The following is a 121,896-nucleotide window of genomic DNA, read 5'->3' as shown; positions in this document are numbered from 1 at the left end:
AGGGTTATTATTACATTATAGCATGAAACTAAGGAACCTATCCTATATGTATATCCAAACTATCTCAGCAGTAAAAATTGTAAGGGTATATAGCTTTAAATGGATTCATGCCCCCTGAAGGGAACAGTTGGAAGGAAAAGAAGAAGATCACCTCACGGTTTGCAAGCGCTTTACATTTGGATTTCATGTTCATCCATTCACATGCACACCTGCAGGGGTGCCTATTGGAGGGGCGCCCGAAACAGACCACTTCACATTTGCTCATCAGAAAGGAACTGGGAAAGGATTATTTTCCTGCAGATAACGGATCACTTATTAAGGTTAAATGCCCATCTCAAATTTACCAGGTTTTCCCTTTCTCTTTGTTTTATTTTCTTCCAGAATCATGTTATTGAAGAGTTAGATGTCAACCAGATGATATTCATTCACACACACCAACACACAAGGAGTATTCAACAACGGTTGAGACGTCACAAAGATTGAGTAAGTAATTTAGTACATTTATGTCACATGATGTCACTCGAGGTCATGGAAAAGTCAAATGATTTTGTAATCCACTGAAAAAGACATTGTTTTAGTCCAGTATACAGTATACTTTTGTCAAAAAAAAAAAAACATAAAAAAAAACCTCACTAACCCAAGCTTACTGCTCTGTATATTTCCTGTGCATCTTGTATTTGCAAGTGTTATTTGCAGTCCTTATGTCCTCTATTGTAAGTCGCTTTGGATAAAAGCGTCTGCCAAATGTAATGTAATGTAATGTAATGTAATGTAATGTAATGTAATGTAATGTATACTCTAATGAGCATTCAGTCGGCAGATACCAAACAAGACGTCCTCCAGTAACATGTGATTCAGACCCCTAATGCTGGAAAAAATATGTAACTTATAACATTACATGCATATTTATGCTTACACTATATTTGTGAAAATAGCAATAGTGCACAAAATCTATTTTGATCATTGTTCTAGTTTTCTTCATGTGTAAAACATTAGAAATTGATCAGTTTTAGGTGACGAATAAGACATTGTTTTTGTGTTTCGAGCTGTGTGAATAAAGTGCGAACATTTATAGAGGAACGCCGATAACCAGAATGAAGACAATCCGATGCGCAGAGGAAAGAAAATAATCTCGAGCAAGTGAGAATTTCTAGTTCAGTAACAACTTTCTTTCCGATGAGGAGAAATAATGTACGGAGAGATCCTGCGTTGCGCCCAAGTAGGCAGATGACAAAGACTATCTTCTATTAATAAACACCTCTTTAATTCATTGCAACATGAACTGCTCCGGGACACTGACCCACTGGGTTTAAAAAAAAAAAAACAACTTAATATCTCAGACATTCGAGTGTAACACTTTCCCTTTCTCAGCAGCTGTTCACCCGCAACTATTTGGTGTTGTTGTTACTCACATCGCCTGTTCATATAAAGCTTAGGTAGTGATCAGCGTGCACTGGACACAAGTCAACCCATGAAGTCATACATACAAAATAAGTTAATATTATATTAAAAACAAAGCAAACTAACAACACGTGTGTGCAAAATTCACAGCATTATATTGGAATCCTTCAAGGTGGCCACATGACCGGTTTTGGATTTGCCAGTTTGAGAAAATATTGAAGGAAATGCATGCATTCTGGGAGGAGAACGGCCCAACGGTCCAACCCTTACGGTAAGGAAAACACACAAGTTGTGAAATATTAATAAGTGCATGATGATTCATCACAGATACATTAAGGGAGTTAGCGATGAGCGCTTTGTGATATTTGGCAAAAAAAATACAAGGAGATAGTCACATTTGACAACCGGACGTGCGGTCACAAACAATCTCCTTAGCATACAAAAGGACATCGAATGGAAAACAACTTGATGCTCAAAACGTTGGGCTTAAGCATCTGAATAAAAATCAAAAAATGAAATAATGTGGATATCAAAATGCGGAAGCCGGAGTTTACCCTGTTAAAATGAAACCTGAAAAACAACACAAGGACAATGTTCGCTGTCTTCGAGATCGTTGATTATGTTGCTTGGCATTCGATGCCCTCACATTGAACCTCAGCTCAGCCAAATGTCAACATCCATCTTAACGTGAGTGTCTAAAAGCAGTGAATATATGACTATCGAACCCACCGTTTTAAATATAGCGCAGGTCCGTAACCTGTTCCTATTGTCGGACACAAAAACGACATTAATCTCCTTCTGGTCAAGCTACTGAACGTTTGCTCGCAACGTACGGCTGCGGAGCACAAACTACAAAAGTGCAGAAAATGTAAATGTGGTTCGTCCAACAAAGATAAACTTCAATAAAGTTGCTTAACTGTCCGTGCAAGGCCTGTCCTACTCTGTCACCGATCTTCCACCCACGATTCCCGGTTATCTGAGGCAGCCAGAGCAGTTCATTTGCTTGTTAGAGTCAAGATGCGGATAGATGGTGTCTGGTACCACCGACTTCAGAATGTCATTCTCAGTGGCCATGATGTGCTTGACCAGGAAGTTTGCCGCTTCGTTGATGTTGAGATTGTCCTAAAAAGGAAGGGGAGAAGAAAACATCAAGTTACGCCTCGGTAACGTTAAGAGAATTTTTTTCTCGTGCGATACCCGAGTCCTGAGTTGTGTTTTTAATTAAAACACCAGAAAAAAAATCTCTTGTTGTGTGACCACCCCGTCATTTTTGGTTAGACCTCCACCTCCTGACCTTTGCCCTCACAGAATGTTGAGGCTTGATGCCATAAGAACAGCAGAGCGTTCCGCCGGTACCTTCGTGTCAACAGAAGATGTGTGAAGGCAGGAGGACACCATATGCAGAGTTTCTGGCTGCACCACATATGGATTATTAAATAAAAGGAAGGGTAATTCAATTCTATTTTTCCAAAATGTTCATTCCTCTAATATGAGGAAAGAAATCATTCAAACCCGTGTAAATATTCACTCGTCGTGATCAAACATAGGGAAGAAAAGCAATGAAACAGAACGCGCAGAAGTGTTCTGACACGGAACCGCTTTTGAAAACTCGTGAGAAAAGCAAACAATTGTCAGAATTTTTCACTTTAATAACACAAACCTGCTTTTTTAATTTATTCCACCGAGCCACTTTTCATGGGCATATGAAATTCCAGTTGGCTCGCTCGGCTTATTTTTCACTGACTGAGGCGGGACGAGTCGGAATATCTCGGCTGAGAAACTCAGCCACCGCAGCCTTGCCATAATGCTGAGCATCTTGTAGCATTTTAATTATTTCTTTCTTTTTTTTCATCAATTTTACATTTTGGAATGATTGATATATCAGAGCAGTGTTTGGAGCGATGGTCTTGTTCGGCAGGTCGCAATGATCTCTTTGTACTGTTTCCAAAATTTGCATGACTTGTTCTGAGGACATTGTCTGATTTTACTGATTGACGTGTTTCATAATGACTATATTTTGGTTTTATTTCCTCATTTAAAGAACCAGACTGACTCCAGTTAGAACCTGGAATGAGCATCATGCTACCTCTGGCTATTTCAGCTGCAAACTCCTGCTTTTTAACGTATTAGCTAAACCATTTGCTAAACACCTTCAATATTTCCACATTTGTTATAAAATGATAAACAATTCTACTGTAGTGCACCTGTTGATGTAGAAGTAATATAGGCAGAAAAGAAATAATAAAAAATGAAACAAATAAAATAAAATTACATAAAAAATAGTAAAATTGAAAAATTAAAAAAATAAAATACAAGAAAAGAAAATTAAATCAAACTCTCATTTTCATCTCTTGCTTTTTTGTAATTTTTTTTTTATACGATAGTACGCGTAAATCAATTAATTGTAGTCAGGATTAAAGTAATCAGTTCATAATCAGCCAGGATGGATTTGAAGGACAACACAAGTGGATAAAAGGAAAATGAAAAAGGAAAATGATTAGCTGATGTAATTATGTCAAATTTTCACTTATCTTAATATAATCTAAGTCTTATTACATTTTTCTGGGACAAGAAAAAAGGTTTTTGTGAGCATCGAATTCGGCCAGATCTTCAAAATAAAAAAAAAAAATGGGCGCTGAAATCCCTGAAACCACAAATTCTTGCAAAAGGATGTGGGTGCACTTAAACTAGTGGGTTTGTGCTGGCTGGAGTGGTGGCTAAATGACTAATGTAATATTATGGAAGTCTTGGTACCTCCCAAATGCAGTAGGCATGGAAGATACTTTTATGCCAATGTGACCCTGGTAATCTCCAGAATGGCGTAAAGTGACCTTTGCCCCAGATTTTTGAAGATAAATATGGCTCATCCTATATACTATTAAGGTAGACAATGTTTTATAATCCAAGATAATTGTTTCCTGACTGTGTTTCTGCCCAGGCCTGAGAGTGCAGCTCATGCTATGATTAAATTTGCTGCGAGGGAAGGTTAGATTGACTTTTTTTACATCGTGTCCTCACCTTAGCTGAGGTTTCAAACCAGCCAACGAAGCCATGGTCCTTGCAAAACTGGTCCATTTTGATGGCGTTGTTCGTCAGCTCCCGGCCTTGATCGCACTTGTTCGCCAGCAGCACGGTGGCGATGCTTTGTCCGTTCGCCAGCATCAGCTTGGAGTCGAGGTCTTCTTTCCACTTGATGACGGCCTCGAAGGTTGTCGGTCGCGTCACGTCGAACACGATGAAGGCTCCCATGGCTTCACGGTAGTACACGCGCGTCATATTCCCGAAACGCTCCTGACCTGCAATGAAAAAACACATTAACACAAACTTCATTCACCTACACGCCCACATTCTTCTACTGAATGGCAAATCCTGTTGTTTTCCTGCATTTTTGCAGAGGAGAAGACAATTCGACTGGTATTAGGACCACTTACATTCCGAAGAAACGGCACATTCCTGCCATCTCACTGTCACGTTACGCTTAACCAGATAGTCGCTTGTTGTTTCTGCAGACAAAATGCCTACTTGGGTGAAGCCACTGATTTAAGACCTGCAGTGACCAGCAGTGGACTTGAACTCTGACCCCAAAACTAAGAACATTAAAATCTGTATTCCCGGGTAGGAGCGCCGTGCCGAGCACTGCGATCACCGGCCATGAGCACTCAGATACCTGTTTTCAGCCCTTCGTTTTAACGTCCTCATGAATCCTTCGGCGTGGATCGCGTGCCGCTTTGGTAGCGGCGAAAAACCGCAGGGAGGATTCGAAAAAAAGGACAAGTTCCTCTTTTCCAGGGGTTGTTCTTCCGTCGTAATGAGCTTCACTGGCGACTCGCGTCACAGACATGTCACTTGACCCCGAGTCAGACGTCCAGATGATGGAACAAGTTACATTGTAAGCAACTATTACTTCTACGGTTCCATTAAAATATGACAAGGGAGAATGTATCATCTGGGCAGGGCGGAGATGAGACACACAAATCAGACGTGAGGTTTTAATTCGATAAATTAAAATTAAGTACTTAAAAGCCCATGTGTGGGGGAATTGATGTTTTTTTTTTTCATTTCAGCTCCAATGACACTCCTGTGACCGGACATTTAATCTCCCTCACATGAGCACGATCACATGATGGAGCGCCCTACCTGGAATGAATGACTGGATGACAGTAGTCTTCTCTAAGCAACAATTGGAGTGTGTGTGTTCTCTCATGTGCCTGTGTGTGTGTGTCACATACATACACACACACACACACGAGAAACAGAAAGAGGGAAGGGGGAAGATAGAGCACTTGTCTGATACCACAATGACACTGCACTTATGTTGTGAATCCTTTTTTTTTTGGAAGATTTAAACTTTATTTCTGTTAAACTATCGGCAACCAACACAAACATGCATTTCTGAAAAAACACATTTCTGAAATTGTTGTTGCACTTTTTAAAGATTAAAAAAGGGAGAAAAAAGACCTGTTTGACAATTATTTTATAATTGGATGGGCTGAAATAAATCAATGAACAAATTTATTTAATGTATTTAGTGTCAAACACATATAATTTTACTTAAAAGTACTTTATACATATTTATATGCACTGCTCAAAAAAAAATAAGGGAACACTAAAATAACACATCCTAGACCTGAATGAATGGAAAGTTCATATTAAATACTTTGGTCTTTGCATGGTTGAATGTGCTGACAACAAAATCACACAAAAATGATCGATGGAAATCAAATTTATGAACCCATGAAGGTCTAGATTTGGAGTCACACTCCAAATGAAAGTGGAAAAACAAACAACAGGCTGATCCAACTTTGATGCAAAGTCCTTAAAACAAGTCAAAATGATTCAGCGTTGCTTCCAAAGCGCACAGTTTGATTTCACAGAAGTGTGAGGGACTTGGAGCTACATTGTGTTGTGTAAATGTTCCCTTTATTTTTCTGAGCTGTATATATATATATATATATTTAAAAAAAAACATTGGACCTCACCTGCGATGTCCCACAGCTGCAGCCTCACAGTCTCAGACTCCCAGTTGAGCACCTTCAGGGCAAAGTCCACCCCGATGGTGGCCCGGTAGTTGGTGGAGTAGGTTTGGTGGACGTAGCGCCTGATGACCGAGGTCTTGCCCACCCCGAGGTCTCCGATCACCAGCACCTTGTACAGGTGCTCCTTGCGCAGGTTCTGCATGCCGTTGGAGTGGTGGAGGTGCTGGTGGTGGTGGTTGGTCATCTCCACCTGTCGGATATCGGAGGCGGCGAGAGAAGAAACTCCTGACGCGGGATGAAGTCCGTGAGAAGCTGCGCGTCCCCTCCGTCTTCCTCCGTCCTCCTCCACCCTCTGCTCCGGAGCCTCTCCCCCCGCTTGTGGGTGGAGGAACCACCCTGAATCTGTGTGTGTGTGTGTGTGTGTGTTTGGACTTGTGACCTGGCTCCTCCAGTCCTTGCAGACGTGTGCTGTGCTCCTGCTGCGGCGGCTTCCCTGACAAACAAGGAGCTCATAACACTTAAGCACTGTTTTCCCCACTTCCTTTTTTCGTTCAAATAGTAAATCCACTCCGTGCATGTTATCTGAGCTGGTTTCTGCATCCAGCTGCAGCTTACAAACCCTTTACGAATGCAAATAGAGTCAAAACATGAGCAGTAAGAGCTCAGTAAAGCCATTGTTTTTTCCCAATGAATCGTGAATATCAATAAAGCTTGGCGTTGCCAGGCCACGATTCGTGTCGTAAAAACCTCTTGATTAACAAGGAGTGCCCCAGAAACCCAATTTCTCATTAGGGTTTAGTAATTATCAGACAGCCTTCTGACTATGTAGGACAAAAGTCCATATGTGGGCGGCGAAGGGGTTTGTGATTCCACCTCAAAGCAGGAAGGTCTTGGTTCGATTCCAACAGAGGATCTTTCTGGGTGGAGTTTGCATGTTCTCACACTGTTCAGATTCTCTGGTTTCCTCCCGGTAGATTCGCCGGAGACCCTGAATTTCCCAGAAATGTGAATGTGTGAACTCTATACGTTGCCCTGCCTCTCGCCCAACGGCAGCGAGGACAGGCTCCGGCGCGACCACGAAAATGAATTAATGAAGACTTGGGATTATAATAGCAACTGCACATTGAAATGCTCCATGACAATATGCACACTTTGGTAAGTAAGCAGGTAATATTTGAAATATATGGTCATGTTTTAGCAGTCACTAGTCAGGGTTATTTTATAAGGGTTGAGCTATACTCTTTATTTTGACGATGCTTTTCTTGAACCGCATCTTCGACAATGAACTTTATACACAATATGAATGTATACTTCAAAGAATTACGTGTCAAAGTCATAAATCAGGTCACTTGAGAGGCCGATTATGGACCGAGACAAATGTCATCCACATCAAATCTTAATAGATGCATAAAGTGAGGAACGTCCCCTGCAATATTTCAGTCGGTACGAATCTGCATGCAAAATGGCAAACAAAGAAATTCCAGTAAAAATACATTTCAACAAACATGAAATGTATCCGTGTTTGTGAAAACATGCGACAGAAATAAAGGCTGGCTCAGCTGGAAGCAGAAACCCGGCTGCTGAACAGAAATAAACCGCTTCCAATATAAACACCATCCGTTGCAAAAACCTGCTCGCATCCTCAGACGGGCCAAAACGCTACTTTCGAGAGAAACAACATAAATATTTCAATAATGTCGAAGCATAATGAATAGTAAAACCCAGCATGGTCAAAATACCACGGGGTATCGTAGAAAACCACCGCATAATCCCCGGAAAGTTAAATACTGAAGACTGTCTATTTTGGAACAACACACCGCAAGTGGACGATTGTTCAGGTCAAAAAGTCAGAGTGTAAACTTCTTTTCTTTATAACAATTATCTAGCAACAGCTTCGCTTAAAGTACTACCTTTTCTTGCTACTGTTTATCTTAATGGGTTTGATATGAAAGTACATTAATGGAAAGTCACCCATAACAATACAAGTCAAGGGAATAAAAGGAGTCTGGACGTCATGCAGCTCGGAGGAGGAAAAAACAAGAAATGAACTCTATCGGCAGAGAAGAGCCAACATGGTGACGATTTTTTTTTTGTTTTGTTTTGTTTTTTCTTTGGGACACATCCTGAGGCGAAAGATGCTTTTGGTCCACTTCAAAGTGTAACTGGTTACTTTACATTCACCCGAGTCACATATAGAGAAAAAGTATTAAAAAGAATAAAAAGTCCTTCAGTTCTGAACAATGTGAAGACGCTTTCCTCCGTGTCGCATCTTCAGCGCGGAGGCTTTTAAAGTCTCGGTAAATGGTTTCTCTTCGAGAAAAGGGAAATTTCCTGAATTAAAAAAAAATGAAACGCGCGTTCGTTCTCTTGATTTGCATCAGGACGCGCAGCAACACGTCATGGTCGTTCTTTCTAAATAGACTGAAAACACATCTGCTCTTTCTGCTGACCCTTTTGATATCAGAAAAAGTTATTTCAAGCAAACAGTATGAAACTCTGTTTTTAAAACAAGCAGTATAAGCAAATGAAAATTAAAAAAAAAAAAAGATTCACTGCAATTACCTGAAGTAGCCGATTGGCTTTCTGAAATTGTAATACTTTCTAAAGTATTGCTGAATACTAAAAGGGAACAACAATAAACCTAAATATTTGGAAATGTCCTAATTAAAAAAAAAAAGAATTAAATACCTATTCTTACAATGACACATTTGTTAGCAGATAATGTTTTTTGGAATTCTTGAAGTTTAAAACTGAGTTAGGAACCTGTCAGTGCTTTTTAAAATGCCCAGATCCTCTTTTAAGTATTTCAAGAAAAAAAGAGGAAGAAGAAGTAAGAATTTAAAGTCAGCGATTCGTATCAAGAGTGACACACAGTCCATCCTTTGGCTGACGTTTTCCTCCCTCTCAGCCCTCAGCGGAGGTACGTGTGCGAGTTCGAATCCATCGAGAACCGCAAAAAAATATTCATAAAAAAAAAAAAAAAAAAACTAAAAAAAACATTCATAATGCAGCTGCGGAAAGGCATCGAAGGGTCGGTCCACTCTGAAGCTTGGCCTTTTTCAAGCGGGAGGAAGGTGAGTCAGAGAGAGGAGGAGCTCTGGTTGAAGTGTCTCAGCAGCAGCTGGTTGTATTCGGCCTCGGAGGCCGGGGACATGGAGGGAGGGGAGCTACCGTTGGAGCTCAGGGAGGAGTCTCTAAAAGGAGAGGGGGGTGTCAGAGCCGCCAGTTCCTCCATGTCCTTGCCTCGTCTGCTCGTCACGCAGGTCCCGGCCAGATGCTCGTATATCTTACCCGCCGCTCGGTTTTCACAAAAATTCGACACCTCGGCGAATGTGGTGACGGTGGCGTGGGCGTGTCTGCCCCTGGCTGTCAGGTACTGCTGTGGGCAGGTGGCGTCCGCGGTATCGGCCGCGGGCAGGGCGGTGGCGGCGGCGGCGGCAGCGGCGGCGGCGGCGGGGGAGGTGATGGCGCCCCCTCCTGGCAACATCATGGTGTTCAGCTCGCTGATGTTGGCGGTGAAACTGTTGACCACGCAGCTGATTTGATCCATGATGGTGGCGCCCTGAGCGCCGCTGCCGATCCGCCCCAAACCGATGTCACCTACGCCTATGATGCTAATGTCCGCACCGTCCGCGACCGCCTGGTTGCCGTCTCCGCCACGTCTTCTGATGCCGGCGGGGTGCTCGGGCACGAAGGTGGGTAAAGCTTGAGTTTCCTCTCCGTTCTCTTCTTTCTGGAGGCCCATCGGCTTCACCGCGCGCTGGCCGACGGCGGGCAGGGGTGACCGAGAAGGGGAGCGGGTGAAGGGCGAAGCCGGCTGAGGGTCCTCGTACAGCTCTTTGACGGCAGCGATGGTGGGCACATCTCCTCCTTTGGAGAAAGGCTTGATGATGGCCGTCTGGTTCGCTTCGACCGTCTCCTTTTTCTTGACGTGGAAGGACATCCTTTTCCACAAGTTCGTCCTGTGGCTCCTCTCGTTCTGCGCCCACTGAACTGACTTTCCGTTGGAGCTGCTCGGAAAGACAATCAGAACCGTAATGTTAAATATAACAGTTCCTGTAATGTAATGTGATATAAATAACATTTTGATTGATTCTGTCCAATATAAAAATCCGCTGTGCGAGCAATGACACTCCTCCAGTTAGAAGCACATGTCAAGATACGAATTCACAACAGCACAATAAAGAAAGCAACCCTCATTTTGCAATTTGCAAAAAAACACAAAACTCTGTACAAAGCACTTCCCTATATTACATCAACATTTTTCTGGGTGTGAAACCTTTTAAAAATATTTTAAAAAGGCTCAGTGCAATTTTTCAAATATCTAATTTTTGCTCATTCCATTTACTGGTACTGACTCCAGAAATCCATAATCAGTCAAGAACTCGCATTTCGGTAATGGATTCGATGCCAGTATTCCATTTGATGTTCTGTGTGATTTCACATATTCCTCCATGTTCAGTCTTCCTCCCTAGAAAGAAAAATCCTCAAAAGACAACGTGGCTCCTCTGAGAATACTTAACCCAAATGACTTAGTCTTTTCTCAGCTCCTGGAGCAATTTTTTTTTTCCTTGGATTAATATGAAAGTTGTTGCAGTGACTTCCTGTCAGCTATTCCAAGGCTATTTAAAACGCACGAGTGGGAATTGAAGTCCCTGTGTCTTAGCAGCTTTATAAACATGAACTCATCGATAAAAACGACTTCAATCGGTGATTGTAGGAAGAACTCAAAGAACTTTTTCATTCAATTATCATATGCGATCTATGCAGGAACTCATTGCATTTTATATCAAATTTTTGTTGGATGTGATCAAGTGTATTATCTTATATTACTTGGCATTATGCTGCTTGTTAATACATTATCTTACTGTGAATGTGTGTGTGTGCATGCGTGTGTGTGTGTTTTCAACCAATTTAAATTTTTGAGCAAAAGATTGAACACCGATACCTCGTATGGCGCTCTGTACGGCAGAAACTCAATTTGGGAAAAAATGAAAAAAATGAAATTAGTCAGCCATTTCTCTTGCATTAGGAGGCGAATTAGGCAGGGATAAGTCGCTTGAAAGAATCAGCATAAAAAAAAAAAAAATTAACTGTTGTTATATCACATTATATTGTTTGCTTGCTGCATTTAAATACTACATAGCCTGACAATTTCCACCCACCAGCATTGAATGAGACAAATGAGACGAAGGCATCGATTTACTCCATATCAAAATCAAGGTGGCATCATTTTATGTGGCCTGCAAGAACGTCTTAAATGCCCGATTGTCTTACAAATAAATAAGTCAAACGTGTGCATTAACAATAAGCTACATTCCCCGCCGATCATGTTAGTGACGGCATCCCGCCATCAGGTTGCGGTGTACCCACATCAATGCAATTTTCAAAAAGTGGACTTGAGAAATGCAAATGATCCCAAAATGTCCAGGAAGAGAAAAGTTGATGCAGATGTTTGTGCTTCAAGGAGAAAGGCCGGTATGTTTTTTGTGCTACGAGTCGGTGTCTATTGTCTACCTGGCAACCTTGTTGACACCAAACACAGAGCTAAGTATGCCAAAGTTAGCCTTCCAGAAAAACAACAAATTGAATTAAAAGCTAAACTACGATGGCAGCAGAATTTGCTCACAAAAGCCGCATCCAAAAACACAGCAGCAGTGAAAGCTAGCTTTGGAACAGAGCAACTAGTAACTGTTTTTTCTACATCTGTCCAAATGCATATGTAACATTTTGGATTTGAATGAGTGATAAATTCAGAATTATTTAACATGAAGGAGTAGTTACACTTATTTTACATTACATTTGGTGACATTTACTTACATTTATACTGTTACCGTTGCATGTGGCCCTTTGAGGGCAACCATTATGCCGATGTGAAAATATCTATTAATATATAGTAATATCCATTACATTTACATTACATTACGTTGCATTTGGCAGACGCTTTTGTCCAAAGCGTCTTACAATAGAGGACATAGGGACTGCAAATACACTTGCAAATACACGAAGCACAGGAAATATACAGAACAGTAAGCTTGGGTACTATCCAAACGCAAGTTTCCTAAAACTTTATAACGCTGCTTAAGTTATGAGGTTATAATTGGTCACAGGTCTTCTTCTTTTCCATTCAGCTGCTCAGTTCATCTAGTCATTACATTTTCTATTCACCTGATGTTTTCCCCTGTGGAGCCGCGGCGTCGGAACAAGTTGGCCATGCTGCTGGACGGCTTGCCGGACTTGGCGGCCTTTTTGGCGTCACCCACGTGCATACGCACCACCGTGGATGTGGTGAAAGCACTACGGACATTTTTCTCAGGTTTGACGAGCATGATGTACACCTGATAATGTAGATGGACAAAAAAAAAAAAAAATGCTTAAGCAGGAGACGTGAAGAAATAAATAAACATGACTAATTGTTGGAGATTCTTACCTTTGGGACAAACATGCAGCAAAGAGCCACAGTGGCACTGAGGCTGACACTGAAGCACATGGTTATGATCTTGTAGTTGGAGCCAAAGTAAATGGGAACAAACGCTAGCCAGATGATACATGTGGTGTACATGGTGAAGGCAATATATTTGGCCTCATTAAAATTTGCAGGGACGTTACGGGTCTGTGGGAAAAAAAAGGATGCAGCCTTTAAATCAGTGCGGGCCTCAAGTAGACAATGAGGACAGGTCTCAGCACAAAGACAAATATAACCGCGACCGAAGGTGCATAATGAGACGGCGGTGTATCTTTAATTACTCTTTGGCTCAATTTACCTTAAAGGCGTAAAACGTGCAGCTGAGGATGAGGAGGCCGTTGTAGCCTAGCGGCGCTACCACCCCCAGAGTAGTCAGGTTACAAATCAGATGTACTTCGCGGATACTTGGATAGTCGTAGATCACCTGAGAAGGGAGAAACCGAGATGTTGCTCGGCCTACACGTACATGCACGCGAACGTGTGCACGCATGTACGCACCTGCGGTGGCTCTATGATAAGAAGCGCCACGATAATCCCGAGCTGCAGCAATATCAGGAGGAAGGCGATAACCAGTTGTGCGCAGGCTGACATAAAGCGTGGCTTCTTGGTGCAGATCTTCTTCTTGCTACCCGCCAGAATCCTGGCTATACGGTTAGTCTGGGTGAAAAATAGATCAAATGGTTGTGTAGGCTTCACCCGCATCCACCGTGGATAAGACGGCTCTCGCTGATTCACGACAATAATCCTCTTTTCAGGTCCCAGATGTTACAAAGAAATCTCAGCCCACATGCAAAATCAGTCTCCTGTCTTTATCCTTACAGGACCCTACATTGAATCGACTTAGTTTGGTAGTTCGATAGGTAGGTAGGTAGTTATTACTCACCTTACTTCAACCGTTACTCTCTGCTTCCGACTTTCCACTAGTGCCCACACCTCTGCCATCATTTAAACATGTTCTGAACATGTTAGTAAAAGCTATTGGGGTATTAAATACCAAATTTAAATGATATTCAATAACTCTCACACTGTTCTCGACTGGGGATCGACAAAGTATTATGTTATAAACGTATCACCTGTGATGCATGTGTTTGCGCCTCCAGGTAACAATAAAAAAGGAAAGTACCTTGGTCACTAGAGCGGAGTAGCTCATCGCAGGAGACAAGCCGATCCCCAGGCGCTGCAGGTAGCAGTAGATGATGTGCGGTCTGGCAATAAGACTGAAAGTGCACAGGTAGCCCAGACATATTCCTGCAAGGATGATGTAGCAAAGCTCCCGACTGGAAGACTTGACCACTGGAGTGTCCCAGAATCTAAAAAAACCAATGAAAAAAAATCAAAGTTTGCTAGGAATTGCACTATTTATGCAATCAACTGCGCTTTTGAATCCATTGATGATTGACAGAAGTAATGCCGCAGCGCTTGGATTTACTTGATAAAAACAGATGTAACAAACAGTGTCGCCATGAGACCCAGGCAGGCGAAGACCACCGCGGCGATAGGCTCCGGATCACCCCAGCGGACGTATTGCACCGGGATCGGCTCACAACCTGGCGGATGGGATCGATAAACGAATTTATAGATGTATAAGTAAATAAATGCTTTTATCGTCGATTTGGAGATAGACGCTGCGAGGATGAGTGCGTGCGATTCGGTAAGATGGACCCGTCCCCTGACAGGGTTTAGAAGCCCTCGAAGGTTTTCTCAACAGTTTAGCAGATATTACAGAGATGAACCTAAGATTCAGCCAAATCCTTCAGCCTGCCAAGAGGTCTAAGTCTCGGGGTGTGTGTGTGCACAGTGCCGTATGCCAATTTCTGACTGGATGCGCGGTTCTGTGTGTGTGTGTGTTTGTATTTTGCGGCGATGGTCATCGTTTTGTGGTATGAGCGGTGCATATTACGTGAGGGGATTTATGGACATCTGACCCATATTTGAGTTCACTGATCTAATATCAGAAAGTCTTGTATCAGTAAATAATAAATGCATAAATAAAAATGGGTTCACCGCGCAGGTCATCTGTTGGCCAGGAGCCCAGGACGCAGGCCCGACAGGTATATTCGTCAAACACAAACTCGTTGTCTTTGCAGGGAGTGCAGGTCCAGCAGCAGCTCACCTCTCCTTTACGGATCACCTGGAGACAAACGCGAAGGATTTCAAAGAGCGGAAAGACAATTTCTGTGGTTGATTTTCGTTTAAAATGAATTAAGATTTTATTAATGGCTCACAAGGGTAACTAAGAAGGCACCAAAAAAATTAAGGGTTCAAGTTATGAACTTAGATTCTGCGTTTTTATTTTTTTTCCACTTGAACTACTTGAAAAATAACTATTTCACATCTTTGTCTTTGTCTACAGACATGGGTTGGAAATACTAAGCCTGGAGTTTTGAACGTGCAAATCGCCTTACGCAATTGACAGGAGTTTGAAATTCCCTAAAGCTCAATGTATTAATGGTGGAGGGGGTTCAAAGTCAGAGTCTTGGGAGTATTTTTGATGAGGACAGAGAGAATTGCAGTTTTCTCAGTAACTTGGAGGCGCTAGAGAGATTTTTTTTTTTTAAAACACAGGTGGGCGATGATGAAAGTGCGAACACATAGGATTGTTAGGTCTCCAGTGAGGCTCCCAAGTAGTTCATTAAACATATGAGATAAAGTCAAGGCTACCATCTGGGACATTTTTAATAGAGTAGTGAATTTACATCATATATGAGTTGGTTTGGACAATGTCATTAGACTGAATTGTGGTGGATATATACCAAATGTGCATATGGCAATAATAATGATGAAATAGATGAGAAATTAAAATAAAATCTCTTAGCCGTGTGAAACTTGTGAAAGCTGGTGAATTGGCTGCCACCTACCTTGATCTGTGCCTTCTGGCAGGGCTCTGAGCAGACTGACTGGATCATTTCACTGTTGTTACTCCAGATTTCTTCATCATTCATCAAGAGGCCACCCTGATCCCAGCTACCCACGTGGATGTACGCGTACTCATCTTCACCTATTTGCTTAAAGTTCATGATTTCATACCTGAGACACATAGATATCACCCCCCAGAAAACATTATCAAGGTAACGGGTAACATTATCGGCTCCCCTTGCACAGTCCTTTCTCATCCGTGACGTCCCCTGTACCTTCCGGGTGAGTCTCCATTCTGGTCAAAGTGGATGACCTCCCCTGACACTCCGGTGAAGTTGGTCCTCATCAAAAACTCAAGTAGCTGCCGGCCGTCGATGGGCCTCATGGAGTCACATAAACCCTTTACGAAGAACACATAAACATCGGTGCCGTTTCACGCCACATCAGCGCAAAAATGCATGAAAATGACCCGTTGGCCTACCTTGTATCCTGGACACAGGACCTGCTGCATGGCATGAAGACCATAAGCCATGGAATAGATCGCGTTTATGACAAAGCCCATCTTAGTATCTTGGGCGTATTGATTGCGCAGAGACTCTCTCCCTGTGGAGAACACACACCTACTCATAAGGAAAAACCCAGTCAGTAAACGTCCTAAAGTGTCATTGACTAAATGTCAATATTTGAGGGTATTAGAAGATCGTCGGAGGTAAGGATAAGGACCATAATCATGCGGTACTAACAGGTGCAGGTGCGGTTGTACTGTTTGCCCTCCTGTGGGTGTCCTTTTAACCTGCACTGGAAACGATGCTGCCAGAATTCCGGAAACCAAGGATTTCTCAGATTGGAATTGGGCTTCAGGTTCAGGTAATAGTCGTCAAACCAGGTCACATATGCCGATTTCAGCTTGATGGTGATCCCACCAGTCGCTTCCCTCTGGTAGCCATCTGTCACATCGTACCTGTCTGCCCAGCCATCACTGGGCAGGAACGCAGGAGGGGAAAAAAACAAATAGAGGAACAGGAAAGCGTAAGATCAGATAGGAAGTGGAGAGCAATTTGGGGATTAGTTCAGGTCTCCAGCATGATATCGAGAGATTAGCTATCGACATTACCAGGTCACGTAAATAGATTAATGAATGAACATGCAAGTCGATGAATGAGATAAGAACGAATTACTAAAATGGCAAAAATGTAAAATATCAGAAATATCTGATCAGGTTAGTTCAAGTAGGACAAACCAGGAATGGGTCATTCACTTCCCAAACATAAACAGAAGGGGAAAAAGGAGTAGGACGGGCTCAACATTATGATCCAGAATTTAGCATCCTGGAAGACAAATGAAAATACATTTAAGCCACAAAGAAAACACCCAAAACAAAGCTGCAATTCAGAAACATGGCTAAACTTCAGTCAACCGATTTGCTTGGCTTTCACGGAGGACTAAGAACCACCAAGAACTAGCAGACATGTTAGATGGATTGAGAGCAGAGCTCAGGTGTTTTCTGGAATGATGTAGAGAAGTAGCCCAAATCCCAAGTGGCTGCCGGACCTACAAAGCTAGATTAGACCAGCAAAGTCTGTGTGAGTTAAAATGATCCACTGCTTGCAGCGTTATGTTCTGTGTCATTCAGAAAATTATCCTTTGACACCGAACCAGCGAGAAGCAACAGAGTAAAACCTGCACCGCTCGGCTTCCCCTGCAACAGTTTCTGTCAAGCTTGGAGTCTTTGGGGCCTGACATGGAATAACTTAAGGTCACTCCTGTGGGAAATTTTAGAAAGGTGATTTAATGGTACCTGTGTGAGCTTCTGTGTTTAATATGCAAGGCAGTAATTTCGGCCTCCCTATTGACATCTTGTTCCAAACACGTGGTGCTAGCCTGGTGTCAGAGTACTACTTTACCCCGTGCATTTTCTATATTATGCTCTGGTCTTCATTCAATTAACAACTCCTCCCTGTATGATTGATTTAAACTTCTTAACTCTACCGTTGCTGGATCCAAGAATCAGTTGCTATCACATAGCTGCCATCTGTCGTTAAGTATCTGGGCCCGGCCTGGTTCACACATACTGGCCAGAGAAGCTAACAGCACTCTGTGAAGCCCCGGTGACATGACAAACTAACTTCAGGTTCTCACACCATCTGGTTAATGTGAAAAAGGGAAGATAATAATTACATTTAATAATTTGCAAATCCATAATTTGCTCATCCAACGTGAAAGTCATCATTAATCTTGCACGATCTAATTTTGGACTTTAGTTATCCTGGAACTCATAGTGTTCTCTTTTGAACTTGCAGCTTCGCTTACTGAATATTTTCTGCTTTTACAGAGATTTTAAGCACGGAAACATGAAATGCAATTGAAAAAAGACCAAATTATGATCTGTTTGGAATGGACTCGGAACACGGAATACACACACCAGGGATGACACTCCAGGAAAATGCTTTTAAAATAAAGTGGTATAAATAGATCAAATATAAAAATAACTATGGAAAAAAGCGCTGCTATTCTGTTTTAAATTCTATGAGTGTTTCGTTTCCCTCCCGAGTGTTTCATCTTTTATTCTCGCAATTATTGGTGCTTTGTTAGGCAAATCAGTCTTCCTCAGGTGTGCCCCGCCACGTTCCCGGCAATACGGCGTCATTTCATTTGTCTGTTCATACTTTAATACCTAAAATATATTCCAGCCTGACTTCTATGAACGGGGAACCCGGGATGCTTGTCAGGGCAGCTTGTAACTCATCTAATCACAAGGCGACGGTTCCCATGAGAACAAATTGTTTTCTCTGACATTGGACCTGGCTGTGTGGGCAGAGACAGGAAAAAAAAAAAACTAGTGCAGGATACTTTTTAATTGCATCGAGGTGTGTGCACTCTGAGGAGAAATTACTCTACGCGCACGTTGTTAAAGAAACTCATTAAGTGAAGATATTTAGTTGGCCAGAGACGTCGGAGAACAATACCAATCATGAATGATCCCCACAAGGGCACGGTTGTGGATTGGTACGCTCCGAGAGAAGCTGAACAGGCACGCGAGAGACTGCGCAGCTCAGTCTTTCTAAAACACCACTTATGAAAATGTAAAAATGCTCTGATTTATTAGAACCTCTCAGATCGCAGCATCATTCAGGAAATGATATGTTTCGAGTTTTCTTATTTAGATCAATATGGAATTTGTGGGTGGTTCCATGAAATAATTACCAAATTCATTTTTTCAAGCTTATCGGAAAACACATAAAACTGAGCCATGTGTCGAATATGAAGTTGGTCTCGGTGAAAAAAACAAAAAAAACAAAAAAAAACAAGGCAATTGTTTTTAGAAGGAGGCGAGATATAAAAATGAATATTTTTTACGGTTGGTATTCACTCAACCCAAAAGGGCTCATGTCACACCTCTGTTCGTCCAGTTGCACTGGCTACCAGTAGCTGCCAGGATCAAGCACAAGGCCCTGACCCTGGCATTCAAAACCACCTCAGGAACAGGTCCAGCATATCTGACCGAAATGATAAGACCTTATGTTCCCGGCAGAGACCTGCGTTCCTCTAATACAAACCTATTAGCAGTTCCTTTTGCTCGCTCTAAGCGATCTCAGGCAAAACTGTTCTCAGTTCTACTACCTCAGTGGTGGAACAAACTCCCAGAAGCAACAAGACTAGCATCATCTCTCTCAACTTTCAAGAAACAGGTAAAAATGTTTCTCTTTCAGGACTTTTTACTGCGCCGATGCCCCAGATCAGGTTGGCAGCAAGTTAGGCTATGCAGTGTGTGTGTGTGTGCGTGTGTGTACGTTTGTGTGTCTCTGTCCATTTATTAAAAAAAAAAAAAAAAAACCCTCACTAACCCAAGCTTACTGTTCTGTATATTTCCTGTGCATCGTGTATTTGCAAGTGTATTTGCAGTCCCTATGTCCTCTATTGTAAGTCACTTTGGATAAAAGCGTCTGCCAAATGCAATGTAATGTAATGTAATGTAATGTAATGAATATCTGTAACTTAATATGCCTGGGATCATTGTACATCCCTCATCTGTGTTTGAGTAAAAAGAGGGTTTTGACTGGAGAATCATTTCACTTTCCCTCACGCAGATATTCTGGAAGATATTTGAAAGATGCCAAAATCAAATCAAACCTACCCTGGATTTCCTTTCCAGCCACTCTTTTGATTCGTCCACTTTAAACAACCATTAAATCTTACGGCATGCTGGTTATTCGTGTAATTGAAAAGCCCGGCTGTTTGCAAATATTGATAAACAAAGGTTTAAAAGCAGACAGCAGCAGGCTGCAGTGTGCATGCAGGAAGAGGTATTCAGAAACATTGTGGGACTGACTAGTCTCCACTCGGTTAACATTTTAAAAGGTTTCCGCAGCATCTATTATCATCTCTCCCTCTGGACATTTGTCTACAATCAGCACAGACAGAAGGTGTGTGTGTAAACATGTATTAACACACCTCATTGAGCCAAAGGAATTCTCTTCTGCTGACAAAACAAGTAAAGGAAGTAATTTTTGAAGACTTAGCTGACAGGGATGGCGTTATACAACCATTGTGTGGGTGGATTTTTGTGTTGCTTGGTTCTCTCGCTGACGCGGGGGCTCATTTTGTAACACATCCTTAGAGGAGCAAGTTCAGAAATGATATACTGCTTTTAAAAAAAGCAGAGATGGATATGAAAAGCACTGAGGGCCTTGACTCTGGATAGTTTGAATCACTCTTGAACAAGAGCTCTGAAAAACCCACGCAGTGACCTGAGAGGGCGATATGCCATTTGCAGCATGTTGCTCCACCACCTACAAGCTTTAAGAAAGACTCATGCGTACGTACGTGCACACGCATCGCTCCAGTTACACCTCACACAACGGCAGACAAAACTCCATCCAAACCTTTTCTGTGGGCACTAACAGCCAAACCATGGGCTGATACCAGGCACTTTTTAGGAAAAAGGAGCTTAGCAAGACTTTTGTTTTGACTGAACTTCCCCACTCTTTCATTTACTCATATAGAAATATATATATATACATATATGTGTGTGTGTGTGTGGGGGGGGGGGGGGGTGTTTTAACAGTCCACATACAGCATCCATATGTATGTATATGCAAATAAACAAGCCGTACCGGCTCAGATACAACATACTGCAATTAAACATGATAAAACCATCCAAGCCATCATGTATATGGAAGCCTCAATGCCAAGACGGAGATGCCACGAAACAAAAGGTTACCAAAACCCAAAAACTCCATGGAGGAAAAGGAATACAAAATTAGATACACAATAAGTAATCTTATAGCGCATGTGTGCATGCTCAAAAATAATAAAATGTTAGTTCCACCTTGAAATGATATCTCAAAACTAATTACGCAGGATAGACAGTGGAAAGTCCAAATCAGTGGGCGGAGAGGTGCGCATAGTAAAACGGATCGTACAGAATGGCGTTTTGCAATATGTAGTTCAAGGTTATTTGATGTTTCCCGCTTTCAGATTTGAGCGACAGCCTACATGTGTGGCCCCTAATGAGGAAAGGAATTTATAGAACATCAGGGACAAGAGTGAGCCAGAGAGCTAAACCTTAAAATAAAACATGTTATTCTCGGCGAGCGAATCCTGCTGCCAGATCAACCCCCCGCTCTGCTGCTTGTGTTTTTTTTTTTTCCTCCCCTTGTGTTATTGATTGTATGCTTACTCCACGGCTCGCGGCGCCTCATCTTTCTCATTTGCTCGATTCGGCTGCAGTCGGGCAAACCACTAACATTTGAAAAGAACATGTCTTTTTCAGCTCAAAATGAATGACAATATTGTCTTTCGTTCAGTGGATGATAATTGTGCATATGTAATGTGATGGATAAAAGACAAAAAAAAAACAAATACTTATTATATTGATCTATCAAGGTCATCTCTGATATGAGTTACGCCAAATACTGGAGGATATTCACCCGTTTGCAAAGATCCTGATCGTGTGAGGAGGTGATATATGCAATTCTCTCCTCTGTGTAGAGAAAGAGACCCTTCCCACTGCTTAGTGTATCACAATTAAAGGTAGTCTAAGGAATTTGATAGTATGTGTTGAAGTCAGCACATACTTCTTACAATAACACAAAAATAAATATGGCGTGGCCGAGACACTCGGGCAGGAAAGGAGTAGACTGAGGAAAAAAAACAAAAAACATAAGGAATATTTTTCAGCAATGAACACTGAAGTGTTTACTTCATGATAATTACGGAATATTATGTAAATTAAGAGAGGCAGGTTATTTCCAAATTGGACTTGGTTTCAAAAGTAGGTTTTCAAAAAGTTCTTTATTTGTTGTTTTAATTCAGCGTTGAAAGAAAGGTTTCTATTTTAGCCTTGTCATTGCCATGTTGCTTTTTTTTTACCGCCATATCCTGATATTTAATGCTCCATTATTAATTTCTGCACACTCAAAATGCAGTGCAATTCATTTGATATTTAACATTTCATATAAAACATTTTTTTGCAGTCATTCTTGGCTTTTAAAGACTCAACGACTCCAGAATGAGAACATGTAGAGCACCACTTTTGGAAACAATGAAATTGTACCTTCTGTTGCCATGGTGATGATGACAGGATGAAGATGACAATGAGGATGATGTTCGGAGTTGAAAGATGGTTTTATGGATGGCTGGCATAGCTGTGCCTCTGAAGAGAGTCTGGATCGAACAAAAATGTGTAACAATAACAATCCTGATGCACAAATATTCCTATTCATTTAGCCGGAAAGGTAAAATTTGAAATTGGAATTTTAGAGTGACAGAAAATGACAAAAGAAAGAGGCTCATCAGCGGAAAAGGAATACGACAAACAAGCACATACCTTCCGACCAGCAGAAACTCTCCCACCAAGCGTTGTCGCCTCATAGCCATAAGTATTCCCCGAACCGTCATGCCCTCACAAAAGCAGGCCACAACCCTCGCTTTTGGCAAATGGACTCGTAGCTTCTGCAGAAGCTTGTCGAAGCTCTTCTCCCCTGCGTTGCTGTATATCTTGTCGGAGTGAGCGATGCAGATGCCCTCCTTTGCTGCCATGTCCTTGAATGCCTCCATACCACTCTCGCCGTAGTTACCTGTGGAGAAGGCAACTTGAACTGAATGTTGGAGGACTTCAACTATGGCGTGTTGAGAAGGCGCACATGATAGAAATACAGGCAAAATGCTGGCATCCTTTAAGACAGGGGTGTCAAACTCATTTTGGTCGGGGGGTCACATGCGGCCTGATTTGATGTCAAGGGGGCCGGACCATTAAAATCATTACCTAGAAGTAACACTAAGTCCAAAATTTTCCATTGTTTTGGTGTTAAGAAGGTAAACAGGTAAATTGAAAAAATCTTTATATGTAATGAGCTGTTCTTCTAAAAAATACAATACAATGACGAAATAATATTATAATTAAATATTAAAAAGGAATTGATGAAATTACACCCTAAAAATATTGTTGAGTTAAAAGAGAAAATGTTGTCATTGTGGGAAAATTTGCTGCTAGAATTTATTAGAAAGTTGATTGGTAGCATTAATGAGAGGAGGTAGAATGTTTATACGGCTAATGGTGGCAATTCTGGTTATTAAAGCAATCTTTTTAATTTTGCCCGTTTTTTTGTTATTACTTTTGTGTTTTTTTTTTATAGAAAAAAGAAAAGAAAAGATTGTTTTAACAATGTTTTTTCATCAATAAATCATTTTGTTTTCAAAATTTTGAATCAAAAAATACATTGAAAGCTACTTTTATCAGTTTTTCCTTGCCCGTTTTTTTTTGAGACCCTCTGTATAAAACCCCCAAATGCATGTGAGAAAAAACGCGCGGGCCACAAAGTATTGTTCCGAGGGCCACGATTGGCCGCGAGTCTGAGACCCCTGCTTTAAGATACCCTATTTGTTCCTGATATGTCAACTGGCGTTGACTTTGGCACAATCTAAAATTATTGGACTACTGAAACAGAATTTTTGAAAACCCTCCACATCATTGGTGATGTGTACAGCTTGTCCTGCACACGCCGGGTCAAAGGGCTGCGGGAGTCAGTCTTAGCTGACTTCGCTAATATGACTAGTCTGGAGTGGTCATCAGTCAATCTTAGTCAGTCAAGCAGTGAATAAAAATAAGAGGTGATATAAGATAAAAAAAAAATCACTACTATTTATTTAATGTATGACTTAGCGGGAGTGGTGCCTCAAACAAGGCTTCTGTCATTTAACAGAACGATTTTCGTTTCTATTATTCTCATATGGACGTCATCAGGTCAGGTAGCTTATAGGTAAACGTCAGCGATACATTTATCATCAAATATTTAACAATGTTTTTCAAAGTTCAAAGTTAAAAGTTACCATTATTGTCAATTTTTCCACATGTACCGGACATACAGGGGAACCGAGAAGACATCTCTCACAATCCCACGGTGTCATGAAATTAAAATATAACGATAATAATCAAGTGCAAATTAGCAGTAAAGGGAACTGTTACATTAAACAGTAAACAAACGATGAGGTATGAAGTGTAAAATAATGAGAGAGAGAGAATTTTCCCTTTGCCTGCTTTTAGCTTTTAGCTTTAGCTTTAGAGTTTCCAGCTATCCCACCTGCGGTCACCGAGCACGAGAGGCCACATGACGTCACCACCGACGGCCATCATTTGGCCTGAACCTACATATGGACACAGGCGATGACAGCGGCCGGTTTCGGCAAACCGTTCGGCTGCTCATGGACCCCAACCGTTGCTGTTTCTCTTTATTAACCTGGTGGACTCGGTTATTGCCAGCGTGCGTCCGGCAGCGCGCCTGGTCCAAAAGCGGTACTTGTCGGAGCTGCCCATCCAACGAAGGCTTAGCACTCAACGTGATAATCAGAAGTCCGGCCCGATCGTAAGACCGCAATAGCAAGTTTCCCAGACGTCATGGTGAAAAGTACCTATAGGGCTTAGGGTGTGGTGAAGGGTGAAGGATTAATCCTCGAAGGGAGGGAATGTTTACAACTACTTAATCTCACGGTCAACTAATCCCACGCAGACACCTTTATGAGTCTTTGAGGAATATGTCGACGGTGCAGCGGTGAGAACATTTCACAGACAGCTTGACAAATTTCACGTGGTTAGTGATTTGACTGCCGGCATGAACACGCATGCCGGCGGTTCAGCGAGACCCAGGAACCTTGCCTGTTGTCCGAGAGACATTTCGATAAGGACCCTTTCTCCATCTCATCAGCATGATGGACAGGATCACCGGGTTGCTGTAGGCTGCTACATTTGCACCAACGGCATAAAAAAGCAAAAAAAAAACTTCAAATAACATATCGATGGCTGGAATGCAAAACCTTCTATCTGAAAAAAACACTTATTTCAGGAAATGAAAAAAATTTTTCATTTGATTATAGAGTAAGAGTAAGAATAAGAATAAGAACAACTTTATTTATTCCAAAGGAAATTGTTGTGCCGGAGTTCAAGTAAAACATAACAATAATAAATAATAGTAGGAAATTGTATAAACAGTAAAAAAAAAAAAAAAAAAAAAAAAAGGGGGGGGGGATAAGAAATACAAATAAAACTATAAAGTGTCAAAGTCAGGACTATAAAGTGTTTTAAGGTCTTAAGTACAAAGATTTTGAGATTCCCTGCGGCTGAAGAATTAGAGTCTGATAGTATGGTCTTTGTTAAAGATATTCAAGAGTATTCTATTGCTCTCAGACTATATTTCTATGTTATAATTTAAAAATACATAACATGTATTTTTACCACGGACAATGCAGATAAGTGTTTTTTTTCCTTTATTTTTTCTGCTTCATTGTGCACATAGGAGTTTTGTCATGTGACATTTATGTCAAAAGAAAGGGCCGGATTATCATGCAGATAGACTGAAAATGTGGAGCCATCCCATTTCTTGCCATTCAATGCAAAAACCCAAAATCAAAAAATTTGCAGATAGGAGGTTTTGCATTGCAGCCATCGATATGCTTTTTTGGTGATTGCATGCTGTCACAGACACTTGTTGAAATCCAAAGCCAAAACATCAAGTATTATAATTAAGTTTCTGGCATTCAGCAGGTTCCCGGGAGGCTTTGTCAGTAACAAAGAGGATTACAGAGGTGTTGCATTCAGAGGTAATTATCTCCATGCCTTAGACAAAAAAGACAGATGTGGGACAAGGTTTTACTAAAATCTGTCCTCCGTGAATTTTCATAAGCTGACGCGGCGGTGACCTGACACAGCGGGCCGGGAAAGCCAAGGTGCGAAGAATGTGTTCAAAGACGGGTGTCTTTTGGCTCCAGTGGTCTGACGCTCAAACCATTTATGCGTGACGGGACCCTCAAGGAGAATTTACACCTCGGACTCAAAGTCAACAAAATAAATGAATAACTGAATAAAATCTTTAGCATGACAGTCAGGACATTCATCTCTTTCTGGCTCTGCCACGAGTAAAAGCCACATCCTGCTTCAACTGCGCTCGACTTTGCATTCTCATGCTTCTTGAACAATTCATTGCCGTTGGACCGACAGTTTCCCTTTACAAGGGTTCTTCTATTTGCAGTGCCGATTCACAGAACGCTTACACCCATGCAGAGGTCGATTCAGCATATTAACCAAATAATCATTATAAACTGTAATAATAACAAATGATTGATTGTTCACACACACAGTCTCACCTTCGGTGTGTATTGCAGACACGTAGCTCCAGTTGTATCTCTTGACAATGTCCACCATGGCTCTGGCCTGTTGCATGTCAGATGGCACCACCCTCATGAAATATTTATACAAACTCTGTTGGATAGAGTTTATATATACACTTGACATATTTTCTCGTGACCGGCTGTCCACCAGCTACACATTCATTAACTTTGAGCTGTCTTTAAGAGGAGAGGACAATTCTGGTGCTTTATCATTGTGCGCAGTGTGTATCACAATATCCCCAATGGTATTTGAAATCATTATATCAGATACGCAATTGGAAATCCAATTTAAATACAAAACGTCACGAATCTTTCCTTCTTAAAATGTTTTTTACCCCTCGTTTTAGGGTTCTTTCCCGATGATTTAACCGAGCTTATAATTCATTGTTAAATGTCGCAAATGGTTTTCAAGGAGGTTTGGGGTGATTTTTAAGGTCATATTCTCTTGTTCGTGTTTGATGATTTTATTTTCTACTGTTTGTTGGCTTTTTTTCAAAGGGGGGCTCTTTGGAGGATTAAATGGGCTCGGGATTCGGGTGATTCTATATCTTTAATGGTAGCGTTCCGATACAAATATGATTACAAAAATAAAGGATTAGTTTGTGCCTCATCCACTTTGTTGCATTAGCTACTACTGCAATTGAATTCGGTACTTTTTAGAAATTGTTCTCACCTTGTCACTCAGATCCATGCTGGTGGCTGAGTAGGCTATCTGTGGGATGTTGAAGAGCTGGAGGAGATTCTGAACTTGGATCGCCACGGAGCTGGATCCCGGTCCAATCAATCCGACGATCGGCTTCTTCCCTGGAAGCACGGTGCTCGCCGCCTCTGCAGTGCATCTGCTCTGGATCTCCTCCTCTTCATTGGACACCAGCGTGTCCCGTATGAACTCGATACTTTGTTCCAGCGCTACCGCGGAGTGCCAGCACGAGTCCCTGATGTAAAAAGATTTAATTTAAATTGTTATTCTGGCAAGCATGATTTGAAAAAGCTCTTATCACGAGTAGGTAATTCGACACTTAACGGTGACACTGCTCCTCATGCTCTTAAGACAAATTGCCTCGCGATATTTTCAAGGAAGTTCGACGTATAAATAGAAATAGCGCTCCCGCTTCACAGCGAGAAAGTCGCCGGTTCGATTCTGACAGGGGGGCCTTTTTGCGGGGAGTTTGCACGTTCTCCCCACGAATGCTAAGGTTTCCTCCGGGTTCTAGGCTTTTCTCCAACGGCCCCAAAGCAGCATGTTCTTTGGAGACCTTCAATTACCCAGACAGTGAGAGAGTGAATGGTTGTCTGGAATGGTGACAGGGTGAATCCCGCCTCTCGCCTGGTGACGGCTGGGATAAACTCCACCCCATCACCCACAACCATGGATGAGATGAATGGATGAATTAATTAATTTCTCTTTGCAATCTTCTGGCTGACAAAACTTCTGCTTTCTCATTATGCTAATGACTAAAAATGTTTCGCTATCCATAAAATGAATTAGGTTGTTTAATGACCTGTAAATTTTCTTTTTAAATATGTGAAATGAATTTTTTTTTCTGTCAATTTTCAAGAAAAAAAAACATCAAACCTTTGCAAAGAGTTAACTTTTTTAAAGAACGACATTTACGAGCAAGCATTGGGAAAGCAGTAAGAAAATAAGAACAAATTTTTCTCCTGCCTCGGGCCTTAAAAATGCTGATGTCAGATGCTTCTGCAAGTCGCTTTTCTGTTTTACTGTTATTCTACCATTTCTACCCCTCCACGTCTGGCAACATCAGCCTTTAGTTCCCTTTTACCAACTTGAACTTCTCACTTGATACTTTGTTCCTCTATCGACATCGTCTGCAGCTCCCCTAGTGGAGCATTTATCTTCACCACTATTCAACAGCCTGTAAATGCTATTTTTCTCATTGCATGCATTTATTTTTTACACAGAATAATATAAATTAATTCAAATGATCTGCACTCAGTGCATCTTTTTAGCATTTAAATTGAACAGTCAAGATTAGGAATGTATTGAATGAGCGAATCCGTATCTGTACTGAAAACCATGAAAAAAAACAAACTGAACCAGGTATCAGCATTAACAGAGCCTTTTTTATCTTTGTGCGTATAGAAGCATCAGCCACATTCTATGGCTTATTTCCTAAAGTAATGATTTGTCTCTTGTGATGAATATAAAAAAGTGGTCCAATTATCACGTTTTTTACGCTGACGTAAACGTTGTTAATATTTGAGTTAGAGTCTACTTTGAAGTTAAATGCAAATTATCTCAGTCTCTTCCTCCAGTATAGACATATTTCATATTTTATATGGAAAGAGGTATCGGATTGTTGGTGCCGCTGGACCCAAGATGCCGATGCTAAGTAATAACAGAGCCGGCTGTTTATTACCTTATCTCACAGCCCAAAGTGATATTTGGAAGAATAGCGGGGTCCGCATTGATCCGATCCAGCGTGTGCATCATGGCCTCCACCCTTTGAATCCCATACTGCTCACGCACGGCGCCGCACTTCCGCTCGTGCACCTGAGTGGAGGTCAACGCAAAAGTTTCCTACTGTAAAACGCTCCGAAGTGGAAAAGCAACAATGGCGAGGATGCATAAAGGCACACGTACCTTGTCGGCGGGCGGCTGGTGGTGGACAGAGAACAGAGCTCCGATGATGACGTCTCCAGGGATGTGAGCCAATACCCTTCGCTCGTTGTTCTGGGCATTGACCCCAACCCGCTCTTTCAGGCCCAGCCAGCTCTGATCCGCGTCCAGCAACACGCTAACTGCCAATAGTCTCACATATAATCCTAATCTCGTCACCATCCCTGTGTTCCTTCCCGCGTCCCTCGCCATCCTCTCTCCTTTCAGCGCTGAAATTCGGACGGCGTGGCGATTGTGGCGCCAAGGACGCGGCTTCCAACTCTGCAGGAAATCAAAGAGAAAGAAAAGTAATTTAGCCAAGCATGGAAACAAGTGTCTTCTGTTGGGCAGAAATTTCAATTCTCATTTAGTTCGACAACGGACTTTAAGATCAACTAGAGCTTCGAACTTTTTTACTAAGTAACTGGAATAAATGAAAGGGGGCGGGATAATGAGTCAATCGAAAGTTTCTGCTGCATTATTTGACCGTGTTGGATTCCTCCCGCTCCGGTTGATTCATGGATGCAGGGTAATTCTATTATTTGTCTCAGAATTTTTTGATTTTTTTTTTACATAATCATTTCTAATCTATCAATGCTGTATAACCACCCTATTTATTTACAAAATGCTTTGATTGATTAAACATTTCGCCGTTTTCCTTTCTCCAATAATGTCATTTTGGTCAGTTGTGAAATTGCAGTGCGACAGCAGTGCAATATCTTTTTTTTTTTTTTCTCACACGACATATATTAACACATTTTAAAACACATTGCTATATAAATAAACAAACAAATAAGAAAGCCTTTCTTCTTAAAGAATTTCCTTCATGATCGATAAAGTTTTAAACCATTCCATTCTGTAATGACATAGATGGATTCCCATCCACTGCCCAGAAATCATTAACATCCACATTTAAAATAATTTCTCCCATCTGTGTTTGGTAGTTAATTCATTCCTCCGATCTGTACAAAGCAACAACTTCAGCCTACCTCTTCTCTCCCTGCTGCCGGGCAGATGCCATCCCCGTCGAGATGGTTTCCGTTACAAAAAAAAAGCAATAAGGACAGAGATTTTTGCTGGAGCGCGGTCTGGCGTCTGGTGCACGGCGGCACATAGCAGCAGATAATATAGTCAGATATTGGAACATGCTTGACTCACTGACGCACATGGCGCCCCCTCCTCAGCTTCTCCCTCCCTCTCCCTCTTCTTCTCCTCCTCCACAGAAGCGGCGAGCACGAGGCATCGACGGCCAGTAAATTGGTATAAACTCTGGGGGTCTCCGGGAAGCACGAGAAAAGAAAACAATAAAAGATTAATCAGATTAAATGCCTTTTTTTTTTTTTTTTTTTGGAGAGACCGCACATCTCAGGACAAAAGTCTTAAAAACGTGACGGGCGACACTGATGTGTAGATTCGGGGTTTCGAGCTCCAGTCACCTAAGATGAATTATCGACGTCGGATTCGACTGAGTGAAATCGGAAAAGACATGCAGATTGACACAGGAGTGAAGAAACGTGCGCAAGCGGGTCGGGGAGAAGTGCTAAATAAAAGAGCATCGGCCAGAATGAGAGCAAAGGTGTAAAAGACGGAGGGGAGGCCGGACATGTTGTCCGGTTCAGAGACACTGAAGGACAGAGAGGAGGAAGAGCTGAAGGCAGCAGGGATGAAGATGTTGAGGTTCTCTTTGGGAGTGAGGAGGATGGAGAGGATCAGGAATGAGTCCATCTGTCCATCACACTACATTACATTACATTATATTACATTTCAGTCATTTGGCAGACGGTGTCAACCAAAGCAACTGACAAGAAGTGCAATTCAGTCACTGCAGATCTGAAGTGCTGATAGTCAGAAATCAAAAGTGTCCACTCAACCAAATAGCCATCTCAGTACCATATACATGCATACACTCGCCATTTTTAAAAATTATTATTTTATTCATTTTTTTATTTTCTTTCTTTTTTTTATTTTATTTTAATTTTTTTTTTTTTTTTTTTTTTTGGGGGGGGGGGGTAAGTGCAATTACTAGGGTAGTGCTTGTTGATGAGGTCAAGAGGTGTACATGTCCAGGAGATAAAGTCATGAGCTGGTTTGGACACATACAGAGGAGGGAGAGCGAGGACGCAGCTGCCTGGCAGGAGGTCCAGCGGAAGAGCGAAGGGATTCACATATGGAGGGAATAAGGACATGAAGTTAGTAGAGGCTGGAGAAGAGGATGCAGAGAATAGGGTGAGATGGAGGGACATGATTCAGTGCAGCAACGCCAGAATCTGAATCTGAATCGCCTTAACCTTTCTTAACTCCGGGATCTAGATCAAGACTTTGATTTGAACTCATCAGACCCTTTTGGGACTTCCAATACAACAGCGTGGTCCCATCGCTTGCATGCCTTTAACTGATGATTCAGAGAGCGTTTCTAAAATGTCCAAGCAATTATTTACAATGTGTGCGTGTGTGTGTGTGTGTACAGAATGATGATCATGGGATTCTAAGCTGTGAAAAAGGGATATGGTGGTTAAAGTTGGGACTACATGTTTACATTTCAGTGATTGTCTAACTGGAATACACTAATGTGTTTTTTTTTAATTTGAGAATTTCAAAAAACTTTGTGGAAGTTTACATAGTGTACACTTATATCATTTTGAATATAATATAATATAAAACTGTTTTTGTGTGTTATCTTGATTTAAGTTTCTTAATATTCAATTATTTCAGCATTTCACCGTCTTTTACTTGATAATCTAGTCAGATATCAGATATTGGGCCAATTTACCGATTTGTAGATACAGTGTATGTCAACATTGGAATAGGACACCGTACATTATTGTTTTGATTCCATCTTGCAAGAGCTCTTTTAAAAACTCAACTGCCTAATGGGATCAACCGGGAGTACAAACAATAACAAACTATTATCATGATGATCAGTGAACTGATCACTGGCTGTGCGTACGGTTCGTGCTGTTTTTACATCTGGATTTATTACCAGGCCAAAAGAATAAAATTGATAATTTTGTAAACGCAAACCCAGCCAGGGGAGACAGGAGAAGTTCCACAGCGCCCTCTGGTGTGGACTGAATCCCCGGTTCTGACCCTGCGAGCGGAATCGTCACATGCAACTGCGTCTTCAGTCATTGGAGTAAAGGTCAAAGGTTATTTTGCACAGGGGTCTATTGAGATCTCCTCCATAGATGTTCTCTAGTTCTGAGAAACATTTGCTTCTTAGAAAAATATCTCCGCCCGAGGATAGAGCCCGTTACTGTGTCATATGAATTGATTTACCTTCTTCAGTGTTGTTTTGTTTCAACAAGACAGAATGTGTTGTTCCACAAAGAAAATTAAAAATATTGACTGTTTATTGCCTGTTTGCATACATACTAACTTATGTTTTATAACCAGCATAAGTGTTAACTACTGCAACCACTTGAATAAAACCAATTGTGTATAGGAATGAATATGAGAGATTTCTGATAAATTCACAAGTATTCTTATTTCACTTTGTACTGTCCTGCTTCTTAAATCTAGTGGCGGCAGGTAATTTTTCCTGTCTTTCTCCTCTGTTTTATTCTCCAAACTGTTCAGAGATGAGCGTCTCAATCAGTTAATGTATAAATCCAAGGAGCGCTCCGGGCCGACTGGCGTGCTTCTGCTGGGCTGGATTTGAACTGTGGCTGCAGGACGTGCATGAAGGAGTGAGCGTGGGGTTGAATGAGGGTTTGTGTGCGGCCGGTCGGGGTTACTCAGCTGTTCACGACTCATGTGACATACCAAGAAAGTGTAAAAGTGAAATTCCAAAATAGAAAAACTACGTCGGTGATCATTGTCGTAACAGTTTAAAACAACACCGGCCCTTCTGGTGGCTGGTGGAGAATTAAGCAGATAATTTTTTGTTTTTAATTGTTTTTGTCCTGATTGGAGTCTTGGGTGCAGTCTGGCGTGTGCCTTTGGGCCAAATTGCTCTCTGCTCAAGTAATCTTCACCCGGAGGTTAATAAGCATGTGACCGCTGCAACAAAGGCTTGAAGGTGGGAGGCGGGAGAGTGGGAGGGGGATGCAGAATTAAAGCTAAAGATTCAGACTTCACACGGATTTGTGCGCCGGCATTTTGCGTCTGACCGCTGCGTGAAGTCTCGACGCGATGTGGCCTCTGATCGCCATCGTTTTGACGGCGTGTTTCGCCCCCTGCTACCAGCAGTTCCCGCGCTTGTGCGCCACCAGGGAGGCCCTGCGCTCGAAGGAATGCTGCCCGCCGTGGGAGGGCGACGGCTCAGCCTGCGGGGCGAGCACCGGCCGCGGCTTCTGCCAGGACGTAGAGGCGCCGGACGCCCCCGACGGGCCGCAGTATCCCTTCTCCGGGTTGGACGACAGGGAGAAGTGGCCGCTGGTTTTTTACAACCGGAGCTGCCGGTGCGCCGCGAACTTCATGGGCTTCAACTGCGCCGAGTGTAAGTTCGGCTTCTTCGGTGAGAAGTGCGACCAGAGACGAGAGTCCCTACGAAGGAACGTCTTCCACCTGTCCAGGGTCGAGAGGTCGCGCCTCGTGTCCTACCTGAATCTGGCGAAGCAGACCGTCAGCACGGACTACGTGGTGGTGACGGGAACCTACAAGGAGATGGAAAACGGCTCCGACCCGATGTTCGCGGACGTCTCCGTGTACGATCTGTTCGTGTGGATGCATTACTACGTATCCCGGGACGCGCTTCTCGGCGAACCGGGGAGAGTGTGGACGAACGTGGATTTCGCTCACTGGGCGCCAGCCTTCCTCCCGTGGCACCGCGTCTACCTGCTGCACTGGGAACGCCAGATACAGAAGCTGAGCGGAGACACGAGCTTCACCATCCCCTACTGGGATTGGAGGGACGCTCAGAGCTGCGACGTGTGCACGGATGAGCTAATGGGGGGCCGGAGCCCCCAGGACCCCAATCTTCTCAGTCCAGGATCGGTCTTCTCCTCCTGGAGGGTAAATATAAATCTGTTGGCCAAGTTGAAGGGATGAAGATCTTGGATGGATAAGCTCAGGACTGTGTTCACCACAGGAACAGCACATATACAGAGGAGAGATAGTGAGGATCTGGGTAGAGATGCTGAGGTTGGAACTAGCAACCAGACCAGAGAGGGGTTTCATGGATGGAGAGGAAGGAAATGAAGTCAGTGGGTGTTGGAGAAGAGGATGAAGAAGAGAGGGTTAGATGGAGGCGGATGATTGGCCGCTGAAGGGAGCGGACGAAAGGAAATGAAGGAGCGTTAGTATCTTCATTAAAGCGGGTTTAGAAAATGATGACGTGACCTTCCAGCCTGAAATATTTTCATAATAACTTATGTAATAAAGAGTTTTTACGACGATGTGAGGAATAGAAAATTATGCAGGTTTTGAGAGGTGATTTCAAACAAGTTGTCGATGGAACGTAATGACTGTAAAATGTCATTTATTACTATATCAAGGATTAGATGTGGTAAATAATCGCAAAGACCAAATCTTGAAGTGAACAAGCGATTCGGATGAGATGCGAACCATTTTTAAGGCAACGAACCAAAACCTTTCTATGTTTTCAGCAGTTTTAAACATCAGACTTTTAAATATGGATAAATAAAATTCATCAGAATAAGGACAGGGAGGATGTTCTTATACGTCACTGAGCACCTTTTCGATATGATCATTTCAATGGCCAGAGAGACGTGCGCTAATGTAGAAGAATGGAAAAGCTGTTGCTGACGGTGATTGTCGGAAGCACGGGAGTAACCCTGAGATAAACTGTGTTCCTGCACCTGCGTGGGCAGGTTCTGTGCTCCCAGGCGCAGGCCTACAACGACAGAGGCGTCCTGTGCGACGCCAAGGAAGAAGGACCGCTGCGACGCAATCCTGGAAACCACAACCGCACCGTGGTACAACAACTACCGACTTCTGCAGATGTGGAATTCACCCTCAGTCTGGCCGACTATGATACTGGAGCTCTGGACCGGACGGCCAACATGAGCTTCAGGAACACGCTGGAAGGTCTGATAGGAACATATTAATTTCCACCCTCTGAAATGATATGGGTTTAACAAAACTGCACTAAAGTACTTGTTGAAGTAATGTCCTCAAACTTAAGATGAGATGAGATGCAATAAGATGCAATAAGATGCGATAAGATAAGATTATATATATATAAAATCTTATATATATATATATAATAAGATATATATATATATATATATATATATGCGTTAAGATGAGATGAGATGAGATGAGATAAAATTTTATATATATATAAATGATATACTTTGTTGATCCCCATAGGGAATTTTTTTGTCACAGCAATGCAGCAATGACAACATCAATAACTTTGAGTATAAATCTAAATAAAAGAGACAATTGAAAGATAGCAAAAGACATCCACAAATAGACGGTAGAGTAAACAACAAGAACGATAAAAATAGACAACAGAATGGAAAAAATAAAAGGACAGCTAGGATCAGAATAGACAGCTAAAACCACAACAACAAGGATAAAAACAGAAACAGTGCGATAATAACAAAATAACAAAAAATAACAAAAATAACAAATATAAACATGATGTGAGTGGAGTGACAACAACAAGGATTAAAAAATAAATAGCTAATGGAATTATGACATGATATGTGAATGAGTGAGGTAGTGGGAGCACAGGCCGTCTGAAGCGTTCAGTAGCACTTAAAAAGAAAAGAAAAGAAAAGAAAAGAAAAGAAAAGAAAAGAAAAGAAAAGAAAAGAAAAACACAAGCAAATCCGCTGCCTTGTTAGGGATGGGTGCTGGATCAAAAAATGTTTGACTTAGAAGAGTTTTGAAAAAGTCTGCACACCAAAAAATGCTCTAAAAAGAAAAGATGATATATTTGCCATATAACACTAAACACTTATTCTCACATGTGTGACGCATCAAGCAAAAAAATAGGCTTTTCCTCAAAATGCTTATTGGAGACAGGTGTTATCTCCGGTAAGCATTTGCGTACATAAGTGTTTAGTGTAATAAGTGTTTTGTGTTATGTGTAAAATAAATCATTTTATTTTTGAGCATTTTTTGGTGTGCAGATTTTTTTCAAAACTCTAGAAGGTCTTCAGGAGCCCGCTACAGACACCAAACAACCTCACTTTCCTCAAACCACGCTGTTTGCATTCAATGTTGAATTATATGCTAAATGTGTCAGATTGTCCAGCTCATGGGGTTTTATTTAACGGGGCAATTCACCACAAATTACATCCAAAGCAGAAACCCCCCTCTTTTGCACGTGCTGCCTTTTACACAACTGATCCATGAGGTGTGGATGCAAACCGGCCATGAACTAGAATGTAAAAACTCCTTCATGTGATTTATAACTTACTGTTTTACATTTAAAAGCTTTGAGTGAAAGTTGCCCTGACTGTTACATACTTGATACTTCTTGCAGGGTTTGGGGATCCTCAGACCGGGATAGGAAACAGCTCGCGCATGGGAATGCATGCCGCTCTCCACGTCTTCATGAACGGCTCCATGTCCTCGGTGCAGGGCTCCGCCAACGACCCCATCTTCATCCTACACCATGCTTTCGTGGACAGGTGAGGCATTGCATGAGACAGAAACAAATGTGCATTTCAACATTTGAAACTTTTTTTTTTTTTTTGTTTTTTTTTTGGAAAGCATCTTTGAGGAGTGGCTCAGAAGACACAGACCATCTCCATCCCAATATCCGTCTTCGAACGCTCCGATCGGACACAACGGTGAATACTACATGGTTCCTTTCCTGACGCTCCACAGAAACAGAGAATTTTTTGTCTCGAGCAAAGAACTGGGGTATGAATACTCCAACCTGCTGGATACAAGTAAGTTATGGAGACAATTATTTATTCCTCAATCTTCGGAAAGCATTTCAAAAGTGAAGAGCATCCAGATTTCAAAATGAAACATACATTTCTGAAACACACATTTCTGAAATTGTCATTCCCCTTTTTAAAGATGAAAAACAGGTAAAAACCTGTCTGACAGTTATTTTACAATTGGATGGGCTGTAATAAATAAACAAATGTAATGTATTTATTGTCAAACACTTATATATCAAGTACTTTATAGCATAGTATAGTATAGTATAGTATAGTATAGTATGGTATAGTATAGTATGAGTACTTTATATGTATATATATACAGACTGCTCAAAAAAATAAAGGGAACACTCAAATAACACATCCTATGCTTATGAAATACTTTGGTCTTTACATCGATGAATGTGCCGACAACAAAATCATCCAAAAATGATCAATGGAAATCAAATTTACGAACCCATGGATGTCTGGATTTGGAGTCACACTCCAAATTAAAGTGGAAAAACAAAAATGAATCAGTGTTGCTTCCAAGTGAACGGTTTGATTAAACAGAAGTGTAATAGACTTAGAGTGCCCTTTAAATTATTTTGAGCAGTGTATATACTGTACCTCAAACTAAAATATCACGTCCACCTGTTTGTCATTTCTGTCCTTCCCTCAGATCAATGGTTGGCGGAATCCATGCGTCCCTTCGTGGAGGAGCTGCGGGAGGTGTGGCCGTGGCTGCTGCTCGCGGGGCTCGGCGGAGGTGCCGCCGCGGTGGCAATTGCTGCTGCCGTAACAACTGCAAGGCGGAAATATAAAGGGTCACCTTGGATGAACGTGAGGAGGTGGAAACAATTATTTGCCTTACCGGAAAGCGAGCCGCTTATATTGAGCAGGGAAAAGGGGCAAACCAAACTTCAGAACTACCAAACAACCATGTGAAGGTCCAGAAAGTCCCATGTGGGGTCAGATCAATCTGGAACCTTCAGCTGCAAAGCACTGCGAACTCAATCTTGTACTGTCTTAAGGGTAAGAGTCTGTGTAAAACACATTTTTAAATATTTTGTATCAGTAATTGCAGCCCATCAGACACAATAATCCAACACAGGCCTCGAGCAGACGTATCAAGAGTATATTTTGAAAAATTCAGCGAAGAGCATCAATCTACATCCCTACACTCACCTATAGTGTGTTGTGGGTCACGACCCAGAGAACAAGGTCACGGATCCAAGCGGTGGAAATGAGCTTTCTCCCCAGGATTTCCGGGTTCTCCCTTAGAAATAGGGTGAGGAGCTCGGCCGTCCGGGAGGAGCTCAGAGTCACTCCTCCTCCATGTGGAGAGGAGTCGGATGAGATGGAGGTGTTCTCGGCCCGGGAACGCCTCCGGATCCCCTCAGAAGAGCTGGACCGAGTGGCCGCGGAGAGGGAAAGTCTGGGCCTCTCTGCCTCTGCTGCTGCCCCCACGACCTAGATACAGGATAAGCAGTGGAAAAAGGATGGATTGATGGATTAAAAAATTGTAAATTCACACCTCAGTATTTTTGTTGCTGATCAGTTTACCGATGTTCCTTGCAAGACTACAACTTACCGCTACCTCTGATTGGATGCTGATATTTGGTTGAAGGTCAGCTGTGCCACCAGCGTCACAATCTCTCATGAATACCGATTGATTTAGCATTTGGATGTCACTGAAAAAGATTTTTTGTCTAATTCAAACCAAATCCAATTCCTCACTAGTCCCTGGTGGTCTAGTGGCTAGGATTCGGCGCTCTCACCGCCGCGGCCCGGGTTCGATTGCCGGTCAGGGAATGACCTTTTGACCGTGGCACACATGGTAGTGATTCTCCTTGGATCCAAGTATTCCTGGTTTGATTCCCGACTCCTCCTGATGCGTCGAAGTGTTGTTGAGCAAGACACTTTCCTGCTGCCACTAGATGGCAACCAACTTCTCATGGTTCCATGATGGGTTAAAAGCAGACGAAATTTTCTGCCAGGGATGAATAAATTAAATAAATGCATTCACAAAATGTGAGATTTCTCTGTACATCTGAAGTCCAAGTTGGATTTTTTTTAACATTTTAACAATCCAAATTTTTTAATGTAAGGTCTTTCTCAATTGTCTTGAGCTCCAAAACAATTGTTTCAAGATTACACATCACATTTATTTTTTGCTGAGTTACATGGAATTAAGCTCTTTAGGATCATCAAATTGTGTTGCATAAGTGCAGACATCTACTTGAATACAAAATACATTCTAGAAACAGTTGCATTCCAATGACAAATTCATTTTGCTAAAATTGTCAAGACATCTGCGGGGACTTTTGTTTGTCCTCATGGGAGCGAAACACATTTTGAAAAACGAAATGTATCTTTGTGTGCAATACGACATTTACTTTTGCAGAGAGAGAAAACTTCCGTGCCGTGTCACCTTCACAGAAGTCAATAACCCCGTTAAAAGTCAAATAACATTAGCTTTCGGAAGACTCTGAGACATCTGTGAACATATCTGCAGTCCGATAGCTGTGCTTTTGCTTGAAAAATATTCCTGAAAGTCGTAATTACTTAAATTCAGAAGAAGTGTTTAATATCACAACACCCGGGCAGGTCAAGTGCAAACAGCAATCAAGCAAAATGTGCAGTCATTCATTGTGTTTCTACTTGTAGTGTCGGAACAATAAATATTCAATGTTACAAAGGAACGACTGCAAAAAATTCTATCCTGTCAAAGTTCCGACACAGAAGGTTTATTTTTGGTAGAACAAGCCGGTTCCCTCAAATATTTCCACATCATGAAGCCCTTCAGGCAAACTGACTGTACATTCCCAGCCTGGGTACATGCTGTAAAACAAAGCATTTTGTTTAATGATACAGTACTTTGCTTAATATTGCAATAAATGGCATTCTGAGATACTACAGAATATTCTCTTCACTGTGTTCGACAGGAGATGAAGAGATGGGTACAGAATTGATCGTTTGACTTTAAAAACAACTTCCCATATGTACATTGTAATTGCATAAAAAAACATCACCTAAGTGGATGGTTTGGAACTTTAGTACAGCAGTCCAAAAAAAAACAACAAACAAAACAAAACACAGGTATAGTTGATCTCTGACAAGCTCAGTCTGAAGTCATCCAGGTGCGCAGGACAACCCGGTCATTCATACAGTGAAAGAAATGATGGAATGCAAGAAAGACAATGATGAGTGAGCCGCATCCAATCCAAAACGTGCAGCAAATGGAAATGTACAGATGGACTTTTTTCAACTAACCCTGCAGAAATTACATTTGACTGAGGTCGGTCTAAACTGAGGCTGGGCAATACATCAGTCTACATAAAATACTCCTTTTTTCCCCACAAGCAAATTATGATCCACAACCCTGGAGTATATTTAGAAACTCTTGTCATCATCAAGAAAAAAAAAACAAAAAACAACAAAAATATATTTCTTTTCAAATGAGCGAGGTCAACGTTGCATTCAGAGGCCTTTCCCTCGAATTCGAATCAAAGTGGCATTTGACTTGGTTAGCCTCTGTTGGTGCACACCTGACATGATTTCCTCTACCTACAGACATTGCATTAAATATGGAAATAAAAACAACGGCTTCTGAATTAGCTATTGTTCTTCTATATTGCCCAGCCACTTTCATTCATTCTGTTGACCATCATCACTTGATATGAGTGCTCTACGTGATACAAACAATCAAAATATTCTCTGAGATATTGTCTGAGGTTTTGTTTTTCCAGCAGGTTGCAAGTGCAACTCAACAGGTACAGTAGGTCAACATTTATTCCTGACCTTTAAGCTCGGTTTATATAGAAATTGTTGAAGGAAAACTGTGAAGACTACTTTTACAGTATCCTATCATACACAGCTGAGGGAGCAATAATTGGTATGATGCAAAATCAAGTACGAAGTCTTCCAAGAATGACAGGAAAACATTATGATGCTGAGAAGTAAAAATTTAAAGTCCCATGGCATGAAAGGAGGAGACATTTTAAAGAGGCGGACTGTTTGGCCTTAGAATGACACGGAAATACAAATTTTATTAAAACCATCATTCATTTTCCTCTTCACTATCAGTCTCCTCTTTTTTCTTCTCACTCTCCTCTGCTGGGGGGACTGGGGGAGGTAGATCCAGACGGGCCCATGACATGATTTCGGATTTCTTCATGGCAACTTCAATCTTAGCTGCCATCATGTTCACTACACTCTTATTCACATCTATCACCTGCAGGGAGGCAGGGATGACAATCTTGGCTTACTTGCATTCAAACCAAGCAGTCAAGAAAAAAAAAAAAAGTACTGGAGTGATTGAGTACTTACGCCCCACAAGCTGATTTTCTGCTGAAATTCCTTCTCTCCCTCAAAGACCACGTGGATGTTAAGCTGAGGCAGAAGAATACAGAATTATACATAAACTCCATCCAGTATTGATGTGGAGAAATATCTGAGACAGAAGCATCGCTCACAGTGGTGCTGTTTGCATCCACGTAACTCTGTTCCGGGACGGCATTTTTGGCGTAGATGGAGATGATGACTTGTGACCCCGTCTGATGCCAGTCAAAGCGACATGGGACCACCTTTTTATCCTGAAAGAACATTTCAGACAGACACGAGTGCTTCAGACATTCACTGCTGAGGTGCAGGTTGCTACCAGACACCACTAGATGGCATCGTGGTTGAAGCTGCTGCCAGGAGACCCCCACATTAAGAATCCTCACTGTCAGAAAAGCAGACATACCGCATCTTTTTTCCTCCATAGATGTGTTCCCTTTGTACAGCCAACTTGAGAAAGGAAGGAGTTAAAGTCAGAGGTTTTCTTCTTACAGCAGCTCCAGTATTTCATCCTGGGGAAGCAGGAAAAATACACACCGCACCCCCCGGGATTTTTAGCGGTTGATAGATTGAGAACTCTAGAGAGCGGAGTACATGACTGACAGGAGAAAAAAAATGTTGTTTTTCATGTTTGCCTCAGTTTCCAAAGAACGGATCATTTCATCTTGCCGAAGTAAAAAAGACAAAATTGGATTTTCTCTAGTGTTTGATGGATTTATTAGTCTATTATACTTACCCTTCGTGGAAGATGGGAAATCCAGCATGGTAAATGCACGCATCCGAGTCACTTGCAGGGCCAGCAAAACTCTGATAAGGACAAAGTATGTGATTTAAATTACTGGTATGTATGAATGAAGGAATATGTTCACATTTTTTACCTAATTTCAGATGATAATACTGTCCTCATTAGTCATTTTATAAATGACTGACAGCCTCGTTCCTCGCTTTTTGTCACATGTAACTGCAGTTCTTTTTGGTTTGAATTCAAAAGGCTATGCAAAAAAAATCATCTTTAATATACTGCAATAAATGGGGGCAAGTGACTATTTCTGGGACAAATAAGAGTTAACTTGTCTCCTAATCATATGATTGAAATGAGGCAAATTCTTGAAAAGTCCATCAAAAAATTCATAAACAGAATTCTTTGCCCCGTAGGCAACATGTTAACATCTTTTCACTGTGAGCCAAAGCAGTCAGACCTCTGGAGAAATGACACATTTTTCTGTTTGTTAGTAGCTATCCCCTTCTGGATCTGCTTACACATCTTGATCTTAGTTGTTTAATGCCATGTTTCTGACATTTAGATCCAATGTTGCCAATACAAATGCAAGTAATCATGTTTCTGGTTCCGAAGACCAACCAAAGAATGAATGGCATATTACACAGTTTTGTATCATGAGGAAACACAGACACATCCACCTACTTTAGTGCATCCTCCGTTTTTACAGGATGTTCCAATTTTGATCTCATCACTATCTTCTGCTGCAGACACAGAAAAACAAACGACAAAGCAATGACGCCTGGTCTTTGAAGAGCATCTTGAAAAAAGCAGACAGTTGCGGTGGTTTATCTGTCGGCCGTTATTGATATTCACGTAAATTGACAGGTGCCAACAAAATCCCAGTAGTCGTCCATTAGGTACAACTGTCAACCCGACACTTGTAGTGAAAGACAAACATAGTGTGTAAATATAAATCACTTGTGAAAAACCAAAGACTTAGACTTAGACTTCTGTTTGAAAAAACAATTCACATCACCTTGGCCTGGGCAACATATTGGCTTCCTCATTTTGACAAATTCACTCAACAAAAAAACCTAACAGTGGAAAAGTGACAGTCAGCTTTAGAAATCAGCAAAAGGATACCCAAGAAATGACACTGAATTCAGCAAGAAAGCACCCCTTATAAATGGCTGAATCAAAAAACTTGTCTTCATGCTCAGAAAGTTAACTGTTATCTATTGACAAAATTATGATCCATATGTCATTAGATATTGTGATACATCTATATCCCTGTCTGCATGGGTTTCCTCCGGGTTCTCCGGGTGTACAGAGAGGGATAGGCTCCAGCATCCCCCGTGACCCTGGGTAAGATCACTATAGACAATGGGCGGGTAGATGAATATATTTGTATCAAAAGTTTGGCTTTGGACTATCTTTATATATTTTTTTTTCATACTGATTTGTCCTACATGTAGCCCTCCATCAAACTGCATGTATTTACTTACACACCCACTACTTGTCCTTACAGTGGCCAAAGTCACTAATGTATGTGATCTCCCTGTACTTCCCTATTGGGCAGTGGAAGTCAACTACTTGGAAATCAGATGAAAAGTTGGTGTATCCAGAATAAAAAGGGAAGAGGAAAAGAAATTAGAGTAAGAAGTGAAGGCTCTACCCTTACCTTCTTTTTCTGGTGCATTTTCAGACAGCTTCAGCTTCTCCAGTGCCTGCTTCAGTGAAGCAGAGACTTTTTGTTGCAACCTCACTGTTGGTTCATCAGCACTGTGACAGCAAACCAAAGCAGGCAGCAAAAATTCAATACAATTAAAGAACGAAGGTATAATGGTTGTATTTGACTGATAAATGCAATGTGAAGAGGAATAAATATTGTGATGCGAGTCTTAAAAAGAAACAAGCAATATCATTGCAAAATTAGTTTAACGCTACATTCTGGCATATAATACTTCACAGAGATTTCACAATTTTGAGCTAACTTGTCCACTTTCTTTGAACTCTGGTAGAAGTGCCAAGGGCAAAGACCAGAGTGTGGCGCTGAATGCACTGTGGATGTTAGTTGATTTCAGTACGATTAAATACGCAATACGGTACCTGTCCTGTTACGTATTCGTATGGTACCATCCTAGTCTCATCAAGAAGAGCACGTCGTTCCAGTGAGATGATACATGTATTGGCTATTAAATCTAACACACGGGTTGGACCATGAACGAAGAGAAGACTTTTCTTTTGGTTTCGTGATCGTTTCGTTAGAGCAGTTTCAGAGCAAATCAAATAAATGTGTTATAATGAGTTTCTAGTATAATTGGCGATAACTTTATGGTGATAACAGCTTTGCACGTTCCAAAAAATGAATAAATAAAAGGAAAATAAAAGCAAACGCTCATGTCTAACCTCGGCCTGTGTATTGCCTCCTGAGGCTTTGGTGCAGAGATGATGTACTCGTCAAACTTTGGCTTTTGTTCATCCAATTCTTTCTTTTCTCCCGATGATGTTACGTCTGGTTTTACCGGCTCAGGGGGCTTCTCTTTGTTGTGGGGACCTTTTGTGCAGCCCTGTGGGGAGACAGTCACTGTACTTTACAAGCCAGAAATGAGCAATCAGGCTGGAGCATACAGCAACAAAACACAGAGAAGGCCTAAAAAACTTCGGACGGTAAAAATAAGTGTGTGACGGACGAAAAGCATGGATTGAACAAGCTTACAACAATGCTGAGGAAGTCTGAGAAGTCAGTGGTTCTTCTTTTGCAGCAGGACCATCCCTAGGGAGCATAATGTTTAACTTTATCTGGACCATCTAATGACAATATACAATCAGCTGTGCATTTTAAAGTACTTAAAATACTTTTTTAAGTATTTTACCTTAAGTGCATCATGGAACACTGGAACTCCTGGATGATAGGTACAACCGTCTGCGAGAAGAAAATAAAACAATATTTACTCAGGGTAGATATATAATGAAGAGCACAATGGTAAAACACATTACCAACTACAGAATTTGAGAATTACAGCTTCATAAAAAAATGCAATCGGACTTTTTCGGTTTTCCACAAATTTGGTGTTCGCTGTTACAAAAATGGACAAAGTGTTGCAATGTGCATCCCTTGTTTCGTGGTAAAGCACCACAATATCACCGGCTGCACTTGCTTCTCCTTTCATATCTAGTACCACGAGGGACGTTGGTGAGTTGTGTTTGAAGCAAACTTGACATGTTTAAAGTCAATATGTCTTGTTTCTCTGAGAGCTGCTTGGAGTCTGTTGGTGCTCCAGAGTGGAGTCTCTTTCCAGGCAGTTGTTTTGTTAAACAGAGCAACAATATAAATAAATAATTGGCTCATGTGCATTCAGTTGGTGTTTGTTTTAGGCTGAATTTAATAGCTATATAGCACCATGTTTGTTGCTCTAAGTTTACCACAACTTATTGAGTCAAGGGCATGCTTCAAGGTAGGACTGAATGATCTGGAAACAAATAAATGAGTGCATGGTTGGGAAAAGAAAGCAACAATAACTTCTCTTGTCCTCCCTCAGTCTTAGAAAGCCAATACATAGTTAATTGAAAACACATTATAGTTTAAAGCAACACTTGAACAACAAGGCAGAGACTGGCAGAGATTAATCCCCAAATACACTTTAAACTGCATTAAGCGACTTCAAAACAAAAAAAGGGCAAAAAAATGTACACTTCCGCTGATGACTTTTTATCATTTTTGCCATGATAAAGGATTTACCTTCAAAATATATTATAGCTGTCACTTGCTTTTACATTCATCTGTCAAATGAATGGCATTTTGGCTTGTAAGGTGGAAAAGTGAAATTTATGGATATAATACCCATTTCAGCATTCAGAATTTGATTAAAAGTCTCTCTAAAACTTTATATTTTTCAAGCTGGATAATACCAATATAATGATGCTTTTAAGATACTGTCACACTGTTAGTATGAGAATGAGACTGAAAACCAAATAATGTGGATTTTAAGAATATTGGCTGACTAGAACCATAAATCAAATACTTTCCTTTTAGTATGTACACAGCCACATCCTCCTCCATGTTATCAAAACAATACACTCTTCATTATGAAGATGGCATCTTATTAAAATGTAAATTAGACTGAACTCTTTTGCAATGGACCTGGTGATACACTATGTTGTCTCAATAAAATCTGAAGACTACATGATCACATTGAAAGGTCAACTATACAAATTTAGGGGCTTCAGTAAAATATTGGTCTAATAAACCAAGTTCATATTACCCCCTGAAAGAACACACACACACACACACACACACACACATACACATACACATACACACACAAAATGCACATAATGCACATAATGCACATAATAATAATAAGCTTGACTGAACAGAACAATTTCAAGAGTTTGATGTCAGAAGGATATTTCCACATACACTTAAGAACGGGTGAATTATCTTTTGGGTTTAAAAGAGATTTGCCAATAATTACTAGTCAAATGTGTAACGTGACTTCATCACTTGGCTTATATGTTCATGTTTGAGTTTATGTTCCAAGATTAACATTTAGGCTCATATTGGAATTTTTCAAGAGACAGAGAGGGCAAAGAAAATTTAAATGAATATAATGGCTGAATAATGAAATAACTACAACTAATTATGAATTACATTAACTTCATACCAGAGAAATGTGGAAGAAATGTTTGATATTTAAAACCCCCCCAAAAAAATATTGGAAAAATACAATACAATGTGTGTGTTTGACATTCAATGACAGTAAAAAGCTATTCTATATAAATCATAGGCCACAGTAACTTTGACTAAGTAGGTAACTGATCATTCAAAAGTACAGAACATTTGACACCATCATTTTCTATTGATGGAAGTCAAAGTATTTGCTTTTTTAAAAAGTGTGAACAGAAATTGTGATGAACAACTAATTTTTGTATATTTTATGATGTTAATGTGTGAGTACTTGATTAGGTTTTCTTAAGGATACTATTCAATTTGTGGAGAGGTTAATCCAAACAGATAGGTTTCATTGCTTAAGTATGGTTTTATTGTAGAGAATGCGGGATCAACCCATAGAAATCCCCAGCTTACCCATACAAGGACAGAGAATGTGCCTGGGGCCATAAAGTATAACCCACACAGGTTGGCTCAGCAATAATTCAATGACCAATGTTCGGGTGCCAGTGTTAGCAGTGGGTTACAGTTAGTCTTTCACGGAACCAGAGCTCATAAAGTATAGGGGAAATAATCTGGTTTCTTAACTGTATGTATGGCCAGAGGTTTCTCAAATGTTGCACTTTTGCATCTACTATAATATAATCCACACCCGTTACTCACGATTTTCTGTGTGCCAAGAAGTCCATTGACAGACACATGTTATAGCCTATAGCTTTGTTCGCTGGCCACCTATTCCCCCGCTCGCCCTCTATTTATGGGTTCGAATTAACAATATTACCGACTTTATTTATGAGGATCAAACGTTACACTTATTTGAGTCAGTTACTTTTAAAATACTGGGCAGCTCTAGAGCGCTCCAAAATCTATCGGAACCAAGCTCCGTAAAAGTAAGGTGGCCTAATACGACTTTGCCTATTCGTCAATAACTCACAAGTTAGCATAAATATTTATCAATAAGATTATGGGGAAATCTTGTTAGTTACTTCACGCTCAATTAAACGATTTAATCGGCGATTCAACAACTTTAACCGGCTCACTGTATGTGTCCGGTCAGGACATTTGAGCAGCGGTGCCCCATGCTAAGATGTCCCGTAAAGTAGAGTACAAATCTTATCATCATAAGTCACCGACTGCCCTTATGAAATAAACAACCCAATAATGGAAATCTAATACTACACGGTTAAAAAAAAATCAATTTAAGGTCCAGACAGCTAATAATGGAAATATCGTGACGGGCCCACTTGGCCTGCTCCCTGTAGAAATTTCCAGATGCTCACAGGTTAACGTTAGCTAGCTAACACACCGGTTACATTACAGCGGAGAGGGAGTTTACAAGACGCTACTCACCGTCGGGGTTGTTTGCTGGATCAAACCGCTGCCCACAACCCTTGTTGTAACACAAAACGGACATAATGACGGTTCGAAAAACTTTAACTTAGTCTAAGATCGTTAACAGGCCACTAAAACAAGTGGATGGATGAGGACACGAGAGCCGCTGCTGTATAATGCAAACCGCTTCACACGACACTGCCGCTCTCTCACTTCCGGGAAGTGTCGACGTCACTCGGCAAAGATCGGAGATCGCCGAACCCGCTCGCTCAATCCGGGAGCGCGCGTCGTGGTCCCGCACAGGAGATAACTGATGCTGCCCGCTCTCAAACTTGCGTGAAGCGCTGTGCTTTTTCTTCCAAGCAGCCGGTCCTCTTTGCCGGATACCCGTCCCGCTGCAAAAAAAATGCACCCTGTCAGGACAGTTTCGAGCCAGGTGTTGCAATATGAAGCCGAAAGAGCCCATTTTGCACCCTGGGTTACAGGAACCAGGTGCGTGAAAGTGGGGCAATAGCTGTGTAGTTTTACAAGGACGGCTGCAGAACAAGTCGAGAGCAGCCTCTCAGAGTCTGTGCCCATGCCTTTTTCCATTGCGTGCATTGCCAACGACGCTCAAAGGATTGATTTTTTTTTTTTTTTTTTTTTTTTGGCGCTTTCCTTTTTTTTTTTTAAATTTCTATTTGCAAGATTGTTGTCGGCGGGAGGATGGGAAATTATGTACTTTTACTGATTTCAGCTGTTTCGGCTCAAGGTAGGTGCTGGTAGGCCCGTTGCAGCCCGTAGATAAATTGTCTAGACTGAGGCTGAAATAAAGTCATTGCAGGTTTTGGACGCTGGCGAGCTGCGAAGGATCTGTTCGAGCGAGGGGGAGATAGTTGCACCAGGACAGGCTTTTTTTTATTTTCTTCTTTTTCATTATGAATGTTGATACCCCAATATTACAATCAGTACTTTTTATACCATCATTATGCTTGCATTTTATTGCCGTCCATGTGACTTTTTAAACAAACAAATAATCAAAACTTAACACATAGTATTATCTATTAAGTTAACCAATTTATCGAAAGAGCATGTGACACCTTGATTATAGAGATGTGGCCTGTGCAAACACATCTAATTTACCCAGGTAAAATATATAAATGTGTTGAGATTTGCACGTACAGCGCTTGTTCCCCCTTGAAGAATAAGAGGTCATCCTGGTTTTTAGGCGTTCTTAATTATTCATAGTTTTGTCTGGTGCTTTGAAGATGCGTGTCGTTTTCTTGCTTCGGAGATGTTTGGGTGCAATATTTAGTTTTTGAATGCAAACTCCGCGAGCACAGAATACTCTCTGGTATCCCCTGTAGTGATAAGCAGTACCCGTGAAATGTCTGTGTAAGTTTTATCTCACACGTCTCTATCAAAATTTGAAGCATTCTGAGCGCGTGCCTCCTCTGACAAGTCAGCGTTTGAATCCACGTCTGTTTTTCTCTGTTACTTCTTCCTCATACAGGGTGACTGGCTAATGTAATAGCGAGGATGCCTATTTGGCGGGGAAATATGCTCCCTCTGTCCGACGTCTCACTTCTTTTCCATATTTTTGGCTTTTTTGCCGTCCTCTGCTTCTCCACGATCCATGCCCAGTTCCTGACAGAACTGCGGGCAGGACCAGGACTACTGCTCTTCACCCAACCCGAATATAACGCTTCCATCTTTGAGAACTCCGCTGCAAGAACTTATACCAGAAGTGAGGTTAAAATGGGAATCGTCCTCAGGCCGCCCCGGTCACTTGACATTAAATACTCCATCGAGTCCGGCAACAACGAGGGAATCTTCCAGGCCGAGAGCTTTGTCCTGGGAGACTTTTGTTTTCTTCGGATACGCACTAACGGCGGCAGCGGTGCCACGCTGAATCGCGAAGTACAAGACAATTATACGCTCACGGTAAAGGCATCTGCCCAAGGAGGCCTGGAGTCCCTCGCCACTGTTTATATCGAGGTTTTGGATACTAATGATCTCCGACCTCTGTTCTCCCCGACCTCCTATTCATTTGTTGTTTCTGAGAGTGCTCCCCTGGGTGCCAGCGTTGGCCGTGTCACAGCCACAGATGCTGACGTGGGCTCCAACGGAGAGTTTTACTACTTCCTCAGGAACAAAACCGAACTGTTTGCCGTCCACCCGACCAGCGGGGTCGTCACACTGACAGGGCGGCCCAGGATGGATAAGCAAGATAGATTTGAGGTGGAGGTGCAAGTGGTTGATAGGGGCATGAAACTCTACGGGAACAATGGCGTCAGCAGCACTGCAAGGCTTCTCCTAACCGTGAAGAGGATTAATGAGTTTGCGCCTGTTCTGACCGCACGCGCCGTCATTCCATCACGGACAGAAACTGACCCGGTCTATGTCAAACTGACTGTCGAGGACAAAGACGAGGGTGTATCCGGGGATATAGAGTGGGTGTCCATCATCGAGGGAGACCCTTTTGAGCAGTTTGTGATTGATAGATCGCCTGTCAAGAATGAGTACAGGGTTAAAACATCAGATGGCGTCGACTGGGAAAATTTCCCTTATGGCTGCAACTTAACCTTTCAGGCTAAAGACAGGGGTGCGCCGCCTAAATTTTCAAACACCCAAATAGTTCAGTTATTGGTCACGAAGCCAGACCCGGTGTTGGCAAAATTTGAGAAAAATATTTATGTCGTCAAATTGAGTGAAATAGCTCCCCCCGGCACCATAGTGGAGGCGGTGAAAATCTCCCCGGCTCCTCTCAGTGTCAATTATAGCTTCAGCAGCCCCTCAGAACTAATGTACTTTGACATAAATCCATTGACTGGTGTTATTATGACCACGAGGCCTCTGACAAAGATATCGTGGAATTTCATGGAGATAGAAGTCGTTGATATTATCAGCCGGCTGGGAGCGCGGGTACAAATTACAATAGAAGATGCTAATGACAACTTTCCAGTGTTCAGCAAGTCGTTCTATGATATTGCGATCAATGAGGGCTTGGCGCCCAGCACTGTCATTCTTGTGGTGTCTGCTGCGGACGCTGATAAAGGAGAGAACGGGTACATTACCCACACAATCAGCGGTGAGCGGTCTCTGCCATTTACAATAGACCAGAACACAGGGGAGCTGAGGATCACAAATGACCTTGACTTCGAGTCATCAGATGATATCTATACTTTTGTGGTGCAGGCCTCTGATTGGGGTTCACCCTTCAGAAGGGAGAGTCAGGTTAATGTCACCGTCCGGCTGATAAATATCAATGACAATAAGCCTCTGTTTGAGAGGGTTTCGTGCAGGGGGATGATAGGCCGCGATTTTCCCGTCAGCCAGACCATTATCACAATGTCCGCTGTCGACATGGATGAGCTCGGAATGGTGAAGTACAAGATAGTATCTGGAAACGAACTGGACTATTTCGACCTTCATCTCGATTCCGGTGCTTTATCGTTGAAAAGATCTCTGGCAACAGACAACTTGAAGGGTGGAAGTTTTAACTTTAAAATAGTTGCTACCGATGGAGAGTTGATCTCTGATCCGACGTTTGTGAACGTATCTGTGGTGAGGGGGAGGGCGCCGCCGAGGGGATTCACCTGCAAGGAAACAATGGCGGCCCAACTGTTGGCAGAAAAGATGCTCTCAAAAGCATCTGCGATGGCTCGACCCAAACCGGACGATAGCTACACGGACCTTTTCTCCGTAAACAAGCAAGCTCCGCAGTTTGAGGCGTTGCCGACCAGCATTCTAGTGAGAGAGGACCTCGCTCCCGGCGCCAGCGTGTTTCAGGTGAGAGCACGGGATGGCGATGCGGGCTTCAACGGCCGCGTTCTCTTTTCCATTTCCGACGGCAATAAAGAAAACTGTTTCAATATCAACACGGAGGACGGGCTGATTACGATCTTGTTGCCGTTGGACCGTGAACGATCAGATCGTTATTTCCTCAACATCACCATCTACGATCAGGGGGTCCCCCAAATGTCCAACTGGCGACTTCTGACCATGATCGTCGAGGACGCAAATGATAACGACCCCCAGTTTTATCAGGACGGTTTCTCCGCTCTTGTTTCAGAAAACACAGCCATCGGGACAGAAGTGATCACTATCACTGCATTCGACAAAGATCTAGGTCAAAACGGGCAACTGTCCTACACTTTGTTGACCAATGTCCCCCAGTTCGGTATTGACAGTGAGACCGGAAGCGTTTTCGTGGCAAGCCATTTGGACAGGGAAGCGTTTCCGAAGTTTACGCTCAAGATCGAAGTAAAGGACAAGGCAGAAAGAGGCACCCGAAGGTCGTCGGTGACAGCTCTGAATATAATCGTCGAGGATGTCAATGACTGCGCCCCAGCTTTCATTCCGAGCAGTTACGGCGCTCGAGTCCTGGAGGACCTTCCATTAGGGGCTGTGATTACCTGGGTGCAGGCTAAAGACCCTGACGTCGGACCCGGGGGTCACGTTCGATACTCCTTGCTTAATGACTTCAACGGCACTTTCGAGGTAGGTGAAGTTCCAGTTTCAGTCCTTCGTTTGCCGTGTATGTTCGTTTCCCTTTTCACTGTTATTCATGAACGTGTGGGATTAAACGCCTCGTACAGATCGATGCTCTGAGTGGGATGTTGAGAATAACAAAGGAGCTGGACTTCGAGAGACAACAGTTTTTCAACTTGACTTTACTTGCCGAGGACAGGGGAGTACCCAGCCTCGGGAGTCAAACATTTATGGAGGTGGAGGTACAATCTGATTACACACACATGCACGCACACACACACACGCACATGCACGCACACATGCAGAGAATTACCGGCAAGTTTAATTAAAAGTTTCATATAAACGCTTCTATTAAAGGTAATGGATCTGTAGCCACCGCCAGAAAAATTACCAAACCAAATGGGCAAAATGAGACCGATGCTCTCGTCTGATTTGGTATTCTGTATTTTTTATGGAAATCATGGCACACTATTGCCGTCTTTAACATTCAGTTGAATCCAGTTTCCATTTTAACGGAAGGCCAAAATCTTAATCATGTCACGGGCATGAACTATTTATATTTAATATGGAATTAAAGCCAATAATCAATAGCTCTATTATTCGCTTTTTTTTGTCATAACACTCACATTGAGTATATTTCCTTGTGTTTTTCTGTCAAAAATTATTGAATCATTGCTTTTCCTTAGGTGGTGGATGTCAATGAAAATTTGTACGCGCCCTACTTCTCCGACTTTGCTGTGAGAGGCTCGGTGAAGGAGAACTCTCGTGCAGGCACCAGCGTCCTGACGGTCAGCGCTAAGGATGATGACAAGGGTAGAGATGGCATGCTGCGGTATTCTGTCAAAGGAGGCAGCGGACTGGGCACTTTCACCATCGATGAAGACACAGGTGTGATGAAGAAATCAATTTCAAAACTTATTTATGTCAAGTAAAATTCTAATAACTTGCGTGACTCGACTGGATTATTTCTACTTACCGGAAATCATTGCATATTATCGACAGGGAAATCCTTCTTCGCCGCCGCTCAAGACAGTGTTCAGCTGTTGATTAGTTTTGAGTTTTGCTTCAATCGTGAACGTGCCACTTTGCAACGGGTCGGTAACGTGACTCATAGAAAGCCTCTCAAGTTAATTGCATGATATTACTTTTACGGGCCGAAATGAGGGAGCGCCAAAGCTACCGTCAGTGTGTCGATAGGGTCTCATGTGGAAACTGTGTACTGGGAGATCATTACCATAATGAGGGCAGCATGGCAGCTACACTGGCTGGGCCTCAGGGCGCACAGTACAACTGATCCATTACTTTGTGGACAGCATTGATCAAGTCTTTTTTTCTGCAAAGCAACTCTGTTCTTTCCGAGTCCAGTAGAATGTACGCGACTTACCCGAGGACTACTGACCCCGACAAGAGTGTAGTTTTTCTGCGGCTGAAAACATGGTGATCCAAATGAGAAGGAGTGACTCACTCACCCGGTAACGAAATGAATGGAATAGCCAATATGGAAATAGCACAGCACACATTAGCCCTTTGAGGCTCATTTTTGGATGTATTGGCAGAGACATTTGGATATTGTTTTTGAGACTCTGATGAGACTCAATGACAGACGCACACTTTGTGTGAGAGGAAAAAAGAAGGAGGAACAGAATATAGTTTTTCATGCAGCAAGGGGCTCTTTATCTTTTTTATTAATCTAAATGATAACATCAGACCGAATTTTCCATCAGGCTATTTTCTCTGTTTACATCAGCTTATACAGATATTTTGATATAAAAATTTACGTTGGTTCAACAGCCAGGTCAATATTTTATGCATAAAACATCTGATGACTTTGGTGTACATCCATACGTCTCACTTAGTTCAGTCAGTTACAAGATTTCAATCTAAATTGCCAATTTTTGTGCAATATCTTTCTGGGGTTAAATTGATCTTTCTGATGAGCAATGTGTGTGTTTCTTGTTTTTAAATTGCTGCCCTTTAGTTGTGAAATTGAACCCGCTAGATGGATCTATTTTTTATGCGAGACTTTGATTTTTCTGTCATTAATTAGCGTTAATCTGATGTCGCAGCTGTAAATACTGCCTCTTTGAAGACGTGTCAGAACTGGCCTATAAAAATATATATTTTAAGTCAGAGACATATTTGTTGAATAATACACATTTCACACCTTTGCAGATAGTACTGAGGCACTCAGAATGTCAAGAATATGGAGTGATTTATTGATATTGAAACTATTTTCCTATTGATGATTTGTTTTGGCTCCAGAAATGGTTGCATCGGTACCAAACTACTGTTGGAGAAACTGAACTGTATCATTCTTAGATAAATTAAGAAGACTTTTCTAAAATAGTTCAACTTCTATAAATGGAAAAGTTGCTCTTGAGAAATGATCATATCTGATTGCGTGATTTGCATTTATTACTTCTCCAGTACAGGAACATGGCCCCGAGTGGCAAATAAATATTGACTCGGTCTGATTCTTTCCCGACAAATACCAAGCAGTTCTATATATTTTAAATTTGTATGAGACGGTGAGCAGATACATGTGAAAACTTTTCAACTCGGACTTGTTGTAGACCCTGTCTCTGTCCATGGTGCTGATGCTCTTAACCCTTCTTCGCCGAAACCTTAATTCCCAAATTTAGAGCCCCATTCGCTCATATCCTCTCACTGCTTAAAGGCTCCACTCCATGTTAGTATTCTGTTACCGCCGTTAACAGAACATCACTGTGCAAAGCTTTGACTCACGTACTTTTCGTCATTTTTACATTTAAAGAATGCATTTTGGTTGAATCGAAGAAAAATCCTGTTTAGTTAAACCTTATATCCAAATCTCTCCATTATGATCCGATCAAATGAACTTGTAAATTCTGTAACTTTATCGGTACAAAAAGTACCAACAGAAAGCTAATTTCTGCTTCTGAATGTAAAGTATGGACAAATGAATTTAGAAACGCCTTCTCAAACCTCAACTGCAGAAAAGAGGGAAAAGGTTTGTTGAAATTCGACATTTTTCCATCATTTTTTTTTTTTTTTATCATTAGATATAAAATCTATAGTAAAGCACTTTGTGAAAATCAATGATCGCTTGCACCGACGTAGTGACCTTTAGCAAAACACACATTAAAAAAATGCAAGCTTAAGAACTTCTTATTATTTCCAGAGCAAATGACAGCACGGCTCTTCTGAATTTGATCTTGACCCCTTGTCACACCCGTCACTACTGTACATGACTTGCACTGGAGGCCTGTATTGACGTTCAACCGGGCTAATTAGTATTGAATGGATATGGGAGAGAAAGTGAGAGAGCTGTAAATGGACAGAGAGAGAATCTTTCTGGCCACCATTTTCATAGTTTCTCTCTAGATGTCGTACAATTCCAGCTATTAACAATTGTACATAGCGAGTGTTTCAGGACACAGACCGATCCCTGCATGGCAGGTTTATTTACGTTTTTATTACATTCTCAATACAGAGAATCCCACTCAGTGAGAAAGTTAACTGAGTGCAGATTTTCCAGGGGAAATCAGAGTGCTTGTTAGAGCAGAAAGTGGAATGAGATGGGAGAGGAAGTGAAGCGAGGAGAGGAAGGGAGAGGATGCAAGGGAGTCTGGAGTACATAAAAAGTGTCAGTGAAGAAAATCTGTCTTCCCCCAATGTCTTGTTCTGATATTTTTTTTTCCCCATTGTTTTTCAAGTTAAAGCTTCTGTTGTTATTTTTTCCTTCCTTATTTCAAGCGAGAGCATGCAGCAAGAGTAAAGCGAGTTTCCTCTTGTTCCATTTCTACTTGTGCATGGGAGTCAGTACCGTCACGTGTGGAACAAGTAGTAATACTCGGTCCGCTCGGCATGCATTTAGCTGCCACGTTGAGTGATGCTGCTCTGACTGCTTGTCAATCTGTGGCTCTTAGTGCCAAAACAAATGTGAAAAAGAGAGGCAGGCATGGACAGTGAGAGAAATGGAAATGGACACAAAGACTGAAAGGTCCGTTTTATTTCATCCCCTTTCGGAGGGTCGCTTTCAATTTTTAGAATATGACTTTCTATGAGGTTCTAATAAACAGCTAATGTATTACCTGCTTTTGATACACGGTATGGGTTCAACAGCACTGGACAATTCTCATTGCTCATTTATTCATTTAAGTTCATTTCGTCCGCAAATGGCCCTGATTGGTTGAGAAATTATGCCATATTGTCATGGGTAAATTAGCAGTCACCTTTGAAAAGTGGCAAAATGGGACTTACAGCATCAGTAATTAGTTACACAAATAATATCTAGAAATGATTAGAGTGAATTGTGAATAATGAGCTTGAAAAAAATTGAAGCTCCTCCGTGCTGCTCATCATCATTGTATGACAGACCCGGGCATTTTACGGCCACATCAGGCCCGTTATGCTTTTTTATCCGTCCCGTCAAACAATTTTCTTTAAATCTCTTAATCGATCAAATGAATGTCGAAACTTTTTTCATTTTATTCAATTTTGTATGGATGATTACATACAAAATAATGTCGGTACTTTTATATGATCATTAATTATTTTAAAGTTGAAATAAAATGCTAAAAAATGTAAATATTTAAGTTTCAATTTTCATTTTGTTCAATTTACATGATACGCAGTTGGCCCGCGCATAAAAGTTAAATAAGAAATATGGCCCGCCAGCCAAAATAATTGCCCACCCCTGTTGTATGACAATGTTGATTTTTTTTTTTTTTTACCCCCCACCCAACACACTTGCTCTTGCCAGCTTTTCTAACTGGGGAATAGTTTTTTCTTCCTTATTTTATTTTCATTTTGCACCTCTCTACAGCTGTTGAAAATGCACCGTCGACAGCAGTTAAATGAAAAGATAATCTTTCCAGTAGTGAAATATGTCTTTAAGATGACTCACCCCTGTGTGGGTGGAAAGCATACAGGCTATCAGATAATAAGTAGGATATTCTCTGGCTTAAACCCTTAGCACGCCAACACTTTAAAACAAAAATTGGTATTCTTGTCATTGATATGGAGGATAGCAAGCCCTGCAATTTCTCATTGGGTAGCTGTCAGAGGCCACTGTTACTCCATTAATGTGTTTTCAAGCTCCGTGATTTGTCACAGTCAAGTTCGAGCGGGTAAACAGAGTTTGAGAAAGCATTATGTTCGACATTAGTTAAATAAAATTAACGGGCAATAATTTGACGTCACCTTATCATCCACAAAAGGAGCAATGGCGTCTATATGATGCGGAGATGTTAATATTCTCCTCGACGAGCAATTGATGGATTGTTTGACATGGTGGCATTACAGATGGTATAATTCTGCAGAATTAACAAGATAGCGGAATCACAAAATGTTATTCTGAAATCAGCAAGTAAATACAGAATGATGTGAACTTAAAAATCCCAAAGACCTCTAGATTAGGAAATATGCCGTGACCATTCAGTATTTTTGTTCACTCTTTGAAGTGCGTTATTTATGGTGAGAATGGATGCTGTCAAGTGGGATTTATATTGAACTCTCCGAATAGAGCCTGTCAGTCTCCAAGTTCAAAGAGCCTGAAACAGCCGGCTCCGTTTTCCTTGTCTCTCTCCGTCGAGTTATCTGACAGAGACGGGATGCGGTTTGAAAAGGACGCGGTCAAGGACAAAACAAGATGCTGTTCTGAAAGCGCTTTTACTATGCAGGTCCCGGGCCGCTGCTCGGTCATTATGTCACTCACTCTGTTTGGTGATAATTTAACACCTTTGCCATGACATATTTGTTATTCATTCATTTATGTATGTCGTAGGATTGCTAGCGGTGCTTAGTTATGCAGAAAATATTAATGTAATTCCTTATCTATTCAAAGCTCAGTCTGGCAACATCAATGAGTCGCTTCCACATAATTTTCCCTCATGCAAGAAAGTTTTTTTTTTTTTTTTTTTTTTTTTTTGTGAATGGATCCTTATTGCCACCTCATTTGGCAGAAAAGGCTTATGTTCATTGTTGGCTTTTTCTTACTGTGCTACAAAGTCTTAAACGGATGTCGATAAAATAAGACAGGCTACGTTAAGATCAGAAAAAAAACAAACTCATAAGATAAAATGCCATATGTACGTATGACACTGTTATATACATAAGCTCATTATATAAACGAAGCAAATGATTTCATTTTGCAGACGTCACAACAGCTTCCCAGGTCACTTAGATCAATCTCTGCTCTTCCACTGGGTCTGTTGACGTGCGTCCGAGCTTACAGTACATCTCTATGAAAACGCAAAATATATTCACACACAATATGTGAGGAAATTGTTGAATCCTAACGCATGGTGTCGGATATCGGATAAATTTAAATCAACTATGTCACTCACAATTGTGTCTCAATTATATCCGTAGGGAAAGAATGGACCCTTAAGCTTTAAGTGTGAATTTACACACATGCATGTGTGTGTGTGAGTCTTTTTTTGAATATCTTTATGGACAGTTTTGCTTTGTTGATCTGAATAATGGAGGCAATCATGTGTCACCCATTGTAAGCGAACTCTTTGTCCTTTAAGAGGTGACCAAATCTGTCAGCTATTCGTCTTCCTCAAGGCCACCGAACGCGCGACGGACGACGTGTCTCGGCGGCCACGCTTTTTGTTATTTCCATCTTTACATGCGCCGTGGAGGCGCTCGGGCTAGATTTGGCATTAAGCAGAAAACAGCAGACGCGGCATGGAACAGGGTTTGAACTCGCGGCGGTGGAAAAAATACCACAGAAGGGAAAATACCACAATGATTACTTTAGGAGGCATAGAAAGCAAAGGATTTTTTTTTTTTTAGGTTCAATCTTGGCTATCACCCACCGCCCCTCATATGTTTGTTCAAAAATAAAATAAATGCATTTGTTTTTTTTGTTTTAACAGGAGTTATTTATACAGCTGGGATCCTGGATTGTGAGACCAAGGACTCGTACTGGCTCACAGTTTACGCGGCAGACAAAGGGGTCACGCCCCTGTCATCTTCTGTCGAGGTCTTCATCCAGGTACTTGCATTCTGTGCCCCATTTTCAGATGAAATCATGCAGGCTTTAATAGTATTTATAAAACAGAAATATCTCTAAATTTTGGTTCTGAGAGATAAGGATCAAATGATCCATTTGCCGGTTACAGAATCAGTGATTTGCCAAATAAACATTATCTGTGGAAAAAAAAAAAGCACGTGTGGAAAGTTGTAGAGCAATAAAAGTGATATATCAGCCATGACTTGCACGTAGCTGCTCACAATTCTGAATGTAACAATTCACTTTGGCTGCTCTTGATTTTGATCCAAACACATTACATTAGAAATGATGGAGACAAAAACTGAACACACACGCCAAAACTCAAGTACAATACGGCGCGGCTCCACCATGCTACTCGGCCTCTAGTGGTCTTCGATAATGCTCTCATTCTGATCGACATATCTATTCTGCAGCGTACATTCATAGGTAAACGTAATGCACTATGTCAAATATCCCCTATTGCTACCAAAGGTGTGAGTTTTGTGTTCTTGCGTTAATGTCAATGCTTTAACTGTGTATTTTCGTAGCAAGACACGCCAGAAGGGGTAAATATGGTGACGTGCACTCACTTAGTGCGATACTCTCAAAAACTCCAGTTGTGCTAAGTGCAGTGGATAACTTTAGCACCGCGCTGTTTGTAGGCAAGACATACTCGCAGGGGTGAATTTTCTGGTTCAGTGTCTTGTTTTATTTCCCAGTGCTGTAAGCGGTGCACTGTCTGAACAGTTGAATACGTGCGCTGTAACAACACCGCTCCCCATTCTGGCGAGTGTTCAGTAATGTATAAAAGAACAAACAGCCTTTTCTCCCCCCGGGTTATTCAGGTGTGGCAGTGTGATCGGCTGCTTTACTCTCGGCTTGTTCATCACGGACAAAAATAGGGAGATTAATCAGACACACATGCTTTTCAATTACCCGCTGAACCGTCTTGGTTCTTTGTAGCTTCCAGCAAACACTCAGTCAGAGCTCCATAAATATTCCAGATCTACGCTGTGGAAGGGGCATGAATTTGCAATAGATTTAAAGTGTGACACCTATGACATTTTGTGTTAAATAATACATTTCCATTTTGTGATTGATAGCGGATCAAATGTGACCTGGTCTATGATGCGTTCCTTTCATGGCTTAGTGATTAACATTATTACTGTGAAATTTGAGCTTGAAGCATAGAAAAAAAAAAAAGAACAAAAAAAATATTAATTCAACTTTTTTCCATATCAAAAGGTGTGTTTGTGTGTGTGTGTGTGATATATTGTTCAGCTTTTGCTGAAATCTCTATGCAGGTTTTCCATGCAGCAGAAACATCATGTTAGTATTCAAATCCAATTCTGATCCTAACTACTGTAGAAATGAGCATGGCGCGCCTTCTCCTTCTTCATTTTTCTTTCCCTCACCCTGACTCTGTCTCTGTTTTCAGGTAGAGGATGTCAATGACAACGCGCCCCTCACCTCTGATCCTATTTTCCACCCAGCCATCATGGAGAATTCACCCAAGGATGTGTCCGTCATCCGTATCCAAGCGCAGGACCCTGACCTAACCGCCACGCCGATTCGCCTAAGTTACCGCATCACTGCTGGCAACCCGCAGAATTTCTTCTCGATAAACCCCAAGACAGGTACGGCGTTGTGTGGTCAACCTTTACATCTGCTGAGTGCTTCAGCTTTCATCCAATGAAAGATAGCGTTACCGTCTGTATGTTTACAAGCCTCACAATACTTTTTATTATTCTCCGTCGGCCTCGAATTCCTTCTGCAAAAGCTTGAATATCTGTTATTTATATATATAGAAAAAAATATATACATATATATATATATATATATATATATATATATATGTATATATTTTTTTCTTTTGCTCAAACAGACAGACATCTAGAGTTCATATGAACTGTTCAATTTGGCTTGAAGTCTTGAGCAGAGCTGTGTGCTCTTTGCATTGTGCTGGGGGGAAATTACAGTAATAGCCATTTTATCAAGGCACCAGGTGGGTGACTATCTTCTAATCATAAAGGAGTTTACAAGAGGGGAATAAAAATATCTAGTATATTCCCTTTGGTCCCTACGGGGGTGAAACATTCACTCATTAATTGTATTATGAATCACGATAAGTGAAATTTAACTCCGCCAACTGATACAGAAATATGTGAACTGAATACATTGTGCGATTCTATTGCACATAAATTAATTCAATCGAGTTTACTGGTATCTGTTTCGAGTTCAATTTGTCAGCGCTATTTCTCCCAATCGAGCCCTCTGATGGGGTGGGATTTCACGGGTGTCGGCGTCAATCGACTGGCGCTGCCGTTACCCTCCCTCGGTCCCCGCAGTTGTGAAAGTTGCCTCTCAAGTCTGGTTGTTTTTAAACACTAAGCATACATTTCATCCCTGAAGCGTTGTTTCCAAACAATGATATACAGCCTCATCATCCCAGTTTGCCTTTCAACTGCACCTCCTAAATTATATCTCAGCCTCGGGACAATTATCACAAAGAACCATGGGGGTGATTTCTACTCGAGCTATATTAACTTTTACCGTGAAAGGTGAAACGGGAGATTAGTGGCGGAGATCGGGCTTCGTCTCTGCGATGTCACTGCTTTGCAAACGTCTCGGTCCGATTCGAAGGCTTGCCCCTCACGGCGTGGTGGACGTTTTTCCCCTTTCTCTGCGGGAGAGGGGTTAGTCTTCTCATCTTTTTTCCTTTAAACAGCCAGATCTATCAGTTTAAAACCATAACTTATTCACTACACCTTCAAATGGCCAGTGCGTGAATCTACAATTTATTCGCTCATATTAAAATGTACATTAGCTTCTGGGTTCGACCCTCTCTTCCTCTGAGCAGACGCTCTCTTTCCCTGCTGTTTCTGGAACGGCTGCTTTCGGTTTTCCGCAAAAGTCTTCCATAAATGAATAAGACTGAATTAATTTTTGCAAACAACAGGATTGCAAGTTATCGATCAAGTGTGGAGGCTTTGGCTTTAAGAATGTGAGCGGTCTCATATCGCTTTATTATTGTCATGATGTCAGTAATAAAAGCACACTTTTTTATAACTTGCGTAGTCTGAGCGTTTATCAGTATTAACCACATAATCATAGCCAGCGTGTTAAAATGACTTCAATTTTGTCAGAAGCAAAATTACCGTAGGTAACTGGCCAATATGGCGCCCGGCCAAAGTCCAGGGCCTCAGCTAAGTTCTGCTTGAATGGTTCTATTTCTGGATCGAGACGTTTTGCAGGGATTGAAATATGTGCAAGGATTTTATGACACAAACATGCACATTAACGCGCTTGCGTTGTGAATCCTCAACTAAAGCTTCTCTCAAACGCTTGATGACTTATTAACATATTATTTATTATACATCATGGTGTCTCCACCTAAAAGCCGAGGAGCAGGTCCCTCCGAACACCTGGAAAGGGCCGCTTGCAGACTCGGAGCAACAAACGTCTGGCTGTAGATGTTTTTAACTATTTGCACTTGCACCTTTATCTATTTTACCGTCGTGATGCCTGCGAGCACGTTGGAATGGGTGGAGAAATGTGTCGGGGTGATGTGAGAATCAACAAAAATGAAAGGAGAGGTGTGCGGCGGAAGGGTGGTGAGATGTGGTTAGAGGGATGCTGATGTTGGAGCTACCAGGCAGGAGGTCTCGAGGAAAACCAGACAGGGAGGGAAAGAAGACATGATGTTCGCTGGTGTGAGAGAAAGGGATGCGGAGAATAGTGTTCGTTGGAACAACTGAAAGAAAAAGAAGAAATTGTGCTGTTGTCGATGGACCGTGGATGTATGTTGGTTATTTGTGGAATTTCTTCCTGACATTGATTTTGCACAACAACTCGCCAGTCGTATGCAAGATGGCTGCGTCTGTGCTGCCCACTGAGTTCCAACGTTAAACCTCTCTTATTTTACTCGTGAAAACATTTGCTTTTGTCTTTTTAAACTTCGTGAACGCCTTCGAATAGTTATCGGACTGCACCTTAATCAGAGGATACTATGTCACCTGGTTTCAGGTTGGTTGGGAAATGGCGAAACGCAAATTTGTCATGCAAAAATACCAAAAACTAAACATATAAAGTGCAGACCTTTCGTTCCGACAAAGGCAGCTTGCAGGGGTACAAGAGAGTGCAAGCCTACACTGTTGAGCTGAGAAAATCTCAAGTTCAAGCAGGGTTTAAGTTTGGCGAGTGAAATGAATAGGCTTTGCTCTCATAACGAAAGCTCAAGTTCCTTTAGAAGGATTGAAAAATACCTTCCCATCTTCCCCCAGACACACCTTGGATTTCACATTACAGGATAAAAACTTGCAGAACATTTTCAGTTTCTGGTTCCCCCTTTTGCGAGCCCTTTGAGGAAGAAAAAAAAAAAAGCATGACATTCTAAAACTCAATGCAAAAAAAAACTTTTTAATCAGGCCCTCTTTTAGCTTCTGTCTCTGAACTCTAGACCAACTTCCCTGAAATGCACACAGTCGCAGAAAAAGGTTGTCTCACTGAAGAAAAATGGGGAGGGTTTGCCCTCAGCTCATTGGATTTGATTCTTAGAATGGGATCATAAATGAAGAAAAGGTTGTTGTTTTTTTTTTTTATTGTACAGAAATACCATGAAATCTTTTTCTGGATTGGATGTATTCTCTCCACGGCCCTCGGCAGACTCGACTAAATTTAATGTGGAGCTAATATGAGCACGCGTTTTATCCAAGCATCCTTTAAATATCTCTAAAAGCAATCTTTTCAGTCTTATCTCTTTTGAGTTTAAACTTAATTTACTGAACAAAAGCTAAAATCATTTCAAACTGTGTTTGGATACCAAAAACACCTGTCAGAGACCATCTGCATTCCACATCTTTTTAAAAAAAAAAACTCTATCGGCTCACCACAGATACATTTATTAAAGCAAATGCATTCAGATGTGGTTCAGGTTTAGCTGTCAGGTTGGAAGCTCGGAGATGTCCCATACAACCACTGCCTGCAGCTTCCATTGAAGAATTATTGAAACGATGATATTTCCTATCCCGGGGCAAAAAAGAAATTATTTGAAGATTTGAAGGCTTTTCTGCTTCTGCCCTAGATTAACTTCTCTGGGTTTGAGTCACAACAAAATGCAAATCTGCAAATTTCAGATATCAGCTCTGGGAAAGAAAAGGAAATGTATATACTTTTGCTTTATATATGGTACAGTATTTATTCCCAATGATATGCATATTTAAGTTCACTATAACATCTCTTTATCTTTTCCTTATTCCTGATACAGAATGAATATGCTGCTTGCCTTTTAGCATAATGAATAGAATATTGATGATAACAGGGAAGCGGACCGGGCTTAACCAGAATGTAAAGGCTAATATTGATTCTAATAGAATCGTTGCAGTCCCTGCATGCATTGATGTGCACTCTGTATCCACCACGCTCACTCTCTCACCCTCTTGACCCTTCGAAATACGTTGCAGGGCTTATCTCACACTGGTAAAAATAAGTTGGGTCTGAATGTGTGTGTGTGTGTGTGTGTGTGTGTGTGTGTGTGTGTGTGTGTGCTGACGCATCCATCAAAGTGAATGCCATTAAGACAGTTTTCAGTAGGGTGGAAGTACTGTGCACACATCCGAAAAAGCTGCTTGTTAAAAATGTATGTGATGTGTGAGCGTATCTGAGAGGGAGAGACAGTTTGTGTGTCAGTGGAATCAATTAATTAATTAGATAGAGCAGTGTGTTGAAGAGGACGCCCCGTTTTCAGTGACTCACTGAAGAGCTTCCCCGAACATGTAGTGTGTGAATATCACATGGGAGTGAGTGAATATTTGCATCCCTGTGCACGTCCTTATACTCGGTTATTTTTAATATGAAATATATTGCCCTATCATGTGAATTATCTCTTGAGAAGAGTTTGTTCTAAGTCAAGGTCAGAGCTGAGGTTTCGAGGAAAAAAGGAATAGATATCCGAGTTTTATCTCTCTCGCCTCACTGATGATAAATTTAAAAAAAGTTTACCCGATGGCCATTTTTTTTTGATTATCTGACTGCTAGCGAAATAACTTCTGGCAGATTTTCATGTATTTTATTGTCAATTTTTTTAATCCCCATCCGGCATATGTTGAGGCGATTTCTTACCTTTTTAACATGCGTTTTTCATAATTTTGTGTATTGATTTGCTTTTTCTTATATTAATCGAAACCATCACAAATTGATAGACATCAGAATCATTATTCAAACAGGGTTTGACCAAAACTCCCACATGTATTTCTGTCCCTGCACCATCTACATTGAAATTTGTGTGTCAGTTCTTGTCGCTGAATTGTGTGGTTTGGAATTTGTGTTGGAACGATTGATATTTGGATGAATAATTTTATGTACTCTTAACTCTATAGACATATGCTGATCTAAAAGCCATCATTTAGCTGATGCCTGCTAAAATCCAGTTGCCATTTTCAGTGAATAGAAATTCCACTGAAATATTATTTGGGATATTTATCTGTGTTTCTATGTATGTGGCTGGATGTGTGTTTGCGCAGTGTGCGTGTCACAGGAGACTTTCAGCCATCTGAGCCCTTCCTCAGTCGCTTCTGTCAAAAAACCCAGCGTGGATATTTGTCACACATATATTCAGTACCAGATAATCACACTGATGGCTATCTTGTGTTTTTATTAATGTATCATAATGTGGCCCAAACTGTTGTAGGCTAGTATTTTAAATTGAGCTCCACAATTCTCATAATCACGCAACTTATTATCTTGATATGAATGAAAATTTAAGATACTCCCTTTATCAGATTATGTCTACTTTGTTTCTCAATTCAAAATTTTCATATGCCGTAGGGACGAAAAGCTCGAAAGCCTACTGACTGATTTGCTTTCAGCATGTGGTTGGCAGACACTATAGGTTATGACAAAAAAAAAAAAAAAAAATCTGGCAATGCTTTCGAAATGTTTTTCTAAAGCAGGTTTGCTGTAATTGAAAATAATACATTTTTTAGGGGTCCCAATCTGAAAGTGTCAGTTTGAAGGGTTTGAGATAGTGCAACTATTCCCAGAATGTATTGAGGCAGAACTGCAATGACAGCTTACTGTGCTGTCACAGTGTCTCGGGGTGTGTGAGTGAAGCCTACCTCCTTGGGGGTGAAAACAGAACAAATAAGTGTTGACACGTGGTGTTAGATGTAGAGCCTCTTGTTAAAGAGTGCCATCATGGTGTCACGGTGTCTGGATGACCTTTTGTCTACAGTCCTCTGTTCCACTACTGGGTTTATTGTTCCGGGATCATTGGTCTATTTTTGAACCGTCATTCATAATCCTTATTGAACTAAAAGCCCGAATTAGATGTGCAAGTCTCTATTTTGTATTTTTAATGTCAGTCATGTCGGAAAAGGAGACTTAAGCTATTCCCCTTAGAGTGCCAACGATATCCTACGACCGACCGCATTTCTCGGGAAGGCAGAAAAGTCTGAGCGTTGCAGAGATCAGTATGCGTGTTTACGTACGTTTAACTATATTTCTGAGGCCCAGCAGGTTTTAAGTGAGTGTGAAATGCTGAGGCCGAGAACAATAAATGGCCGTCTCAGGGCATGGACTGATTTTTAGGATTGGGTTTAGCATAAGGGGGGAGAAGAAAAACGATGGATGGAAGGACAGATGAATGCATTATTAAATGATCTACCCTGACTCCCAAAGCAATAGCAAGAGTATCAGTGTGACCTTGTGAAGCTATCTTTACAAGATGCATTAAAAACTTCACATCCCATCATATTGAAGACGTGTTTTCCGAGGCACCGTCCAAGGCCAGTTTTAGTGTGATTACCTGGTTTGATATTCATTTAGTTGAATTGGATTCACTTTATTTGTCACTCAGGTGCCGGAGGTCAGTAGACTATAACATGAGTTCCTGACAGTCGGAAGGATTCATTTCAAGCACCACAGAAGATCCCAAAGAAATAAACTAGAAATATACAGAGGGATAGAAAAGTATGACTTGTTTATATATCTCAAACCCTTATAGAATTACACACGGTTATAGAATTACACTGCACAATAGTCATGTTGCATGTGCATATTTTCTTCATAAATAACATAAATGCATTAAGATACTACTTCATGGAATATGTAAATTGATCATGATTTTATATATTACATGCAGGAAGTGGTGTAATTGTGCACTAAAATATGATATATTTATATTACAATAGACAGAATATAGTCGGGCATGATTTTGATATCAGGGTAAGGGGCCAGAGGACGCATCATACCAATGAATGTGCTCATAAATTCATGAAGATAGCTGTAAAAAGATGTGCGTGCGCGCATGCATGCACACGTGTGTGTGTGCATGAGTGTGCATGAGTGCGCGTAGCTTCCTTTGGGGAAATCTGTGTTTGGGGTTATGTTTATTTTTTTCTCATGTTCAATTAATATGTAGGATTGTCCTGCTGCAGATGCGCCGTGAGCTGTAGATCATTGATTTTTATCAGAGTTGTTACTGGTGCTGTGTTCTGATGAACAATCCCCCCTCCGCTCCGCTCCCCATCCCCCGCCTCTCTCTGCAGCTTGTGACTGCTGCTCTCGATTTACTCTTAATTTGCTTGATTGAAGGTAGCACGCGTAGCGGGCTCAAGGTGACACTGTGTTACATACAGGCGTAATTGTTTATGCGCATGAGTTTGTGTGCACGTTTATAGTAATGGTCAATGAATGTCGACTGGTTATATTTAAACATTCACCATAATCTCATTTCTTTGCGGCGCTTCGGTAAGCCGAAACAAACAATTTATTACAAATACAATGTGTTTGTTATCAAAATGAATAATTATATAAGCCTATTATATAGTTTTCTCCCTCATATCTTTATTTGCACATGTAATACCTTTCTGTAATCGTTTGTGGACGCATTGTGAATTTAAACGTCAGCGCTGCGGCCAACGGAATGGTGACTCCGAACACTGGATTAAATGCATTACCCGTTAGAAGCTGAACAAACGTGCTGAGAAAATCAGGGACGGACACTGATTTGAACACTAATTTAAAGTGCAGTGTTTTTTTTTTTTTGTTTTTTTTTTACTGGTTAATATTCCTTGGATACTGTGTGAAAGCTGCGGTGAAATAGCAAGGAAGCCAAACAGAGGGAATACACCTTCAAATCAAAAGAAAGGGAAAACAAAACCCAACAGAATCAACAAATAATGAAAAGTCAAGATGACTGTGTGATCCCTAATGCCGCTGCAGCGGCAGCTACGTTGGCCGACCATCATTGGACCAGTCTAATTCGATCAGTGATGTTCTGATCTCGTGTCCTGATGCAGGAGCCATTGCTATGCGGTACAAAAAGAACATACTCTCTGTTGGGGCTGCAGGGTATAGAAGTACGATCCCATTCTTTGACTCATCATGAACCGCAAACCCCGCTTCACAAAACGCAAATTATTTCTGCCTGACAAATATTGGCGCATTTGCAAACAAACGAGTGGATTACGAATGAAATAAGAACTTGAGACGCTACTGTTTTTTTGTTCAATTGATGTGAGTGATTTAATCTTGACGCCGTGTGGATTCCAGGACTGATCACTACCACTGCGAGGAAACTGGACCGAGAACAACAGGCAGAACACTTCCTAGAGGTACAGTAAAACCTGACCAGTGTTAGCGGGTTTATAGTATTATTGATCTACTCCTGTCACCTGCCACGGTCCACAATTAACACCGACAGACTGGAGGACAAGCATGACAGGCCCTCAAGGTTCTATAAAGTGTGATGAATGGCCGGAGTTTTTGGTCCCAGGTTTGGGATTCTCTAAATGCAATCATTCATCATTGGTTATCTCTCCGGTCAGGATGGGAAGAGGAAGGAGAGGAGTTTAGCTGCCCAGCATTTGATAAGAGCAGTCACTAGGCATACAGATAGCTTGTTGATTACTATTCCTGTTGCTCCCGCCGCTCTGCATGCAGATGAACCCGATAATCAGAGATGTTTGACTTTCGAGACCCGAGCAAACTTTATACTTCCCGGACATATAATACGACATATTAAAACACGGTTGATTCTAGCGGCCCTCGGCCCCTCGACGGAATGAAACAGAATCACCTCCAGTTGACCCGCCGTACTGCTATGCGGCGTATTGTTTCTCTGACGCCGATTGACTCGTCTAAACTGGCTTACTCTACATGCAGCAAAGTTCTGCTCCGCTACTTTACGGGCACGGAGTAATAGAGGAAGGCTTGAGCCTTGCAACGATATACATTTGCGCGTCTCCTGGGAGTCGCGGACAGAATTGAGGGCAGAGAGCTCTTTGTAGATGCCTTGTCCTGTTTGATATCAGAAAGGAATCCTGTTCATGCTTGCCACCCACCGCTGTGTCTGCCAGTCTCTGCTCCCCGTCTGTGTAATTAATAGTCCAGTGAGCAGTCAGGCTGGCTATGACGGCGTCCACCCTGATTTGATCCAATTGATCAGCGATCAGACCTTTGCCTCCACCTCTGGGGGATCAATAATAGAAAGAGATTTCCCGTGAGCTCAACCCCACGTGGCCCTTGCACACCAAAGCGGCGGCCGCACGGCGGAAACTCAGACTCGAGACGTTTAGCGTTTGTGTAGAAGTGCGGGAATTCACAAAAGACACCGGTTCACACTTATGTTGGAATGTGCATTCTCAGGTGACGGTCATAGACGGCCCGGTGACCACGCGGCAGTCAACCGTCTGGGTCATCGTTCACATCGAGGACGAGAATGACAATCCGCCCACCTTCCCTGAAGTCACCTACCGTATCAGCTTGCCAGAGCGAGACCGGAACAAACGCGGTGAACCCGTCTATCGTGTCTTCGCTTACGACCGTGACCACGGCGCCAATGGGAACATCACTTACAGCATTGTTGAGGGTAATGAAGAAGAAAAGTTTACTATTGACCCCAGAACGGCCATGGTGTCATCAAAGAAGATGGTGACAGCGGGCAGCTACGATATCCTCACTGTAAGTTTCAAGTCGGGAACACGATATTCGCCGAACGTGTTTTGAACTCATTAGCAAGCGGCGATGAAAAAAGACCAAAAGTCGATCGCTCCCTGCTGACTGTCTGATTTGGGATTAGTTCACCTGGTTCATGCTTAGTGCTTCCCGCTGAAGTCTGCAGTTCCTTGAAGTTGGCTCCAAACCTAACATGTTACGGTTGAGCCTGTGTTAAAATGGGCAGACATTTTAAAACATTTCAACCATGATGGAAAACAAAATGGGTTTAGTCAATTTACAATGCCGTTACAGCTGGAGACGATTTTAATTGAACAAAATTTTTGGAGGTCTAAAAGTCATTAAGGGGTCGTGCGTGTCTCCTTTTTATTTGGAATCTGATACGAGCAAAATCATCTTAGTCGCTTTATTTGAATATATCGTATATCATCATGCAACATATCCTTATACATTACTTCATTGGCTGGAACTCTTTAGTTTACATCGTACTTCTGTGCGATCGGCGTTTAACTGTCAAAGCGATATGTTGCTGCAAATTAAATAACTTCAAAATCAATGTTTTCTCATTAATCTGTGTTTCTTTATCTGCATGGTGTCCCTCTCTTGGCAAAGTAATCATCCAAAGATTGTACATGACTCACAGGACCTGAGAGCTATTTGATGCCGTCAAGGGTGGCAATGCTTTTAGCATGTAATTACCTGAATGAATTAACTTTATCAAAACTAATATCTATTCATGGGATGTTGTGACCGAGATGAAGTGCGCTGTCAGAGTGACTGAGACGAGTATTGATCTTATCCAGGTAGCGCAGAAAATCAGTGAATATGAATCCCGATATGTTCTTAATTATTTTTTTTCTTTTCGTCCCGAACTGGAGGGATATCAAAATTCAGATGAAGAATTATTCTCGATTGAACCTGATCACTTCCTCTTTTTAACAATTATCGGTTCTGTTTCAGGGTCCGATCTGTGTTAGCCCTTCCATGTATCACGTCTGAATCTTGTTCTCAGATAAAAGCGGAGGACGGCGGCGATCCTCCGCTGTGGTCTGCCGTCAGACTCCACGTAGAATGGATTCGCAAACCCGCGCCCTCGCCGCTGCCTCTGCTGTTCACCCAGAGGAGCTACAACTTCTCGGTTCTAGAAACGGCCGCCGTTGCTCAGCCGGTGGGAGTGGTGGCTGTGAGCCAGTCCAGCACGCCTGTTTGGTTCAACATCATCGGTAAGAGAATCAACATAGACCGCATTTCTGAGATGATACTTCCTGGATCGGGTTGTTTCAGACCCCTTTCCAAACTGGTGTTAAGGAAAGAGAAAAAAAAAAAAGTGTATTCAATGACAAGATGCATGATCTCTAAATCCCTATGCTTCGCACAAATGTATCTATTCAGTTATTTCAATATTTATTACAACATTGCTTTGGGGATGCATGTCCAGGCCCTGCTTGTGTTCTTTGTTTTAACTTCAACAAGAATAATGCATTTTACAAGGTTGGATCCCCGAGCTGTATATTTTTTCACCATTACATGTTTCTTAGAATTGCCTCTCATTGTTCTCGTTCTTTTGTATATCTAACTTTTCTGTGGTAGCGCTGAAAGGTGTAAGTCAATGCTATCTTTCCCAGTCTTCTCCAAGTCAAAGCAATATAAATAGTTTAATTACAAATTATGAAGTGATGTGCAAGGATTGAATAACTTTGTTATTTGAAAACAGACAAATAACAAGCAGGCGAATCAAAGGATTCAGTTTCTCTGCTTCAAAACAAAACAGCTACCCAGTGTGTGCTTGAAATAGTATATGAATGTAGAATAATGAATCTCTAAATTAATACCTTTTAAATCAGTTTCAATTTTAGACCACTAATGTTTAATACACAAGAAGAAATCTTGTTTAATATACAAGAATTTTTTTGTTTTTGTTTGTACAGCACACACAGGTCTGACCTGCTGGAGTTGCATCTACTTACTTGCGAATACCTGCAATGTTTTACTTTGTTCCTGCGCTTGTGTAGCAGTTTTTATCTTATAAACTTTTTATTTGTTGATGTCTCCGTCATATTTATTGTCTTTATCGATTGTTTATTTACTGTCTCTGTCCTTTGAATGCCTTTTGATACCTTTCCTCTTCGCCACGTGCTGCTGCTGTGGCACTCCATATTTCCCCAATGGGGATCAATAAGGCATTATCATATCATATGTTAAAAAAAAAAAAAAAATCAGTGCAGGGAAGTCTTATTAATATTTCATTTTTTTTTTTTTTTCTTCAAAAATGTGAAACTCTCGTAATGATTATCTTTTTTCTCTCAAACTCACTCTGATATCATCCGTGGATGAATCTCATTCCCCACTCTTAAATATAAAAAAACATCAAGGGGCCTACTTTCAGAGTGCTTTATCGAGTTGATGCAGTCATTTGATCACCAGAATATCCTTTATCCCCTAAATATTAATAATATTTTTTTTTTCTCTGTGTCTTTTTCTCTCTTAAGGAGGTCGTCTCGCAAGAGAAATGTTCTACATTCCGCAGAATGCTTGTGGAAGAAACTGCTCGCTCGATACAGGTCTAGTGAAAGCTTACTTCACCGCACCTCTGTCTCCCAATGCCTGAGGTCTGGAGAAATGGAGAAAATGCAGGAAATACAGCATAAAATACCAAGATCTTGTTTGGCTGAAGGCGGTATTGATTGATCTCAGTTGGAAAAAAGAATTTACAGACACCTTAAAGACATCGGTGGTTGTTATCTCTGCATCCCTTGAGTTTGTCCATAGAATTACACAACTAAGTTGTTTTTCTGGCAAACTTTATTGGAGACGGGCTCTCAGACATATGTGTTGTTGTGTAATTTCAGGCATTTTTAAATAAGTCATCATAGAAATGATCCTCAAAGGCCAAATGCATCCATTGGACAGTGCAAATCAAAGGTGCTGCTGTTGTCATGGCAGCAACATCGCTGCTTGTTATCACGTGCCTCAATGATGCAAGTTACTGACACCGCTATGCTAACTGTCAGCATTTACGTAGCTGGATAGGTTGAATCACCTCGCCACTTCATAAAAAAACGTAGAAATATTTCGGACCCACGCTCTCGATTTTATTTGTTGTAAAGTCTTCTTTAAGTTTAGTTGTTATCGAAACACAGCAGCGGACGTGAGCCGCTTCTCAACCTCAGCTGCTATTGCATTTTACTTTTATTTTAAAGTTATGTTTTGTCCTATGCGTGAAGTCCTGTGATGATAGATGCAAAAAATACAATATGCCAGAAAGAACATGATCTGTCACTTCTATTTGATTAATAATTTTGTTCAGAGTTGCAGCATTTAAGTAACAACAGCAGATGTCGAATCAGTTCGTGCAAATGTAAACTTGCACTGCATTTACCGGACAGAGCAGGGCACGGCGAATAAGCAAATATTTGTGCAGATGGCAACTCAAAGTGCGTTGCGGATCAGAGAAAAAAAACAAACAGAAAAAAATAAAGCGAAAATGATAAAAGGGAAATGAAAGCATAATAATGACAAGACCATTAAAAATGTAAACATGCATGCAATCAGCAGGCAACCCAGGGAATCAATATATCAGAAAAAAGAAAAAGTTTGGTCATAATTTTATATTCGAATGCTCTTACTTGTCTCGGATCTTCAGATCTCTTTTCCTCCATTTGGCAGTGTGATGGATAAAGGCAGCCTCTCCATATTTAGTGTGAAGTCCAGGCAGTGATCCTGTATCAATCTGCCTGATAAGGCTGCAAACAGGAATTGAGGATGTTAGACGTACAGTGATTTATGTGCCCCCGGCAGCATTGCACATTATATCACATCCTGTAGTCCTTCATATAGCACTATATTTCATTAAAAATAATGTATTAAAATGACGGATCCTTCAATTTCACAGTTTTTCTTTTTATGCCTCTACTTGAACATTTTGGGGTCTCATTATTGTGACATCGCGGGCATAATTTACTCCATATGTCTGTATTAATGATTATTTCTTTGCAAAAAAAAAAGTACACTGAGCTTTGAGATGACATCATTTGGTCTTAAGAAGAATTGCTTGATAATGAAATAATATATCTTTTATAATATATATATTTATTTCATTTGTCCATTACTATTCCAAAGTGCAAATTGTTCCTAATATCCATGCTGTCTGTACTGCATCACACCAGAGTGCTGTGATTCATTGTGGTAATGTGTGATGAATAATTATATAAATTGTTTTGAAATTTGTTCTCCTGTATAGATTGATCGATATAGATCAACTGTTTTTGACCTTGACTCCGTTCAGTAGCTGAATTCTTGAAGTTTACCTCACGGACTTGCTTGTTGCTGTTGGCGTGACTTTCGTTTACTGTTTCACTAAGATTTTGTCTTTTCCATCTGACATCGTGAGACGGCAACTGTAAACCCGTGTCGTCTGACAGGTAACTTGGCACTGCATCCCAGATGCAGAACCTGTCTTGCTCAGTTTCTGTTTCCTCCGCCTCTTCCCGGATCAAACCGTGTCCCATATAAACCTGTCACAATCTGTTGCTGGTGATAGGTTGTTCCACCTGAGGTGGAAGGAGAAACCAAAACTACAAAATTCAGCAGATTGAGCGAAGAAAAAACCGAGTCATCCAACTCTAAAAGTCAGTTGTCCGACGACGTCTTGGTATATAAAAGATAAGATAACAGCCTGTTTTTACGACGAGTTGCGCAATAAGTTTGGCGAATAAATTGGGCTAGTAGCCATATTTGCATCGTTTCTTTAAAATGGGCGTTGAAGCCCATTGTTTTGTTCACGCTAAGTTGGAGTGTAAATTTACTGTAGGTTTCAATTATTCTATATATTTCCTGTAATGTCTTTTTAATGCCAGAAGCTCATTAATTCTGCAGGATTATGCACTGGGAAACATCCCACTTTCTGCAGATGATTACAATAACATCGTTCCAGTCTCAAACACTTCATATGTATAAGATGCACATTGAAGCTCAAACATCTACTTGATAAAACAAGCAGAATACGTTCCACCTGCATCCTGTGTCGAACAGATTGCACATTTTGCTAATGTGTGTTCTTGTATGCGCTCAAACAAGAACAGCTGAATCAATGACAGCAAGTGCAAACATGGAGAGACTGCAGTATTTAAATCAGGGATGTGCAGGCGTTCATGTTCTGGCCGTGGACGGTTTGAACAGAAAACAAGATTCTCTGGAGGAGGCAAAGAAATATTATGTTGAGCTCCACCCAAAACTAACGCCATGGTAAGAATGGGCAAACGAATTATGAAAGATTATATGGTAAAATGCGTGGCGGAGAGGAAACGAAGACACGCTTTTGAAAAAAGAGAGCGAAACGCTGGCATAAGACGAGTTCCCTATCTTCTGACTTTGACCGTGAAATCAGAACATTACATTCAAATGATAAAGACAGATTGATTAATATGAATGAGACTCTTCCCATAACTTACCGTTCCTTCCCATAAGCCACTTAATGAAGTGTTAACATAGTATTTAAGTGTATAGCTATTCTTACTGTAATGACATCTTATCCATAATGACAGAGGCCACGCTTAATGGATGAATGAGCACATCCCTTTGAAATATACCATCATTTACCCGAATTTGTTAAAATTGTAGCCCCTGTGACGAAATAAAACATTTCTCTTATTCATTTTTCAAATATTAGGGAACTTCCCTTTCAATATATTTCCAAAGAAACATCCATTGTGGATAACGTGTGTTATTTTGCTTATAAAAAGATTCTTGATATTACTCTCAGTGCATCGGCTTGCGTGTTTGTTTGAGGCCGGTATCAATAGTGTATGTGAGGCTGTCCTCAAAGAACAGAAGTCAATGTAGTGTCCTAACTGATAGGGATGGCTGTACGAATCCTGTGTGTGTGTGTGACTTTAATGCAGTCGTGGTTGACACCGTCACATCACTTCCCTCCTAAGATCAATATCACAGGATGTTTATTGTTTGGATTGATGTTCATGTATCACTGATCTGAAAGACGTGCTGAGATCATATCTCCAAACAATACAGTGACCCACTCAGATATTGCTTGTCAGTGCAGAAAGTGACGAACACCCCCCAAATCCCCCACCGCTCCCCAGCCATTAAATATTGACAAAGGGACTAAGCGATAAGTCACTCTAAATATTACTTTAAGTACGGCTACTCTCTCGGTATACTTATCATACGTCGGGGTTCGCACTTGCCGCCGAGAATAAGAAAACTAAGGGTGAAGCACCGCCGGATTGTCCGAAGCAGAAAAAAAAACAGGATGCTTAATTGCTTTCGCAGAACACGCGCAGTTATTTCTTAATGTCGTGCGATCGTCCCCTCTTAGTCTCACATTGACCACCGCCTCCGTGAGGGGAAAAAAAAAAAAAGGAAGAATCCCACCGACGGACCGAACACACATCACTGGCTCAGTGAAAAATGTCCTATCAGTATTCATATGCTGAGAAGAGCTCAAGCTCCCAGATATCTCAAGAGAGAGGGGCTGCAATGAGACGAAGGATGGTCTTGAATACCTAACGTGCGCTGTATCATTCTTCTCGCTCACCCTAATCAAACATTAAGCCCCTAAACTGTACAGTCATCGCCTGTGGAAAAGACCCCGCTGCAGGTTTTTGATCTCCGTGATGGGTTGTGTTTCGGTGTGATAAGACAGACATTTGTGTGGCTCTTCGCAGCTCTCGGGCTGACAGCTGAGTTCGGTGCTACATTGCATCGCGTCTTAGTTCTTTATTTCCTGCGCCCTCCAGCTCCAGATGCAGGCAGCTGGCCAAAATAATTACACAGTAATAACTTAGAGCACCTAAGAGTGCCACGCAAAGTGAATACTAAAGCATTACGAATGTGTGTGTGTGTGTGTGATTCTAGGGAGTTTTGACATGCAGTTCGACCTTCAAGTGGGGGTGGGGACGCTGGTTGTAGCCAAGCCATTGGATGCAGAGGTGCAGTCTGTGTACAACATGACCATACAGGTGACGGACGGGACCAACTTCGCCACCGCTCAGGTACACCCACTTTTTTTGCGTCACGCGCCGGCAACTACTTTCCGGAACCATATCGAATTTAATTATCGTTACCCACGCCGAGGGGATCTGTACTCCTTCCTACACTCGCCCTTCTTCAAATTATCTCTTCCTGACTGTGAAATATGGTTTTTGTTGCTTTGTCTTTGACATTTTGTGCGCTCCGGCACTCTTGGCTGGCCTACTGGCTATACCCTGTGCAGAAAATCCTTAATATTTGTGGTTTAATGGGATAAGCCCGAGCCTCTGCCTTAGTATCTATCACTTCTTTGCAAATGAAAAATTGAGGGCAGACCATTACCTAACAACTGAATCAAACATTATCGGTCTCCAATTTGAACTCTACACCGGGACTCTTATCTCACCGGCTAATACACCGAGCAGTTTTATAAACCGTATCCACCAAGCCAAAAATAACTACCATCTATCCTCTTTGTTATTCAGGTGTTCATTCGGATACAAGACAGCAACGACAACCCTCCGGTCTTCTCGCAACCTGCCTACGATATAAGCGTCTCGGAGGACGTGCCCGTGGATATGGAGCTCCTGCGGGTCAGAGCGTCGGACATGGATGAGCGTAGTCGTTTGAGCTACTCCATCTACGGCAGCGTGGATCCGGCCAGTATGCGGCTGTTCAGGGTCAACCCCAGCACAGGGGTCGTCTACACCGCGGACAGGCTGGACTACGAGGCCAGAACCCAGCACATCCTCACAATCATGGTGAAGCTGAAGTCAAAATAAAGTTTTGGTTTTGGTTTACTTTTCGTTTTTATGCGTGCCCGGTTAGCTCGGGGCACGTCGATACCACCTTCAGCCACGGTAAAAGATAAAAGTAGATGCGTGAGAACTGAAGGGAGTATATATCCACTCATCGGAGCGTAGCTCCCAATATTTGATTCACCATGAGGCAATACTAAATGTGGCCCGTGTATGAACACTTTTTCAGTATTATCTAAGCGATACCGTACTGCAGAGGTTTTTCTACAACTGAAAAATTGGCCAAACACGATTTTGCTTTATGATTTTATTTTCTGAATCGGTGCTTAAAATGGAAATAGCTCCAGCCATCTCAATCTATTTTCCCACGCCAGTCAATATAAAATTAAGAGCTTCCGAATGTACCGTTATACACAATAAAAGTATCACTCGGGAAAGATGGCGTTGATATGAAACCTTGTGTCATGTTTGGAATATAATCATGTGTGTGTGTGTGTGTGTGTGTGTGTGTGTGTGTGTGTGTGTGTGTGTGTGTGTGTGTGTGTGTGTGTGTGTGTGTGTGTATGTGTGAGAGAGAGAGAGTACGCGTGTGTGTGCGCTCTGGCTGTGCTCCCATCAAAAATATGTTCCTTTTAGCTGATTTACTCGGTTTATGGCCTTCCAAAGTCTATTTATATTCAACTCTCATTTTGCCTGATGCCGCTCCAGGTCAAAGACCAGGAGTTTCCTTTTAACCGGGACCTGGCCCGTATCTTGGTGGCTGTGGAAGACTGCAACGATAACATTCCTTATTTCACCAGCACCATATATGATGCAGTAGCCTATGAATCTTCCCCCATGGGCACTTTTGTGCTGCAAGTGACTGCTCTGGACAAAGACAATGGGATTAATGGGCATCTCACCTACACTATAGAAGCAGGTGTGGTGTTCACTGATAGAGAAACATTTTATATTAAAGTCAGTTTTTTGATTTTTTTTTTTTTAAGTATGAATGCATTGCCTGAGGAGGATCAGCGGGAAGTGATATTTGTCACCTTTCTTCTTCCCACAGGCAACACTGGGGGCGTGTTTGGCATAGAAAATGCCACCGGGCTTATCTTCATCGCCAGGGACCTGGATCTCTCCTCTGTAGGTTTTTACACCCTCACCGTTCGTGTCACGGACAGCGGATTTCCACCGCTAATGGCCACGGCGTCGGTGCGAATCTCCCTGGTGCTCTCTGACCGCTCCGAGCCGAAATTCACCCTGACGGAATATCAGGCCGAGGTAAAAGGAGATACGGGTGGGAAACGTTAATCGCGGACGGATGCTACGTCTCTTGAGTGTCGCGTTGTCATTTTTCGATTAGATGTCAGGATTGCGTGTTTCCTGTCACTCATCAACTTGTCCACGCAGATAATGGAGAACAGCACCGTTGCAACACACGTGACCACTGTTAGCGCCCTCAGTCGCTCAGCGCTCATTTACGACATCACCCGCGGCAACGAGGATCACTGCTTCTTAATCAACCATCATACAGGTGTAATTACCACTCGCAAACTTCTAGACTTTGAGGTTTGTCAACGCTTCCCTTCTACGGTTTGCGTGCATATTTACACCACGTGTTTAAATGTAACCGTGCGATTCAACAAAAACGGTCTTTTCTCCGGACAGCAAAAAACGTCGTACTTTCTGGTGGTGCACGCCTTGAACATGGCTGGAGTGGAGGCCAGCACTACTGTCATCATACAGGTGGGCGACGTAAATGATAGCCCACCTGTCTTCCAAAAAATAAGGTACCACGGATGTCCAAACTGACTTATTGCAGAAAATTGTTTTGGCTTTGAACATTTCCTGCGCTGTTTGCTGAGCCGCAGTGACTCCTGACAAAATGTCATTGGTCCAGAGTAATTTTATGGTAGCTTTCCTGTTTTATGGCAATGCCCTCTTTTTACCTTCACAGGTATATGGGCTCAATCAGCGAAGCTGCTCCTGTCAACAGCGTGGTGCTGGGAGAAGATGGCAAACCCTTAGTCATACAGGCGACCGACGGGGACCGAAACCACAACGCTCTGTTAATGTTCCAGATCCTCGACGAGACCGCTCGCATGTTTTTCAGCGTGGACTCCGGGACTGGATCGATTCGGTGGGTGACGTCAAGATTTCTGGCCGGATGCTCTCCTGCTTAGCATATCTGGCAGATCGTAATGATCTATGTGAAAGGAAAAAGAAGCAATGCAGATTTCCCTTTTTGAATTACTCCAGGACAATCGCCAATCTTGACTATGAGACATTCTCGGAGTTCCTCTTCAGAGTTCACGTACGAGACAATGGTCAGCCCTCTAAAAGTGCTGACAGACCAGCAGAGGTCTTTATAAAGGTAAGTAGGTGATAAATCATTTTACATTTATAGCCTGACAAATCACTCTATGCGGTGTTGTGTTCTTTTTTTTTTTCTGTTCCAAGGTGATCAACATCAATGATTCACCTCCCAAGTTTTCTCAGGACATGTACGAGGCGGTCCTCCTCCTGCCAACATACACGGGGGTCGAAGTCCTCAGGGTCGAAGCCTTCGACCCCGATACGAACTCTGACCTCGGTCCGAACCCTGAAAATTCCATTACTCCCCAACTAGTCTACTCTCTGGTGGACAGCAGCCTGGAGCACTTCTCTGTGGAGCGCAGCACCGGGGTCATTACCGTCATCAATCACAATCTCAATAAAGACCGCTATCGCTTCAACGTGAAGGTTGGTTAATCGGCCGCACTTGTTCACCGGCTTTGTAAAGTCATTACATACAATAACAAATGTTATTCATATCACGCCTTTTGAAACATAGTACGATAACACAGTTGAAATCCATTCTGTCACTTCATAAATGTATCGTAAAACAAAAAGTGAAACGTGTCACTAAATATAGACGAAATCATCAAAATGACTTTTTCACAGAGCTCGCTGTTTTTCTGGTGCTTGGCATTGAGTAGAGTAGGAGTCTAGTAATCACCATATTGCTGGTTCAATCTTGTGCTCCTCATGGAGCGTGTCAAAGTGTCCTTGAGTAAGATGCTGAGCCACTGCCAGCTCCCGATGAGCCGCTTAGCACTTTGCATGGTACCTCTGCCATCTTTATCTGAATGTAAAGTGGTGAATTGCCTTGAAGGTAGAAGGTGAAGGTAGAAAACCTCTGGAAAGCCATTTGAGCAAAAGTAATGTTTACCACCTCTCCCGCCCAATTAGTCCAAAGACCAAGGACCTACATTACATTAACCCAATCACTTGGTCCCACCACCTCAAACAAACATCATGGAAATGAATTTGACCTCCAGCGAATACCAGATACTTAAGATGCAGGGGGCTCTCTGGTTGGGTTTGTGCGTCGTACCCCTTATCTGATCAGATCTTGCGCGCTAGAGATATTTTCTTGTTTTATTCAAAACAAGGAGGAAGGAGGGGGAGATGCAGAATCAAGAGTCCCACAAGTTGCCCTAGCCAGAGGCAGCAACAACAACGACAACAAGTCATCAGATTTTCACATTTGTAGTTGTGAAAAATATTAAAATCTAGATTAGATTAAAATGTGAAGTACTTGGATTTGTTCTTCAGCACATCGACGGAGCTGCGGGTATCGTGAATAACACGAAGCTTTGAAAAATGTATCTAGGTGCGATTTGAGTTCAGTGGTGAAACACATCTAAGGTGCCTTTACCTGTCAGTGTTATTTGTGTTGTTTGTGTTCGTTTGCTCTTTTTTTAATCTAGGTATGGGATGGACGTTATTCCAGCTTGGCACTGGTCACAGTTCTTGTCAGAGACGCCATGGACAGTGGACTTTCGTTCACTTTCCCAGTCTACACAGCATCTCTTCAAGAGAACGTGCCAAATGTCACTGTAGTGACCGTCGTCAATACAGTTGGCCAACGCCTTAATGAACCCCTGAAGTACTCTCTGCTGAACCCGGGCGGATTTTTCACCATCAGACCCACCTGCGGGGTGGTGCTCACTACTGGCGTGCCTTTCGACCGGGAGGAGAAGGCGAGCTATCTGCTGGTGGTGGAAGTCAGCAAAGAAGATGAGATACTGAAGGTGGCCAGGGTCACTGTGCAAGTGCAGGTGAGTTTGGGCGGATCAGGATTTGTCTTAATCTTGTTTTAGATCCTTTATTTCCCCAGACACCGCTGTTCTTACACAAACAACACTGATCAAGTAATCATAAATACAACTTACAGGACTGTCTCGGAAAATTAGAATAAATCTTAACGTTCTTTATCTTCTGTAATGCAATTCAAAAAACAAAAATGACTTTTTCATGATATTCTAATATTTTGAGATAGGATTTTTGAGTTTTCATAAGATGTAAGCCATAATCAGCAATATTCAAATCATAAAAGGCTTGCAATATTTCAGTTTATTTGTAATGAATCCAGAATGTGTGACATTTTTGTTTTTGTCATTGCATTACAGAAGATAAAGAACGTTAAAATTTATTCTAATTTTCCGAGACAGTCCTGTATATTTCAGGAAAGTCCTGAAATATACAGGAAATGAATTTCCTGTATATATACTTTTGAACCTTCTGACTGCTTAATTTTTGACAAACGCATGAGAAATATCTTTTTTTTTTTTCTCATTTTTATTTGTTCTATGTAAATCCCTTTTTTAAATGTATGTAATATTCCTTGAAAAAAATCCCAAAAGAAAATGAAGAAACTGAGAAAAATAATGGCAACTGGTTACTTTTAATTTAGTCAATTGATTTTAGAAATTTTAAAAATGCATTTAGTCGTTTATTTTATTTTTTTAAGAATCCATTGTGATCTGGCCATGTGTTTAGGTGGAGGATGTTAATGACAATGCCCCGGAGTTTGTGAACCTCCCTTACTACGCAGCCGTGCAGGTCGAAGCAGCGCCCGGATCAGCGGTTTTCCAAGTGTCTTCCATCGACAGAGACTCTGGTTTGAACGGAGAGGTTTCTTACAAGCTCAAAGAGCCACATAGGAACTTTGAGGTCGGCACTGTTGTTTTCTTTACGCATATTTCAGGCTGTACGGTTTCCTAATTTGATAATGAAGGCATGCCGCTGCTTGTGTTTCAACCTCGCGTGTCTTCTGCTTGCAGATGAACACAGTGACCGGTGAGCTGACATTGAAGAGGTCCTTTGAGGCGGACTTGTCCAACGCAGAGTACAGGGTTTTCATCGTGGCCTCCGACAGTGGCTCCCCGCCTCTGTCCAGCGAGGTGGAGGTGCCCATTACTGTGGTAAATAAAGCCATGCCGGTGTTTGACAAGCCCTTCTACGGCATCACCGTCAGAGAGGACGTTCCCGTCTTCAGCCCCCTGCTGAGCATCAATGCCACGAGTCCAGAGGGCCAGACTATCATTTTCAGTCTCATCGATGGAGACCCGTCATTCCAGTTCGACATTGGCTTTGACAGCGGAATCATCACCGTTATTTACCCGTTAGACTACGAGACCATGCAGTACTACCGGTTGACGGTGAAAGCCACGGACACCCTGACGGGGGCTAAATCCGAGGTGGACGTGGACATCGTCGTGCTTGACGTGAACGATAACCCGCCGTTATTCCAAAACACCTCGTACTCCGCCGTGCTAGCGGAGAACTCCATGATCGGAACCAGCGTGTTACAGGTCGGTCTCTCCCTGAAACTTTATTTACCGAGTCACTCCGCTGTGTATACTTAATGCGTGACTGTTTTTCCCCGCACTTCAGCAGTTTGTTGAAAAACATCAGATGCAAAATAATTTATTCATGGGTAGACGGTGTGATATTTCCAGAGAAATTTCCCAGTGGAAACTCTTGACCTTAAGCGAATAATAGACTAGTGGTGTTCTCGCACCGAGGAACAGGAACAAGTTTAGGGAAACACCGTGGAACACACCGATTTCGGTAAAAATGTTTAATGAGCTGAGCTTAACGATGGCACCTGATCCAACTGTAAAATTGAATAAGGATTCTAAGAATGCAAGAAATGTAATGATATTGGATCAGCTGAGTTGCAGTCATGCCCTAAGGAGCACTTGGTGTGAGACAGGGGTTTGTGTGTGTGTGTGTGTTTGAGTAATTTAGTTTACCGACCTCCGGCTTGGTATAAAAATTTCCTTGTGAGATTACCATGTTCTTCCCGTGCCTGCGTGGGTTCCCTCCATATTCCCTGGCTTCCTGCTACAGATCCAAAAACATGCAGTGGATTAATTGGGGACTCGGTGGTTGTTTATCTCAATATTTGGCCTGCGTTCGACTGGAGACCAGCCTAGGGTGGAACCTGCTTCTCTCCTAATGACCCTGCAGGATAGACACCATGGATAATGAGTGAACGAATGCATGTTCTAGAATGTTATGGACAATTTGTACATTTGTCAAGCTGCAAATTTTGTGCACTCACGAAAGAGCACTCACCAACAAAGATGATCTGAGGCTGTGTTTTCCTTTCCTTCAGGACACAGGGAAGCTGAGCTGTAGTATGTTGGGGAAACTCAAAACAGATCTTATCATTCATGATACATGGCCATGTGCAAACTTAATGTTAATCTGCCTGTAGGTGTCGGCTCAGGACCAAGACTCGGAAAAGAATTCCGTGGTGAGCTTCCAAATTCTATCTGACATCTACAACAGCACCGACTTCTTCCACATTGACAGTTACAGTGGACTGCTATTCACGGCACGCTTGCTTGACTATGAGCTCACCCAGCGCTACAACTTCATTGTCAGAGCTACGGACAGTGGAGAGCCTGCCCTCAGCACCGATGTTAGTGTCACTGTGACAGTAACGGACACGAACGACAACCCGCCCATTTTTAGTCAAGCTCAATACGAGGCCATTGTTAGCGAGCTTGCTCCTCAAGGACACTTTGTTACTTGCGTTCAGGCATCGGATGCTGACATATGTGACGCGCAAAGACTAAGGTGGGTTAACAAGAAACATTATCACATACAGAACTTCTTATGAAATGGGCTGAATCTGATTTGCGCGGCCAGTTAAATCACTTTCATTTCATTTCAATCAATTGATTAGTGGACAGAACATATACCTTCCAGCTCGGAAGAAAGAATTCAAATTTTTGTTCCCTGGAATGCGACTCAACCGATTAATCGGGCTGCACAATAGTTAATCGGTTGGAGGTGGGTAAAATAATAACATAACCCCTTTTTCTACCATCAGGTACAGTATTGTCTCGGGGAATGAGAGGATGACGTTTACGATGGACCCAGATTCAGGGGTGCTAAGTTTATCTAACAAGAGGAGACAAGGCATGAAAATCTCATACCAGCTTAATGTGTCCGTGTCAGATGGAGTCTTCACCAACACTGCACAGGTGAAACAGCTTCGCGGCTGTTATACTTTAACTTCGTCAATTTATTTTCTTTATTTTATAAGAACCTTGATGGTATTTGTACATAGGCACCGCAGTGGAGTGACCTTCTTTAGCAATCCCGCGCTTTAATTGACAAATATTCCCAGCTGTCTTGTATGAAGCCATCGTACCACTGGCGGCAGAGCAGCTCAGCTGGTGTAGTTAGAGGTTAATGTGTGTTCATGTCGTATCAAATGAGGATGAGCTGCCAGCTGGAAAAACATGTTCACATCTGTCTCGGAGTGGTAATAACAAGTTGGCCATGTTGGATTTTTGGCCCTGTTCCATTACATCTTTTTTGAGAGCTCCCATTAAGTCTCAATGCCTCCATGTCTGTTAACGGTGAACCTCTACAGTCATTTTAAAAATCACGCTTGTTTGTAGCTGATGCTTTGCTCTCTGTTTCTGAGAATTAGGTAATGTTTTTTTTTTTTGTTGTTGTTTTTTGCAGCACCAAAAAACCTCATTATTGTGATGAAATTCATACACTTCTTTTAGGTTAGAAATCGTAACAAAATCCCACGAATAAAGGCGTCTAACAACATCAACAACGTCCTCAAGTTGATATTACCGAGCCTAGTTGTCTGAGACTCCTAATAATGATGGTTACACAAACTGTCTCAAGAGGCTGATAATAATATCTTATTTCAAAGTGATAATTATCTTGATGTGTATGCATTTCTCAGAGTAATTATACTTTGCATTATAATAATAATACTAATGATTGTAAATTTAAGGAAATGCTTGAAGTCAGACGATATGCATGATAAGCAGTTAATGTGGTAATTGTTGTGATGTTTCCTTGCTCCCCATCGTCCCATAACTTCATAAAAACCATTATTTTTTCCTACTTGTCCTCAATACTTTTTAAATATTTTTTAAGATGGATGCGTTTTTAGTTTCCTGATAAATTCGTGTTGCCATGACTTGATCATTCCTTTAAAAATACCCTCAAAATACAGCAACTTTTCCCACACTGGGTTATGATTTTTTTTATTTGACTTTATTTAGCAGTCCGGGGGAACTGTTTGTGAATATCATATTGATGGTGGACTGATTGCTGTCAAAAACATGCAACACTACGTGCTACGCCAATGTGAGGTTAAAACTTCTGGTCCTAAGACTGTATTGTTGACTCCGCTGGCATCAACTCAGTGTTTCTTATATAATGTGTGAATGTTTCGAACACAGTTTTGACAGTTCACTTTCTTTGGGGTTTCCAGGTGATCGTAAGAGTCCTTGGAGCTAATCTGTACAGCCCAGTGTTCAGCCAGAGGTTTTATCTCGCCGAGGTCCAAGAAAATGCTGCCCCTGGGTCAAGGGTCATTCAGGTACCTTTATCTCCTCACAACTTACTGTATAAGCCGGAAATGTGCACTGTAGATCCTTAATTTTTTTTCCGAATCCCTGTTCGTTCAGGTCCGTGCAACCGATGAAGACTCTGGACTCTTTGGCCAAATCACCTACTCATTCATCAATGACTTTGGGAAAACTCATTTCACTATTGATGCGGATGGTGTCATATCAACAGTTCAGAAATTAGACCGTGAAAATCCCCTAAACAAGGACATTGTGCTGACCGTCATGGCCCTGGATGGAGGAGGTATTATCTCAGGCACTGAGCATGCTGACTATTCAATGATTTACCAAAGTCCTTCTTTAAAATCAAATCAATACCAGACTAAACAAGGGGGGATTAACATTTGCGCAAAGTTCTTCATTAAGTAGGATACTTTTGATCTCTCAATTAACAAGGGTTTATCCAAAATGACTTGCAGTTAGTGCAGCCACAGAATCACCCCAACTTGCATTCATATTATGTACTGCATAAGCTATTTCCAGAATGGCAATGCATTTAATAAATCCATACTTTGCTTTCCTGATATGTGTCCAGGGCGGGCATCGTTCTGCTCGGTGCGAGTGGTTCTGGCAGATGTGAATGACAACGCTCCTCGATTCAGAGCGGTGGAGTACCGTATGAGCATCAAGGCAAATGTTGCCAAAGGTTCTTTGGTCACACAAATCCAGGCCACTGACCCCGATGCCGGGGCTAATGGAAGGATCATTTACTCCCTTTACAGTGAAGCGCGCCTGTCACTAGTTGATGTTCTGGAGGTCAGTACATTTTGCCCTACTGTTCACTCCCCTGGACGGGATATTATCATGTTACCATTACAAACAACTGCCGTGATCATTTGTTCACCTTTCTTAAAAAGAAGTAACGGGAGTCTCACCTTTAGCTTGTATCTGTGTGCAAAACCACGTGTAGCCATACTGATACCAGTGTATCCGACACGCAATTAAGTATATTTAATAAGAGAATTTAAGTGATTTGCAGTCCAGGGGTATTTTAAACGGACTCCATCTTGTAATTACAGTGGATTAACACCAATCTGTTACCTGAAAAAGTTGTACACATCAGCCTGATGCTTCTGTTTGTTTATACTGGCCACAATTAAGGTGTTGAGCACAATTCATTTAAAAAATGTCTGTATACAAGGTAATAACAGGTGGATTAATGATCAAATCCAGTATTTCTATTTAGTCAAGATATTTTTAAAAAGCAAAGTTGAGATAGATATCTGGAAAAATATAGCAAGAAATTAAGACGCTATAACAGTAGGAGGTGCTTAGCTTTTCGTCCTCGTTAATGCAATCATTAAGAGAAAAATGTCTTACGCCCAGGTGGAGTCAGACAGTGGCTGGATGATGACAAAAAGTAATATAGACCACCTTCAGGGGACCGTGCTCTCCTTCTTCGTCAAAGCCACAGACTGCGGCTCTCCAGCCAAACATTCCCTGGTGTCCGCCTTCGTCCATGTGGTTCCTCCGGATGCATATGTGCCGTCCTTCAGCCAGCCCCAGTACTCCTTCACCATTCCAGAGGACACGGCAGTAGGGACGGCCCTCGGGTCAGTATACATGGGCCCTGGACAGTCGGGCTTTTTCACCGCCGTCGGCGGAGAGACACTCGACAGCAACCACGGAGGGACGTTTCTCGTGGAAAGAGACACCGGTCTGATCCGTCTGGTGAAGCCCCTGGACTACGAGCAGGCCGCCATCTTTCGCTTTAAGGTTGCAGCCACGACAAGAAGAGATCTAATTGAGTCCATATCCACTGTGGACTTGGAGGTGAAGGTCAGTCAAGCAAAAATATTGTTTTTCAAATACAGGCTTAGAAAATGTTTATGTAACAAAATCATTTTGAAATGCCCAAATATATATATATGCCTAAATATGTAATTCTATTGTAAGTCGCTTTGGATAAAAGCGTCTGCCAAATGCAATGTAATGTAATGTAATGTAATATATTATTTATGTGATATTTTTTTTCTGAATATTTTAGATTTGTACATGTCATGGAAATACCATTCTGTTTGGATATGGTAATGGGGCAATTTCCAAATCCACTAGTCTCCAATCAATATCTTCAATGAACCAGTATTATATAATTGGGGCTGTTAAATACTAATTTTTTTGAATGTAGCCGCAACTATAGTTTGCAAGTTCTAGCCTTCCCCTGCTTAAGTCAACACTTTGCATTCTTAGCTCGGTATCACTTCTCGTCAGCGTCCGCCATTCATTGTTTTTGCAAAAAAACACTCAACCCTTATTACCCATATTATATGTACTTATATTCACTCCATATTGGTCAACGGTAACACTGAACTCACCGTATCACTGCCACTCTCTTCACGAGTGGCACAGGTAGGGGAGCTGATGAAATCCTCCAGGATATGAATGTGCTGAAAGTAAATTCAAAACGGATAGAAAGTGATTAGGGACTATGAATATATCATCTTTTTAATCTAATTTGGACAAAAGTGAGCTGATATAGTGTGATTTTGCAGATTCTTGATGTGAACGACAACACGCCTATGTTTGAGACCAACAATTACGTTGCGACGGTTATGGAGGGGATGCCAGTCGGAACAAGAGTGGTGCAAATGCGTGCAATTGACCCGGACTGGGGCTCCAATGGACAAGTATGTTAACAAGTGTTCTTTGTATCGCGTGTGAAAGAAATTTTCTCGCTAGCATGTTATTGCGCTGCGGACACTTTGAAATGAATTCTGTATTATTTATTTTGAATCCCAGGTAGCATACAGCTTGGGGCCTCTGCTGACCTACAATCAGGACTTGACAAAAGACACTCAGTACTTCAGCGGTCCCGCTACTACAGGCTCCTTCTTTGCCATTGACAGTAAAACTGGCTGGATCACCACAGTGAGTCAAATGGACCACGAAGCCTGCTCAAGCTACAGTTTTGAAGTCGTGGCTTCCGATCTCGGAGAATTGGAAACTCTCTCTTCCACCACAGTGGTGACAATCACTGTGTCGGATGTCAACGACAACCCGCCGTGGTTTGAGCGAGAGCTCTACCGGGGGGCAGTGAAGGAGAGCGATCCCCTTGGCGAAGTAGTCGCGGTGCTGAAAACGAAAGATCGAGATGGAACTGATCAAAATCGCCTGGTCAACTTCTACATCATCGGTAAGGAAACCTCACACACTGTTTGCGCAGCAGCAATCGTCCCACATGCGGCGAGCAAAAGTGGGTCTGTGTATAAATGTTTCAGAGCCGTAAATAGGTCCCGATTATTGAAGATCAGATTTGAATGTTGCGGCAGATTTTTAATGGATTTCAAGTCGAAGGTCAAATAACCTAGATTTTACTTTTTGTAGTTGATCCATTCAAACAGTAAAGTTTCGCATTTTGCTGCAGAAGCAGTCTGTCTAATTATTGTTTTAAGCCTTGGAAGCCCTGCTTTCACAATCATCTTAATTCTCCATCTTAACGAGATTTTTTACTTACCCTGCTAAAAAATCATATTACCGAGAATTATCAGCGATACGGGACATTAATATTGAAAATAGCACACAATCAACTGATACCTGTGGTTTCCGTAGGAAAGGGAACGTCTTTTTTTTTTTGCAATAATGTACCTGCTGGCAATCGGAAATACTGGTTCATGGAAATTAATTTAATACTGTAAATTATTTTAATTTGTCCTTCTTTGTCTAGTTTTTTTAAGTTCTCTTTTTCTCTTTTTTTGTTGTACTTCATAAGTAATTATGTAAGTTATGTGTAATGATCTAAATTGTAAGAAGTGTGACAACCATAATGTACTTCCAGAGTAAAAAGAATTAAAAAAAAAAAACACGCGATGAAAATGAATAATCTTAGTGTTTTAGTTTATTGGAATTATTTCGAAAAATTGACAGCTTTTTACTAAAATATCAAAATATTTTGCTGGAATACTTTGTTTTAGATTATTACTCATAAAAACAATTTTACAGAGCACATTTCAAATTAATTGTTTTCCTACAGTGGGAATAAAGGTAATATCTTTATACAAGAAAAATTAAATCATAAATAAAAATGGCTATCAAATGAATTTAATGTAATAGAATAGGCAACAATTCCCTCGTAAAAGTAGTGAAATAGAATAATAATTTTGTATCAAATTGAGAGACAATTTTGAGACCAATATCTCAAAAGTGCAGTGAAGTACATAGCTTGAGTAAATATATATTTACTGTACCTATTTTCCTCCTCTAATCTAAAACTTGGTCAACTGTGGGGTACCTGCAGTCCTATGTAATCATATAATGAAATTAAAGACCATTCTTAAAAAAAAATGACCAGGTAGATGAAACTGAGGAAGCTAAAGATTTCAGAAGATACTGTAGATACTGTATGAAGCCTCTATAGAAAAATTTTAAACTGACACTGCATGCTCTCCACGCACATAACTCTTTCTGACAATGGGATGATTTATATGAATGATTTCCTTTGGCCTTCCCGTCTGACATTTAGACTGCTGATTAGCCTAATAGGAACTTTGTAATAAAAGGTCATATATTTAGACTTTGAAAGGCTATACTTGCTTAACCACCGGCCTGTTTTACACTACAGTGAAAGATTTTTATCGATCGCCCTAAAGGGTACCTTCATCATTTGTGTGGCTCTGAGGATTAGCTCATGTTTATTCGTCTTGTAAATGAGTCGGACTTCCAGTCCGTTGACAAATCTTTTACAGCACTTCTTGGCTTCTTGTTGCAATGTTCACTGCCAGTATTTTAATCTTCCCCGTACCATTTTCAAGGTGGAAACCCCCGCGGCGTTTTTGCCCTCGCGCTGGTGCAGGGGGAGTGGAAAGTTTACGTGAGCGGTCTCCTGGATCGAGAGCAACAGGACTGGTATCTGCTCAACATCACGGCCAGCGATGGACTCTATGCGGCTCGCTGTGCCGTTGAAGTAACCATCATGGATGCCAATGACAACAGTCCTATCTGTAACCAGGTCAGGATTATAAACGACAAGAAATCAGTTCAAATGCAAAGGAAAAAAAACAAAAAAAAAAGCGGTGTTTGCACCCGTAAGTTTTGGACACATGTTAAACAGCTTTAAACAAAGTCATTAAGTAATCTTAATTTTTCTGCATTTGGAAATCACTCTTCTTACCTGAGGCTATCAGACATTTTAATTCCTCTTCCTTCAGCCGAAGGGAATATTCAAATCTTTGTACTTTTTATGACCTTAAAACACTTTATAGCCTTGACTTTGACACTTTATAGTTTTATTTGTATTTCATTCTCCCTCCTTCCTACCATTATTTATTATTGTTGTATTTTACTTGAAACTCTGGCACAACAATTTCCAATTTCGGGATAAATAAAGTTATTGTTATTGTTATTGTTATTGTTATTGTTATTGTTAAAGTTTGGTATAATATGCACTTTTCCCCATGATGTTGATGCCAATTTCATTTATGACATGACAAGAAGGTTCAACGAGAATTCTAAAATTTTTAATGAAAAAAGACAACACAATTAATACTTGTTTGTACATTCCCAACTTTAAGCTAAAGCATAATGAATTGAAAAAAATGATAATTTTGATCATTTTTGACAATTTCTTGAGGCCTAAGGTGACATTCTCTACGAATTAGTGAAATGATTATCGTTGCTGCTCAAAGTGTATTAAAGGAACAACATTGAAAGGCAGGAGGTTGTTAAGGGCCGTCTTTGCTTGAACACGCCACGGTAGGTTCCGGAGTGTGTTAGTCGGGTCACATTGTTTATTCCGAGATGCATTCACTGTCAGGAGCGCTGGCAGCGGGCAGAATTAGGGCAGTTTCCACTGTCATACTCATTTTGTCAGTCAGGATAATGGACGCAGCGCTCGCAATGTTTAATGTTGTTTTTGATGTGTCAGAGGGATTTTGTTTTTCACAGTGTGCTCACAGTGTGTGTGTGTACGTGTTGCAGGCAGTGTACAGCGTCTCTTTTCCCGAGGACCTTCCCACTAACAAGGGCATTCTGACAGTGGGTGCCACAGATGCCGACTCAGGCTCCAGCGCTGAGATCCAATATTCACTGTTTGGCATTGGGGTTGAAGACTTCTACATGGACGCGAACACCGGTGCATTTATAAAAAAAAATTGTAAAGTACTTTACAGGTGAAATTGTTTGAATTTCTGTTGACTTCTATGCCTCTCTTGCCCAAAAGGGGAGTTGCGCACAGCCACTACCATGGACAGAGAGCAGACACCCACCTACAAACTCATTGCCCAAGCGACCGATGGCGGAGGCCTGTTCTGCCGCTCCGATATTTCCCTCAGGGTTGTAGATGTGAACGACAACGCCCCTTCTTTCTCCTCTCCGCATTACCTGGCTAGTGTGTTTGAGAACGCCGCCCCAAAGACTTTGCTTACCCGTCTGCAAGCGAGTGATCCAGATGAGGGTAAGCCATTTTCCTTTAGACAGGCAGAAGAAGTGCAGCAAGGAGGGAATGCTTCAACGCGTCCTCTGTATTTGCCAGGTCTGAACCGTACGGTGGTCTACTCTCTGGTGGATTCACTCAATGGGTTCTTTTCCATCGACCCCGTATCCGGGATGGTCATTCTGGAGAAATCCCTGGACAGAGAGAGCGAGGACTCCTTTCGGCTCCGCGTCCAAGCCACCGATCAAGCCGGGCAACAGGGGGCGCTGTCTTCGCAGGTCGGTAGCAAGTCAACTTAAAAACAAAACAAAAAAGAAAGATATTTGCAGTCGTATTGTTTCCACGCCATCCTCTTAAGTATAAAAGACGATTATCCAAACGGTCTTGAGAAGACACGTGTGTGATTTCGGTGAAGAACCAGTTAGACTGCATTTGAGCATGTGACGAAAATAAAATCCATATTCGGTATTTGTTTAGAGATGTGTATTTCTATCCGTATGCCTGAATAAAGAAAGGACGCGGGTGTTTACCAAAGGGATGAGATAAAGGACCTTGTAGATTTTAATTAAGATACAGGCTCATCAAATTGTGCCTCGGCCGGACGGCAAAAAAATGGGGAAGGGTAAAGAAAGACACTTCTTCCCATTTTTAAGCTCATTTTGGGGCTGAGTAGAAGCCATGAATGCCATCTGAAAATAAATCTTTTAAAATCTCTAAACTGTTTTTGCTCTCTGTCAAAATGAGATCTCGATAAGTGCGACTGGAAGGCATGATAATGCTATGGATCATTAAATACAATGCAGAACAATCACCAAAACAGGACCAGTCTTATTCATTATTTTTGTTTTGTTATAATTTTGTTTTTTAACTAATAATAGTAGTCCCTTGCAGTGTTATGTCTGGCACCTTATTTCTGTTGTAGAACTATAGATATATATATATATTTATTGCATTTAGATAAACTGCCTGCCAAATTGGTGGCAAATTACCCTAAAATCATCATTATCACACAAATAAGAATTCGATTCTTAGTCCAGCACACTCGATATTTGCTTGACCTTGTAAAAAGTAAAAATGATCCCCCAGAGGATTCTGCAAGACAAACAAACAAATTCCTGTTACAGGAGTCACAAGCAGTTTATTCTTGCAGCTATCATTTGGAAACACAGTTTAAGTACCACCATTCATTTTTGCACTAGGTTATAAAAAATATATAAAATCTAAGACACCCTTAAGCAATTGATATTCAAGTCATCCGTTACGGCAACTTCTAGAATAAACACTTCCAACAACTTTTATCAAAGCACCGAAGTCGACAGCTGTAGTACTTTTAATGCACCCTATAAAAGAATGACTCACCATGAAAAAAGAAATTACTTGTTAAGTTCTGAATCTGAATTGAGAATATATAATTCATCCGGCACAGTAATGACACAAATCTCTGTCATTATCCAGCTGCCAAGAAAATCCTCTCTCGGGATTTAATGGCCATCATTTCCACTGAGTCTGTCTTTCAATATCTTTGCTGTAATTAATGTGTGTTTGTGGTTGCCGGGATTGAACAGACGAACGGAACGGTAGTCCTGTCACAGCCTCTTGTGTGCCATCAGGTCGATTTGACCATTCTGGTCCTGGACGTGAACGACAACGCTCCGGTCTTCCAGAGGAGGGACTACGCCGTGACCGTTCCGGAGGACGTCGCTCTGGGAACCGAGGTGCTGCGTGTCCTAGCAACCAGCGCCGACATCGGATCGAATGCCGAGATCACCTACAGAATTCGGTCGGGCAACGAATTGGCAAAGTTCACTATCGACAGAAACCTCGGTAAGTGTCAAGGGTTAGATTTGAGAAATGATACAATTGAAATTCTGACTCATTCCTGAAGCCAAAACCCAGATTAAAAGAATTCTAATTTGTCTTCTGACAATAAAACTGCAATTTTCCTGTCCTGCCGTGTGTCTACTTTTTCATTATGTATTCTTATCTAATTTTTTAGCACATCCACTTTTTTAAGTCAGCACATCAGTGTAATTTTATAATGAGATAAAAAGCAATTTAAACTAAATCAAGATAGTTCTGTGTTGACATTTTCTCATCATTAGAGCAATGAGAGGGAACTCTGAGGAGGGTGTGTGTTGTGTCACACTCTGTCTCTGGCTTATTTATTATTCTATTTCAAACATTTACACACAACACATATGTATTTATATATATATTTATATAAATGCCGTAATTTCCGGACGATAAGCCGCAACTTTTTTCACGTAAACAACAATGCGGCTAATATATAGACTTTTTGGGGGGGGCGGGTCTAACGAGCTTCACGCCCCTAAAACATTTATCCTCGTCACATCGGACCGATGAAATGACCGGGAAATTCTGAGTCTGTTCAACTCTGACACCGAAGAAGACGGCGATATATATATATATATATATATATATATATATTTTTTTTTTGTTTTTGTTTTCCCAATATCTTTATTTTTTTCTAGATCCAAGTACATATAAGGCTGACAATAATGACAAAAATATAGCAGTTCTCTGCCTGAAACCCTGCATTTCAACTTCCAATACACACGATTGGTTGTCAGTTTGTGTGTGTTCTACATATAGTAAGATGTGTGTATGCTGTAGGCTCTATTTCAGTGGCTGACGATTTGGACTTCGAGGTTTGTAAGGACTACTACCTGACTGTCGAGGCCTGGGACAGTGGCAACCCTCCCCTCAGCACCGCTACCATGGTAACCATTGAACTCATGGATGTCAACGACAACGCTCCGGCCTTCAGCCAGGATATCTACAATGTTCTGGTCAGCGAGGATGCAGCGGTTGGGCAGACCATAACAAGGGTATCTTTAGACCTTGATTTTTTTTCTAACGCAGCTTCGAGTGTCAGCACTTCTCGTTCTTTAAAGTGTCATTCTGACCGAAACGTTCGTTCATTTTCTTTTGATTGTGTGCTTTGTAGGTGTTGGCGGAAGACCTTGACAGCCAAGTTAATGGAAGAATCACCTACTCCATCCTGAAAGGTGACCGTAGTAACCACTTTTGGATAGACCCCGTGGCAGGACTCCTGAAAGTCAATAAGCGACTCGACAGAGAACTGGTAAGGACGGAAGTTTAAGTGCAATATCGCATCAGTGGTAATTTTCTGGTTCATGAGCACGGCCATGACAGAAAATATCAGGTCTCCTCAAGGTCATTTCCAATAAGTCTCATATCGTGCTCACATTACAGTGGCGGCTGCATTGCGTGATAAATAAAGATGCTACGGGGCCCGTATCCGCCTCTTCTCTTTCTAGGTATCCAGATATGCTTTGTCAGTGCAGGCATTTGACAGCGGCTCTCCTGCCATGTCCTCTACTGTCACCATTAACATTGACATTTCTGACGTCAATGACAACCCTCCCATATTCACCCCGCCTAACTCCACAGCCATCATACAGGTAAAAGTCCAAGAAACTTTTCCTGTGTATATATTCTGATGCTCTTTTAACATTATTTTGACTCTGCCCCCCTCCAATTTCCAGCTCAACCAAGGATCGGGGACCACCATACTGAAGCTATCGGTCAATGATAAAGACTCCACCAGAAACGGCCCGCCTTTTAATTTTCGAATTATTTCTGGCAACGAGGGAAATTTCTTTGTCCTGGACCAGACTGGAACCCTGAGGTCCAGCCGTGTGTTGGGTCCCGAAGCGCCCAGGGAGTTTAACTTGGAAGTCCAGGCAAGAACAGAATAGCCAGGCTGACTGGTCCAGGGCTCAGGGGCCTCTGACCTCCAGGGTGCTTTGAAATTGGATGATCTAATTTAACCCTCTTTATTTATTTATTTTTATTTTATCATTTTTTCTTTTTTCAAATGACCACAGATAAAGAAACTGCAAAATGTAGAATGATGCTTACTTTACACAACATCGGTAATGTGATGTTATAATGAGGGGTTTTTTTTGAGTTCTGTGGTGAAATTTCAGGCACATTTTGGTTAATTTGAATGCAAATTCAAAAAATGAGGCAATTTACTGGAGGAGAATTAATTTGCATAATGGCAAACCACACAAATTGTGGGTCGAAGAGGGGATCTGTTTCTATTCCATGCTTCAGTCCGGTTCAGGAATAGTGTGAACAACTTTTAATTTATCATTGTCAAACATTATCATCGCAACTGGACTTGGTTTCTCTTCTTAAAGTTTCTCCTCTCATCACAGAGGTTTTTTTTGAGTCCTCTTGTTTCTTGGTTCAACAACGTTTTTTTTATGCGATACCGTAATTTTGTTTTGGTCTCTTAGGCAAGCGACTCCGGTCGCCCCCCTCTGACCTCGTCCTCATGGATATTTCTGAGAGTCATCGGAAACAGTCAGTACAAACCTGTTGTCTCTCCCCTGGAAATATTCATCATCCTGGTAAAGGACGCCTTCCAGGGCGGCCCCATCGGTCAGATCTACGCCAGTGACCGTGACCCCAATGACGTGCTGTCATTTACTCAAAAACCTCTGCCCAAGAGCATGTTTACCATCAACAGACAGGACGGCAGCATCGTGGCTCTGCCGGGTCTGGAACCTGGCAGGTAGGAATGATATGAGATGGTGCGTAAGGTATTCTATCGGTTCAAAATGCGAACGGCATTTGTTACCATCTCGCAGATACCAGATGAATGCCACCGTGAGTGACGGCCGCTTTGCTGTGATTGCCGACGTGACGGTCCTGGTTGAGCAGGTGACGGATGTGTTGCTGCGTAGTGCCATCACCCTACGTTTCCCCTCAATGACCCCGGAGGATTTGCTCAGTCGCTACCTCAGCCAAATCAAACTCACGCTGAGGGGACTCGCCGGCTGGAAATGGTCTCCCGGACAACAAGATCCCTTGCACATACTCTCCGTGCAGCCGGTGGTGGGGACGTCTGACCTCGACTTGCTATTGACAATGGAGAGGCCGGAGACATCTGGCAGCGGACGTAATGGTGCCTTCTACTCTCAGCAAGAGATGTCTGCAAAGCTAGGGGACGCTGCGGCGCGGGGCCAGATCCGAGGTGTGCTGGCCGGGGCGGTGGTCGTGACCAGCGCTTGCTCTGGGGAGCTGGACTGCGGAGACGGGGTGTGCGAACAAACTCCAGCAATGGAGGGCGGATCATTGGTCACCTACAGCACGGAGAGGGTCAGCCTGGTGGCACCACGGTTTAGCCGAGTAGAGACCTGCACCTGCCGTGGTGAGTTCAACCGCTGCAAAGATGTAAATGAATAACTGACACTTTTTCCATTGTTTTCCACATACTAACAGCTCCGATTTTTACATTTGATTCTGATCATCTTTGTCTTTGAGATAGTTAACCAGTGGTAGGCCGTCAGGGTCTGCAAGGCCTTCTCTCCTGGGCAACAAAATATCTGAATCGCAGACTGATTTCAATTCTATTTTGTCCATGAGTACTTTAAATATTTCCAAATAGTCTGTCTGCTTCCTGTCATGGCTTTATCCCCGGCTGTGCTGCTTCCAGACATGTATTATCATATTAAAGCATTAAACCAATCACATTTCAGCCATTATTTGTTGCTAGGCAGGGTCAAAGTTAAACAATGTGCCTGGAGGCCTGCAGAATCAGATTCGCAGGCGCTCTAGCAAAAATGTGTTGATGAAACTGCTGCTTCAACCAATCAGCTTTCGAATTATGACACCTAGGCCTTCTACAAGGCTACGCTAACATCAGCGTGCCACACGCCCTTTGATTGGATTGTCTGAGACAATCGTACCGCATCTGTAGCGAGCTGCACAAACACAAATATAGTTGTGTTGATATAAAAGCTAATTTGTCAACCCATGACGGCTGAAGGATAAGAAATATATGTGGTTGCAGATTTATTGTCGAGATGGACTTTTCAAGAAAAGCTGGACATCGTTAAGAAAGATCCGGAGATTCTGAAGCTAGCGGGCCTGTTACGGCGAGGAAAACGATTGGCCCGTCACTTTCAGTCAGCTAACTGTTTAATCGATGTTTTTTATAGCCATAAAACAGTTATTGGGGGGGTGTTGATAAATGGAGCTCTACCAAAGGCGTGGGTGTGCACGGCCCACCGCTGTCTTTGTCCAATCAGTGATTTTTAAAAGGCTAAAACTTGCATTTACCCAAAGCCTGTTTCACTTGGGAAAATAAAAGAAAGCATGACAATACAAAGGTGACACGGTCAAAGCAACCCTTTTCAAAATTCAATATCAATTTTTAGACACTGTCACATCATACCTTTATTTTCCGCCGTTCCAAACAGGAGGATCATGCCGTGCTCCTGTAGAACTTTGTGAAGGTCAGTCCTGTCCTGCAGACATGCAGTGTGTTCGCGCTGGTCCTACAGCTCCATCTGTCTGCCAGTGTCAACCTGAGAGGCTGGAAGAGTGTGCAGGTATTTTTCAAAAAACAAGTTCAAACAGCCTGACAAATGACAACATTTCTTTTATAGATATCATATGTATGTAAGTAGGGTCCCTGAGTTTAAGCTGAAAGCCCTTGCCGCTTTGTTTGCGAATGTGCAGGTCAAACCTCTTTGAGTTTCGCTGGAAACAGTTATGTCAAGTACAGGGTGACAGAAAGCGGCCAGAGTGGGGAGATGAGGCTCGGCCTGAGAATCAGGACACTCCAGAGAAGAGGAGTGATTATGTTCACTCGAGTGAACCCCTGTACCATGCTCAAGGTGAAAACATTTATGCCTAGATGCTTCGCTTTACTGTATTTTTTCCTTTGGTGAGATCTATTCAAAAACATACTCAACCATATTTGATGGATCGCATCCTTGCATATCGTCCTTCAAACAGATTGAAGGGGGTCGGCTGTGGTTCCAGCTGGACTGTGATAACACCCTTGGTGTCATGGGGATTTCTGGCAGACCAATAAATGACGGTCTGTGGCACGCCGTAGTCCTGGAGCTGACCAGGAACTACACTCTCCTGTCACTGGATGACAGCTACGTGGAGCGCCGCCGAGCAGCCAGAGCCCCGGTTCGCCTTTGGCCCTTCGCGCCGGATTCGTCCTTTTTCTTCGGGGCGCAAGTAAGGCCCCACACCGGACAAAGCGAGAGGCCCGGCCCGGGACCGGGAGGAAGCCAGGGAGGGCCCGGAGTCCGGGAAAGCGGAGCGAGAGGCCCCCCCAGAGCCCAAGACGGTTTCCAAGGCTGCCTCGGCTCACTGATGCTCAACGGCAACGCGCTCCCTCTTCAAAATAAGAGAAGCCGCTACGCCGAGATAGCCGGGCTGAGCGAGGTCAAACTCGGCTGCGTGCTCTATCCGGATCCCTGCGTCAGTCAGCCTTGTTTGAACGGAGCCGTCTGCAGCAGCCTGCCCTCTGGAGGTGTGTGTACATGTCCGGGTTAATGCGCGTGGGTGTCCTTTTATTCCAGGCATAAATACGACAATGATGTGAAATAAAACATCACCGGACTCATTTTTCCGTGAAATAATATGATAATTGATGCCTATTAAATCTTCCCTCCACAGGCTTCATGTGCAGTTGCGGTCCTGACTTCACTGGGGGGCGCTGTGAAATTGAAGTGACATCCTGCATGCCAAACCCATGCCAGAATGACGGGGACTGCAAGCCTGCAGGCAGTGGTTTTCTCTGTGGATGTCCTCGAGGACTCGGGGGGATTATGTAAGATAAAACAGCTTTTAAAGCTGCGATTACAAATAGTAAAAATAGTCCCCGCAAATTGTGAAGCCTTGTTGCGCAGACAATGATAGGGAGAGAAGCGGCGATCGGAATACGTCGGATACCTGTGTCTCCCTCTATCTCACACACTCAAACGTTAGAGAATAAGACAATAATTAACCCTCATTAGCAGATCATTCCACACTGTGCTATTTTGATGTAACCATGAGAGTTGCGTTGGTCTTTCTGATTGAATTCATAGCGTTTCTGTTTAAAAACACTGTAATCATTCACCCACTGCTGTTTTAATTACATCTCGCTAATTACCTCTGAAATATATCCCTCTGCTCCTTTTGTGTTTGGATTGTTCATCAGAGCCACCACTAGAGAGCAGCTCTCATACAGGACACTCTCTACTGCTGGTTTTTCTTTTTCTTTTTTTTTTTTTTTTTTCTCGGCAGATATGTAAAATGATTGCAGATCTGTTAGACTAAGTTAAATTAAACCAAAGTAAAATGGAGCAGATTGTTCAAATCATTATGTCTTAAACACAGAACTTGACCACCGTTGTGTACAATTAACTATGGCATCGCTTTGCCATTTAAGTTGTTATAATACCACGTTCAATTATCTTTATGTATTCCGTATGATGGGAGCATTCAGTAGAGTAGTGAGTATTTTAAAACCGGAGGAAATTTCTTTTTAAAGCAATTACTGAAAAACAAATATTTGATTAACATTTGGTTAATGGTTGGATAACTCGAGGAATATTAATGGCAAAGTGACTGGTGTTTCTCTGTCACATCACGTCTTTTAGTGAGAAAAATGCCACAAGTCCAATGATGATGAGAATCTTCTTTTTCTTTTTTTTAACTACCAAAAACTTCCGAGATAAAGAAGAAAATCACCCAAAACTTTTAGAATGAATTACCAGAAAATCTGCAAGAACTTATCTTAAAAGTAAAATGACAAAAGAGGTTGGGGAAAAAAAAAAAAGATCTTTTTTTTTATTTTTGGCGATGAATGTATTATACAATAACCTTTAACCGGCATTTGAATCTACATATTATTTAAGATTCTAATTCATCCTTATATTCTGAAAAAACTCATGTAAATCATGTTTTGTCTTGGACAAGTGATTTTTCATTGTAAAAAAGAAATATTCTATATTGATGTAAAAGAAAAGATGTATTTATTCCCTGATGTCCATTTGTTTTCGTTACTAATTAGCTCTACTCATTTGACAAATCTCTCAGCAGCAATATAGCCAGCTTGAAAAGACACCGTATTAAATACCGAATATGTTTTATTCATTTTTATCTTTTAAATCGTTTGACACTTAAATGCTTGGGTACATGAGCCTCACATTTTTTCTTGCATCAGACCCATCTTGTCTATAAAATACACTTACAAAAAGTAAATTAAAAAAATATGTAAAGTTTTTAAATCATGTTCTCAAGGCAGGATGTTTTAAATGGGCATAAAATGCATGTGTGTGTGTGTAAAAAAATGACACAGACGTTTGTGTGCGACCTTATCAATCACAATCTAGGCGTCTGTGTGTGTTTGTGTGTGTGTGTGTGTGTGTGTGTGTGTGCCTGTGAGCAACTGTTCATACCGAAAATGCATGCAGTGAATGACATGTATTTCTTTAATTTAGAATCATAAAAACGAGAGGCAGAGGACTTTCATGAAGATAATCCCTTGATAGAGCAGAAGGGGTTCATTATTTATAATCTTTAGCTCTTTTTAACTCCACGCCTCGCTTTAATCTTTTATTTTTCTTTTGTACTTTGATATAAATCATCTTTTTTTTTTTCTTTCGGATCCTGTTTTGCAGATGCGATGAGGATATAAATGAGTGTGACCAGGATGTGTGCGGGGCTCCCGGAGACTGTGTCAACACTTTCGGATCTTTCTACTGCAACTGCTCCGAAGGGTACGAGGGTCAGTTCTGCTTCGACCAGACGCCCGGGGATCCGGGAGACGACACACAGGTATCGTCCGTTCCGGAGACAGCATTTGACAGGTGTAATTCTTACAAAGTATCATCAGATCAGCACTTTTTGTCTACTTTTATGCATTCAGTTCACTTTTAATCGGACTAATTAGAGCGTACTCGGAAAAAGCTGTTGAGAATTTGGAGTGTGCAGCAGCTTCCTCTGAGGTTTATTCACTGGCTTCATATCTTTGACTCTGTAAGATGAAAAAGAGTGTAATGGTTAAATTCAATTTGTATTTGAAGTATGTATATATATATATATATTCTGGCCTCTTTGTTTCACACCATATACCATCTTAGTTTGAGCCTAAAGGCTCACACAATGATGCATCTTGGGAGACGGGAAGTACTTTTTCTTATTCCCCGGTAGTCCCGTCATCAGCAAAGCACTTGGCTTCTTTCACAAACAAGGGATATGTTAACTTTCTTTGTTGTCCTCGAGGTGTCTATTACCGAGGAAAAAAAAAAAAAAAGGCAGTTCAACTTCTCTTGTCAGTAGCAGATCTTACTTGCCGTACGAGGTGGTGTGTGGAGGTGTGTGTTTGTACTATTTCTTTGCAGGGTTTGAGGATAGAAACAGTTCTCAGATGAGATGAGTCCAAGAATGCATCCACTGACCTGGACTCTTTTACCTGTGATATGATATACTTTACACTGTTTTCTTCAGCTGAATAAAATGTGAGTCCTCAACCTGGATATCCCCGTTTCTCGATGTTTCCGCAGGCGGAGCCCCTGTCATATGTCGGACCCGGAGAGATTATTGGAATCGGGGTCCTCGCCTTTGTCATCGTTCTCCTCCTCATACTCTTTGTCATCTTTCGTAAAAAAATTAAATTCCGGAAAGACTCCGTCCCGGGCGCAGGGAGTCAAACTGCGATGGGGGTCTCGGCCATTTCTACAGAAACCAGCTACATGCTGCACAAGACCGGTATGGGAGCAGAGGGGATCGAATTTAAAGCAGTGCGGGTGTCCGGCTCGCCGGGCGCCACCAGCACCTACGGTGAGGTGGGGGCTTCTGCCGTTGGTCCTCCCCAGGTGATGGTGCGCCCGACAACCCACTCCCCTCTACCAGGAGGATTAAGCAACCAAGCAATGAGGAGTGGGGATTGTGACAAGACCACCTCCTGCGAGAGCAGTCGGGTACGTTCAAGTGGGTACCGGATTATATCCCTGCCCCCCGCTTCGTAACAAGGGCTGAAACTCACAGACGTGCACGACTTAGTCTCGACGGTTATTGATATAGCAGGAAAACAACCGTAACGAACCGTGTGATCCCGAAAATCACGCGATATATGACCGAGACAAATATGAGTTCTAGCTTGTCATGGTAATGTCTTGCAGGCGCTGGTTAATCTGCGCGATAGCTGGAAAAACAGCATTTGTGTCAAGGGCTGGATTAAAAGGCATTGTTTTGTCCGGTATCCAGGTCTCACATGCTTGTTAACGTAACCTTGCGAGGCAGCTGGAATCCACTGACCACATGAGAATCCATCTGGCCGGGCCAAAGGTGGCTCAGGACCCACTGAGTGATTACTGCTGATGGTTTCCGCTGTGATGACAGTGAAAATACATTCCTGGAGACGAGTCAAATAATAGCAGGGGATTGTGAAGATGTTGCTGTTGCAGCATTAGTTATTTCCAAAATAGAGATGTATTTCTTCCCTGAATCAACAGCAAAAAGTCAAATAGGGGCAGTGAGGGCTGAACTTTGCCAACTGGCATTCTACTCGGCGTATTGGCAGTCCCCTTTCTGTTTTGTGACGTATATTTAATAAACAGGAGTAAACTAAATAACAATAATACGAATAATACTACTAATACTAATGCTACTTAGACTGCTTCTACAATAATAAAAAATAGAAATGATAGAAATAATAGTAGCGCCCGTAAGTTATAGTGATAATAAATAATAATGATAATATTACCTGTATTAATAGGTGAGCAAAATATTCGTTGTCGTTGGCGATGAACAATAGTGTGCTTTTTTTTTTTATTGTGATGCATTGATGATGTAATTCTCAAACTTTTTTTTTCAACCTTTGAAAAAAGATAGAATAACTCGGTATCGGGGTGAAGACAAGTCACCTCTAAATACACTTAAGGATTCATCAGTCATTCTTTCAGTACTTTGCGGCGCCATGACCGCAGCTGCTAAGCCTCAAGACTTAAATCCTTTTCAAATGTCTCATCAATATAAAGCTTACTTGTTTTTATCAAAGCGTCCTCAAACAGCACAGAGAAGATCTGTTATACTCGCTTTTAGAGGTTGACAGTCCCACGTTTGTTGTTATAAGACGCTCCCTGATGTGGTTTTAATAGGTCGCGCCTGTGGCAGCAATGTCAATTTCCGAGGGCAAGCTTTTGCCACCTCGGCAATATTTACAAGAGAACTACCGCACATCATCGTCTTTTAGGTTTTACACGTTTACACATTTGCGCGTCACCTTTTTTCTTTCATCTCCGCAGCTGAGCAGCTTCCTGTCAGACATGTCTAACATCCGAGCTGTGGCCAATAGGAGAGGCATCGCCGTGTGCAGCGTGGCGCCCAATCTCCCCTCGGCGTCCTCTTGTCGCTCGGAGCACAGTCCGGCCCACAAAGTGTCGTGGGAGGGCGAAGAAACGAGGGAGGAAGGACCGGAGAGGGTGAGAGATGAGAGAGAGGAGGAATGGGGGCAGAGAGCATTTGAGTTGGAGAGAACAGAGAGAGATAACGGTCCACAGGGTAAGACTGCAACCATATGTGCGCGCTCACACACACACACACACACACACATACGTGCACGCACGCACACACACTCCCTTACGCCTGATCAAAAAGGCAGAGATCACTGAGTACACAGACCATGAACTCATTGTGTTACATCCATACCATCATCTCCACTGAGAGAGCTTATTTCACACTGATCTATGCTTTTTGATCACACACTTCAAAGAAAAGTGCCTACAGTAAGCAAGAGCGCTTAAAAAGTAATATTTGTATTTTGTAATCATTTCAGTTTAGTTTGGATTTTGCTTGGCGGGAGCAAATCTATGGCCATTTAAGCGACCGCGGGACTAATTAGCCCCCTTGTTTCAGGACGTGTCACGTTGGAACAGTCAGGATCAGCAGGCAGAGCTCACGTCGTCTGTTCTTGTCCTACTTTCGCTCCCAAAAGTGAAGTCGGTTAAGAAACTTCCACTTAAAGAAAATCAGCTGTTTTGCCAACTCCGACGTTTATCTGCCCGCCGGCACTGTCAACAACGTGAGCGCGGTTCGGCGTGGAGTTTGCTCCCCGACAATGAAATAATCGCATTGCGGAGCCCGAGCAGAAGTCACATACTTTGATTTTTTTTTTTTTTTTGCTCCAACCTGTGGTTTGAATTATCCAGCCTGCAGTGGGAACTTCCTGCCCGTTAATTATTGATTGTTTCCTGTGGGAACGGGAAATAGGCAATTTTACTTTTTTTTTTTTTTTTTTTGGCTCTTGCCTGGACGTAAAAAGAGAACAAGTACCCTGAGGGGTCACGATTACATCAGAATCACTTGATTGGTATCTGATTGAGATTATTGTCAACAAGTCACATAAGTGTTACCAATCACCTGTGAATTTGATGAAACAATCATAATACATTTCTGTTTCTAATTAATGTCCATTACTCAAACGTTGAAAATGGTGATTGCTGCAATATATAGGCATAATTCAACACATGGGCATAATTCAATACATGGCATGCTAATATCGAGACGTATTGGTAATCTATCGATCGCTACCTGTCAAATGAATAATTAAAATGCAATGAATAATTAAATACTTGTAATACACTACCGGCGCCGTTGTCCTCGGTTGTTTTTACATGCAACTTGTGAAAAACAAAACATGACACAGTGCAAAAGCTGATATTTGGGATGTTTAGTCGGGAAATTTCATCGAGTTAAATTAATGAGTTCAATAATTGTGTGCCTTCCTCTCACAGGGAGTCATATCGCAGCGGCTGTTCCTCCAATAATGCAAATTAGACAAGTCCTCTTAGTGGAAGTGCTTCTCTTCAAACGCTGTGACTGTTATAGTGCGAAAAGAAATGAAGCCTAACCTTGTTCAAATTAATAGATGGATAGTAACAATCCATTAAGCTTAATCATCCTTTGGTAATTTAAGTGAAATGTGACCTTTTCAATAAAAAAAGGCAGATTCTGACAAAATAACACGGCGAGTGTCAAAAGACTCATGAGGATTTTCAAAGTAAGGAGTATTTAAAAAGTTGGGGGCCCGGATTAGACTACGGTTTAGCTGAGTCTGTTTGCAGTAGGATTAGAGCAGGGCTCAGGTCCGCAAACTCAGGCACGTCTGCCAACATCGGCGTGCACAGGGGCTGTCATTGTCGCACTAACGAACATTTGGGAAGCAATTAATTGAAAAGGGAAGAGGATTTTTATTTTAGCTTTACTTTTTTTTTTTAACACTTCATTACACCGAGGTCTGTTCATGTTGGCACGCAGTGTGTGACCAGTGATTTATTTAGATCCATTATGTTGCCATACTTCTCATTCCAACAGAACCGTTTTACTTGTCAAACACACACACACACACACACACACATAAAAGTCTGCTACTTTGTGCATATTGAGCTCAAGTTGATGTGGACACAAGAGTTTATTTTTTGAGTGTGTGTGTGTGCTCACTTGAACCACACTGAGTTTACTTATACTTGAGATCCGCACCGACCAAAAATCCGGGGAAAAAAAAAAATCAATGATATATTACAACAAAGAAGCGAGGCAATGATATAAGAGACGGGAGGGGAAGGAGCTGTGGATCTGTTTATGTAAGACCTCTGACTTCACTGTTTTAAGACATGGATTTTTAATAAACTTGTGTTTTTTATCAGTCCTCCAATTGCAATTAAACGCAACAAGAACTCAAGATCAGCATGGAATTCACAGAAAATGAAGCATTAATCCACTCACTTATGAAAAAAAGAGCCAGGAATAGCCTTGCTTCTAGGCTACATAGCCTATACACATATATGTATATACATATATATACATACATATACATATACATTCATACATACATACATACATATATACATATACATACATACATACATATATATATACATATACATACATACATACATATAGATACAGACGCAGATATACATATACATGCATACATACGTATAGATATAGACACAGATATACATACATACATACATACATACATTCATACATATATATACATATATATATTCTTCATTATTCATTCATTAATTTTAACATTTATCTTATATTTTGACTTTCCAGTTCTGATATAACAACAGGGCTGACCATATAATCAGCTCATAATCCAGCTATAGGGATTGTATGCGCTTGGATATTGTCGTGATCCTTATTCACGTCGTTGGAAATGGCGGAAAAGGCAAACGGATAAAGGCTCGATGAAAATGGGGGACAGTGGACATGGTGGGAGAATAACATTGAGTAAGAGCACAGCAAAGAGAAGGTGTGTCATAAGTGGCAGAGCAATGGGGTTTGTAGTTCATGATGAAAGGGAGGCACTTCGATTCAGGCCACAGCAGAGTAGGCATTATTACAACTGGACTGCGAAAAAAAAAAAAAAAAAAACACAAAGAAGAAGTAATAATGTGGAGAATTAAGTCTGGCAGTAATAATCTCCACGGTACGCTGTTCATTACCGTAAATCACCCGTCAGATTACAGTGGTCCTGTCAGAGTGACTGAAAAGTGCCAAGAAGAAGAAAACAAGAGAGACAAAAGCGTGATGTAATAACACGCCAGAACAAAGGGAGGCTCGTGGAAATAATAGGGACACGTATAGAGGGATATGAAGACGGCGTCATACATGTATTCATTCTTTTAAAGACAGTTAAACTGTATGAATGAGATTGAAAAATGAGAATCAAGAGTAGAAAAGAAATCAATCTATTCTATCTATTTATTTATATGTTCTCCATTTTCTTTCCTATTTTTTTACATTCATCTTATACTTTATGTCCATGTTTTGACTTTGCAGTTACTTGATTGAAACTGCATGAATGAGTTTGAAATATGGGAATCGGGAGTAGAAAAGTGAAAAGTACCGGGAGAAAACTTTGCTAAGATAAAACCCTGCTACCCCTGGATACCACCTCCTATATATCTCAAAGGAAGAACAGGTTTTCCTAAAGAGATCGTAGAATCCCGATCTAAGACCATAAAGCGTCTCCTGCCACACCCAACACCCATATTTCTCACCCGATGTGGAAGCAAGACCTTCCCACGGCACGTGGCCGGGCAGCGTGCTCCTCTCCCGGCTCTGCAGACAGCATTATAAACAGCCTTTACAGCAACGTGCATCTGTAAAAGAAAATAACTTTGATGCCATTGTACCTGGTCTGCCCCTCCGGCGGTTGTTTGGCAAACAATCTCTCAGACAAAATCGTGAGTGATTTGAAATAACTCAAATAACAGCTCAGCGATGGAAAACAAGGTCAGGGATCAGACCGCCTTATGATCATCCCTTCTTTTTCAAACTCCCTCCCCCCTAAAGACTTGCAGGTTAGTGTTTCGCTGGAGGTCGCCCCTCCTCCCCTCGGGGGCCTGAAGCGTCGTCCTAATCGAATGTCATTTCACTCATTCAGGGAAGAAAACTCAGTTTTCTGTCATGAAAAGGGGACGCTAAGATTTGGACGTCCGTGTGAACGGGTCGGCCGGCTGAGATGTCAGAAATGTCACATTAGCAGCTGCGCTATAACAGGGAAGCAGGGATGTGATTTTTATTAAAATAGAAATAGACATATGGTCAATAGTGTGTACTTGAAACCAGAGCAAAACCATGACTGTATTTAAATGTAAAACTGTATTTATTTAAATTTGAAATTTACCTCGAACAATCACAGTCTTGCACCCCCCCATTTAAGTGGAATATACAAGTTGTTTATCAAGGAACAAATGGCTTGAAATAAGCATGTTTGAATGTGTGTGTGTGTGTGTGTGTGTGTGTGTATGCATGTCTGTGTGTGTGTGTGTGTGTGTGTGTGTGTGTGTGTGTATTTTCCAAACAGGAATGATCTCAGAGCTGGCTCATCTGTCAGACACTACTTCTGAGGACCGATCCCTGAGCTCCTACACGTCGGAGTCTTTCGATGATAACGGTAATTCTCTATTAGGTTATTTATCTATTTGTTTTTTTCACATAATGGTTTTCATGTGTTTTTCAATAACATGCATCGTATCACAAGCACACACCCAGACGTACACACACACACACACATATACACATACCGGGCTTTTAAATCATACCACCAAAACACCTCATTCATCGAAAAGTTGTGTCATGCTATCATAGTCTCAGCATGATGTTTTTCCTCTCCTCTGTCGCCGAGTGACCTCTTGCAATGCATGAAATGACTCAGATTAGAGTAAACTGTAAATAAATATATATATTCCTGAATTGGAAAACCAGAAAAGTCAGTTTCAGTGGGTTTTACTGTATTTTGCCGCTTTTCCTTATAGCGCAATCTACTTTAGTTCGGAAAAGAGAAATAGAATACTAGCACACCGAACAATTTACAGCGACAAATAGCAACATTATCACATATAGACTAATAGTATGTTTTTCTGCTTATCAGTAGCTGCAGTACGCCGCTGGCCTGCACGGTGCATGTTATCTTCCGTATTTGGCAAAAGCTTTCCATTGCAATCTTGCCAAATAATGTCCTCCGTTTGAAAAATCGAAAGAAACGCTCACAATAATATATGTACCTGGTCATCATATTAACACCTGGATCAAAATTCAGACTTTTTGTTCATCATCTCATGTCAAAACCCACTGTCACTGCAGATACTGTGATATATATATATAATTTATGTATACAATTGATGTTATTTCTCTTTCCACTACCTCTCTGCCCTTTACTCATGACTTCACTACATTTCCCTTGTGTTGTGTGTAATACCCTTTTGTCCAGCTGTTGTTTTCCTCCATGTCAGTACAAGGTGTTACCGTAGGCCGCAGCTAAATTCTGCTGATTATGATTGTGACGTTTGTTCGACAAATCCCTTTAAAAAATAAAAAACTACACCTGCAAACACTGCATTCTGATTTCAAACATACAGTTTAACAGTGAAATGACTGCATATTTCCATCCATACGGAATTGCATACGTCTTCTATGTTTATGAGAATTTCGAATCGAATGTTGCTGGCGAACACTGACTAAGAAAGATGTTCATGAATATTGCAACGTGTGGTGATTGTAATGGCTTCTTTATTCGAGCAGCGGCGCCGCTCACACAGCTCTATTTGCATAGTATCCCTAGTATGGTGATCTTGATACCTGTTTTGGAAAACACGGACATGGTGTTGAGGCGAGTGTAAAAATAAACAATTGAAAAAGCAGTTGAGGCAACATGAAGTTCATGCACCGGGCACAAGCGGAAAAAAAAAAGGAAACTATATCCTTTTCCAACCCTTCTCTTGAATTCTATGGGGTGTCTTTTTCCCAGATAACTCAATACCATTGATCTTCCCCTTCACTGAGACGGCAGGAGCCAAACACCCTAATGATCATGTGTGTGCATGTGAGTGGGCGTGTTGTTTTTCAAGGAAGGCATGTCAATGCTTTCTTTCCCCGTCTTAATTACTGAGGCTGAAGAGTAGGCAGGAGACTCCTCTCTCCCACTCTCACACCACACGCATGTAAATGTATTCTTGCGGGTCCGACATGTGTCCTCTGTCCTCAACACGTGTGGCGGCCGCGCCCGGCCCGTGAAACCCTAACCTATTCACAAATGCGCTGAAATCGCCTTCTCCTTTTTTTCTCTTTTTGCGTTCTGCCCAGCCTCCATCGTGACGGTCATACGTCTGGTCAACGATACGGTCAATAACATCGAAAGCGAAGGTATGACCGAAAATACACCCTCTTGAAACCCCTATATGTTTTGGGTCTGCCGTCTGATGCCGGAGTGTTTCTCCGCAGCACTTAAGCGCTAACATTTAATCTACTGAATGTAGAAAAGCCTTTTCCTGTTCAACCCGCCAAATTATTATGAATAAAGCGTCCTGCTTAGATTTCCAATATTTTTGTCAGTTCCTGACACTGGATCTGTCTGTTTCAATTTTCCCTCCCCGGGTTTCTGTGTTGTTTGTCTGACTTTGGCTCTCTCTCTCCCTTTGTAGTGTCAAATATGGACAAAGAGCAGTGGAGGAACAGCCCTGGTGAGTGAGGTGCAAAGCAACTGAAAATACACCTTATTAACTTGCCATCCCCTTAGCCGGATCTCTCGAGCTGTAATCCCCAAATCCGACCATTTGTATTCTTTACATTATTTCCTTCCAAATATATTTTCATCAACAACAACAGCCTGCCGTTTCTCTCAACGCCTGTCTTTTGCCAGCTAAGCATTGGAAGTAAATATTGGTACTCAGTTCCACAACAATGATGCCGCCTGGTCTTCAAATATACATGGCTCCTCTTTTCTGTGGCACTTTGGTGGCAGCTATCTCAGTCAAAACGTAGCGAAAATTGCGTGATCCTGCAAGTCCTGCGAGTTGACATTAACTAACTGAGTGATTGATAGAGGGTCGTGCTTTTGGACTGCGTTGTGTAATTGTGTGAGCAAGGTGTTTCTACCTGCATGAGCGGTGATTAAACAACAAAAAGTCAAACATTATCTTGGCTGAAAACAGAAAGATAAATCCAAGGGAAAATGCCCGGGGCTCATTCGATGCAAAGCTTCTCACGTTCATTCATGGGCCTACGGCGAGCAATTTAATGGGGAGAAAAAAAAACAAGCAAATGGTATCGTTAGCAAATCTATAACTTTGTGTTATAATGCTGTCTTTAAAAAATAAATTGCTTACGGGTAAGTACACGATCCCGGTCTTCGCTGCCTTCACTCGGCACACAAAGAATTTGTAACTTTCTCCAACCTCATCAGGACCGTCGGCCGGTCCTTTGGACCAGACCCGGGTATTTTACGGCCCTTTAGGCGTTCCTGTCTGGCCCGCGTGAGGTCAATCAGAACATGAATGAAAAGCCGTTTATTCCGTTCACGTCACACAAGCGTGTTGCTTTACCGTTACCCTTAGTTCGGCCCTCCAACACCGTTCAGGTTTGGCATATGGCCCCTTGTAAAAATGAATTGCCCACCCCTGCTTCAGACCGTTATGAATTATTTATGTATGGTACATAACACTCAGTTATAACAGCCATTTCCATATGTAGGTTTTTTTTTTTTTTTTTACATATAGGCTTTTCAAAAATGGATGCATATTTGAGTTTGTTTGCGACTAATGCATTCACTCATTTTAGCATTAAGTGAGATAGCAGTTGAGGGGAAAACAAAATAATTGATGTTTTTACTCGTCTGTGTGTTTGGGTTCTGTAGTTTTTCTTTTTTTTTTTATTCCCGTCCTCCACTGCGGTAACAGCTGTTTCTTCTACAACAGTCGGGGCATCCATTGTTCGAGCCCGTGGCTTTCTGACTTGCCTCGGATTACTTAATTGTCTTCTTCACAAATACTTTTTTGTGTTTAAGCATTAGTAATAAACAAGTGTTCGTGGATATGTCGCGGAATGAGAAACTGGGAAATAACATAATCTTCTTGTCACCAATTATTTTTGGGACATGAACCACAATGAAAGCAGAAATAAATGTGAAAATCACACAAAAACAAATCCAGACAAATGCGTGCCTCCCTGCATTATGAATTTGTCTGAATATAAGGAGACCCTGACCTGCTGTCTAGAGTTCAGCTGGGAACACTGGCTGAACAAGCAGAGCGATTGCAAACATAAAATAACAAAGGTCGTGAAGATCCTCGATCAGCCTCTTCTATCCATCTCACGAGTATGGAACATACACACACATCTGTTGTATAAATAGGTAAATACATAGTTTTACATTCGCTAAGGTTGAATAGCATTAGTCAAGTCGGGTGAAACAGTTGTCACTCCAAGTAAAGTACAGCTTTCATCTCAGCGATGTAGAGGGTCTCAGCAGATTTAGGGGGCACTTTAAGCCTCGCTTCCACAAAGAATACTGGGAAGAATCTTTTTCACACTAAATGGGGCATCATGGACTCTTGATGAATTCACACTCTTGCTTATTCAAAGAACACAGCAGTCATGACGGAATTGCACTTCTCCTATGAGATATCTCTGTTCCCTTCCAGTATCTGCTGAATCCCAACAATAATTGGCTCCTGGTTAGCAAGTCTGTTTGTTCACAGTTGCGTGTAATTCATAAGGGCAACAAAGCATTTTTATTACTTACCTAGAATCTCTGCCAGATAGCTGAAGCAAGAGAGATTTACTTCCAGATAGATAATTAAATGATGAATATGATTTTTGTTCAGTAGTTGTTCCAAGTAATGCATGTATGGTACAGGAACACAAACAAAAATAATATCTTTTTTAATTTTGTCTATTTGTGCGGGTTGAGTCACTGGATATGACAAAGTGCAACCCCCCCCTCCAAAAAAAAAAAAAACACCTTCATCTAACTTCCTCCCACACATTGTAAAGATTCAGCTTGGATTGAATGGTGACTCTGCAGCATCTGATTGCACTACGTGGGTTCTCATAACTGACATTGGGCCATTAGTATTACTAATGGCTGAATATATTTTCTGATGTTTAATGTGTGACTTGAAAACAGCCACGTAATGTCAGGAAATAAGGCCCGTGTTGGTCAGTTCAAATCAATGTTATTTCCTGCATTTATCTGAGGATGGAAATACCACTATTCCATCTTGAACAAGTCTGTGACAGCAGCGAGGACAACTCCAGAATAGGCAACCATCTGCCCAATAAAAAGAAAAGAAAAAAAATAGGTTAAATAACACCGGTATTGCATCTGAAGTAGATTTACGAAGGATTTTCATGTGTGTGAAAATCACGTCACAGTGGATCCAAACTAACAAACGAATAAACAAAAGGGGAGAAAAAAAAAAAGAGAGTAAACAGCAAGACCGAACAGTGCAGGGGAACCAACAAAGAAAAAAAAAAAACACCCAACCAATTAGTTTATCAAACGACAGAACACATGGGCGCGGGAGAAGAGGGCAAGCGAGGAAACGTCTGGCTGAGGAGGAACAGCGAGAGCAGGGTGGGGTCGCAGAAGACGGAGGTCGAAAGAGAAACGTACGAGAAACGCATGACACGAAAAAAATAGAGGCGGCCGGTCTCTAACTTATTTACATAAAAATGTAAATATAACACAGGGGTGTGTGCGAGAAGTGGTGGAGCCAATTTCTTCTTTTTTAACAATTGTTGCCATTTTGCATAATTAATTGCCTCCCTCCAGTCGAATTCACTTCAGTAAATAATTTACATACAGCTGCCTGGAGAGCCGTGCGTGCGGCGTTAGCTTAGCAAGCTGCAGCGGGATAGAAACCAAGGGCAGCCCCGATCGACGGGGGATCACCAGCAGATCGCCGCGGCAAAGCTCAACTTAGGCTCTCGTTGCGATTCGGTTATCTCTTTGTCTTTAAACCTGGGAGGAAACTATCGGCGGAGCATCCCAGGCCGGCATTGCACGCAGGCTGAAGGCAAGGCAGCGGGATGATCCCTGGTTTGAGAAAGCTTCACCGCCTCTTAGCTCTTTGACGGCGTCATAACATGTCACAAAGCTCGGCATCTCTCGGAGCCGCTCAAGGGAAGGTCACAGGGTTGTGGCTGATCACACGAGGAACTTTTGTAAAAGATGTTATTTTTTTGGTCAATGATGTTGGAACAGCCCCAGAACACTGCGATACTCCCGACAGTGAGGGACCGCTTTTTCCCGACAGTGAGGCCTTTTAAAAATAAAAGTCGAGCTCAAAGATAACGTGCACGTTCACCAGTTTTCAGTTGGTCAAAGCTGGATCTGTGCTGATTTCTGGTTGCAGAATTTTTGTATTATGCTCCGATTGTAATTTTTTATTTGTCTGTTTTTTTAATCTTATGATATTCATTTTTTTTTTCATGCAACAAACAAGGGCTTTCACAAAAGTAATGAATTTGAGCAAATGGCTGTCTTCAGCTCTACCTGAGCACATGTGCCGTTTGAATGAGATTCCATTATAAACCATTGTCTTGTGTGTTCAATTACAAGTGCATTTGTATCTATTTGTATATATTATGGCTCTCGGTTTTGTTTGTGTGTGTCTGTTTACTCGCAGCAGCAATGTGTAAAATGAGTTCCTGCCAGCACCCTTCTCCAGTTATCAAATGTGTTTTCTTCCTCATCCTAATTCAGCTTGTATTTCTGCGTTCAGTTGTTTCTGTGAGAAGAGCGTTCATCATCAAAGGCTTCGGTTTCCCACGAGATAATTTTTGTTTTCCACTTCACTGACAGCAAGTTACCACCTGCGGAGTAAATATGATATTTGGGTTGAGTTCATCAAAGGGTACACACAGTGGATTGTAAGAACATTAATTTACTTCCATCCCCTTAACCTTCTATTTGAAAAATTTTCATCCAGAAATAAAGATATTCCAACAGTACAACATGCAGTAAGACCTCCCACATGTATTTTTGGTTTGTTGGCATGCCAGACTTTTAAATATCTCTGTCCGCACATGTCATGCATTATATAGGAGCTGGCACTACTAATTAAGTGAACTCTCCATCCTACACAGAGGGTGATCTCTGCGGCACCTCTTACTTCATCAATATTTTTTTTTTTCCACTCACAGCTCATTAACCTAACCATGAATTATGCAACCTGCATTCTGTAATTTGTAGGAAGTAGCGTGGCGTACTGCGCCTGTTTATCAGCGCTCAGTTGTGGGAAAATATAATTTCGCTGTGCCCGTTTTCTCTTTTTTTTTTTTTTTTTTTTTTTTTAATTCACACATTGATAAAGTCAAATTGAGAAAAGTAGCAATTACATGGCTTAAGCGTGCGGTGAAGTACGACAGAAGTCATCGTGAAGCCTGTAGTGACACGGTCAGAAACAAAGCTCTTCATAAGCCTCCTGCTACGTCGGGGAAACCGGCGAGCACACACGTAGTGTGAATATGCTCACACATGCACAAACAAGTAATAAGCTAGACGAGGGTGTGCATGTAAAGAAGAAAAAAAAAAAAAAATCGCGGGGATAGATGCAAATGAGAATAATGAGAAAATGTAAAGAAATACAATGAACAAACTTGCCAGGCCAGTAAGTGATGTGTCAAAACGCGTCTGACGTAAGTAGAGTAGGTGTTTATATCCGAGGCGTGAAACCTCACATCATAGAGCCTCACGACATTGATTTCACAGCTTTAGATCTACAGCATGTTAAGTAACCGCGCGCCTTTAACTGACACGCGAGTGCATATTCGCGAGTGTCACATCGCGAAACCTCTCGGAGAAAAGATCGCACCGATACCGTAAATATATGAAGTGATTTACGTGGTTATAAAGATTAGCTTATCTTTTACTTGCGCCGTGTAATTCAGAAGGGCTGTTAGTATCTCACGCACGCTTTCAGGTGATAACTACTGTATATCCTACAAGTGATTTGACAGCTCCGGTCTATGCAGGGAGTAAAGTATTACACTCCTCACAAGAACACTGTTCTTACTATTATTCCAAAGACTTATTGCTGACGTTCTGCGCTCTTCTCCTTCCAGCATACTGCTGGCAGTCGTCCAGTCAAAGCACCAGCTGGTTATCGCCGTCACGTCTTCGGCCGCCAGAGGTGGGATCTCATTATGACCTCAGTGACACCCAGCAGAACATTAGACGGGGAGGCAGCACTCGCTCCCTCCAGCTGGACTACAGAGTGATGGGTTGCAGCGGCGACCGGGTCTGGGAGACCGGGAGCAGAACTTTCCAGTGGGAAAGGAATCAATCGGGAGAATGGGAACGAAGACGCATCCAGCACCGCGAAGAGAATAGATGGCGCTCCAAGAACCCGGTCGACCGGAGCGGAGAAACGTCGACGCGCCGAGACCGCGACCCCGACGTCAGCGAGGACGGCTCCTCTCCGGTTTACGAGGAGTACAGGGAGTCCGGTCGCGATCGAGAGCAAAGCCAAGCCGCGGAGAACCTTTACGACACTCTCCCCCCGACCAGATCGGCTTACGAGGGCTACCCGTCGAGCCCCCCCGGACTCAACTTACACCCGGCTCAACTTCTACCTCCGCTTCGGGCGTGGGATCTACAGACGGGGGAGTGGAGCGGCTCGCAGGAGGCTCGGGGAGGGCTCGCTTCCAGCGGGCCGGCCGGTTCCGGCGACGAGCTGGAGAGACTATTGAACCTGGTGTCGCTCAGAGCCAGGAGAGCCACGCGGATGAGCAGAGCCTCCACGGGATCCGAACCCACAACCGGCTGGGATGAATACAAATGAACGCGTAAGACCGTTTACGACGGCCGTATTTAATATCCCATTTGTGAAGTGACTCTATCTCTACATCGACGTCCCCCCCCAAACACAGAAGGAAGGGTCGCTCATTGTAACAATATTTGCTACTCCTTCAAAGCGAGCGATCGAGGAAGACGAGATACATCTTGGTGAGCAGCTCAAGGATTACCAAAGTTTGGCCGAGGACCAACTCCTTTTCAATTTCAAATTTTGTAAGGAATCGCAAATGTAGCAAAAGAGCATTAATTAACATCTCTAATGTGAACGTCTCTCCGTCTCCGTTGTGATTCAGATGTATGTAAATGCATCGTCCGTGCCGCGTCGAACTCGCGCAAATTCGCCGATATGCGGCAGATCATCTCCCGGCTCAGCCGCGAAACACCGGAGGCTGTTTTGTGGGGAACTCTTCACCCACGTCCCAGACGCAGCCTCGGAGATGTTATTGAGATTACCGGAAGTTGATACCAGGGGATTGTTGTTTAAACATTTAATTATCCTTGATTTACTTAATCATAACACAAGTTGTTTGGTTGCTTGTGAGTCTTTCCAAGTATTTCCCTTCGGCAGGGGCGTCCAGTCCGCAGACTATATACAGCTCATTTTAGTTTTTGTTCAGCTCTTTTTACCTGTGTGGTGTGTTTGACCTCCCTAAATCACAACACCCGCCCTGCTATTATGAAAGGACAGTATGGACAAAAACTGTTACTTATCAAGCCAGATCCTGCAATCCCTCCTGTTGTATGTCATGTTTCTTGTATATATTCCCAAAACTGAACTTTTGATTTTCAGATAAATCTCACCCCCCTGTTGTTGCCACATGGTAACACTATATACTGAAGTGTAAAGAGATTTATCTGGAAGAGAAGGCTTGAGGCCACCAAACCTAAGGGGTAAATGTGGTTATATTTTGCCTCATTACCAAAAGCATAAACTCAACCCCCAAGTCTTTGGAGGGGAAAAAAAAAAATAGAAAATACATGTTTCATAAGAGCAAAGTTTGTAACACAGAAGAATATCAAAGATATTTAAAGAATCTTTCAAATACATTCAGAATGCCAGCGTCAGACTCATTTATTGTTGCTTCATAACTCATTTACGATTAAGTGTATAGCACTGTAAAGAAAGGCCCTATTCTGCTCTCCAATAACCTCAACATAATCACATATATGAAAGTTGTCAAAATAACGAGGAGGAGGTTTTGTCTGGTTTCCAACAGTGTGTGTAATTATTCATTTTCTATTTTTATTGTATTCCATTTTAATTTGCCTTATTAATTTTTCAATTTATTTTATTCATTTATTAATTTATGAAAAATGCCGTATTTTTGAAGAAGAATTCACATGGCACACTATAGCAGTGGCTTCTTTTATCCATCTAATTGCTCAGAGTTTCATTTGGCTTTCTATTTTTTAGCGAATCAGCCGGAGGACGTAGCCCTTTGCGCAAACTATCTACTTGATTGAAATTTCAAGCGCCCGAAAAAACCTGCAACATTTTTTGTTCCTTTTTAACGTATTTGAGACAACTGAGACAAATATTTAAAACAAATAAATGGGAAAAATGGGAGGAGGAGGAGTTCATAGAGGTTAATACAGGAATAGCATTTTTATATATACACACATATACAGGACTGTCTCAGAAATTTAGAAAATTGTGTCAAAGTTCTTAATCTTCTGTAATGTAAATACAAAAACAAAAATGTCATACATTTTGGATTCATTACAAATCAACTGAAATATTGCAAGCCTTTTATTATGATTATGATTATGATTATGGCTAACATCTTAAGAAAACTTAAAAATCCTGTCTCAAAATATTAGAATATCATGAAAAAGTAATTTTGTATATTTTAATTGCATCACAGAAGATAAAGAACTTTATCAAAAATATTCTAATTTTTGGAGACAGTCCTGTATGCGCAGAGCTGCGTGGATGGAAGGGGGACACCTTTGGCTTACTTATACATCATTTCCTTTAAGCTTTCCTGTTTGGGTCTGCATGCTAAGTGTGCTGGCTGCTCGGGCAACAACCAGAGAGACAATCCAGGACAGATCACACTAACAAGGACAAACATATTCACACCTGTGGGCTCTTAACAGTTTCCAGTTCACCTGGCTGCTGCACTTATTAGACTGTGGAGGAAAACCAGGGCACCCGAAGGAACCGACAGGGATACAGTCAAAACACACCAACGCAACACCTCGCTCCGAGACGAGTCGCACACCTTTGCTTTGATTTACCGATACCAACGTTGCATCCATTCCACTTAAATCCGAGGATCTGAAGTCGTCTCAGGTGCAGAAACCCCGTTTAATGTTTTTGTTGGATGGATTTTGGAGCAGCTGTACATTACAAGGACTTGCAGAACATGTGCCAACTAAGCAGATTCATATTTATTTATTGAAAAAAAAAGGGGGATTTGTCTTAAGGGTAAATGCGTACCTGGTGTGCATTTGCAGGTGTGCTATATCTCGCAGACTACATGAGATAAATAATCCTCCAAAATTTTTAATCCTATCAAGTCAGTCCTGTCACAGCTCTTATATGTTTTTCTTTTCCTTCTGAGTGGAATCTGTCAGATTCATTTAAGAGAGCTTTACGTCACTGATGTCTCAGGAAGAAATGAAGGACTGAGACTTCCTTCTGAAATGTTAAACGCATAAACTGTATGATCAGTCATAGAATAAATTCCATGTTGAAGGGATCTCGGTTTTCCAAAAGGATGTAATGATCACACCCCGTTGTGTTTGTGCTGGCGTTTTTCAAAGTGAGTTTTTTCTCGAGTGCAAATAATGTGCAAATGTATTCCGGCACACTGTGTTGAAAGGAGTGTGTTTGACCGTGTCTCTGGCAACCGTGGCTTTGAGTTGTGATGATACCGGGACGCGTCTACAGGAATGACTCAGACAATGGAAGCAGCTCCCATCCAGGTTAACAAAGGCGCTGCTTAACTGCCCAGGCATCAGTTAGTTCTACACCGGGAACTATTTCTTTTCTGAAAGAAGACCAAGAGTGGCATTTAAGGCTTTTGTGGACTGAAGACACAGTTCACTTTTCTCCTGACGGTCTGGGACACAAATTTGATTTCACATCCGGCGTGCAGAGCCGGCGACAGAAGGATTCCTCAGCTAACTTTTTAAAAAAGCCTGTCTTCACGCCGGTCCCTCGACGATGGCCGTGTAATACAAATCGTCGTTTTATATGAGGGCTGCAAATAAACTCAAAATGTAGGATCAAAACCGGAATTTGCGGGAGTTGAAAATGATCAAAATGGGCACAAAGTACCGAGGATGCTACATACGTTCATGTCGTCAACATCATTTCGCCACATATGCCTCCATATTACATTATAATCACACTTGATGATGAAAAATCAGCTATTTGGCCTTTTTGAGCAACCCAACAATTTGGGTGTTTGGGTTGGAGCGACAAATCTAGTTGACTAAGATTAAGTCTCTATGGCACGAGTTGATAAAATATTGGGATTTCTTTTGGACAAAGGAGCTCAAGTCGTGATCACAAGAGGGTTGAATTTGCCTCTTTAACAGCCTCCTTGGAATGCGATCCCTGAAATATAATTCAAGGGATGTGATCTAGAAACCCTGGTCTGCTGCTTGCCAGCACTCACAGTCCAAGGTTAAGCAACTCACCAAAAGCCTTTTGGCGAAGCTGATTAGAACCAGATATCTTGTTCGAGATCCAGAACTTCAGTACACAACTAATGAGTTTCATTCAAATCTAATGAAGTGGGGACAAATGGTAAAACACCGAGTGAGCAATCGGGCCGCTATCATGCCGTCGGCTCTGTGATGATGAATCCCGTATTTGACCGGTCGTCATCTTCCCTTCAAACAGAATCGAGCCAAAGTGACTTTGCACAA

General features: G+C 41.8%; 5 protein-coding genes across 6 annotated transcripts; 2 read left to right on the top strand and 3 right to left on the bottom strand.

Annotated features, from left to right (window-relative positions):
- Window positions 1-1,245: 1,245 nt before the first annotated feature.
- On the bottom strand, window positions 1,246-6,760 carry rab38b (RAB38b, member of RAS oncogene family). The gene is made up of 3 exons (XM_086177253.1): window positions 6,381-6,760; window positions 4,420-4,697; window positions 1,246-2,523 (listed from the first exon to the last, which is right to left on the bottom strand). The coding sequence occupies exons 1-3, from the start codon at window positions 6,619-6,621 to the stop codon at window positions 2,374-2,376; spliced, it is 669 nt and encodes a 222-aa protein (XP_086033379.1). The 5' UTR covers window positions 6,622-6,760; the 3' UTR covers window positions 1,246-2,373.
- An 834-nt stretch (window positions 6,761-7,594) lies between these two features.
- grm5a (glutamate receptor, metabotropic 5a) lies at window positions 7,595-30,098 on the bottom strand. Its single transcript, XM_086176940.1, has 18 exons — window positions 29,971-30,098; window positions 28,967-29,263; window positions 28,743-28,876; window positions 27,035-27,296; window positions 26,338-26,452; window positions 22,529-22,778; window positions 16,443-16,678; window positions 16,181-16,302; window positions 15,975-16,099; window positions 15,702-15,870; window positions 14,848-14,974; window positions 14,273-14,390; window positions 13,967-14,153; window positions 13,342-13,500; window positions 13,142-13,267; window positions 12,808-12,990; window positions 12,546-12,715; window positions 7,595-10,387 (listed from the first exon to the last, which is right to left on the bottom strand). The coding sequence occupies exons 2-18, from the start codon at window positions 29,192-29,194 to the stop codon at window positions 9,457-9,459; spliced, it is 3,642 nt and encodes a 1,213-aa protein (XP_086033066.1). The 5' UTR covers window positions 29,195-29,263; window positions 29,971-30,098; the 3' UTR covers window positions 7,595-9,456.
- A 3,014-nt stretch (window positions 30,099-33,112) lies between these two features.
- On the top strand, window positions 33,113-37,716 carry LOC147216710 (tyrosinase-like). The gene is made up of 5 exons (XM_086176612.1): window positions 33,113-33,934; window positions 34,753-34,969; window positions 36,381-36,528; window positions 36,611-36,792; window positions 37,451-37,716. Exons 1-5 carry the CDS (start codon window positions 33,113-33,115, stop codon window positions 37,714-37,716), a joined length of 1,635 nt encoding a protein of 544 aa, XP_086032738.1.
- A 1,257-nt stretch (window positions 37,717-38,973) lies between these two features.
- chordc1b (cysteine and histidine-rich domain (CHORD) containing 1b) lies at window positions 38,974-48,028 on the bottom strand. Of its 2 annotated transcripts, none has more exons than XM_086177319.1 (11): window positions 47,856-48,028; window positions 44,710-44,759; window positions 44,553-44,609; window positions 44,243-44,403; window positions 43,515-43,615; window positions 42,536-42,591; window positions 41,849-41,919; window positions 41,519-41,624; window positions 41,247-41,366; window positions 41,101-41,163; window positions 38,974-41,005 (listed from the first exon to the last, which is right to left on the bottom strand). In XM_086177319.1, exons 1-11 carry the CDS (start codon window positions 47,917-47,919, stop codon window positions 40,832-40,834), a joined length of 1,023 nt encoding a protein of 340 aa, XP_086033445.1. In that variant the 5' UTR covers window positions 47,920-48,028; the 3' UTR covers window positions 38,974-40,831. The 2 variants fall into 2 exon arrangements, with proteins under 2 accessions (XP_086033445.1, XP_086033444.1); XM_086177318.1 differs by having other exon boundaries at window positions 38,975-41,005; window positions 42,536-42,594.
- Window positions 48,029-49,333: 1,305 nt separating this feature from the next.
- On the top strand, window positions 49,334-119,824 carry fat3b (FAT atypical cadherin 3b). Its single transcript, XM_086176675.1, has 51 exons — window positions 49,334-52,319; window positions 52,418-52,552; window positions 52,997-53,198; window positions 59,177-59,295; window positions 60,731-60,929; window positions 68,845-68,906; window positions 69,940-70,254; window positions 71,261-71,471; window positions 72,738-72,809; window positions 77,122-77,258; window positions 77,721-77,996; window positions 78,702-78,912; window positions 79,045-79,259; window positions 79,389-79,547; window positions 79,647-79,768; window positions 79,936-80,118; window positions 80,238-80,352; window positions 80,439-80,720; window positions 81,731-82,081; window positions 82,803-82,976; window positions 83,087-83,617; window positions 84,529-84,893; window positions 85,150-85,303; window positions 86,566-86,673; window positions 86,762-86,945; window positions 87,237-87,457; window positions 88,028-88,480; window positions 89,194-89,328; window positions 89,441-89,834; window positions 91,450-91,646; window positions 92,615-92,768; window positions 92,856-93,089; window positions 93,168-93,346; window positions 94,679-94,892; window positions 95,703-95,917; window positions 96,037-96,174; window positions 96,371-96,514; window positions 96,599-96,796; window positions 97,358-97,635; window positions 97,712-98,274; window positions 99,326-99,457; window positions 99,588-99,745; window positions 99,867-100,398; window positions 100,545-100,698; window positions 102,536-102,692; window positions 103,421-103,837; window positions 105,164-105,419; window positions 109,741-109,830; window positions 111,519-111,578; window positions 111,857-111,895; window positions 117,282-119,824. The coding sequence occupies exons 1-51, from the start codon at window positions 49,356-49,358 to the stop codon at window positions 117,998-118,000; spliced, it is 14,277 nt and encodes a 4,758-aa protein (XP_086032801.1). The 5' UTR covers window positions 49,334-49,355; the 3' UTR covers window positions 118,001-119,824.
- The last annotated feature ends 2,072 nt before the right edge of the window (window positions 119,825-121,896 follow it).

Source organism: Fistularia commersonii, chromosome 29, assembly GCF_037954325.1.
Source record: "Fistularia commersonii isolate RoL2024-O1a breed Wild chromosome 29, RoL_Fcom_v1.0, whole genome shotgun sequence".
NCBI lineage: Eukaryota > Metazoa > Chordata > Actinopteri > Syngnathiformes > Fistulariidae > Fistularia > Fistularia commersonii.
This window is presented reverse-complemented; position numbering and strand designations above follow the sequence as displayed.

Bases quoted from the DNA above. Each gene is read 5' to 3' on its own strand.
- rab38b (XM_086177253.1), bottom strand. From the start codon at position 6,621: ATGACCAACCACCACCACCAGCACCTCCACCACTCCAACGGCATGCAG. The intron at 4,698-6,380 runs GTGAGGTCCAAT...TTTTCATTGCAG, and splicing joins GCAGCTGTGGGACATCGCAG to GTCAGGAGCGTTTCGGGAAT. The intron at 2,524-4,419 runs GTGAGGACACGA...CTTCCTTTTTAG, and splicing joins GGTTTGAAACCTCAGCTAAG to GACAATCTCAACATCAACGA.
- grm5a (XM_086176940.1), bottom strand. From the start codon at position 29,194: ATGGCGAGGGACGCGGGAAGGAACACAGGGATGGTGACGAGATTAGGA. The intron at 15,871-15,974 runs GTACAGGGGACG...TATGTGTCTCAG, and splicing joins AATGGAGACTCACCCGGAAG to GTATGAAATCATGAACTTTA. The intron at 14,391-14,847 runs GTGAACCCATTT...CCCATCCGCCAG, and splicing joins GCCAACAGATGACCTGCGCG to GTTGTGAGCCGATCCCGGTG.
- LOC147216710 (XM_086176612.1), top strand. From the start codon at position 33,113: ATGTGGCCTCTGATCGCCATCGTTTTGACGGCGTGTTTCGCCCCCTGC. The intron at 33,935-34,752 runs GTAAATATAAAT...CTGCGTGGGCAG, and splicing joins CGGTCTTCTCCTCCTGGAGG to GTTCTGTGCTCCCAGGCGCA. The intron at 34,970-36,380 runs GTCTGATAGGAA...TACTTCTTGCAG, and splicing joins CTTCAGGAACACGCTGGAAG to GGTTTGGGGATCCTCAGACC.
- chordc1b (XM_086177318.1), bottom strand. From the start codon at position 47,919: ATGTCCGTTTTGTGTTACAACAAGGGTTGTGGGCAGCGGTTTGATCCA. The intron at 41,920-42,535 runs GTAGGTGGATGT...TGTCCTTATCAG, and splicing joins AAAACGGAGGATGCACTAAA to AGTTTTGCTGGCCCTGCAAG. The intron at 41,625-41,848 runs GTAAGTATAATA...CTGCTTCCCCAG, and splicing joins TTTCCCATCTTCCACGAAGG to GATGAAATACTGGAGCTGCT.
- fat3b (XM_086176675.1), top strand. From the start codon at position 49,356: ATGCCTATTTGGCGGGGAAATATGCTCCCTCTGTCCGACGTCTCACTT. The intron at 53,199-59,176 runs GTGTGATGAAGA...TTGTTTTAACAG, and splicing joins CACCATCGATGAAGACACAG to GAGTTATTTATACAGCTGGG. The intron at 77,997-78,701 runs GTGAAGCTGAAG...ATGCCGCTCCAG, and splicing joins AGCACATCCTCACAATCATG to GTCAAAGACCAGGAGTTTCC.